The 134,316-nt window shown below is 39.6% G+C and overlaps 1 protein-coding gene across 1 annotated transcript; it reads right to left on the bottom strand.

Moving 5' to 3' along the window:
- Positions 1-60,334: 60,334 nt before the first annotated feature.
- igdcc3 (immunoglobulin superfamily, DCC subclass, member 3) lies at positions 60,335-129,511 on the bottom strand. The gene is made up of 14 exons (XM_036130777.1): positions 129,117-129,511; positions 121,774-122,079; positions 89,976-90,120; positions 89,764-89,894; positions 87,948-88,085; positions 84,832-84,990; positions 77,690-77,855; positions 66,729-66,976; positions 64,022-64,186; positions 63,446-63,634; positions 62,250-62,354; positions 61,997-62,132; positions 61,659-61,869; positions 60,335-60,710 (listed from the first exon to the last, which is right to left on the bottom strand). Exons 1-14 carry the CDS (start codon positions 129,181-129,183, stop codon positions 60,585-60,587), a joined length of 2,292 nt encoding a protein of 763 aa, XP_035986670.1. The 5' UTR covers positions 129,184-129,511; the 3' UTR covers positions 60,335-60,584.
- Between the last annotated feature and the right edge of the window lie 4,805 nt (positions 129,512-134,316).

The following is a 134,316-nucleotide window of genomic DNA, read 5'->3' as shown; positions in this document are numbered from 1 at the left end:
TGTTCAGGGTATTTCCAACATGTGTGGAGAAGACATTTATTATTTCAAATACGGTTTTCTCTTGTATAAAGTCTACATAAATCCTCCTGGGACATATCTGGCTCTTTAGCTGCCTAATCGCTCCATTATGTCTAGCAGTGAGCTTCTGACTATGGCTGGTGTTTGGTGATAAGCAGATGGTCTGAAATTGGTTTTAGAGGGCATTCTTTTATCTAGAACATCTGACTATTGCTGCCAGCAACCACATTATGACCGCGCTTACAGCAGACGAAAACAACTAAAGGCTAAAAAAATTAAAGCACCGAGCTGAAAGGCTTCCTGAGCAAAGCTGGAGGGAGCTACAAAACCAGCTATTAATTCTGTGTCAAACAGAAACGCGTCTATCGCGATGCCACTTGAGATGTTTTTAGTCATTTTTTTACACACCTTGGCACAATGCGAGTATTTCCCTTTGAGGGATCCTGTAATGTTTCCACCGTGATGTTTTCCCCACAAATCAATCATTAGGTGACATCATCGTGTGAATTAAAAGGAAAAGAAAACCCACAGGAGGCAAGATGACCTGTTTCTGCACCTCAGTATTTTCTGGCTTCTTTTGGTTCCCAGGCGAGCAGAAGGAACAAACGATGACTACACGATACAGTGAATAATTATGCTTTAACTACATGCATACCATCAAGTCTGAATTAGTGCTGGTAGTCCAGAGGCAGCTGAAGCATCACAACAATGCTCAGGGGGGGAGATCACCATCATAATTTATGTAATTGCTATAGTGCAGAAATAGAAAAAGAATTGCTATAAAAACAGCTTATCTTCACAGTGTACTTAGTTCATGTCTAAAACACATGTGAGCTTTCATTAACATGGTCAGGTGAGCATGAAGAACTAATGCACGTGTAATTACTGTGGTCAAAACAGTTGTTTGCCGCTTCAAGCTCATTTACTGAATTCATTAGAGGTATTCAGGACTGGGGGAGGCCGTAATTGGACTGAGAGTCTAAATCTGTTTGTTTTGTCATCACCTCAAGTCAGAAACGAAGACATGTATTTGCAGCTTTGTTTTTTTATAACAGTTTACAATAAAATACTCCATCCTCTTACTGTCAGCCTTCAGAGCATCTTGGGACAACAGCAGTGGGCGCCGATCTTTAAGTTGAAGAGGGCACAGACTCAAAATGTTGGGTTTTCAAAATTTAGATCTTTGTCTTTTGTTCTGCTTCTCTATATGTTTGTACGTGAACACAGCAGCATATAAAGACAAAGACCAAATAAAGAAAGTTATGGAATCACTGTAAGACATAACAGTAGTTTAAATTAATTGAGAATGTTTATTGAAATACTTGAATGCACTTAAATATTTTCTCTTCATGCCTCTTGCATTTCAAAAGGGCAAGATCAGCTGTGATAACCAGTGACTTTTTATCTTTAGGTATAAATTTAAATGATAAATGAGAATCCTCCTGAAAAGGAACTGAAAGTCTCTGCTCTGATTTCTCTGGGTGAATTTAACATGTGGATCAAAAATATTAAGAAAATGACAGAAGGCTCCTGCTTTTGCTCTTAATCATGGCTTTACGGTTATTTATTATCTTAAACATTTTGACCCCGTATTTTTATTACTTGTACTGTTGTTCTGTATGTGACTTTTATGACTGTATATACAGTTGTAACTGACTCTCTTGAAAAATATAATTTATTTTTCAATGAGATTTATTCTGTCCAAATAAAGGTAGAATAACAAATGTACTCATGTAGTGATGGGTCCTGCCAGCTAGCTGTGAACCTTTGCGAAGCCTTTGCCTCCCTAAAGTGTTGTAGTACCTACAAACAAGCCAACTAGGTGTCAGAAGTCCAGAAATAAATTAGAAAATATCATCTGAGGTTAGTCACTGGATTTTTTCCTTTTTTCCTTTTCCGTTGGGGTAAAGTAATAGTGACAGGCTGGTCCAGGAGGCAGCCCAAAGGGAAAAACCTTAATAGGCTCTCTACACATAAAAATGTACCTGTTCCAGAAATCACCATCAGAAAAAGTCATATAAGGCTGAGGACTGGCTGAAATGGATCGGGTTAAGGTTATCTATATTTACACCAGAATGGAAACCCAGGTGGACAGAAATTAGTTGAATGCACTGATTTACACAATAGGGAAGGGGACAGAAGACAAAGTCTCTGCATCTGCCTGAGGAGGAGGCAACTATACATCCAGGACAAGTCTCCAGTCCATTACAGGTACCCACACGTGCAAAGGGAGAACATGCAAACTCCATGCAGAAACTCCCTGGGCCAGGATTTGAACCCAGGACCTTCTTGCTGCAACTACCATCTGTTCCATTGTGCAGCCGTGCTTAAAAGTGAGCAATAAAATGATGAGTTCATGCTTCTTTGCACCGGGTAAAAGATGAGGTGCAGTGTTCTAAACAGGTCGGGATGGTCCCTGTTTGCCTTTTCTGACTCACAGAATGCTTTTCCAGAACTTTAAATGCTGCCAAAATTTTCTTACATATTTAAACATATACATACATATGCCATAGACAGGAAGGAATTAGACTGGAGTGGATGTGGGACTCAGAGACCCTAATGATAGGAGCAGAAGCAGGTCTGCATATTTCCACTGGTAGATTCATTAAAATGGGCCAACAGTAGCCAGCCGTTAGTCTCCTTCTCATCACTGTTGTGTTTGATGGTTAAGGAGACAATTCATGGAGTGCACTTTCTGCACTCTGTTACATAGATCTTCAAAGTTCAGCCTCCTCATCAGAGTCATGCATCAGTCCATGGCTCTGTCAACATTAGCAACACTCATGTTTCTATTCGCAGGTCGAATTCAGAGTTTAAATAGCCTAAATCACTTTGATGCGTTTGATATCCAATTTTTTCTTCTCTAAAAAAACGTCACACTCAACGCTGATGAAGCATCTTTTTCATTTTTATTTGACAGTGAAGCTCGCTTCTTCAGTCGATTAAGAACTTTTATTTTTGACTTTTCTTTCAGTTACAAAATCAGGTTTTTTTTCTTGCCAAATGGATTTGTTTGTCATGGTACACACACTCTGATACATGGTAACAATTTTCTCACTAGACAGCTGCCAAAGACAAAAGGAATCACTTCATAACCAGTGAGGAGAAGAAGAGAAAAATGCCCCATAACACAGATTTGATTTAAATTATGAGTTGGTAAATACTTGGCTATGATGAGACTAAAGAGGGGAAAGAACAGAATTGTTTTTGTCAAAATCAAATGTAATTGTTATCTTGAGTAGATTAGTAAGCAAGCGATTTGTGTATATGTTTTGTTCAATGTATAGTTCATCCTCTATAAAGTGTTTATCTTGTCTTGTTAAATTCAAACCCACTTAAGGGTTACTTATGTTACATTTGGATGTACTTTTTTTTTGGTTAACTTTACTTTTCTCATTCTCAACACCAAAAGGTTTGGTCTCTGTTGTAGCGCGTTTTAGTGTTTACCTCAGACATGACCGGTTACGTCTGGTTGTAATGACTTACTATTAGGCTTCTGCACGTTACTCACAGACAAAAAGTCATAAAATACTAATGGGTATGTTTGTGTTCCAAGTCGCTTCTGTGAAAGAGGTACTAATTTGGAGCACGAGGGAACAAACCTCACTGGAAGTCAGTGAAAAAACAAAAACAAACAAACAGGAGTTTCCTCCACATGCAGTGATTATAATTTCAGGCTGCATTTCAATCCAGTTAGAACAGCTACAATGTTTTCCACAGGTGGTATATACTCATAGACACAACCGAGGAGTAAATAAAACTGTTGACTTTGTTTACCAGTTAACACAAAGAAGGTAATCGATGAATTATGTGACATTTCATACATTTTACAGACAAAGCAGGGTTTAATTCAGCAGGACTGAAACAACACAGTCGTCAGATGAGAGGAAAATGGAAATGCTGCGGCAGACTGTGAAATCGTTTTTTTTGCTGACACACTTACAGCTGTGCTTTTCAACTTAGGAAATATGTTCTCACTGCATAACTGATTTGGCATTGGTGCAAAAGCACCAACTTTGTTTGCCTAACTGATGATCATCTTAATAACTCTGCGGAGAGAGGGGGAAAAGTGAACATCTGCACAATATTATGAGCAAATCATTGTCTATCCAGCACATGTTTAGAGCAGAAAACGTATGTCCACTTACCTGCACACAGACGCAGACCTGAATACTAGCTGAAGGAGAGGATGTGGGATTTTCTGCTGAAATGTTATGAAGAGGAAAAGCTCCTTCATGTTTACTTCACACGTCCAACTCATGAATGTATGAAGACGTGACAAACTGGAAACATGTGAGGATGACACAGAAGACGGATGAAATCTGCATGTCCATTTTCCCGCTTGGAGAGCAGGGAAGAGACCTCTGGAGATTCTCAGTACTAAACAAAAAGAGAGAAAAAAATGGAGAATAATCACAAGAGGGAAAAAAAATGTTCTCCCAGAACATTGAGACATTTGAACTTTAAAACTACTTTTACCCATCAATATAAATTTTAAATTTTAGATTTAAGCTGCTGTTTAGCACACTTTAAAATTTCTCCAACAACCAGAACAAAAAAACTGTTATATTGGAGCTGCAAGGATTGGTAAAATAATATCTAAGGTTAATGTAAAAAGCAAGGCTATTTTTTTAAATGATAGGATATTATTTAGTGAAAGCAAAACTGGTGGAGAAGTAAACGATGAAGTTTGAGTTACCGAGTTGTTTTTTGTTTATTCTGCTGCACAAAAATCAAGCTTCCCTTTCACAAATGACAAATGTTCCCCCTCCTGCTATGGGTCTCTCATAGCAGGAGGGTGTTAACTCCAGTACAGAATCAGAAGAAAATGTTGTTTTTGATTAGGAAAAGGAAACCTGCAGTGTTGGTCATCTTCCTGCTTCACAAACTGTTACAATAACCCATATCCATTACACTTACATCATTCTGTAAAAAAACAACAAAAAAAAAACCAAGAAAAACCCCCCCAGAAAAACACTTGTTTTAACTGTTGAATTATCATAATTGTACAACTAAATGTGCTCCTAAATGTCCTAGACTGGAAACTAATAAATGAGAACCAACTTTATTTTTGCTCTTTGTTGGCGATTAGTTTGTTAAAATACGACCAAGGAGATTGTTTGCATGAACAGTAATATTTATTTTTCCTGGATACGCTTTTAGCATTGCGTAATGAGAAAAACAGTTGTAGGTTGTTAAAACAAAGGAAACGGATAATGTTTTGTGTTTCAACCAAGACCAGTGGAAAAAAAAGTAAAAGACTGTGCCAGGCCTGTCTGTGTAAGAGAAGCTACAGAATGATCCTGCAAAGCTCTTCTGAAATTTGTTGATTCTCTTTGAGCTCTCTTTGGCTTCTTCTTGAGACATCTGAAACAGACCAAAACAAGATTTAAAAGAAATATTTTAGCATTGAATATCCCTTGTCCAGTGTTGGAGACACTGGCAAGCACTGTTTTAGCTGTTGTTTTACAGCCAGAAACATGCTAATCAACTATAAAATAAAAACATTCTGCGAGAATAAGACCTCCCTACTTTGATCAAAACTCTTTAAAAACACGTTTGTATAGCTTTAGCATGTTAAATTCTTGCATCCTCTTGTTCTATTTTACCCACCATGCTCCTTTTTTACCTTTAGTAACACACAGTCATACACGGGGGACCTTGTATGGAAAGATCCCCTTTAACCAAACATCCCCAAGTTCCCCAACTTTTCTTTAAGTCAATGATTATTTACTCCAAAGTATGTTTCCAAACCATTGCAGACAAACGTCAGAGTCAGGAGTCAGGAGTCAGGAATAAAATCTTGCCAAAGACACATTAATAGGATGTTGTGCAACCCTTTTAACAATCTGCTAAAGGGAATTTTAAAATACCTGAACTGACACATGCACATAAAATTTTTATTTTTTGGTGGTCTTTCAAACGTTTTCATATGTTTCAGTGATTATTGGACACCTAACAGGCCATGCAATAATAGATGATTTACAGAAGAACCTCTCACTTTGACAACCATGTCTTATTCCTAAATGTCTGACCTCACAGATTTCCTTCAGATCCCTCTCTTTCCTCCAGCTCAGGATTTATCAGAGCATCTGTGAAAATCTGATGTCTGCTTCTTGGTTATAATTCACTCTTACAACACAAACAAGGACTTTCAGCTTTTGTGTTCCTAAAGGTGTAACCCGAGATATTTAGACCTGGTAATGTTTAACTCTAAGCTTTCATCTCTGAAGGTCGGGACATGTGCTTCTCAGATAAAACCTTTAGGCCACAGAGTTCTCTGTTTGTGATTATACTGTAAAACCCTGGGTTCAATTTGGACAAAATTGTTGGCTGTGACATTGGCACGCTGATGTGTTTGTCAAAACAAAAAAGCCCATATGACTGTTGCGTACATATCACCTATTGTCTCTTCTTTGGATCAGCATCTGTTTGTAATCTAACAAATCTTGGCTACTTGATGGACACGGTAAGGTTGTGTTTTTAAATGTTCTGACAAAGGTTGATCTGAAAAACAGCTTCATCATTCTTTATGTAAAAAGGCTTTAGATTTGTATATACTTTTCTTTGACTAATTTACACATAATTGCTTTATGGATAACATGAAAAAACCCTGAAATGTTAAGACTTTGCTCTCCCAAAAATTCTTTCTGGCTTTGATACATAGCGTGAGGGCCAAAGATATTTACTCATTGTGTATTTATTTCCTTCCTTTAGTCGTTCATTTCTAGCAATCACCATTTCTAGCACGGCCAGCATTGCTGTGAGCTATAAAACTTCATTCTACTGTAATATTTATTCACAGTTTAAACAAACCTATCCTGCTTTTTGACTAATTTATTCTAATCAAGTCAAAAATGTTTAGATGATTTCAGGGTTTAATGTTGACTGATTTGTGTCTTAATGTGCACATTTCTGGACTTGAACTGGAGTTAGAAGTGTAAGACTTGTCTTTATACTGCCTAGCTGGAGAATCTCTTTGGAGTCATTTGTTTTAGAAACCAGGAAATGTTGAGGCTGGGAAAGGCACCAAACCCGAATGTTCCAACAAAGCCACTCAAACAGTGGCGTTTGCATGACTTTTAGAAAGTGTTACAGCAACTAACACCTCTGGTGATATTCACAAATCAAATATTACCAGAGAAAGTGAGTTCTTAATTTTGAAACTTGTCTCTCCTGTACAGAAATAACCACAAGATTAAAAATGTGATTTTATCAGCTGCTTTACAAAACACTAAGAATGAAACCGTGTCAGTTTTCTTATGGCCAAGAAAGATGCTACTGCACTCTAGTGGAGGCCAAGATTTGGTCTTAACAAATCTGAAACCAAAATGAAGAAGAAGTGGAAGAAAGAAAATTTGTAAGTTAAGTGTAACGAGAAATAATTTCGCTGTCCATGTCAATTTGCAGAAAACACAAGGAACCTGTTCCTTCTCTAAAGATGACAATTACGGAAATCAAAAAGTTAAATGTGAGGTGTTGTGTTTACGTCCAGATCATTTTGTTTCCCATGAGCCACAGGTTTTGGGGATTCAAAATATATGGCTGTTAGTTTCTAGAGTTGTTGTACAAATGTGTAATTTCCTCAGTGATTGTAAGTTGTATGTATTTATCTTAGATAAAATTACAATCTACAGTAATGTTGAAAGGTTCCCAGTGACACCATTGATGTTACTTTTGCAGATTAATTTGCAGGTTTTGTGATAATTTATAATTTGCAAAGGGTTTGTTTGCTAAATAGTTCACTTTGTTCAAAAAAACAAACTGATCAGCCAGCTTGATTTCACTATAATAATATATTAAATAGCGGTGAAGCTGTGGGTCCAGTTAAAATCACCATGTCAATGTTATTGGCAGACTAATGGCAATAAAAGCGGGGCAGATGTGCTTCAAGTAATCTATTCTTTTAATTACTATTGCTACAGCACTTCCAAAGAAAGACATCATTACTTGGCATGTAAATGACCACAAAAAAGGCCTCGCATATAAAAAAAGAACCCTAAAGCTTCTATTTTTTTTAATCATAGCATGCTTAAAAGCAATTTTAGTCAACAAATAGGCCCCAACTTTCAAGTGTGATAGAGCATTGCCAAAAGACAAAATGGATAAAATAGATTAAATATCATACGATCTTTACTCAATTTTCAACCTGATCTCAGTTTTAAAAATGTTGAAGGATAAACAAAGCAAAACATTTTTAAGTACCCCAATCACTAATAGGACAGGCATACATCATTTTTACCTAGTTAGAAGTACTGACATTTATGTCAGACAAAACCCCGACAGTTTTTCAAACAGGCACACTACACTTGTTATCCACTAGGTGTCACTACGATGCAGATATATTCTATAAAACATGTCAGGGGACAGCCATGCCATCAGACAAATAAGATCCATCATTCAAGCTGTAATTATTGGTTTCCCAGAAATTTTCAAATGCAGAGTATTTTTTTAAAGGAAAAAGTTGATGTCAGTCCACACACACAACCAGCCGACTCTTCAGTTCCATTCTTAGACCAAATTTCCATTAAAATTGATGGCCTTTAAAGCCTTTAACAATAACCAATTCATCATATATCAGAAATCTGATTACTCCGTATGTTCCTAACAGAGCACTTTACTCTCAGACATCAGGTCTACTGGTGGGTCCAAGAGTCTCTAAAAGTAGAATAGGAGGCAGATCCTTTAAGCCGGGCATACACTGTGAGATATTTTCAGTCATGGTACTCAGATACAGCTCAAACTGTACGACGAAACCGCAGGGTTTAAAAGTTCACAGCTCAACACGCTCTGATGCGATCTGACTGCTCATACTGTATGTTCAAAAAACGCCCGTCGGATTTAGCCCCGTAGAGAGATGACGCTACTCGGACTCGTCTATCTGGAAGCCAAATGTCAACAGTAGAAGAAGAAAAAGGCAGAAGTATCGATGCTCACTGTTAAATATGAGGCTCACTAGAACGAAGTGCGCTGCCTTGGCAATTCTACGAGTTGCTCCTCCGTAGTTTGACCCTATGTCACACATATCGCCGTCATGATTCTCGTCCCTCGTTACTCCCTGTATACTACACGACGCAGGACGCACGATCAAGCTGAAACGAGGCCCGATCCAAAAAATTCTCGCACAACTGAAGAATCGGCACGAAAAGGGCAAAAACACGTACAGTGTACGCCCGGCTTTAGTTATCAGGCTCCTCTCCTGTGGAACAAACTCCCAGTTTTGGTCCGTGAGGCAGTCACCTTGTATACCTTTAAGAGGGTATACAAGGGCTAGGCTTAAAACTTTCAGTTTTGATAAAGCTTATAGTTAGAGTGGCTTAGGTTATCCTGAGCTATCTTTGTAGTTATGCTGCTACAGGCTTAGGCTGCTGGAGAACACAATGACCAATTTCCCTCACTTTGCTATATTCTCCTACTACTCTCCAATTTTGTATTATGTGCTGCTTCAATTTTTTTCAACTTTTAACTTTACGTTATCTCTTTTTTTCTCTTCATATTAGCTATATCTGGACTGGCGTTCTGTTTAGCTGTATTGCTGTCCTGGAGGGGGGGGGGGGGGGGGGGGGGGACTATAGGTTGTGCTATTGGTGCCAGAAACGTCATGTTCTCCTTCTATAGATGATACACATGGCCTTGTCTTTCAGTGTTTAGCCCTGTTTATCTCTTAGACATAGCTATTGGCTGAGCTTTGCTGCAACTAGACTTGAAAACTGACTCAGCTTATCTGCTCAGCAGTGTTTCTTTCCTAGATAGAGCCATTGATTGAGCTGGTAATGCCTTTACCCTTTTACTTTTGCCTCACATAAAACGTACTCCTGGATCAGTGCTTCTGTGTTCTTTTTGTGTCTTTTCAAACCCCTAGTCAGTCATGACAGATGGGTGCTCACACTAAGCCTGGTTCTAATGGATGTTTCTTCTTGTTAACGGAGAGTTTTCCTTTCCACAGTTGCTACATGAATGCTCAGCAACAACTGGAAAACTGGAAAGCCAACAACACAGTCAAAGTGACAGTTCACTGTCGCTACTTGCTTTTCCAAGGGGGAATGAATGCTACAAGTCAATGACTTGATGCACTCTGCTGGGTTTCCATAAATATAAAACTTTTTAACCAACCTGTCTGTGTAAATTGATAGAATTGACTTTGTAAAGTGTCTTGAGATTATGTGTTGTGAATTGGCGCTATATATAAATAACCTGAAATGAATTGAACTTCAAAGTGTAAATACATGTGAACGCTTTTCCATTTGTACATCCACATAAGCACAGACATGATTTTCTGCTCTTCTTTATATGTTCCCCCAGGTGTAAACTTGATGTCAAGGCCTGAGTGATGGATCCAATTAAACAGTTGCTGTAGCATAGAGCCCTTACATGCCATAAGTAATAGTAATGATCAAGACAGTCAACAGTTAATAGGCAATTCTCTTCCCTCGTGGGACACTGAAGGCCTCTTGCTTCTCCCAATCACCCAATAAAGGCTTATGTTGCAGATTTGTTATTCCTAATTGTCTGCTTTGGTTTCATGGTCAACAACACAGAGACAAGAAATGACAACAGCACCAGTGAGTCTACATTCAGCATGTGTCTTGGTGAAGCCATACAATGCGCTCACTTAATTTTAAATGGGAAGTCAGAAAACCTATGAAAAATGTTTGGATTTTATGACACTCTGTATATTATTCACTCCTCTATTTTCATACATACCATCAAATGCTGCATTTACTACTAAACAATGAGCTGAACTCACAGGAAAGCTCAGCAGAGCTAATGAGAACTTGTAGTTTATCATTCTAACCATCTCTTTCACGCTTTTTCTTTAGGTTGTCTCTGACAAATTGCTCCTGTAAAAGTATTGATTTGTCCATCCTTCAGTGCTGACTGTTAAAAACAAAGGTTCCAAGTATGCTACCATCGACTGGAAACAACAGGACATTGCAGCAGGATTCCTGGCAGTCTGTCAGTACTTTTTCTACCAATCTCCACAAACAAGTTTGTCATCTAGGCTCTCAGAAATGCTTTACCCTTTTTAAAACATTTATACATATTATTTTAATGTTTTGGTGGTAGTCCTGTTTGTTTTTCACCTATATTAAAGAGATAAGGTAGATCTAGAAAATAATGTATCTGAATCATTAATTAAACTAATAAACACACAGAGCTTGCTTACCTGCAGATAACATTGTTTGGATTCACTTTAAACATTTACCTCTGATGGTGGTACTTTGCAATAAAAGTGTTAAAATGATAAGGTTAGAGTCTTTACATGTTTTAGCTGGTTTAAGGTGGCAGAGACATACCCCCTACCAGGGCTCTTGGTACAGACAACAACAGATAGAAAATGTAATTTCCTTTTTATGTGATGTGTATGTAAACATTGGATATAAGTCAGATGAAACCGTACAGGCGGATTTAGTCTTTAATATAGTCCTGGCACACACTAAAAAAAGCATTGCTTTGGGACTCTAAAAAGTAACAAATGAAGAACAAGTAATAAAGTGCTCTTCTTCTGTGCAGGTTTTCACTTGTGTGAACTGATAGATGAAATTGCCCAGATGAAGACCAAAGATTTGTCTGGAAAGAAAAAGTCCCCATGGAGGAATATTACAGCAGTTAGAGCTCTTAAATTTAAGTGTAGATTAGCTAGATGCCAAATAATACCAAAGCTTCAGTATGAGATTTATGAAGAAAGTCTTCGTATTTATGTCATGTCTTATATTATCAATAAAAACACAAATAATGTTCAAAGTTTATTTACACTGTTGACAGGCTGACCAACCCCTCACTGCCTGTCTTTCCTAAACTCTTATCCAAGAAGTCCTGCAAACATTTCAGATTTCATCAAAAGCAAACTAAACAAAAAACAAGACAAGCTGTCTGCAGCCCCACCTATGATGAACTGGTGATGTCTCCTGTGCCTCCAGAATAATTACAGCATCTAAGTCTAACATCAAGCCTGATCCTGGTCCATTGGACACTGATTCAGTGTGTCCATAACAGTCACGGGTGGATGGGTCAGAATTGCCTCCAGTTTATTACAGATAAGATAGAAGCGGTTGTTTTTGTCCCAAAAATACAGGGATCGTGATCAGTGCTCAACTAGAGTCAATAGAGTTAAAGACCACAAACATGCATGGATCCTATGGCGTAGTTTTGGACTGGGATCTCCATTTTGACAATGACACAAAGTCTGCTACTAAATCCATTTACTGTCATCTTAAAAGCATTCCCAGAATAAAAGGTTTCCTGTCAAAACAAGACAGAACAACTGGTGCAAGATCTTCGGACACCTGAAGACCTTCCCAGGCCCAAATGTTCCTAGGACCAAGAGTAAACAAAGGTTACTTTTCAGCATTTAGTTTCCATATTCCTCAGGTCCCGAACCAACACCCCAAAAACCTGAGATGTTCAGAAATTGTTGGTTCCCTTTAATCAGAACTGAAACCATTTTATTTACAGAGGCATACGACAAATATCTATTGTATATCATTTCAGGCACATGTTGGCATCATGACAGTGCTTGACAGACATCCTGCTTTTACTTTTGAGTTGGTCAAGGACATTTTGTGTTTTACTGTTAAATTAATATTTCCCCATGATGACAATTGCACATTATAACGTAAAGCTGAGAAGCTCTGAGAGAGACAAAACTGCAGCAAATGCAGGATTATTTAGCCTTCATGTGGCTGCCCAGTGTGAGCTGAATGAGTGATGGGACAGCTAGTGGCGAGTGAAAACACCACTGAGAGAGCAAATGGGAAAGGCCTATCTGTTGGGTGAAAGAGGTGGTTCATCAACACGGCGAAGCCTGATTGGTTGTAGTAACAACTGAGCACTGGTGCGTCTAAGAAGTTCCCATATGTTTACTGGGAGTTCGTTACCAGCTGTGGGTGCCTGTCAGCGAGTGATAATAGATGAGCGGGGATCCGCAGTGCAGGAGCCAATCTGCAGGAGGGGCCAAGCTGTTTGGGGGTTAGATAGATGAGATATGGGCCCCGGAGGTGGGGCAATAGGTGTGAGAAATCAAGCAGGTGGCGCAAAGGATGCTGGTCAGTCAGTCAGAGATTAAAGATTATATGGAACAATGTGGAACAATCAGTATGATAAGATCAAGGTGATCATTTGGGTGTGTTTATCATTCATTATTTTTCTCCTCTCAAATGTTTTAGACATAATTATATTTTTTTCTGATTCACACTTTTTGGATCTCTGTCAGCGTAACATGTGGTGCATTAAAAATATAAATAATATGGAATTATCTGGAACAGAGCTTAAGATCCTGTTTCTGTGAAGTCTACTAGAACCTTAAAGGAATTTAAATCTCTTTTAAAAACTCTTCTTTTTAAACTGGCTTTTAATTCCAGAGAGCACGGCCATTAGGCCAATCAGTGTTTCTTCTTTGCCTTTACTGCTGATTTTATTGTTTACATTGTGAACCCTGTATTGTATTGGCTATTCCCCTTTATTATTATGTTATGTTTATTTGTTATTCACCTGAACAGTACTTTGGTTGGCTGTTGGTTTTTAAGCACTTTGTGAATAAATTGATGAGTGAATGAATGCATGAATGTGCCCCCCTCCCGACACACATACACAAACCCCAACCATTTACACAGAGATCCATTGACCTTAACTAGAATATGAGTTAATATCAAGGAAAGCTGATGTTAATTTAGTCTGTGATTCATGGTGGGGCAGGTGGAAGCATGGCTGCCTTCCAACATGAAGGTCGTGGTGCGCGATTTTCTCCAGATACTCCAGTTAAGGCAGTCGGAGAAATTGGGATTCCAAAATAAGAACAAAAAATCAAAAGCTCAGGATTCCAATATGGTGACGGCCAGGAAAGCTATTGTTTTGTTTGTAGTACGCCGTACAAAAGACGTTTAAAGCTGTACTTTCCACACAGAAACACCTTTTAATTTGTTCAGTTCAGAGTTGCTTCCTGTAACGTTGGTTTAATACGCACTCTTACAACTGTATCTTGTAAAATAAACATGTTTTCGTCACAGCTTACTGTTGAGGATGCGAGGAGCTGCTATATTGGATTTGACAATCGGCCTTAAAAAAAATTCTCCACCTTTCCGAGGGTGAAGTTCGACTTTAGCGTTCGTTCCTGTTGATTCTTCCCAAATGGGACGCAGCATCAGTCTCACCAGCAGAGGACTTTTGGAGAACGTTACATAGAGGTTCTCTTTAAATATGTTATTTGTAACTGTCTTGTTTTAGAAAAGATTTATGTCGTTAAATCTGATATCTTAATTTGAATGTGAACATTTCTATATTTTTTGCAAACATTTTGTTTTAGTTCTTAGATTCAGATTTGATTCTAGATACAAAATTCTACCCTTACAATTTAGTTTTAGAGTTAGTTGGTGAATATAAAACTCTTATCCATTAAAAATATTTGGTGAACATTTTATTGAAAAAAAAAAATCACAATACTAATTTTGCGTTTGTTAAGTCTTAAGAACTCACTGATTCACAGAATCAGTGAATTTTAATTGTTGATGCATGTCCTGTATTTATAGTAATTCATCTTTAGGTTTTTGTTGGTTTTTAAAAATACCACTTATCTTTCTTTGTACCTTTTCTGCAGTTAGTGAAGTCGCATGTCTGCCGCCGTCCCAGCAGTGCGCGGCAGACACAGAGGGGTGACAAAGAGAAGAGGCCATCTGCACTGGGTCACACTGTAGCAGCGACCACACGGGACGTAGCCAGGACTCTCTTCCAGATCATAATAAGTGTTAACGAAAGCAGCTATGGGAACATTTCCCCACTACAGCGGGGCTCTTTCTTCCCATGCATTCCCTTCCTTCCGCTCCGTGGATCTTACTTTCTTCACACCTCTTGAGATACTTCTGGGTACATGAGTTGATAAATCCTTTTTTGTGTTCCCCCGTTTATCCGGGCTTTGTCTGTGTAGTGCTAGCTTAGCTTCATTCAGGAAGAGAGCAGTGTATCTGTGATGAGGGAACATTTGGGGGAAAAAAAAGGCTTTTGTTGCTGATTTGAAAGAGTCTGACAATTGGCGGCACACTGATAGCGCAGCAAACAACAGTCCGTGCACAAACACACAATGTCCTGCCAGATATGCACGCTGTAACACTCACTGCTTACCCACACATACAGGCAAGGAGAGCACAGCTTTGCTCCGAAAACTCCTCCACTAGTGAAACAAAAACTACAATTCACCCTTTTTAATTGGGCATTTCCATAACACTGGGACAGTTGCTGGTACACTTCTCTTTCCTCTGTGTCATTGTGGAAATGTCTTTGCACAGTGAATACAGTGTTCTGTTCTGTGCCTGACACTCTTGACCTGCATTTTTTTTTTTTTTTTTTTTTTTTTTGGACCAGCATCCCTCTGGCCCTTTTTGGAGCTCTGAGAAAGTTCCCACTGTGAAAGGGATCCCTGGTGAACACCTTTCTGTGTTCGCTCCTCCCTTACTGTGTAAGATAACAAACTCATGAGAGACTGGGTCACACTCATTCCATCTATCATTGATCTGTGACAGAGACGGCACTGAGAAGGGGAGGGGAAGGAGGAAACACAGACTGGAGGTAATATCCCGGACCTTGGATTGTTCTGCCACTTGGATACTGGATGTAGTTTAAGTTGCAATTGGCCTCGTCTCCAGCAGGAGAAAAAAAGGAAAAGGTCTCTCTCCTCTTTGCACGCTCGGTTCAAGCACTGACCCAGCTCTGAGCAAAGTAGAACTCTATTATGTTGTAGATTTCTTTTGAAGCTTTTTTTTTTTTTACGCTGTCCTTGTGCAGGTGGATAAGCCGAGAACACGTCGAGTGCACTGCGGCCAATAAGTCTGACAGGAATGCAGCACAGACATCATCCTCAATCAACCAAAACATCTAACTCTCACTCACTGTTAGCCTTGTAACCTCTTTCTCTGCTTTTTTTCTCTTCTTCTCTCGCTTGCTCACATTCACCTTGTCATTACAACCCCCCCCCCCCACCCCTCCCTTTGCTCTCTGAAACAGTTTTCCTTTCTGAATGCAGTCCTGAAGTGAGCGCCAACAATGTGTCGGATAAAATGTCTAACTAGATTGTTCATGTCCTCTGGATTTATAATTTTTTTTACAACAATAAACGTAGGTTTATGGTTTTCAATTTTTCTTACAAATAGAAATTTGAAAGGCAGAGCACAGATGATTATCAAGTCTTGGCAAGTCTTTGGGGATATGTTTCTATGTGGTTTTAACATATATAGAGAGACAGACACTTTTGCCCATTATTCTTTGCAAAATAGCTTGAGCTCAGATGGAAAGTATTTGTCAACATTAATGTTGACAAACAGGTTCTCTATCAGATTTAGGTCTGGACTTTGATGGGCAATTCTATACACAAAAATGCTCTGGTTGAATATTTGGGTTCAATATCCTGCTGGATGGTGGACCTTTATCCTAGTCTTAGGTTTTTACAGCTTCTAACAGGTTTTCTTCCATGATTGCCTTGAACTTCATTCATGTCATCTTTGTTTCAGCCCTGCCAGATTCCCAGTTCCTGTTGAACAAAAGCATCCCTCCAGCACTACAATACCAGCACCTTACCAAGTCAGTTTAGGTCATCGGCCATGTCTTACGTAGTAGGTTTGAAGTCGTTATACACTTTCTATTTTTGGATGAGGGATCGAATAGAAGGGATATTGATTTGTGATTGAAACATTTTCTCAACTGTATTCCAGGTGCATTAGGTCGGTTCCTTGGGAAATCAGCCTGCCTCTGTCACGCTACTGACTTGCCAATGGCGATAGTCACATCAGCTGACCAGAGGAAGGCCAAGCAGACTTCGCCGGTCCAGGGAGTGGCGTCGTGAGGACATGTTGTTCGTGTGACAAGCCAGCAGCTGAATTTAAAAGTATAAACAGGACTCAGAAATCGACAAGAACAGCAAAAGGTAAGATGATTTGAATTTTTTTTTTTCCAGTGTCCTGTCTAGCAATGTGGCATTAAGAATTGATATCTTAATGCCAAATAGAGCTCGACAGATTTTGCTTTCACAAGTGGAGCAAACAGCTTTCGCCATAGTGCTCCGCTTGATTTGTGCATGTAAATAGCTTTATTGTGATTCCTGCAGGGAGAATTTCAAATTATATGGACGCTACAATGGGAAAGTAGGAGAGTAAAGGAAGAACAAGAAGAGAAAAAGAAAGAAAGAGAAAAGGTGAAAGAAAGAAGAGATAAAAGGGAGAGAATGATAAAACGTCCTCTGTCTGCTCATCACCTGGAAAGAGAGATGCAAAAAGAACAGCACAACCAACAGACATAAAGCAACAGATACAATCGAGTAACACCTAGATGCCATTGCTAAATCATATGTATTATTATTTAAACTGACATGTGTAATGTGATACCTGAAAAAAGAAAGTGAAAGAAAATAAATAAATAAATTATAGGCTTTCTGTATATAAGTGAACTTTTGATACCTGGGACCCAGCACCTGTGGGAGTTTGTGAGAGTGCACTAGTTTATTCAATGATTTGAATTTAAAACTTTTGTTTGTCCAACATCATCATTACTACGTATTATTCATATTATTATTATTTTTTCAAGGAATGTTAGAGGGAGACTTCCCACACAGATTTTACATGTAGTGTTACCTGACATCACACCTGTCACACTGTCGGCTACGTTTATGAAAACTCGCAGCTGTGCTGAATAGGGCAGTATCCTCTTATTGTTTATGAATGGCCTGAGGCAGCTCAGAGGTGTCTTGTCTTTGCAGGTTTAAGATGGAAACGTTTTGTGAGCAAGACTTTAAAAAGTGATAAAAATGAAAATAAAAACCACAGTAAAAGAATGCTTTTTCTTACCTGAGAAAAAGCTCATTGTTGGGTTGATGCTCTAGCTGTTGACTCCCTTCTCAAGTCGTTGTGGCATAAAGTATAGTGTTTCTTCTTTTGTTAAGTTTAGATATTTCCTCCTATTAAATTTAAAATTCTAATTGTTTCATAATCCTGGGACAAAAAGAGTTACATTATTTGGTGAGAAGAAAGCCGGCCTTTGTACCTGTTTACCTTCACCGAGTGACGGTAAACCATGTTTCTAGGATACATAATCTTTGCTGTTCTCATGATTTTTCTTTGCACCCAACAAATGGCCAAACATCCAATCAATGCATTTTTATAGTTTAAAACATATTCTGGAAAAGAAAACAAAATCGATTCTTTGATTTTCTCTGATTCAAGTGTTTTAATTTATTTAAAAAAACAACAACAAAGAGGCTGATAGTGAGGTATTTATGTTTTATATACATTCAAAATATTTTGGTTTTCAAAATGATGAATGATAATATTTGGCCTTTGGGGGTTCTGTCAGTGGTATAAAATACCACCACAGAGTTAAAGATAATTGAGAAAACCACTGGAATGGGTGTGTGACCAAAAGATCATAAACCTGGAAGTAGGATGGTTACATCAGCCAAAAAACTCCCATAAAAAATTATTTCAGTTTGTGTTGTTCCCAAAAAACAAACAAATCCGATTTGCTGTAGTATTCTGATGAATATGGATATCTAAAGAGATGCAGAGTGAGTCAAAACCCAAGTGGAAATAAATCATTTTATGATAGCTTTGTCAAACAGGAAATATGTAAGGAAGATAAAACACGTGCAGCGACACGTGTCATTCAGCTACGAAGGCAACATGTAGTGAGAGTGATAATCTGACCAAACAAAGCACATGCATTTAAACTGACCGCCACTGACTACAAATGGGCCATACTGAGACCAATGACTGTTTATTCACTTAAGACAAATTTGTGTGCATATGAATTTCTGTACTGGCAGGGTTCTCTGTTTGGCCGGTGCTCAAACTCTGCTTCACAGGTGGTTCTAGTTTGCTGGGGGGCGTGGCCACATTGTGGCTCGTTTGGAGCGCTGTTCACCGGTGTTTTAAGGAAGGCACAGACAGATGGAAGACGCCAGAGCCTTACCCAGTCGTGGTACGACGTGGCCTCTGACCCGATCCTGCAAACCTGAACTTGTGAGATTTTTTGTATCTTTTGAACCTGACTAATTTTGGATCTCCTGCCTTTCTTGTAGTTTTGTGTTTGGATTACTCACCCGTCTTGACGTCTCGCTCGACGAACCAGCTTCCAAGAATCCCCGAAGCTCAGATGTTGCTCTGGCATTCCCCCTCGTACTCTCTGGATGTTACCCAGCTTGGCTCGAGGTTTCCCTTCCCTGGATTCTGCTGGTTCCCTCTGATCTCTGGTCAAACCGTCTGTCTGTCGTGGCTCGCTCTGGATCCGTCGCTGCCTTGCCATCAGTCCGCCCTCCAGCTGCTAACCACCGACCATCCTCGTGGACACTCGGCCTCAGAGTTTCCCTCACCTTCCCCTCCCCGGTTAGGTTTGTTTAACTAAACGTTCCTCCGGCAATTACGTTCAGACCTCGACGGATCTCCACGCCCGTGCGGTCCCTGTACCTGAACCCTTTAATAAACACCTTTTAAACTACACTCCGTCTTCCGTATTGTGTCTGCATGTGGGCAATAGACTTAGACTTAGACTTTCTTTATTGTCATTTTGTATACACAGAGTGCATACAGAACGAAATTTCGTTTTCACACAGCTCAGAAATATTGCAGTAACTCTACAGGATACCTTGCAGTGAATTACAGTACAGGATAAAGTGCAGTGATCAATCGCAGTCACTTACAGGATAAATTTCAATTTACTTCCGGATAAAGTGCAGCAGTGAACAGTAGGCAGTTGAAATGTAAACAATGTAAACCAAATGTAGACAATATATGCAGTAGGGTGCAGCAGTGATTTAAAAGTAGACAGTTGCATTGTACCCAGTTTTGCAGTACGTTTCCGGTTAAGGTGCAGCATCAATTTTGCAGGATACGATACAATGTGCAAATGTGCAAATCAGCGAATCTAGTGTGGTACACTTTTATACTTCAGCAGTTCAACAGTCTGATGGCAGCAGGGAAAAAGCTTTTGCAGAACCTAGTGGACCTGCAGCGGATGCTGCGGAACCTCTTTCCAGAGGGCAGCAGGGAGAATAGTCTATGGTGGGGGTGTGAGGGGTCCCTGATGATGTTACGGGCTCGAGACACACAGCGCTGCGATGAAGTGTCTTTAATGGAGGGAAGAGGAGCCCCGATGATCCCTTCTGCTGTCCTCACCACTCTCCTCACATTCTTCCAGTCGGAGGCACTGCAGCCTCCACACCACACAGAGAGACAGCTGGTCAGAATACTCTCTATGGTGCTTCTGTAGAAGGTCGTGAGGATGGGCGGGGGCAGGCGGGCTCTCCTCATCCTCCTCAGGAAGTACAGTCGCTTCTGTGCCCTCTTCACCAGTGACGTGGTGTTCAAAGACCAGCTGAGGTTGTCCGTGATGTGCACCCCCAGGAACTTGGTGCTGCTGACCACCTCCACCGCTGAGTTGTTGATGAGCAGTGGAGCATGGTGAGGCCGGTTTTTCCTGAAGTCGATGATGATCTCCTTCGTCTTCTCCACGTTCAGGATCAGGCTGTTGTCTCTGCACCAGCCCACCAGCTGCTCCACCTCCCCTCTGTAGTCCTGGTCGTTGTCGTCTCTGATCAGGCCCACCACCGTTGTGTCGTCTGCAAACTTCACGATGTGATTGGTGGTGAACCCGGGGACGCAGTCGTGTGTCATCAGGGTGAACAGCAGGGGGCTCAGGACGCAGCCCTGAGGGGAGCCCGTGCTGAGGGTGATGACATCAGAGGTGTTCTGTCCGACCCGGACTGACTGAGGTCTGTTGGTGAGGAAGTCTAGCAGCCAGTTTCGTAGGGGTGTGTTGAAGCCCAGATGCTCCAGTTTTCCCACCAGATGTTGTGGGATGATGGTGTTGAACGCTGAACTGAAGTCCAGGAACAGCATCCGCACGTGCGTGTTCTTCTCCTCCAGGTGTGCCAGGCTCAGGTGAAGAGCAGAGGAGATGGCGTCCTCAGTGGAGCGGTTCCGTCGGTAGGCAAACTGGAACGGGTCGAGTGTTGATGGGAGACTGGAGACGATGTGTTCCTTTACCAGCCTTTCAAAGCACTTCATCATGATGGGAGTCAGTGCAACAGGCCGGTAGTCGTTGAAACAGGTGACTTGAGGTTTCTTTGGCACCGGAATGATGGAGGCAGACTTGAAGCATGCTGGCACTGTGGCTTGGTCCAGCGAGGTGTTAAAAATGTCTGTGAGGACACCAGCCAGCTGACCTGCACACTCCTTGAGCACCCGCCCAGGTATGTTGTCGGGGCCTGGGGCCTTCCGCGGGTTGACTCTCCTTAGAGTCTTCCACACGTCGGCGGTGTCAAGGCAGAGGACCTCCTCTTCCTGATGGGGAACAGCTTTCACTGCTGGAGTGCTGTTTAGTCCCTCAAACCTCCCAAAGAAGTTATTTAGTCCATTGAGGAAGTCAGCATCAACTTCACCCACCGGGGGGGAGGGCGTGTTGTATTCAGTGATCGCCCGGATGCCTTTCCACATGCTCCTGGTGTTGCTGGCGTCATGGAAAAGCTCCTGGATTTTCTGACTGTGGTTCCGCTTTGCTAGCCTGATGGCACAGTTCATGTTGGCTCTCGCTGTCCTCAATGCCTCCTTGTCACCAGACTTGAAGGCTGAGTTCCGTGCTTTTAGCGCTTGACGGACCTCCGCAGTAATCCAGGGTCGTTGGTTGGCTCGGGTGATGATGGTCTTGGTGGTGCTGACGTCCTCAATGCATTTGTTGATGTAGGCTGACACAGTCATGGCGTACTCATCAATGTTGATCTTGTCCTCATAAGTTGCAGCAGCTTTGAACATGTTCCAGTCAAAGCACTCAAAACAGTCCTGGAGCGCCTCCATTGCTCCCTCAGTCCACACCCTCACCTGCCTCGCTGTTGGTTTTGCTCTGATCAGCAGGGGCCTGTATGCTGGGAATAGCATCACGGAAAGGTGATCTGAAGAGCCCAGGTGGGGGCGGGGGACTGCTCTGAATGCTCCTTTAATGTTTGTGTAGACTAAGTCTAGAGTGTTCTCTCCCCGAGTTGCAAAATCCACGTGTTGGTAAAAATGAGGGAGAACAGTTTTCATATTTGCCTGGTTAAAATCCCCCTCACCCCCCCCCCCCCAATACATATAAAAACCATGACATGTACATATACCTATTGAAATAAACTGGGACATAAAATAGAATTAAGTAGCTGTATAAAATTGTGCCACAACATAAACCCTCTTACCTTGCTTTGCATAAACTCGCTGTCCACAGTGTTTACTTCCCTTGTCAACCTTACCCTTTAACCGAGAACGGTCTTTTGACTGCCAGCCATGGATGTCAACAGAAGCTTTCCTTTTTATTTAATTGGGTGTCAACTGTAAATGGAGCAGCAGGGAGTCTGTTGACATCGCCTGGTTGCTGTAATTTGCTCTCACCAGAAAAGGATTCACAGTCGGTGATTGAATATATGCATATCAAGACGCATTTGAACAGTTACAGTAATGCTGCTACAATTTTGTTTGACACTGTTTTTATCCTGCAGTTCAAACCACATATACTCATTTTGAGAATAAACATTTCTTGTTTAGTTTATATTTGCCAGAAGCAAGGCAATTGAGAACTATCACTATTTACATATTTTTGCCAGATTTAATGTCTGACCGTGAGGAAAGGAAGGGTTAAGTTTTCTTTTATAGAGTGTATGTTAATATCTCAGTTCCCCTGTAGGTGTTTTTAGTCTTTTGTTTTGGTCCTGTCATTTTCATTTTTTGTCACCTCTGTTATTCAGCTCATTTTGTCCATCAGACCACCTCCCTTCAGAAGAAAACAGCAGAAAGAAATAATTTCATGGAGCTAAATTAGCTCATCGTGTCAAGGGTGCCCGTGTCCACCAGACTTGGTGATTACTAACAGAGCAATGTGACTGCCCTCTGGTTACAGACTGTTATGGAAATTGAGAACATCTTTAATCTATACTTCTGCTTTGATACCTTTTAATTTTTCCAATTGATTTGCAGTGCAGCCCAGTGGATGAGGGTTCTGAACCAGTTGGTCAATTTTTGTCCCTTTCTGGTCAGGGCCAATTGATTTTATGACAAGATTAAATTCCCTGGACCAAACCGATCAATTAATCATAGTTGATTTCCAATTGTCAGGGCCTTGAGAGTGTAAGACCCTTCTTTATTACCTTTGGGACATATAGATCAAGCCTTGAAGAAACCTGGAGGAATAAGGATTTTTTTCCCTTGTACACAGTGAAAGGCATTCAATACGAGAAACTAAGAGTTTTATCAGTTTAATGTATCACGTAATTTGATTTTAGGAAGAAAAAGACTGTAAATCAACTCTGATTGGCAATTTGATTTAGGTCCTGTGTGAGTAAGGGAAAACTTCAGGAGGTGACAATTGAATGATGGCATGTGACAGGTGGTATTAACCTAGCAAACAGTACACTCAACAATGGCCCAGCAAGCTTTTCAAAGCTGTGGGGGATGTTGGTCGCCTGGATAGGGACGTTGGACAGGGAGACTAGCCTCAAGAGTATGGCTGCATAGTGAGAACAAATCTACATAGTCAATATTTCAATTTATAGTTTGTTATGGGCCATTTGAGATTTTTCCTGTTAAACGAAATAAGATTATTAACCGTACCATTGCTATTGCCAGGACTCGGTTAACTGAGAATTTCCACAGGCACGCACAATGAAATTCTTCGCGAGCTCTTAACTAAGACTCTCTTTCACATATTGTACTGTCACACTAAGGATACAAACCTGGCAATATCATAGATTTAGTCAAACCAAACTCAGGAAGTGTCTAAGACTCTACAAGGCCATTTGGAGTTACCAACAGTTTTGTAGATTAAAGTTTATATTCAAGGCTGTTTTGACAACAGTTTTATCAAGCAATTAAACTAGTATATTTATATGTTGAAATTCCTTTTTTTCCCCTTCAAATAAAACAGCCTATTGCAGCTGTATAGCTTGAAAGGTGGCCCTTTTTTACAAACTGTTCCTCACAAATTGTACCTTGTAATTATTTATTCACATCTGTTTGTAAATAAATTAGTAAATTAAATTAAATTTGCTATCTGGTGCTAAAATACAAGACAGTTAAACATAGAAAGCGTATCATCATATTCTCCTTTGTTCTCTCATTTGTGATATTTAGTTTAAATCAGTTGAGCAATCTAGCAATTCATTTTTTTCTTTAATAATGCTATGCCATGAAACTGTGTTTTTTTTTTTTTTTTTTTTTGTTTAAGCCCTTGGTTAATGGCACACCTTGATCCAGGGAATAACACCATAAAACGGAACGGTGGAGATCACATAAAAGTGGGTACATTTACCTGATTGTAAAAACATTTAGGAACCATGGTTTCTAACAAACTATGAAGCGTTATAGACTAATATATCACCCTGTATTATGAATATACTCATACATACTGAAGAGACGATTTCTCGATGTGTCGCCAGCAGCAAGATCTCTATCAGTTAAGTATCTCAATTCTTAATCATGCTAAGAAAAAGAAACTGTGTTTTTATCATTGGCTTGACAGGCCTTATCTCTTCTGAAACTACATGTGGCTCCCCATTTATTGAAATGCAAATTTTCGAGGAGCCCCACATAGGTGGGGGACATCATCATATACTTCATACTGAATAAGAGTGGCTGAACAAAGACTGTACTCAGACTGTACTCAGAATTTAGGAGGCAGAATGGGATTAAAATCTGTGGAAAATACTTCTAATGCATGTGATACATCTGAATTTTAAAGCCTTCTTACTTCATCAAAACCAACTGTGCATTTCGTAATTGCCTTTGACTACGAGAAGTGGAGATACAGAGGAAGAAGGGTCGAACATGTAAGAGAAACAAGAAATTGATGATGTCAGGATCAGACGTGCACTCCTCCTGAGACAGATTAATGTGCTCTTGTGTGACAGTGACTGAGAGTTTTAAATCTATGCGGGAGACAGCCTTCATTTTCTAATTTTCTTCAACTGAGTTGCTTTTTTTTTGGGAGGTTACATTTGTTTTGGGCATTAGTCTCTGGCCATTGAACCTGCTGCTCTTTGTGCTTGGATGCCGAAGCATCTGCATTTGTAGTCGCTGAGCATAAACAATTAAAACTAGTCAGCCTTGAACTCCAACTTCCCTTCCTCCCATCTCCATATCAAAAGTGCTGCCAATGTGATGCATAATGAATTATTCAAGATCTGTCTTTGTGTGCCAGTGTACAGTATGTAAATTGTGGGAGATAGTTGCGATAATTGAATAAAGGTGGAGGACCTTAACTGATCTAAGAGGAGAAGTAACTGCTTTTCTTAACGTAGCTAAACACATTCACATGCTGATTAGTGAAATTCACTCCACTTGCTTTTATAGTTCACCCATCAGTCCTCTCTAACAGTCTACACACATCTGCTGTGTGTTTAATTGCATTTGTGCGCACTGTTTGATTTCATAGTCATCTCGTTGTTTATGTTAACTGACTTTTCCAGGTCCAACAGAGGAAGTGAAAGGACAGAAACACAAAGAGAGGAGAGGTAAAAGTGCCCTTTCAAGGGTTCCTTGACACTATTTCTGACCTTTTCATCAACCAATAGTAAGGAATCCAAGGCATACAGGACAGGGCAATAAAACAGGGAGGACACAGTGGGAAAATCAAGAAGCCATACATATGTTAAGCCCTAAATAGATAACTTTTAGTTTCCTTTCTGTGCTAAAACCCACATTAGTTACCCATTTTGTTCTGTGTTTTTCAAATCCATCTTCTAAAGGCACAGGGATACAGACATCAAGTAAAATTTGCATTAAAAATTATATATTTTTTTGTGAAATGTAAAAAACATCATCCTCTTATATACATGTTATATTTTTTGCTTAAATAAACTCCTGTGACTTTTTACATTCAGGTGTTTATAAGAAAAACAGTTATACACCCGAAAGCATAGAAATAATATCATCTATATGTAATATAACAGCAATATGTAATATAAACAGCAATACTTACATTACAGTAAAAAAACAACAACAACAACCTCACATCCAGGCCGTTGGTTAGATGGGACCTTGTTGTGCTTCCAAGCTTCGCTTCAAACTTTTCCCCAAATGTTTGTTGTCCCTTATGACTGAATACTAAACCACAGGGATGCCGGTTGAACTCAGTGCATTAAAAATTCAAGCTGCAACCCTTTATCCTGGGAATTAGTTGGTAGACCACTAAATTGTGTTCCCAGTTGCAACGTTGAGAAAAGCAAATTTACTGCCCAGAGTAGGTTTGGAAATGTTTTTGTTTTTGAGAAAGGATGAAGCGCAAGACCACAGCTTGAGCTAAATGTTAATAGCCTTTTACTGAGAAATCCAAAATATGAATGTTACGCTGAAGATGTATCAAAACAATAAGTAATTACATTAATAATGTTGCCTTTGATGATACAAAATGTGGACTCACATTAAAACAATATGTATTTAAAGGGCATATATCACAAATCAATATTTTTTAGCTTTTAACTATGTTACGCAATTCCTTTATCAAAATCATGGACAAAGTGGTGCTTTGTGTGATTCATGTATGTCTGAGTAATCCTGGTGAATTTGCTCACTGAGCAGCAGCCCCTACCTGTCCTGGAAAATGAGACAGGTCTATATAGAGAGTGGATCACCCACCCTGTCCAGGAAGTACTTACCTTGACTATGCTGCCTCTGCCTAGTAAATAACACACCCACTTTCTCCAACCAGTGAGTGGTGATCTGAGGCAGAGCGCGATAGTTTTTGTTTTAAGTTGAGACAGAGGCTATTTCAGCACCTAATCTGCAGTGACAGTGACTGCTCCTTTTTTTTTTTTTTTTTTTTTTTTTTTAGCTATTAATAATGTCTAAGTCACGGAAATATCTTTTCAGCTATGAAAAGTCTCTGACTTTGTTTAATCTTCCTACACAAGAGCCTAATTCCTAGAGGTGACTGGATTTTATTTTTGGGAGCATGCTAAAATCCACAAGCTTGTGTTGTGATCGTCACTTCACCGATGACTGCTTGGGGAACCTCGGCCTGTACCAAAGTGGATTGTCCCGGACTCATAAGCAAATCATACCTTGCTAAATTTACTATTTAGCAAGCGGTATCTTGTAAACATATCTTTTTTTTCCTTTTCTTTCTTTTGGTGACAGAGCTCCAGACTGCGAGAAACCAGACAACTACAAAAACACATGGTACAGTACCGGAGAGCCTGCAAATGTGGGCAGAATTCAGCAGTCCACTTGCATCCCAGTAACAAAGGACACACTGTTCATGACAATGATGTCCAGATTTTGGACAGAGAGAACAAATGGTTTGGAAAAAGTTGTGAAAGAAGCCATCTTGGTCAAAAGAGAAAAGCCAACACTGAACAGAGGGGGAGGATTGCGCTTCCAACTCCCCAGTGTTTAAAGCTCGGTCTTGCAACACTTGGAGTAGTGCTCCAACTGCAGTTTGCTCATGTGTGAGCTGCTAAAACACACAAAGACTCCTGGATAGGTGTCGAAACGTTTTCAGAAAGAACTGAGCGAAAGTCCGGTTGCCTCCGATTTAAGCCTGTTTGCTGCCACCTTCATATAACCGGGGTTAAATAGATCCAACCAAAATGTTATAGTGTTGGAAAGCTTGGAGTCATTTGACACAAATAATTAATAGTTAATATATGACAACGTGAGAATTTTTTTTTTTTAACATCTTAAACTCTATATATAACGTATTGAGGAAAGGATTCAGTTTTTTTGCTGCCAGTTGGAGACGAGATTAATTTATAATACAGAGTTAACAATTATCTAGCATTTTAGATTAAACAGACATTAAGATATCAAGTAATTTTATTTTCCTATATTCCACAAAGAACAGCAAATATTGTTTATTGTACAACACTCTCACACAAATTGTCTCCTTGGAAATATCATTGTTTTACTCTATGAATCAACATAATTGGAAATATTCTGAGGGGTGCACTGACATTTTCTTCGGCTGACCAATATTTTAAAAACAATTCAGCGTATTCTCTTCCATTAGTGATAACTAATTCTTCTTCACAAACAACAAGAGAGGAACTGATGACAACACTTCCACCTCCAAGACTTGTAGTTGATTCAATGTTGCTATTTGTGTTGCATTTTTCTGCTTTTTTTAAAAATTTCAGTTAAACAGTGAAGCTTGTATTATCAAATAATTTGTCATGCAGCCTGTGGTACGTTGATACTAATTGGATTTTTGTGTAACATACGATACATTTTTTAAATTACACTACTGTCCTTTGCTTGCCTGACTCTAATTTTCCTTTTAAATTTATCATTTATCTTCGAAGTTGAAAGGCTTTTTCCCCCCTCAAAGATGTGGGACAAGCAGATGTGCAACTCTGCAGATCTTGATTTCTTTCTTTTCAAGGTTGCACCCCCCCCCCCCCAAAAAAAAAAGGTACAAGCAACATTCTTGAACATATCTATGATTTGACTATTTCCTCTTTGAACTCATCCACAGTTTGTAGACAAGGGGACAAAGTAAATGGACGTAAGAGAGTGGTTTGAGATTTCCAGACAATTGGGTGCTGGACACACGTCCAAACTCATCCTCCTCTAAAACCTGTTGGGACACTACAACAGCTACCAGCAGCACAGGGGAGATGAAGCTGGAAGGATGTTAAAGTGTTGACAAAGACACATGGACGTAAAGTAGACAGTGTTTGTTTCTGTAGAAGCCATATTGCTGCTTGGTTTACTGTACACAGCGATGTGCACCAGTAGTTGACTGATTGCCCTGGGAGGGTTTACAGTTGTTGCAATTGGACAATGTTGAGGGAGTGAATGTGTGGGTGTGTGTAGTGTCCTTCTCGTCAGCAAGATTCAGGCCTGTTTGTATCGACAAAGAAAGAAACCACACGGCCATCAGCAATACTCCACTAGATAGTCAATCAGCTTCCACGACCTGCATGCTCCCAACTTGCATTTTTAACATATGCACATACAAACACATTCACATGGACATATGCATCCTGACTGTGTAAATAGATTTTTTTTTCATTGCAGGGCACAAAGTCAACCAGCCAACTCAAGCAGCAATCTATGGGTAAAGTGACAGTTTTTGTCCTTGCATAAATGCACGCTGCATTTCGTAACAACACTGCAAAGATATCGATCAACAGAGAATTCCCTTTTTTAATGATGACTTTTATATCACTTAATAATGCCAGCTTGATAAAACAAAATAAATTATTTAATTCATTTGGATTTCAGCATCCGTCTAGGTTCATTTTAGACATTTAAACATTTCTCGTGATGGGAAAATTTTAAATCTAAAGACATGAAAGAATTTGGTGCTTGGGCTTTTTTTTCTGTTGCCTTATCTACTAATGAGGAGAAGGATGTCACTGAGGTCCAAAATCTGCTTTGTGGAAGTAAAACTATGACATAAAATATAAAGAGACTCAATTACAGCTGCTGTTTTTTTTATAAATGTGTTTTCTGTTTTTTTCCCTTTTGTGATAAAATCTATTATTGTTTACCAGTAACTACTCCTAGTTACTTTGACCGATGGACATTTCAAATTCACATGGCATGATTCTTAGAGGCCATCTTATTGGAAGGCTGCAATGGATAAACTCCCACAGTGCTTCACTCTGTGGGGGTCTAAGATTGATGAAGTCAGATACCTCCATTCAACCATTTCCCAAACCTAAGTTTTGGTAGGAGAACCATTCTTGCTTTTACCTATCGAAGCCTAACAGTAACAGTATGCTGAATTTTGTTTTTGTCCTCTGCACCCATTTTACTCTGACGGGTTTTCAGTTGCTGTTGTTAAAGTCATGCACCAAAGCTTCTTGGATAGTCTTTGAAAATCAAAACACTGGTTAGGGGCTAAGACAAAAAAAAAATTCAACATTTGTGTGAAGACTCTTAACGGGGACCCGGAAATTCAGCCAAAACACAGGGATGGATAAACTAAAAAGGTTTATTGAAACTTCAGTACTGGACCCTCCTTGGAGGCACTGGGCTGCTTTAAAGTTCTCCAAAGAGAAGTCGCTCCAATGTTCTCAGAGAGGGCAGGGAAAAAGGAGAGTACTGGGGCTTTGACCAGATGGGGTAGGGGTGTAGAATGAAGAATCAAACAGGCGCTCCTCTTCAGTCTGTGTAACTTTAAAACATAAATCAATGCTTATTGAATACCTCCTTGAGATCATAATAGTCGGTGGGAATCTTAGACAGGTCAGGGGAAGTCTCTTGACTGGAAGCTGGATTGGAGCTAGGGAGCTAGGGTTGGCTGCTAGGAGACAAGCAGCACGACATTTGGGTGATCAACCCAATATCTCCTCTTTAACCAAATCCATGTGGGGGTTATGCTTTCATAGCCAGATAGCTCCTAAAATGAGGGGAATATCTGGTGAGTCAATAATCCAAAATTATATGGGTTTGTGATGGTTATCTGAAATAATCATTTTGACAGGAATAGTTTATTGAGCAATTTGGTGCAACACATGACCGTCAATGGCCAAAACGTCATGTCTTTGAGAGGCGGGTTGGAGTTGGATGTTGAGAGAAGAAGCCAGTCTCTTATCCATAAATTCTGAATCTGCACCAGAGTCCAGAGAAGCTGAGATCTTCCTGGAAAAACCATCAATCAGAAAAGTTGCTGGCACTCAGCAACATTGAGAGGATTTAAACTTATCTAAACTCAGTAGGAGCCTCTTACCTCTTACTGAGCTTGGCCTTTTAACCAACACTGATGGAGCAGATGTCCTTCTCCTCCACAATAAAAACATAAAAAAACAAGTCCAGAATGGAGCAAGCCTGGATAAAAGTGAGCGAGGAGGCCGGAGTGGCAGGCAAGTGAAAGCGTCACTAGATGGCACCATTGTACTATTGTATTTCTGACTGGTCGCCTGCAGTGCAAACGGCGAGCGATAATGTCGGGCGAGCGACAGCAAGCAAATGTGGCGACATTGTGGCGGCAATAGTGTCCAATGTGAACGCACCATTACAGTTCGGACCGCTTGTGTTGTCTACAAAGTGAGGTGAAGAAACTTAATTTCAGTTCTGCACATAGGTGGAAAAATACGGGAAGTGGGGGATGGGGAATCCTGCATTACTCTAGGCAACACAGTACATTCATATCACACTGGTTTGGTCCATTGTAGCAACAACAAACACCTGGAAACTATCTCAGCAGTGCCAATAAGTAACCGACCCCCAGTAAAGCTAATTGAACCAAAAGACATGTCACTCATTTGATTTACTTTCCTTTATCTATAGGAAGACATATATTTACTTTTGGAGTCAGACTGTGTGTTGTTAAACTCATTACTTTGGTTGAATCTTGATACAGACTCTCGTCTAATGGGACAAAGGGGTACAGAGAGCGCCTGAGCACTGCCGAAGCTGAGAAGAGAGAAAGGAGCGAGCCAAGCAAGTGACAGCAGATAGAGAATGCTTGAGGGTAAAAAACAGAAAAAGCACACAAATGTCAACACAAATTTTGACTAAGGCTCAATTACTTAATCAGATATTTGCTAATTCTGATTCAGATGATAATAATTACCATCTGGTGATGTATGATGTTTTTGGCATCCCACCCAAAAGTTGCACTTGAGAAATCCCTCTTATTCTAGTTTTAGCTGATCTGTTGTATATTTTTATGCAATGTTTGCACATACTGTCTAAATGTATAATCTATCATCTAAATGATAAATGAGACGGAATGACTTTTCATTTTAAGCCATAAATGGGTAACCTGCATTATTTCTTTGTACTGGGTTCTAATTTCTTCTTGTTGTACTCAAGTAGGGGTGATTTTCCTTTTCTTGAAAAGGCATTGCTTTATTAACTTAAAACTATGGCTAAAATAATATTACATTCACAATAATTTCATCAAACAAAACAACAAATTCTCTTTCAGTTTGTATTCAAGAAATCTAGCAAGTCAGAATTGGAATGAGTAAGTTTTGTTTATCTTATAAACATTGCATTATGGTGGCCACTGACCCCTGTCTGAAGCAAAACCTTTTGAAAACAAAAGCTTACTAAATACACTGCTTCAAGCTTTAGAATGGAAATGATATTGACACTGTGCAGTCTGCATGCATCAGAAACGAGATTAATATTTTAGCAGTAGGTTGGGACCACAAATTCAAAATCTAGAATCTTTCTTTTTGTATCTAAAATTGTATCTAAAATGGCGTACCTCAAGGCTCAATTCTGGGTCCACTTTTATTCTCCATTTATATAAATAATTTGTGCGTCAACTTGTCAAATGCTTTTTATCATTTTTATGCTGATGACTTAATAATGTACTGCAACTCTTCATCATTATCACAGGCACTACAGTATTTACAGTCTGCTTTTAATGTAGTTCAAACACAGTTACAAACTTTGAAGTTGGTTTTGAATGTGGATAAGACTAAGGCAATGGTTTTCTCCCACTCTGCTAAACTACCAGAAATCCCTCTATTCCTTACCACTGCAGTAGGTGCACAAATTGAGTTTGTTAGTAATTATAAATATCTTGGTTTTATTCTAGATAATGAACTTTCTTTTAAAAATCATATTGCAAATCTATTACGAACATTGAAAATGAAGATTGGGTTTTATTATCGAAATGGACCGTGTTTCTCACTCAAAGCTAGAAGTAAATTGGTTGCAGCAACATTCCTGCCACTTCTGGATTATGGAGATGTTTTATATATGAATGCTTCAACCAAATGTCTGAAATCTTTGAATACTGTTTATCATTGTGCTTTAAGGTTTATAACTGGGAGTAGACGTTTGACACATCATTGTGATTTGTATGCAAAAGCTGATTGGCCTCCTTTAAGTGTTCGGAGAAACAATCATTTGATGATCCTGATCTATAAATCTCTACTTGGACTAACACCAACTTACTTAAGCTCTCTTTTGCATAGATCTAGTAGTTCACATGCTTTACGCTCAAATGACTTTATCCTTCTACATGTTCCTCGTGTTCGAACTGATAAAGGAAAGAAAGCATTCAGTGTGTTGGCTCCTATAGCGTGGAATCAGCTCCAGTCTGAGCTCAAGATGTCAGAAACTATTTCATTGGACTTATTTCGAGCGGTTCTTAAAGATAGACAACAAGCTTGTATGAAACAGTGTCACTGCTTTTAAATTGTTTTTATTGTTTTATATTTGTGCATATGTATTAATTGGTTTTATTTTTGTAACCAGGTTGTAGTGTTTTTGCAGATTTCTGCCCAGGTCCCCCTTGAAAATGAGATCCAGATCTCAACGGGGTTTACCTGGTTAAATAAAGGAAAAAAAAAAAAAAAAAAAAAAAAAATATTATATATCCCCTGCTTGTTTATGTAAATATTAAGAGCTAGATCTTTATTAGTTTTATTCTAAAACCAAATCCATTATTATTAATATTATTATTATTATTATTATTATTATTATTATTATTATTACTACTACTACTACTACTACTATTATTACTATTATTACTATTATTAATAATAATAAATGTATTGTTATATAAAACATGCAGTGACCACCCCTGACCGTTAGGTGGCAATGCTTCTCCTTCCTGTGCAATAAGAGGAGAGTGGTGTGACTACGTTGTGTGCCCCTGTGTTTGTGCATCACTAGGTGTCTTTGTATTTCGTCATCCTCACATTACGAAGAATGCAGACCAATAGCATTGTGCCCATGGGCTGAGACAACAAAGGCCATTCCCTGTAATGGCTGCAATAACAGGACAAAGGCCAGTGATCTCGAGTGACTATGATCAAGCCCAAAAAAAAAATGTTCATCAGAAAAAGATGCAATTGACCAATTTTGGAAAAAAAGGTTAAATCTGTGTCTAAACCAACACACGTGTTATTGTTGTCTTGATCTGCCAGATTTATATAACTATTCTTTTAATGTCCAACTTTTTTATGCAAAAAAAGGTCCCCCTGGTGAGTACACACGTGTTTTATGGGCACTTATTGATGATGTGATTAGCAGCCCAGCAGGGTCCACCCACTTCGTATTCCTGTTAAGGGTAATAGTTATTGAGTAAGCTGCCAATGGTAAAGAAGGTCATTGACCAGAGGAGCCTGAAGGTGGAGAACCAGGGACTGGGGTACCAGTAGAAGCACCCACCCTGACCTTCACCTTTCCTCCTCACCACCCTACTGATTTCATTAGACAAACCAGCAGCTGGGTTGACCCCCCCCCCCCCCCCCCCCACACACACACACACACCCCTCTTCTGTGATCTCCCTCCCACTCACTCCTCTCCACATGAACCCGAGTCTTCAGCGCATGAGGCTTAAAAATGGGCTTTGCGTTTCGGTATAGGGGAACATCCATTAGGGCGAATATCCTTCATCCTGCGGGTGATGATGCAACATGAGAGCAATCATTCCACATGATCCAATCTCGGTGAACCACAGGATTAAAGTGGGCCCTGGGGCCAGTCCTCATGTTTATGGGTTTCTGTTGTCAATAAAACAAACTCGCCAGCTTTATGTCCTTTTGTTTGTTTGTTGTCCTAAAGCTTCACTCAATGGCACTTTATGCATAACATATTTTCTGTCTGTTCTGTTGGGGTTAAACCTTGACAGGAGAGGATTAAAGAGAGTTATTAGTGCCAATGCTCCAACCTCAGATAGAAAAACCCTGATCAAACAGACTTACAAAAAGAAAATCTAGTGTTGGTACCTGAATAATTCAGCTGTTCCCTAAAATGTATCTAACATGTAGACTGAAATTCCATTATAACAAATCTCATAAATGTAGGAGAGGCTGCAAACAGAATTAAGGATTTATATGTTACATGCTTGTTTTGCAGTATTGTGTAAAGTGGATGAGAAAGTGACTATAAAGTCTCCCGGGACCTCTGAGAGGGAAGGCGGCCAGGTGACTAATGGAGGTTTGGTGTAGAGGTAAAACAGTGACTGCAGATCTTTAGGTGAAGAAAAATATCAGCGCAAGGGGATTCAACAAGCTACTTATTAAGTCAAACACTAACAGACAATATGCTTCTTCAGAAGTGTCAAGAAAAGTGCACATTAAAATCACAGCAGAGAAACAACAAATTCAAGATGATTAGACATGATTAGACAACTCAAATATGAGACAAAAAATAATAAGCTGTGAATTTAACAAACACCAGCGGAACTCTGAGTTTCAAAAATGCAATAGATTTAATGTGTATTATGTATTTCTTATGTCAAGTTGAAAATGTTTAATCTGTGAAAATGAATCTACAATACCCAATGATGATTTATGCATTTGTTGTCCTACAAGTACCAAAAGGCATTCAGCAGAGAGTAGTATAAATATTTACATGGGCTTTTGTTCATATTTTTTGGGGAATTTTAAACCCATTTGGGTTGTTTTATGAACAAATGACTTGAACTCAGTATGTATCACAACAGCAGACTGGAACAGAATTTTATTTGACAAACATCCTTTTTGACAAAGAATAAAAAAAGTAATCAATCCCTCTTCTTTTGGAGCAGCATCTGTTGTCTGCTGTGTGGGCAACATGTGGTCATATGTGCAGTACACTGTCCTTTGTGCAGCGCTGTTATTAGTCACGTTTAAAATGAAACCATAAAAACAGAAGACTCATGGTTAAAATATTTAACCATAAAAGCTTATTTGGTAACCTGGCCTGCCAGATTGATAATGTTCTGCACATTATCAATCTGGTGCTCAATCTGAATACCCTTATAGAGGAAGGACTCTTTAGCCAACGCGGAAGTGTGTCATTGGTCACTATGATAAGGGCTGTCTGAATAGAGCAGTCAGTAAGGAAGGAGGCGGGAAAAGTAGTCTGTATTCTCCCTCCCGCGACTTATTTTGCCTAGGAACACTGCAGCGTCTCTTACAGGTGCAGAGAACCCTTTAGGTATAACACAATGATTTGAGTGACATGACCTATCAGCACAGTAGGCCTGAATTTGACTCGCATCCTCCATGTGTGTTTCCGTCACATAATGACGCGGCGCCTGAGTTTAAGGCTGTCCGAATTCGGCACAGCAGTCCGAAGCTCCTTTGCTTCCCATGATAGAGTTCTTACTGTTGATCCCATTAAAGGTCAAGGAACAGAAGCTAGAATCAAGAATATTTAATTTGTCACCATGGAAAAATTTCTCTTTGGCCATTCCGGTTCAGAGTACACATAATGAAGGCAAAAACTGACAAACAGGCAATGAACAAGGGCTACATTTTATATTTTTTTAGTGTTCAAGAAAGTCACAGAAAACAGATAATGAGGTAGTGGGGTGCTTATTGAACAAAGATGATTTGAGGCTTCATTTACAGCAATGTGATATTTAGATATTCTGAAATGATGGTGTGTAAGTAGGCAGTAACATTAAAGTGATAGTAGCGTATGAAGGGGCTAGTAAAAGTGGGTGTGATTGTAAAGCATTGGACTGTGTTTGTGGGGTCGACAGCAGAGCAGTCCTGAGTGAAAAAGGTGAAGTGGGCCGAGCTGAGGACACAGCCCTGCGGCGTTCCTGTGTTGAGGACCAGTGGGGCAGATGTGTGTTTCCCTATCCTCACCACCTGGGGCCTGTTGGTGAGGAAGTCACTGATCCAGGAGCAGAGATGTGTGGATAATCTCAGATTGTGGAGCTTCAGAGCCAGCTTGTCTGGGAGCACGGTGTTGAAGGCTGAGCTGAAGTCCATGAAGAGCATCCTAACATAAGTGTTGGGATGCTGCAGATGAGTCAGAGCTGAGTAAAGTGCTAATGAAACAGCGTCCTTTTTAGAATGATTCTCCCCGTTGGCGAACTGCAGGCGTCCAGGCCAGCAGGAATGGCGTCCTTAATCTACTTTAGGAAGAGCCTCTCAAAGTACTTCATGATGACAGGGGTCAGAGCAACAGGACGATAATCATTGAGGCAGGTGATGATTAGTTTCTTGGGGACAGGCACGATAACGGATGATTTCAGACAGGCATGCACCGTGGAGAGCTGCAGGGAGAGGTTGAAGATGTCCAGAAAGAGCCCTGCTAGCTGGTCAGCACACGATTTAAGCGTCCGACCTGACACCATGTCTGGACCTGCTGCCTTGTTGGTGTTGACCTTTTTCAGTGAAGACGTCACTTGGTGCAGCTGCAGGACAAGAGGCTGATGGTGCTCCTCTGGCTGGGGAAGATCCACCATCAGCATCTCATCCTGCAGCTGCACCAATTCTTCAATCACTTCTCCATTATCATCATTGTGACTTCCTCCTAATGTGCTATGTGCATTAAAATCTCCACAACATATCATCTTCCCCTTCAATTTTTCTGTCAGTTTCTCTAATAATTCCAAAGATAACCTTTTACGTAGATTATAAACGTTAACTATCTTCACAGCCCCAATTTCACTCCAAGCTTCAATTATTATAATTTCCAAATGTTCTCCTTTTTTCAGAACTCTATATGGCATTTCTTGGTTCACAAATACCACACATACCTCCTCTCTGTCCCTGCGTATACTCTTATATCCATTAATAACAGAATATAATGTTGGTTTCAGCAAAGTCTCCTGAATACATATCAATTCTGGTTTGTTTTTAAGATTTTTATTGCGACAGCTCTTGACCATTTTGTATCAAACCCCTTGTATTCCATTGCAGAATAATCATGCAGCTCTTCACCACTTCCTGGCCTCCTATCTGTCTCTAGTATTTTGTTTACTTGTTCCCATGATAAATCCATCATGTCCAATACTTTTTCAGCTCCTTTGATTATTATTTTAATTTTTCCGTTTTATGTTTGACTTGGTCTGTGCAGTTGATCACGTAGGCTATGAACAGAATAAGCTTTTCAGTTGTTATACCTGTTGATGTCTTAATTTGTCCTCTATTGCTGCTTTCTGTTCTTAGGCTTTAAACCACTTTTCCTGTTTCCACTGCTCAGTTTTGTCCTTGCACTCTTTTCACTGCTTCAGCATAACTTATGGTATTATCCACCTTCACTTTCTGAACTTCAAAAGCCTTTTCCCAACTTCACAACCTCCGTGTGTCGCTGAGTGCTGACCTCCACAGTTACAACATTTCATCTGTTTGTCCCCTTTACACTTTTCAAACCTGTGCTCTCCTCCACACCTTGGGCATCTTTGTTTCCCTTTGCAGACAGAGCTATGCAGCTCTGACATTTATAGTAGCGAAGAGGTGGAGGAACATATGGTCGAACAATTAAATTCATGCAACCGACATTTATTCGTTCTGGCAAAACAAACTCCTGAAACTCTAAGAGCACAAACTGTCAACTCTCTCACCATTAAATGTTCTCAACAATCTTCTGCTTTTCCTCACCTCGCCACCGTAAATGTTTCATGTTGATTTCTCCTGATCCTCCTCAACAGGAATGATATAAATCACTCCACGAGATCCTTTATATTCATCAAGAACTCTTTTCTCAGACAACACTTTCTTGCAGACGCTTTCAATATTTAGTGCCTTTAAAGGGGAAGGCTTTAAAGCTATATTTGGTAATTATGTTTTCAGATAAAGGAGGTTAAAAATTTTGTTTTCTGTGAGAGCTGCTGGCCTGTAAAAAGTCTGACCAATCCTGTCATTCGGACCGAATGGCAGGGATTGGTCAGACTTTTGGTATTGCCCACTCCCCCCTCAGTTCCTCAGATTCCAGGGGTATCACCTTATCTATTGGGGGTCCCACATGCCAATAATCCTGATGCTCTCACATAACTCCAATGTCCGTGCACATTCCTTGTTAGTTTCCATTTACTGGCTGTGCATGTACACTCCTCTAGTGTTTATGTGTCCGGTTAGCTTAGATGTTAGCTGTTCATTGTAGCTCTGCTGCTCTCACTGTATACTTTGAACTTGGCTGAGAGTAGCAAGAAGCAAACCGGAATTAGCGGCTTTCATACATGCAAATTTGTCCCAGTAAATTACCGGATCAGCAATATCAACTACATTAAATAGTTTATACAATGATGTCACCACTCTTTAATAATTTTGCACTAAATAAAAATTACAAAAACTAATTGTCAATTGAGCTGAGCTAATTTAGGCTTTTCTTTATTGTGAGCCTCTGTTTGTTTTTTTGGTGTCATATTAGGAATGGGAGTCCTAAAATCATTCTGTTGCTGCGTTGCACCTGCTCCCCTACAGAGGATTATCAGTAACTATCCTCTTCCAGACACTATTTTGGTTTAGTTGTCTAAGACTACTATATGCTACATTTTGGATCATAGGATGCCAAAGAATTTTATAGCAATTGAAAAGAAGCAACCAAGTATACAGTGGCCACAGTTGGGTATTTTATCAGCTGTTGCTGCTTTTGGATACCAAGAAACAGCCAGCAAGCTTTGTGGCATCTCCACCTTCAAAACCATTTCTATACTCAAACTTTCCATTCAGCTGCCCAGATGACAGCTGGGCAAACACTGACCCTGTGTGTGCCCCTTTCCTACAGCTTTTTAATCTGCCCCCACCCCCACCAGCTTCCTATTAAGGCCCCTTTGCTCCATCAGTCAGGCCCCTTTTTTTATTTCAACAAACCACCTTATTAGCAAAACCATGGCTGCTGATGCCCACCCAGGTCTATGATGTGAGCACTAAGGTCTTTGAAATAATTAAGAGCCCAAGCATACATTGAAGATTGTTCAAAAGAAAGACCAGTCTTAGATTTTTAAAAGTTTAATAGGAATTAAATATCTTAATATGTGTTTTTGGATTTAGAACACTAATATCAACCTTAATTATCAATGAATGTAACACCTTTGTACATGTTGAATAAAAGTCTGCATTCAATCAAAATGGGCATGAAAGCATATTTAATTTCGACATGCGTTATCACACTCAAGATCTCTGCTTTTATTAGCCTTTCAGCGAGTTAACTATCCACCTGGTCTCAACCAAAGCAGGTTTACTATCCTCGTTGACCCTGTGAACTGAATTTTAAGGCCCCTAAAACAACTATTCTCCTGAATCCAAATGATCCACATGAGCTCAGTTCATACAATGGCTACCTATTACACCTCAACCCAGCCAGCTGATAATCATGATCATATTTATCAAAGACCAACTCACCAATTTATTTGATCTGCTAAAATGTGCTGGAGTAAAAATAGTCAGAAAGCACTGACAATATAGTTATCTAAATTGCTCCAATGCAGAATTTGACTTCGGACTCTGGTAATATTAATGCTGACAGAAATCCACCCAGACAGAAAAAAAACAAAACATGACTTATTACAGACAGAATAGTGTAATATGGAATAATATAACAGGAGATCATATTACAATCTCAAGGTAAGCAGAGTTGTAATAAGGGTGAAAATAACACATTTAAAATAAAAATAAAATGTATCTTATAAACTAACAGAATCAAATCACCTTGCAGAGATCTATTTATGACGGTAACAGCATTGTCAAGCACTTCATTACCAATGATGATGGGTCAATGCAGAGATATACAATATATAAATGGTACAAATTATTCTTATTTTTAAAGGGTATTCCATATTGACTTATTCTTTAGCCCTGGGCCCAAGAGTGAACTCTTCCCACTTGACCCCTCTGACTAGATAACACTGGCAGAAATCTGCAATTCCACTTCTATAGTGTCCACTAATAAAACAGCATGTTATTATTTCTTTCAAACAGTATTTAAGTTTTAGACTGCACTTGCAATGTTGTCTTTAGTGATTGTTGTGCTGTCTTTAAACTTTTTACTAAACTCAAAACCAATAAAAAAAAGTAATTATAGATTAGATACATCTACCATTTCTCATCTTCGCATCTTTTTTTTTTCTTTTTTTTACCAACTGTGCTAGATGTAGACTGGGTTGCAACACCATTACCACAAGATGAGAAGATCTGCCTGCATTGCAGATTAGATTGTATGAATAATTTACATGGAACGTTTGCCCTTTTTATGGACACATATGTAAGTGCTTGGCTCTTTAAGATGGTTCTAAACCATTTTACCATCAGTGTACAACTAATAACTAAATTTCAGGGTTCTTTAGTTTCCCCCTTTAGAATTTTGTGTGTTTGCAGTTTTGGGTTAGGGTGACGTCACACCTGCTTTGGCAACCAGTAATTTAAGGTGATCTTCTATGATGAACTCGTAGACTACAATAAGGAAAAATGGCTGTGTGATTCCATATTTCATAACATTCAACTGGCCACAATCAGGAGGAATTTTGCATAATGTACTATCCTTTTAACAAACATTTATTAATTAATCAAACTCCCTAATGTTTAAGAGGTCTCAATGTAGACACATGGTTATGGTATGCAGATAAAAAAATGGAAGTGGGATAAGAAGAATTAGAATGGGGTGAGTAAACCTGGTGCACGTAATTCTACCTAATGTTTTTCCACTGCCCCATTTTATTATAATTATTTATAGTTTTCAGCTTTAGACATACAGTAAATAATATTTTTCAAACGTTGATATTGGCTTCAGTCTGTTGCAAAGGTGGTGTCTGCTGTTATTCTATCTGTTACAAACAAAGTCTTCATTTTTTTCCCCCCATGGCATCATCTGTTGTAAAGATGTAATTATAATATAGCACATCTACCTGAGCTTCATTAAGAATTAATTTAGTGGGAGATAAATAAAGGCTAAATACTTAAACATCAATTTTAAAATTCCATCTGTAGCAGTTTTTTTTTTTAATTAAGCTATTTGATATTACAAAGTTCTATAATAAGAGAGAGAGAAAAAAACTGCATGTTCTGCATGTGCTCCCGTTTTCAGCAAATAATGTTAAAATTATTTTATTTACAGTTTATGCATTGCTAATGAAACATCCCCCAGAGCTTTGGCAGCCTCTGGCTCATCTTGAGTCTGTGGTCATTTATCATCAGTTTTACCGGAAAAATATTTTGCTGCACTGGACCCACCTACATGTCACCTGCCATGCTTCCATCCTCTCCAGTTTATGCTGGGAGGTAGATTTCTGCTGCTGGCATAGCAACTGCTGGAGCCTTTCCTGTCCCGGGTGTGGGCCCACACCCTGGGGTCTAATTAATACAACACACTGTGCTTCCATATGGCTTCCTCGGGCAGAGTGAGGGAAGGGACAGAGGGGCAGAAACATACAATCTAAACTGGAAACAGGCAGAGTTGACTTATTTTTTTTCTAAATCAGTAGACAAACCTGACGTACTCTACTTCCAACAACTTTTCTCTGTTCAGGTCAATGAAACAGGAAGTCATCCTTGGCACAAAGCAAGATTAGATGCTGAAAAATCAATAAGTAAAAATGTTTGAGCCAAATAGCTAGTAAAAGCCATCCTTTTTTCATTTAATTCCCCATAAAAGGACAAGGTCACACATAAAAGTGATGGAACAAAGCTGTGAAAACAAATCACAGTCCTTGAAATGCTTTTTCCTGAGCATGGAGTGGAGGAAGGGGTGAGCTGGTGAAGAGCAACTGACCAGGGCAACAGGCAGAAAGATGTAGGAGAGGTGGAAAAATAAGCACTGAAGAGCAGCGAGTGGGAAGGAGTGAGAGCGAGTAAATGAGTGTTTTATCACCCAGCTGTAGCTGAATACACACATAAATGTTCATGACTGTAGAAGCCAAGGATTTGGAGCTCTTGAAAACCAGACAAAAAGCTGCATTTTTCTCACATCAAAATTCAAAAATCAGTATTGGAAACCATTTAACTACACACACATCTTCAAAAAACAAATGTGGAAAAACTCAGATAACACTCGGTCAACAGGTTTTAAAGTGTAACTCACCCCCATGTAAAGACTCAACCCCACCTCCAGACACATTTTGGAAAATGGCACCAAAGTGGCCGGTTCCAAGAGACACAGATGAGCGGTGGGAGTTTTTAGCCGTGCTCGTTGCTGAGGTGGTCAGGACAAGGGAAAGTGAGCTGTTGAAACATGGGCTTTGTCCTAGGCTTTGAGCAGAAGGATGATTGGACCGGATGATGGATATATATATATATATATATATATATATATATATATATATATATATATATTATATAATTTTCATTAGGTTGAGTTCAGGAACAAGCTCAGCATCCTCCTCTCTTGCCTAAAGCCAAACAGACACCCTGCCCTCCTTACACCCAAAACCTTCCTGTTACACCTCAAATGGTTTTAAATGTTTATCTTTTTACATGCTTTTACATGTTTAACTTCAACCAAAATCTGAAGACGTTGATGCTCCCTTTGCCCCCCCCCCCAAACCCAGTGTCATCTGGACAAAGCGGCCAGCACTGTTATAATCATGTTCTTTGATTTCTCCCGTGCATTTAACACGATTCAGCCTGATTTGCTTTGTCAGAAACCTCAGAAGACTCAGGAGGAAGCCTCAACAATTGCCTGGATCAAAGACTACCGGACAAACATACCACAGGTTGTGAGGCTGAAGAGCCGTATATCAGAGACAGACAAGAAATGTAGTTCAGGGAGTTGGTGTAACACTTGGAGGTATGGTGTGGTAACAATGATGTAATCTTGAATGTGAACAAAACAAAAGAGATGATTTTAGAGTTCAGGAGAAACAGGAAAAGGTCAAATACTATTTCCATCCTGGGAGAAGAAAGGGAGACGTTGGAGGAGTATAAATACTTTGCTGTTCACCTGGACAACGGTCGACCAGAGATACAACCGTAAAGCTGTCTACAGGAAGAAATGGAGCATACTTTACTTCTCGAGCAAGCTTAGGTCTTTAGCAAGATGCTGCATATCTTCTATAAGTCTGTTGTGGAGAGTGTGATCTCCTCTACTATCATCTCCAGGAGCAACAGCATCAGAGCAAATGACTTAATAAATGCTCAGCAAGCTGAACAGAGCTCGTCACCTCTGAAATGCATGGATTTTAAACTTAAACAAAATTATAAAACCAAAAGAAATGGGATTGCTGAAAAATCTAAATTCGGACACATTTTATGAGTGAACAGATCTGATTATTACTTTTTTTTCTTTTATTTATGTTTACTGTATCTACACTTTTCTTTCTGCGATTTTGATGGGAATGGGCCCTTAGTGCCCCTTTTTGACAATACAACATAGAGCTCTATCTAGTGACCAACCTGGACCAAGAGGATGCCTTTTCACCTAACAGGAGGTTTTTCCTGCTCCTGGTCAGTTTACAGGGAGTATAGCATCCACTTCACCCTAGAAGGGTCATGTTCTGTTGGCAATTTGAAAGATGCATCTTAAGGAAACCGTGTTGGCCCAATCTGGACAGCTTCCATCTACCACATACAGGAGATTGCAGAATCAGAATTTGCTTTATTGCCCAATGTTTGTGCACCGAAACAGGGAATTTGACTTCAGTTTTACACACTGTCTGCACACAGAGATTAAATATAAATATATTGGCTTTCCATGAACACCAAGTGACCTCTACAACTAGAATGCAGAGTTTTGACCTGTGGATCCAAATTCAGCAACACCATGTCTGCCCAGAATGGATGTTACTGCTGCTAAACCACAGAGTGAACAATTTCCCAGCTTCATGATTTCCACACAGTGTTCAGGGCCATAACACTGTGAAATTAGCAAGTGCTTCAGGGCTCTTTCGTGTCTATTGGAAATATTTCTGCACAGTCTTCTCAAGTGTTCAATTTGCCACTCTTTCTTTAGAAAGAGTGGTAAATTGTTCACATGTCATAGACGATCACAGGGGAAATTCACTTGATTTTTTTATATTTTTTTATCATATGAACTTCTGAAAGGAATTCCAATAGCCTACTGTGAAAATATCAGCCCAGGATGTATATGCTCAACCTAATTATTCATGTTTTATGATTTAAACCTTACACAGACACGTATGATTTCTCTATCTCTTGGTGGTTTCAGATTTTCACAGTTTAGACCATGCATTGCTACGTCCCGCATTAATCGCTCTTTATTCTGGAAGCTGAAGCTTGAAGCCTCACACCTCCATCTTTTGCTCTTTGTTCCACCCTCATCCTTTCTTTGTCCTGCTCTGCACATCAGTGTGCACACAGGGGATCCAACATCTCTCCCCCTCCCCCTTCTTTACCATTACCCTCTTTTTACTTTCTTGAGGGAGCTCGGGTACCTTGTTATACCTCAACTTGTGAGTACTCTAATCATGTGCATGTGTGTGTGTGTGTCTGTGTGTGTGTGTGTGTGTGTGTGTGTGTTTGAGTGATAGATGAAGAGAAATTAGATGATAAACATCCATTCTGCATGTGAGCTTTGCACTTATCACCAAAATTAAAGGCTACCCAGATTATCTTTAAATATGAATATATGTATTTTAAGGTCAGTAGTCCCGCCTGCATGGTCATCTGCAGCACGATTCCCTCGACACACATTGCAATCACATCAGCCCTCTTTTTCTGAGAAACAGTTACTCCATTAATGCTTTCAGTGCCACGTCTCCCGTGGCCTCAGCATGTTAATGTGCACATTCTCCATCAGTCACCCTTTACCAGAAGACAGTCCATCTTAAACCGGAGCCACAGGCAACAGCGTGGGGTAGGGAGAAGTGGCAGAAATGATACTATCATTTTCAACCACAAAAAAAACCCCTCTGTTGAAACATACCCACAAGAACACTCTCACAGATTCACTTTGAAGAAATGCAGTAAAATATGGACTGTATCACAGAGCACTTTATTCAAATCAGTTATTTTGCTTCTTATTTGCACTGTTCTTTTGTTCTTGTTCAAGGACCTTTCAACACAGTGTTAAGAACAAAGAATCAAAGAATAACAGCCCCAAGGTCATTAGACAGTGCATTAAATACTGTAATGCATTTCACGATTACATAATGCATCATATGCATATAAATATGTATTTACTTGGATTAGATAGTGCAGTTTGTAAAAAACAAAACAACAAAAACATTATTTTTTTGTAAATAAGGTGGGCTGTAAAGATTACGCGCATTATCTTTTGTTAAAGTTCTAATGCATCAGAACTTTAGGGCTGATTCATGTCCAAAACCTGATAAATCTTAGACCATTCTCTATTAAACTTGCCATGATCTGGTTAGAAAAAGACTCAAATACAGAGCAGAACTATAGTCAGGCTGTGTGTTTAATAGGAAAATAAAGAAAGAAGGAAAACTTACAAAACATTTCTTGCTCAAGAAAATCAGCATCAGACACTGCATCAGGACCCAGCATGGTATAGTTGAAAAATCAGAGAGACAAGTAAGAGAGAATGGAGACACCTGAGCAATGGGGAACATTAAGAGAGAGCAACAGACATGCATATTGGTTGGCAAACAGAAGAACAAGCAAAGAGCAAAGAGGTCTAAGAGGTTCTCTCTGGTCTAAGAGAACTAGGGAGCTAAAAACAGTTTAAGCCCTAAAGGAGCATTTTCTGCTTAAAATTATATCTGATTTAAATCAAGTACAGCTCCACAGTTTTAAAGTATAAATTAAATGTATGTTACCTGTGTAGCGGTAAGCCATAAGAGAATATTTTTTGAGTGAAACCTCTATTGCAACTGTGGCTGATTCATTGGTGACTGAACAAAAAAAAAAGAAAATGTTTGGGCCTTAACCAAATTTTGTTTCTAAATAAACAGTACAAAACATCATGAAAACCCTTTTGAAAACCCAGGGAAAGCATCAGATGTTATAGAGCCACATCTTAACTATAAATGCAGAAAATATGAAGTGAATCAGTTGAAGAATATTTGTTCCACAAGCGTTTTAGTGGATAGCGTGCCCGGCGGAGCTGTGATTTTGGCACAATATAGCCAAATGTGCTAAATGTGTTTTCCACCTCATAAAATGGAATCTGGTCAAGTAAAATTGCTGGTTTCCATTGTAGGACTCCTGTGCCTATGAAATAGTTTTTGGTTAACACATTTACACAATGTGTCATCAAAATAATGCGTAAAGCTAAACTATTAGCTCAATTGTGCATGGAGTTAATGTCGCCAGATATGCTATTACAAAAACAACCTTTATGAAACACCTGATACCAGATATGGGCTTTTTGTGGCGGTAGATGCATGTTTTATGCAGTGTTTTTCCTAAATGTTTGCCATGTTTAGAGGACTTTAAATCTCATCAGGTGTATATTAATAGCTGTTATACCCTAAATATTTTAGGGAATTGTTTTGGATACATTAAAACCTCTGCTTGCAAGCCAGTTACAAAAGAAAAGCCGCGTTCCACGTTGTTTAGAGGTGGAATTAAAACAACTGACTCAACTAGGCCCACATGTGGGTTTGTTGGGTTTAAGGTGAGTATTATGAGTGTGATTGGTAAGCACAGATCTGAATGAGCTTGATCGTATTGAGTGTGAATCCAGACTAAAACTCTTTCAAAACACAGAGTAACAATGTTATTATCACAGGCACCGTATGTGATTCACCTGCATGTATTTTTATCCATTTTTAACATCATCCCCTTTTTTCCTTTTGCACTACATAGAAAAATGTAAAAGGTCTTTTCTTAAATTTTTTGAGTTTATCTGTTAATAGAATTTTAAAGTCTTGATGTATAAATATTCAACTGGCCAAATATTTAAGAAAAAAGATCCTAAGTTAATTCAGCAAAGTTGTAGGGGCACTGGTATATCTATCTCCATTGATCACTCTCTATAAATTGCCAGTCTGTCCAGTCAGAATATTATTCTGGATTAAAATATCCTTTCCGAATCTATTCTTCCTCAGAGGTTGAATAAAATTAACTCTGTGGGTTCCATAAAGTGTAGAGAGGTGTAAGCTGCTAAGTGTAATTGTGAATAGCTTTGTGTAATCACAAAGATATCCTTGAAGTCTAAATCATCAGAAACTTTGATAAGCTGTTTGTCACTTTCCCATTCCTTCTGTTTTTTGCATTGTATCCTTTTTAGTATTCCCTTTAACAAGAAGCACCAGACTCTGAGATGTCCCCCACACAGAAAAAGGAAGTTTCCATTAACATAGCAATTTAATTGGATCAGTTTTTTTTAAAGATTACTTTAAAAAAAGTTTAATTTTGGTCAGTGCTCAAGAAAAAATGCTTGCAATTTTCTACAGATAAATGCCTTTCGATTGCAAACCATAAAACCTTTTAAAAACAAGTCTGACACAATTAAATACAACTGAATTTAACGTCCCATTTATGACCTACGTGGATTGAATGTACACAAAGACTGTCACACAAAGACTACCTCACATATCTTGAGATTGGTATTAAAAAAAGTGAAACAGGAGCTGACAGGAGGATTTTTATTATTTGTGTCGTGACAGGAGGGATGTCACCTGGGAAGTGCATTAAGGCAGAGGAAATCTGGAAGCAGTAAAAAAAAAAAAAGAGTGGGAGAGGCAGAAAGAAAACTGCGAACATCAGAGGTAGACGAGCCTGACTGGCTGTGGTCGCTCTGACCTCTGACTCCTCTCTCCCTCGGCTGCTCCCTTTGAGCTGCTAAAAAGCGATTGGGGCGAGGAACCAAAAAGACATTTGCGCCCCACCTTATTGTCCTCTGGGATCTCCTGGGACATTGTGGTCTCGCTCTTAATGCTGTGGGGTCAGAGGGAACCATGGCCCCGCTGAGGGGGTCCAGTTGAGGATAAGGTTTCACAGCTTTGGTCTCAAATGTTATGTGTCTGTTGGTGTCCATATGAGGAAGAGGGCGAAGCTGTTTAAGGGGAACTACTGTAATAATGCTATGACATAGAAGTGACACCATGTGGCTCAACAACAGCAGCTCTGTTTTCCCCTTCTTCTAATAATTTTAGTCATTATTTCACAAGGCTTTGACAAGTTTACAAGTGTCTTCTGATGCCTTTGGTCTCATCTCCATGTTTATCTCTAAATTATTTCTAAGAGTCCTGGTGTTTGTTGTTCTCTCACAAATGATCTAGGCTTGGCTTAGCTTGGTTGATCTTACTATATATACTTGCAGTAGCTTTTTGTTGTCGGATCCTTGTTATTTCTCATGTCAATAACTTTTTTGTTATTGTTACATCCTTAGTATGCTCATTTGAAAACCCTGAATGTCATAATCCTGGGGTGTGAATTTGTCTTTTATGTGAGACCTTTACCTGAATGGAGGATTTCCACAGGAGGGTGTGGCTAGGATCCTGCAGCTCGCCCACCTTACTGCAATCACCCTCATCAGGCTGCTAGGGATACAAGTAGCTGTTGGATGACCATACCTTGCCTGAGGATCAGTCTCTATGATAGAGTCAAGCACCAATGTAGTTTTTCTTCTAGTGTCTTCTTGGCTATCATCCTTCCGTTGGACATTTTAATCTCTGCATATGTGTTTTTGCCTGCTATTTATTTACCTGAGCTCAACTCACTCCTATCATCCTCTGTGTCTCCTAGGCTTAAGCTCATGTTGGCTTCCATTTCAACCTTGGATTCCTCGGATCATTTGCTCTTCATTGGGTCAACTTTGGAAAACTCACACACTCCACGGTTGTCCTCTGGAGCTTCTTAGTCGTAACCTGCTTACCCGCTTCCAATGCTATGTTCAGTCTCCTTCTGAATTTCTCCCTGTTGGTAACATCCATGGCTACAAAGACTTTAGTGGAATCCACAGTCTTGTATCTATGTTTTGTTTTACAACCCACTAACCTGACTCTCCCCAGATGGATCTCGTTCTGCAGAGCTCCACACATACTTCTAGGATCATTCCATTGGAGATGTATTACAGAAGGAGGGGCTTCATCAAAAATCCTTGCATATGATTGGATAAACCACTTGTCTGTCATCTTTACTGACATGCTACTACAACCACTCATATCGAAACCAAAACCATTGTTTCAACTAACAAAAGCCTTCTTTTAAAGATATTCGGTAGATTGGACAACACTGATGAAATAGCATGATCAACGTCACCGAGTGACCAGATTTCTCTAATGAAAACCTGGGATGTCTCTGATTTTGCTAAGCGGGCGGGCGTAGTGTCTCCGTCGGGGCGGTGGTTTGTTTTGCCTGATCTGCAACGCCGACTGGGCGGGGAAGGAGCATTCGACTCAACTTTCCTTCTACGCCAGGCCAGCGGCAGGACCGGATAAATACCTCTTGCTACGTTAAACCTTTTTACTCCATCATGATACACTGAAATTGGGGACATTTTTGGGGACAGCTTTTGCTGGAGACAGGTCATCCAAAATGGGGACTCTGGGATGCCTGGTCACCCTTTGCTTCCTCCCTGTGAGCCGCCATTGTTGTCTGAATCCAAGCAGTTGCTTCTCTGATATGTGACATCTACTAAAAATCCAGTGATCCTGATTGGCTCATCCATTTTATGTGGTATTGAAATCCCTCCCAATGGCAGCGATTCCAGATGGATGTGCTGAGCCTTGTTGAGTTTGGCGGAACCACATCCATATGGTGAGATTCAGGTTAACAACTCACTGCCTGGATTGTAATATCCTTCAGTTTCTTCTCCTCAATCCAAATACAAAAATACTTTGCTCCTCCTAACCACTCCCCTGTCCTCTTCAGATTGGGCTAGTCCTTGGCTTCTGGATCTCCTCAAAGCTTTGCACATTATATGTGTAAATAAACCTTTTACACTGTCTTTGATTATGCATGTGGGTCAGGAAACTAATGCTAAACATAATGACTCCACGGGTCTAGCCTCTGACTGTTGGCACACTTTCAAAAAAAAATATTTTAATGTGTGCTGTGCTGTTTTATTTTGATCATAGACTTAAATAACTAATGATTCATAATCCATGTCTCTGTATCTCTGGTGTAGCTACATGGCCCTTAGATATGCCGTACACATTGGACAAATGTTGTTCTTAAGTCAGACAATGACCATAAAATAGCTATTTGACTAAACTAGCTCATATCTAAAGTCAGAGCAATAGTTAAAGGTGAAATTCGATTGAAATTGAAAAAAAAGTATTAAGGCTGGATTGAATCCATCATGCTGAGTGTGGAAGAAGGTAACTGGATTTCAAAAATCTCCTGGGGTTACAAAGATTCTTCACTATCTGTAGAGGACATGTTCAGCTCATTAGTTGGTTATTGGGATCCTATAAAATGCATTGTTAGTTTTTGTTCCACTGCATTTATAGCTGAAATGATAGAATTCAATCTAAAAATGTATTTATTTGGTCTGAATAATGCTGTGATTTTGCTGCATCCCATATGCTAGTAAAATCATAATTACTCAGAGTAGTGACAGTCAAGAGAAGTCAAAAAGCCCAACAAAAGGCAAACGTCTTTTGTGCGTTACTCAGAAGAGGCAGATAAAGAGGCAGCTGACTTATATTGGACTCTGGGTTTGTCTCAAAGTGCAGTCATGCGTTGGGATTTAGCACGATTGTAAGTCTGGCACCAAACCTCATCGACCAGGACCTCTGGGCCTTGTGCTCGATAGTCTTTGTCTGGACAGGAGGCCATGAGTTAATGTGCCAAACAGGAGAAGAGAAAGGAGAGAGAGCGATAGAGAGACGATAAAAGTGCATTGATCAGCTGCATCTCTGTGGACCGCTAGAAGGAAGCCGGCAAACACACATTTTTCATGTAAATTACTATACTTTCCACAAGGCACACAGATTTGGAGACAATAGACAAACACAGGGTTTATTATTACTAGAGCTAGTTTATTACCACTGATATTATTTTTTTTCCTTCAATCAGTGTTGCACAATGAACCCTAAAACGATACAACCCACAAAAAATGTTTCTTTTTGTACATTTATACATACACACATACAGTACAGTACATACAGTATATGTGGATATGTATAGAGATTTATAGTTTAGAATTGTTTCACCCTGGTTTAGGAGAATGCAGAAACAAAACCTTATGGAAACATACAGCAGAGATCCCTGACAATGCTCTGCGAACGCTAGTTAAAACATGTTTTTGTGTTGACCTGAATCAAACTGTGGGTAAAAAGCAGATGCTGGCAGTGACCTCAGCAGACAGACGTACAACAAGACAGACTGACAAAAAAAATTTATCTGTCAGACAAACAGACATGATTATGCATGATGACGAGCTAAGTTGATTAGAGACAGAAAACAGATGAAACAGCTGGAAATGGACAGTGTATAGTTTCTGTTTTCTGGTTGGCACCATGTTTGAACCCTGTAGGACATAGTGGAAATGAAACTGCATAGATGAAATGAAAGTTTTTACTTTTATCCATCTTTAGTCCCTGTAAAAGCCGAAGCAAAGCAGACAGCTTTGCAGATAACTCTCTCTAAAACAACTGAAAATAGGTTGACACTGAAAGAGGAGTGACCAGTTTCTGTCAAATCTGTCAAATATAAACTGCTGTTTTTAACGTTAAATACTTAATTCATTTATTTCTGTTGTAACTTTGGGCTCAGTATTAAAAATAAGCCACTTCACTACTGGATTATGTTTGCAATCTCTCTTTTTAAAAATGTTTAAACCCTACAGGTTACAAACCTAGAATTGAGTTTGCATCTTTCCGAATATACTAACCTCCTATTTTGTTCGGTTTTGTGCTAATAACACTCCAATAGAACCCTGACAGCAATAGGTCAGAGCAGATCAAATTTTCTTACTCCTACAATTTATTTTGGCAACTTATCCATGTAATTTTCCCCAGTAGGGTTTTTTTTTGATTATCTTGTCTACGCTGTGAAGCAGGAGTGACGCTGCTGTTCAATTATCTATTCATATACATTTAATAGATGTCTCAGTATGCAGTTTTTTTTTTTAACCAGGTGGCAGCTATTGACTGTAACGTTTGATCTTAAATTCAAAAGACAGGTGTTATGTAGTCGGCCTCACTGGCAGAGCAAATTCCACCCAGGAGTTATTTTCCTGTTTCTGAGGCGCATAGGGTAGCTTAAGCTCCTGTTGGCAACAGCGATACAACCCAGACATTCTCCTCAAGCAAAGATGGTGTGTGAGGGAAACAATGAACACAATGTGTTATTTTTATATTAAGGTAATAAGACTGACAGGACCTCACCCGGAGACAATCGTGTGAAGAGGATGCCAGATGGGAACAGGATGAGTAAAAGGTGATCATCAGGCACCGAGGAGGGGCAAGACAGACTTTGTCAACTAAAAAGGTCACTCAGCCTTTTTTCATCAATACACACCATTAAAACAGATTGACTGACAATGTGAGACAGGACCATCAATAGTACCATACTGAGATCACAACATTATTTTTGCCATTATATGGCTGAATATCACAGTGTTACCATCACAAGTCCAATAAGAATTGACTAACACGTTTCAATCGAGCTAAAATAACACATTAGCTTCCTTGTTTTTTTTTTTCTCACTTTTTATTTTTTCATGCAGATCTACTGTAGAGTTTACTTTGCCTACTACTTTTAAATACACTGGATTTAATCTGCCTTCTTGAGAGAAGTATGCAAAAATATAATACTGACCTTAAACACTGAAGAACAGATACAGCAAATTACTGTCTGACAACAAATTACTTAAAATGTCTTGAAACCCAGGAGAAGTTTTAGAAGTGTGTGGTCATTTGGGGGTGGTGGGGGGTGGTGGGGGGGGAGGAAGGGGAGGGGGGGTTCTCCAAAGAACAAACAGGTAAATTCATTGGAAATGTATGCAGTTCACAATCATATCAGTGTGGTCATTTGGCACCAGTTTGATTAATGTCAAGGATCTTTCAAGAAAAGAGCTGATTGCATTGTGTGAGGGCGTTAAGGAAACAAAAAAAGTTTCAGGTTTCATACACATTCGTTGCACTGAGAACAGAACCACATAATTACGTACAAAAACATGTTATCAATCTAGCCGGATGCTTTTCTTCTCTCCGTCTGACTTGATTTGTTTTTTTATTTTTTTGACATGATGAATATTATGAGATAATTACTGAAGGGAAATGAGTCTGCACCGTATATCATCAGTTTGCTTGAAGCGAAACAAACCCTGTGAATGCCTAGGCCGCGTCACCCTTTGTGAGCACCTGAGCGTGATTCATGGCAGAAAATAGGGATTTAATGATAATAGATCAATCTTTCTATCGGTTTCTACGTAAAACAAAAATAAAATAAAAATAAATCTAAACTTTTCACAATTTTCTAAAGCTCAATTGAACTTTTCTCATTCTCATTCTAAACCTGAATATATTTCGTTTAATGTCCCTATAGACATCAGAAAGCTACATTTTATTTCATAAAAAAAAAAAATCTAAATCCTAATTGTGAATGTTACTGTTTCTCACATTATTTTCCCTGGGTTGCTGTATAACCTGATGTTAATGCTTATCCCTCTTAGGTGTGCTACAGAGGCAGAAAGAGTAAATTTTTTCCCTGGTGACTAAAACACTTGTATCCAGTTATTATAGTTCGAATTTGATTCTTATACACTTAGATGACCAACAGAGATGATTGCACCTCACAGAAAATCCGATCTGAACATAATGCAGAATTATGAAGAAAACACGTTTGAGTTATATGAGCAAGGATCAATGAGTTCCTGAGCACACCATGTCTTTGACCAAAATGCAAGGTTTTTGAACAAAGCGAGAGAAAAAAAAGAGGTGATTGTAAAACTATTAGGATAAAGCCCCACTTTTCACTTTTTACCAGACGCTTTTTGGAGGTTGCTAGTTGTTAGCAAGAGTTGTTGGAGCACCTTTGCTGATGGAGTGACAGCGGCAGCCGCTCTGCGATGACAGCTCTGAGCAACTCAGTTCAAATGTGATTCTGCAACATGACAGCCTGACCTATTAAAGTCTAATCGCACAAACAAGATCACTGCTGAAGCACAAGTCCAGTGGATCCGTGGATCCCTAGTGATGCTACTCCCAAAAGAGGTTATCATAAAAACACTGATTCTGGCTGCAAGCAGCCCTGGAAGGAAAATATCACATTGGTGCTTAATAAATATACACAAAGGAGACATCTAACTTTGACATTTGATCGATTATTTCAACAGTTTACTGCTTTTTCCCCTCCTAGCACCTCCAATGTGATATTAACAATTAAGTACAAGAAATATATGCAAGAAGAACATCCGCTGAGAATTAAGTGTACATAATTTAAAAGGCATACAACTAGAGATGATCTAGGATTACTAAGAAGGTAACCACTTATATAGTACAGAAGTGCTGGTTTGCATAAAAAAATTAAAATGACTGCAGAGGGGACTCGTACAAATCAACCATCCACATTTTTGGAATATTGGGTTTTAAACGTGCAACTTTCGCAACACTGTTTCCCATTCTGAATTATGAGAAAAGTTTTTATTCGTATTTTCCTGCTCCTATAAATAATCTGAATGTTGTCCAGTTAAGGTCATAAGTCAGTCTTAGCCAGAGAGGAAATTCAATAAACCAATCGTGTGGAGTTGTGTGAGTTGTAAGCGTCTCCCGCTTTGTTTCTCCTGTTTTCTTGGCACAAGTAAACTACAAGTGAGAGAAAATAGAATAAAAAAAAGTAAAAAAAAAAAGCATGAAACACATTCACATCTAGAACTGGAAATGAAGTATGATGTGTTTACTAAGTAGTGCATGACATAAAGGTCCTGAAAAGGTCTCCCTCCGTTTGTGCGGCTGAGCATTGTTTCTGTGTTCGTCTACGTACTAAAATTCACTGCTTCACTGTTCCAACTATATAGCTTCCTTCATTGCGACCTGAGCGAAAGGCCAATAACAGGGTTGAGGTAGGTAACCAAAATGCATCTGTGATGACAGAGAGCACTGAGCTGCATAGAGAGTCCCTGTGATTGCGCAGCTACCCAACAATCTCTATGTGTGTGTCTCCCTCAGCCAGCTCTCTGTCTGCAGTCATCAGAGTCTGAGAAGTAAAAGGCAGGTGATCCTGAAGAGTCGGGAGAGAGATGGGTGAGCAGCTATGGTGGTTTTGGGAAGATTCACAGCAGACGAGCAAGACATGGATTATTTCGCGTCTACAGGGCACCAGATGTGTAAAAGGCTACTGTTTCTTTAAAATAAAACTGTCAGGTGATATAATGCAGGAGGGGAAAAAAACAAAACAAAAACATCTAGAAGTAATGCAACAACAAATGTTCATAAAACAGTTAGAGATACACTGCTGTCTGTCTGAATTATGAAAAATATAATATTTCTTTCCATTTTTTGGAAATGCATATTTGGTCTTCTTTATAAAGATTAATTCGGCATGTGTGTCGTTGACAGAATAGTTGGCATAAATGTACATTTAGGTTCTGGTTTCGATGAGGGAATCAGCACTGCTCTGTTAATGATTTCTCCCTGCATGCTTCTTTTTTCACATAAACCAGATCAGTGGCGGTGGTGCTTGGTTTTCGTTGACCTATTAATGCCTCCTACATCATTTTCTGTCTTTGAAATAAGCTTAAAAAAAGCTCAGCTACATTACAACCAGTTAAAACATCCTACCCTGCCATGCAACTCTGCATTACCCTGAAACCTTTTCACATTTTGTTACTTTACAACCACAGACTCCTGCACATATGATTGGGATTTTGTATGATGAAACAAAACAACGTAGCACTTAATTTCAAAGTCAAAAGGGAAATGACCTGCAGGTTTTCAGTTTTTTCCTCAACAACAAAATAAAAAACAGTATCATAAAGAACGAGGAGCACACCCAGCAGGTTAGGGATACATTTGAAGGGGATTATAAAACAATAGTTCAAGTTTTGGACATCTCAGAGCTGTTGGAATGAGAAAAGCACAACTGGTGCCTACCAAGACATGGCCGCCTGACAAACTGGACAAGAACGACATCAAACAGACAAGCAGCCAAGAGGCTCAGGGCCACTCTGGAGAAGCTGTAGAGATCTGTAGCTCAGGTGGGACTATTGACAGGTAAACTATTAGTTTTGTACACCAAAATTCTGACCATGGCACGAAATAGCCATTGTAGAAAGGAAGCAATGGGATTTATTGCTTGCATTTTGCCATAATCCAATTATTGGAGCACAGCAAATATGTAAAGGAAGGTACTCTGGTCAGTTTAGACCACGGCTGTACATTGTAGCCTAGCCTATTGGACATCACATTTTACATACCACCCCACTGGTGAAACATGGTGGTGGCAGCATCATGATGTGGGGAAGCTTTTCTTAAGGAGAAACTGCTCAGAGTTGATGGGAAGAAGGTTGAAGCTAAACGCAACTAAAAACCAAAAAAAAGAAGAAAAAAAAGATGTTAATAGCTCCAATAGACTAAAAATTAGGGTCGCATAATTGAACCAGAGCTACCATCAAATGGTCTTAATCCAAGCATATTAATGTTTTAGAATAGCCCAGCTAATTTCCAAATTCAGTTAAGAATTTGTGGCGGGACTTGGAAAACTGAAGTTCAAAGATGGTCTCCATCCAGTCTGACAAAGCTTGCGCTACTTTGCAAAGAGGAATAGGCAAAAATCACAGCCTCTAGATGTACAAAGCTATTAGAAACATACTGGGAATAATTATGCAATAGGGCATTCCTCAAATGACGTCAGATTACTAAATTTAGACACATGCATCTTGTGGTCGTGCAAGCAGAGCGGTGACGCTTGAATAGTTTACTTGAATGAAACAAATAGTGAACAGATCTGTCCTGAATATTGCCTCAACAGACAATAATATGGCAACAACAAAACACCGATGCTACGTTGGTACCTGATAGAGTGACTAGCGACATGATGACCGTGATCATATGAATTGAGTATTATTTTCCATTGATTTTCCAAAAACAATGAAGGATTGCAGAGAAATGTCAGTGTTGTATACGAGCTTGTAACCGAGAGGACTTTACTGTGAAATCTGACCAAAGCCGGTCTGTACTTGACCGTCCAGACCTGAAACCAGTGACTGCAGCATCTGTGCAGGTAGGCATTTGGCTTTTTCTCAGCAGCTTTAAAACATCATACAATCCATGAGACTTTGGGCTTGTTTTCCTCTAAAGTTGCTTGCGGCTGTTATGAGTCGGTGGTTGCGGTTTTTTTGGGATTGTTTTTGAACATGAAGTCACTTTTTTTGGACCTCGCTGCCTACCCCACAACAACTTTTTTACAACCAGTAAAAATCCCCAGCTGAATACATGCATTTGTGATGATTAGAAGCAGCGTGTGGTGGTTTTCTTGCTGGTCTTCTGCTTCTTTTCATGGATCAAGTCGATGTTTCTCTCACAGTGATCATGTTTGTGTGTCTCTTGTGTGTGTGTGTCTGTGTGTGCGCGTGTGTGTGAAGGTGAGACGGCATCTGAATTTCTGATTACAGCGAGATGATTGACTGTTTTTAAGTCTATTTTCTGCATTGAGCTCTATAATAAATGACAACATAGGCCTGTATTGATACATGTATTTTTTCTTAGGATTAGCTGTAATTCTAAATAGATTCAGCGGGCTTCTTCCTTGGTTTTGATCCATTGCAAGAGAGGAGAGGACAGCGTCTCCTACCTTTCTACTAATTTTGAGCCTTCTACATTTCAACCAACGTTCCAGCTGTTCTATGCTGTTCTATCTTCCAAAATGATTGGTAATACGATGTTGCCAGTATAACTTGCACTGTTCCTGTCCGACCAGCCGGGAAACCGGGCTGTCACGGGAAAAACGGGACGTCATTTGAGAAATGCCCCATTGTAACCACGTCAAAAATAGTTAACAGAAAGTATTGAGCCTGTGGAGCTGAATACATATGCACACAGCACTTCATAATTTTTGCAAAGAAAATTTTAAACAGTGTAGCCTATAATTTTTTTTACCACTTCCCAAATATACGTTATTTTGTGTTGTTCTCTCACTTAAAATCCCAATAATATACAATGGTGTAGGAGGTTATGTTTCAAAACGGAGAGGTTAAGGGAGTTTGAAAACTTTTACAAAGCGCTGTGGATAAGCTAGTTCCAGTGCTCTTACATGTTGCTGCCTCTCTTGTATTCACAGAACATATCAACATATTCACCAATTTTACTTGACAGAAAAGAAACAAAATACCCCAAAACCACAGGCAGAGGGATTTAGGATAACAGTTTTGTTGTTGGGGTGTTTTTGCCAAGTTATGCTGATACAAAGAGCAGAATTGATCTTCTCATCTCCGGCCATACCTTACTAAAACGTCAAAGTAGCCAAATAAAGTCTTAACACTAATAATTTTAGAAAAATAACTTCCCTCATCTCTTAGTTAGCACATCCACCTTACCTGCAGGAAATAATTCAATTTATTAAAAAAATAGACAATTAATCACTGCACCATATGCAGCTGGACGATATTCTACGGTTTCCTGTTCAGTTTGGCAATAAATATCAGACCTTATTCATCTTAAATGCTCCATAGGATGAGAACAGCATTGCAGTGTATCTCTAACTTTTCCTTGCACTCAACCTATCACTACTGACAAATGTGGCCTTTAAATTAAAAATAACATGCAGGAAGATAGCTCCCAGCTTAATTCATACATATTTTTCAACACATTGTATATAATGTCATCAGTCTGTCAACTTGCATGAGGTACTGACACTCTACAAACATCATATTCAACCACAGAAGGGGAGGAGCCAGGACTTCACAAAGGGAGAAAAAGAAGGGTTTTCATTATTATGCAATAAAAAAATAAAACAAACTACAACAACGAACAGAGACAACATTAATTCTGTTATCTTGAGGTAGAACAATAATTTCAGCATTTGGAAGTGCTTTATGTTGGATGCTCTTTTGTCCGTTTTTACGTCGCTAAGAAGGAGAGGAGAGACGATAGTTGACTTCTGAGGTAGAGCGGCACCTGACGTTGTAGTTCTGGTTCCTCCAAACTTGCAGACTGATCACGAGCACAGGGGAAGGCAAAGTCCCAACGACTTCCCACAACACATTCATTCCGGCTGAGGTAGGCTTTTGTCAACTTGTGAGGTTCACACAGCCAAGTCTAGAATCTGTATGAAGGCCAAGAACTCATAAAAATGTTGATATTACTGAAACAAAGTCCTGAGACAGAATGTACTGAATCCCTGGAAGAATGTCGAGGTTTTCTGAGTACGGAGGTGGAATCATTGGTGGTTAAGAGCAGGCAGCGAGTGTTTGACATCCACAGAAACACAGAGATAAGACCAACAACTGATAACCACTTCAACGAATGGAGGATACCATCAGAGTGTAGGTATTTCTGTGCATCTCAAAGCCTAGTCTCACAGAAAAATGTGAAGTAGTCACAAAACCTGGAAAAGATATCTGTACAGCAGGACAAAGTGTTTTCTATATTTTGGGTCCTTCAGCTCAACCTTTTTGTATGGCACCATCCACCAGAACATACAACATTCACTCCTTTTGTCACTTTATAAAATATTGTGGCTTTGATTCTGTAGGTTATTATGATTTTTTTTGTTGATTCACACAGAAATCAGCTAAATTTGAACTGTGAACACAAATTGATACATTTTTGTGACTACTTCAAATTTCCCAGGGAGAGTTCATATATATATATATATATATATATATATATATATATATATATATATATATATATATATATATATATATATATATATATATATATATATATATATATATATATATATATATATATATATATATATATATATATATAAAAAACAAAAATAAAGTTATAGCAAAGACATTCAGGGGTCTCTATTCACTGTGCTGCCAAACACCAGAAAATGAACAAAAACACGCCAATAAACCGTCACAGATCCTCAAAAACGTCTTAACTTACTCATAAAAAATGTCTTTGCACAAAAGGAAAGAATACTTTGAAAAGAAACACTTGTCGACCTGAGTGAGAGAAAAGTCTAAGTGGACACTAGAAGTGTCGAATGTGAACGGGCCTTCATACATGATCAGCCTTGGTCCGGCTGAGCCGCTCTGGCAGGAGGATGCTCCTGAAACGGCGTCTCTCTCTCCTCTACAAACTCATCCAAAGGTATGGTAGACAGCTGGGTGTCGTTCAGGATGTAGGAGTTGGACTAGAAACACAAGCAAACAGGAGTGAGTGGTCAGATATCAACATGGCTACAAGTTAATTTCACAAGCACCACAGTGCCCACTATATTCAAACCTTTTCAACTTTTTTTCTTACTGATTTCACTGTTTTAGTTCAACATATTACTTAAAGTTGTTTCGTCACAAAGTGAAAATGTATCTTTTAGTAAAAGCATTTATGTATAAGGGAGGGTAAAGTTTAACCTAAAACTGTAGACAAAAGTTGTTTTTGATGGCAATTGTGTTTTCTTTAACTGATTCATTGTTCTTTTTAACAATTAACAAACATATATTGTCAATGTGGAACTAGATTATTTTTGCAATCAAAGGTTTTTCCAAGTAAAACTCCTAAAATTGTTAGCAAATAAATGAATGGATTACCCTTTTAAATAAGCTTTGCCAAAAGAGATGATAAAATATTCTGAAAAAAAAAATGGGTTAAATGATAAAAATAGTACCAACATTTTCACCTGTATTAATTAGTTATATATGTTGAATTTTATTTTATTTTCAGACTAGTTTTTCCTTAAAGCATTTGTCCTTTCTTGGCTACATATTTATTAATATAGTATTTGGAATATATCATAATTCACAGAAAGGTGTATTTCCATGTTTATTCTTAAATGACAAATGCATAAACATAAACAAAAAAAGTGCCTCAGTGACCACGTGGTAAGAGCCATCATTGCATTTTTCTCAGAAGTAAATGTATTGCAGTTTATTAATAAAACTACAACAAAACCAAATGTAAGGCTTTTTGTGGGAAGGTTTATTTGCATAATGCTAAACTTTAGGGTTGTATATTTTCAGTGGAATGTTATTCTCACAGGTGAAATAAATCTACCCTTAAAGGATGGTAATTTTTGTTCAAACGTTGGCGGAAAGAACCGCTACTGTAGTTCTGAGCCATAGCTCTCATTGTCAGCACTCACCATGCATGCGTCTTGTGCGTTGGGTTGAGTGAAGAGTCTCTGGAGCTCGTTGCTGTCGACCACTTTCTTCCCTGCGGCGCTGCCATTGACCTCCATCTCTCTCCTGGCAGCCCCGTTGAGCCCAGAGGCCCCCTGAGAAGAGGAAGAGGATTCCAGGACTGCGCTGTGCCCTGCCTGGGGGGTGGCCTGAACTGTCTTACACATCATTAGCCTGGAGATTAAACCAACACACACATATAAGGCACACTTTACTCCTGTATGAGCATTAACTCTAGCAAAAACGCTGTGCCAAGGTGATTCCGCTGTTTCCGCGTGTCGGCGGGGATTTTGGTTCTGACCTGCCGCGGTAGCTGAAGACGAGGAAGAGCACACAGAAGACGATGCAAGTCACGCCAATGTGGATGCCGATTATGATGCCGGTAGTGGAGGTTTTACTCTGCTCATCTTTAATGCAGTCACATGAGCCGTCCAGCACTGAGGAGACAGCATGCATTGGTAAGAGAACAGGCAGGTTCACGCGACGATGATTAAGTGACTCTAAATGAAAAGGATAATGTGAAACATGAGGTTTATCAAAAAGAGATATATCACCAGATTTTTCCAGTGCCTCCCGAAGTGAAACGAATCTGGTGGTGGCGTTCCCGTCTCCGTGTTGGTTGTAAGCAAGAAGCTTTATCTCATAAACCATAGACGAATCTGAAGAGAGTAAAACACAGAAAAGGGTCACTTCATCAGATGCTATAAAAATTATTTTTTTTAGTAGAAAAAATATATATAATATAGTATTTTACAATTTTTTTCCCAGAAGCCTTTTTGGCTAGGTGATCATTTTAAACAACTGACAACTTTAGCATAGTGAAAAAAAAAAAAAACTGATCTGAGACTATTTTGCCACAACTGGCAGGCAAAGGCAGTGAGTTTCTTGTGTGGATTGAATGTGCACAAGACAACAAAGTAGTTTGACCAATACCCTTTTTTTTAATTTTCCAGTCATGTATCAATAAACCAAACATGTTATTTTTCTGGTCTTGGGATGGAGGAAAGCTAAACAACAACATTCACATGACATTTGTGTAAAATAGGAAAATTCTTTTCATTTAATTTAGTGGTGCTTACTGCCCTGAAATTTAAACTCAAATCAAGCTCAGGTGAGGTTGTCTGACTTTCTTTTTATACTGCTGTGTTCATTCAGTTTCTTTTTAGAAAATATGCATCAGAAAGTTAAGTTACTATTACACTGAGAGTAGTTATGTCATGAAATATTGATGGGTGACATGAATTGGTAAATGTAATTATTGTTTTTAAAGAGACAACTGATCCAAACAAAAATATGTATCAGGAAATTGGCAGGCACTGGACTAAAATGTGTAGAAAGCAGCCAAAGTCCCAAGAAGAGATTTCAGCATAGTCCACTCAGGAAAGCGGATACATTTTTATGCGGTTAGGCCTTTCATCCACTCCATTTTACATGTCTTAAAACAAATAATTCTGAAAATTCCTGCCAAAGTGGAAATTTCTAAACACTCACTTTTTGACCTGCTCAAACAGACTTTTAGGGTCCGCCGTGTCCCTATCTGTGCACAGCTGACGTCACGTGTGCCAATTTTGCTCACCAATCAAGATGTTCATGTAGCATATTTGGAATTATTTTTTTTGCCTTTGTTGATAAAGTTTTGGAAATGTTCAGAAAACTGCAGCAGGTATTTGCATCATGTTGCATGCCAACAACGCCCGGTCTCCCAGCACTGTGTCATAACTCTCATTTCCTATGAAACCGTAGGTCTCACCGAGCTGAGTGAGGTTGTGCTGGGTGACGTTGCGAGGAAAGGGGAAGGGTCCGATAAACAGCGGCGTGTGCGCTCTCCTGTAGTAGAGTCTGAAGCCTTGATGGTGGCCCATCTTGGAGGAAGATTCCCACGTTACTTGGACAACACTGCTGTTCAACACTTTGGTGAAGAGGGCCGGAGGGGCGGGAACTGAAACCCGAAACAGGATGTCGATCAGAACAACAGCGACAAAGCAGATAACAGCAGTAGGGGAGAAGTGGTTGGAAAGAACTAGAAAGTCTATTCAACAACATACAAAAGAAACAACAACGAAAAACCCTAAGACTCTAATAATGGACTTGTTATTGGATTTTCCTCATAACTAACTTTCATCTTTTTTCTCCACAAGCAAAAGTTGAGCAGATGTTAACAAGAGAGAGTCTGAAGCCAAACTAAACCAGATTAACCAAAGTCATTAACCAGCCTTATGGTATTAAGGAAGCAATCCCAGGATAATTGGCCTGACCCAGTGCTGTCACATGTTGCATTAAGTGATTTTATGAGTAAAGATGAGCTTTCTCTCCAAGTCAAACTCACCCTCGCCGTGAGTGCTCTCTGCAACGCTCTCTGAAGATTTGCTGGCTCCGTGGGATGTGTAGGCCTTGACATAGAAGGTGTAACTGGTGGAGGGCTCCAGGTCGCGGATGACCTGCTGCAGCGTCGCCTTGCTCACCGCCTCCTCATACTCCATTTCCAGCGGATCTGAAAGAGAGAAGATGGCGGAGGAAGAAAAAGATGTTATACTTTAAAAAGATCCGACCCAGGAGCTAAATGGGTAAAGAAATTTAAACGGTGTTAATTAAAATTAGAGAAGATCGAAATTAAGACAGAAATATGATGGAAATAAAATTCAATCTTTTTGTGAAAAAAGAAAAAAAAGAAATTTCTTCCTGTTTTACAAACATTCTTTTGTGAGGTAACAGCAAATCCAGCTTTGCCCTCAGAGTGTGAAGATTCAATGATGGGGTCAATTGGGGGGGGGGGGGGGGGTGAATAAACTGGGAAAATGGAAAGCCGTACAAGTTACAGGATTTTTATTGCTTTTCAGACACACCCAGCCATAACTGCTTTCTACACCCATTCCTCAATCTGCTGGGCCATACTGGTAATTACAGCAGATCCTACTGGTTGGCCCTCCCCGGGGCCCTTAATTATCCATCCCAGAGAAGTACTGAGGTTATCATCAGCTCTACGGCTCTCTCTCTCACACACTTACACACACTGACACACACACTTACACTTGTCCAAAAGCTGCGAACAGACTCACAACCTTCGGTCCTGCCAATGACGCATGTGTTTGGCGATCCAACAAGTGTGCATCATTTAATGCCTGAAATTAAAATGTGTCTCCGCACAAACCTCCATGTTACAACGTTCCTTTGCAATAAAGTGCTCTTATTTTCAACGAGGGGAACAAACTGGATGTTTTTCTAATGTGTTTACGATCACCTTGAGTTAGATTAATGGTTGTTTTTGATGAGCGTTTCCATCTTTATGTACTACATGTTATAGGTCAAACATGTTCATAAATTAAAACACCAACATATTTTTTTTTTGGAAAGCAAAAAGGAGCCTTCAGAGTCTCACCGGTTTTCATTCTGGTTCTTGAAATAATAATTAAAAAAAAGCCTCAGACGCTGACAACCTCTGTGTTCACCATCACAGAGCTAATGTGCGTCTTGGTGCAACAGCACACGTGTTCCTCCCTCCCACGCTTCATGTCAAGCTCTGAGCTGAATTAAAATGCCAGTTTAAAAGAGTAGAGACCAGTGCAAGTCTCACATATAAACGTTCGACAGATGCTACACCCGGCAGTACCCTGGACTCACAGAATGATTTCACAGCATTGGCACTGCACTCCAAGTCTTTGTGTTCTCATTTGATGCAAAAATGAGAACACATAATGCATTCAGACTCACTTTTACATTAAATTCATTTTGTCAAGACGCCCGTGAAGAGAAGATCCCTGCTGATTCTGTCTTGCATGTTTGCGATCCCATCAGATTGCTTTTGTTTTAGCTCAAGGTGCAAATACATTTGCTGTGTTGAAGACATGCAGCTACGTGAACTCATCTGGATTGGATACCAGTGTGTCTTGAATACCTTTAAAACTACTTAAAGCTCTACATTTAAAATCAGATCACACAATAAATCACGACTACGGCTCTCTGAGTAAACAGGACCTGTCACTGTGACAAAACAGAGCCAAGGCAACTGTATGTATTAAATGTAAAAGCAAGGACAAAAAGTCTGGATTTCTCTAGTTTGCATCCTTGGGATTGGGGCTTCTTGGTTTCTATCTCTGAAATGTGTTTTATGAATTTAACAAGAAAGAAGATGGGATTTGGTTAGAAAAAAACGCCCCTTTAAGATTAAAACATTTTAATTAACCTCAGAATCACAAAAAAATTGCATGTTGTGTAGGAAGAAGACTTGAAAACCATTTCCTAAAATAGTAAGAGACTCATAAGTGGCATATAAGCAGAGGTGGGTAGAGTAACCAAAAAATTTACTCAAGTACAAATAACACTACTTTATTTTAACTCAAGTAAAATTAAAAATTTGCCAGCCAAAACATTACTCAAGTACGGATAAAAAAATATTCAGTAAGAAGGCATGACATGCTGATGATGACTTAATATTTCAGACAAAAATATAAGGTTATGTGCAAATTCTGGTATTTTAAAGACAAAGGTAAAAACAAAAGAAACACTTTTCTAAACCGGTTTTATCAACATTAAACTTGAAAGCAGTACTTACAGTAGGTAATGTATTTACAGTACATTAGAACAGCACAAAGTACTTCCAATGACAATATGTACTGCTTACTGAATGTTCATTTGACCTCCAAATGCCTCAATGAGTTTAGCAGGTAGAAAATAAACTAATTAAAATAACAAAGCATGTGTACAAATAAGAAGTCTCGCTTTAACATAAACTCTTGGCTTTTATCTCTCTGGTGCATTTTTTTTTAAAGCAAGCATGTTCTATATTCATGGGGTTACTCACAGTAGGCAAAGTAGCCGGAAATTTAGGTAAGAGTAAGTAAGAGTAGCGATACTTGAGTAATAATATCACTCAAGTAAAAGTAAAAGTAGAGTGCACTAAAGATACTCCTTAAAGTACATTTTGTTCAAAAAGTTACTCAAGTAAATGTAACTGAGTAAACTAGTTACTAGCCACCTCTGCATATGAGATATATGAGATATGACGCCTTTATCCTGGTGCCAGAAAGAGGCCCTACCTGATGTCTTGCGAATGTGGAGCACATATCCGATGATGTCCTGAGTGTTCTGGTTGGGCTCCCTCCAGGACACCTGGATGGTGGTTGGGGAGAGGGCCTCGGCCTGCACGTGGGTGGGCACACCGGGCAGTCCATCAGCCCAGAGCACGGTGAGACGGGCACTGGCCTGAGTGGAGCCGGCACTATTCTCAGCGATGCACTGGTAGATGGCCTCGTCCTCCTGGTTGATGCTGTATATCGTCAGAGTGCTGTGAGAGTGAAGAGGGAGCAGAGAAAGTTGGATGGAGGAGGAGCTGAATCTCTAGAAAACTTGACTGAATTGTAACACCACTCATTGTGTCACTGGGTGACATTAACATTGCACATCAATTGCTTTGAGTGTATGGAACCAGTATTCATGCCCCTTAAACTTTATCTTATTTTTCTCATGTTATAACAACAAACTGATGGACATGCACAACAAAGTGCATAACCAATGTGAAGGGAAAAGATGCATCGTTATTTTATTATTATTTTTTAAATTAACTGAATATTAACTATGTTTAAAAAACTGTGCTATGCATGCATTTGTTTTAGGTGTGTCTTTACCAGTTTTGCACATCCAGACACCAGCACCTTTGCCCATTCTTCTTTGCAAAAAAAGTTCAAGCTTTCGTCAGATTGGATGGAGCTTATCTGTTAACAGCAGTTCTCAAGACTTTCCACTAATTTTCTATTGGATTCAGATCTGGACTTTGATTAGGACATTCTATCAACATGATTGGAGCCCTTAGTGAGATCGTCAAAGCTTTGTGTTTTGCTTTTGACTTAATCTCTAAAAAAAAAAAAAAATGAGGCCTTCAAAGAAAATCAGTTTTTATTCAAATATTAAATTACAAGTGGACTGTATGTACTAATTTGGTGACTTCTTAAAGGCAGTTAGTTGTACTGGTCTTTATTTAGATTTACCAAAGTAAACCAGACCGATCCCAGAAGAATGTCCCAGTTTTCTTTTTAGTTGAAGAAAGTTTTGAATTTTTTTTATATTAATCTATCTTCAATATAATAAAAAAAGCCATATATAATTTTCATTCCACTTTACATTTATGCACTAGTTTGAGTTGATCTATAACCTATAATTCTAAATAAACACAACAAAGTCTGTGGATGGAAAAAGGCAAAATGTAAGTAGTGTATGAATATTTTTGCAGGGCTCTATATATGTTAGTATTTGCAAAACAATTGCCATTGAATGAGAGGAGGTGCAAAAAATAGGATCTCTGTGATTCCACGCTCCAAGTTGCAAACACGCTGTCTCAGTGCCACCCCAGCACAGTTGCTGTGCTTGCTGCCTGATGGCAGTCATGATATATAAATGATGTTGGGGTACATGAGGACACATTTCCAGGTGAGTCAGAATGCAGACCACTGAGGTGTGGACCATTTGAATCTATCATGTTGATGTAATGCCGCCGGTGGCAGAAATGTCATCTAACCTTGTGGAATCACTCAGTGTTGCTGTGCATGCGTTCAAGAGTTATGGCACTTTATGATACTAGGCTGCGCCCTGAACAATTTGGTGGCTCCTTGCTGGGAAAAAAAAAGGAAGCACTGCTGCACTGCGCTGTGTTATGGGCACATATTAGATCAGATTTTGCTCGTAAAATTGTGCAACTGAGGAAAAACATTTGTGAAGGCAGCTGTTCAGCAGCTAAACCAAATCTTGTATCAAGTAGCACTAATAGTATTATAAAGTATGAATAGTTACACACAGTGCCAGTCTGAAATTTACTCCAACTCACCAATTCCACACATATTTAATTAAATGCATCCTTTTTAATGTTTTTGCTTCAACATTTTAATAGGGCGGGCTGAAGATAAAAGAAAGAAGGAAACCAACCACATTTAGGTTTTCCATGTACAATATGGCTAAAAAAGTCTAATTTTAAACCTGAGGGTGTTTGTTATGGAGCTACTTTCTTGGTCAGCACCCTCTCGGTTCATATCCTTTCAGTGATTTTCAAGCATTTTCCAGTAAGCTTGAGCACTGCTGGTTCCTAGGTTGTTCTGAAGGAACCAAACACATTTCCTTCCCTATGAGAGGGCAGTCTGGGTCAGATGATGGACAACGGCACAATCATCATAAATGTATATCAAAACTGGCTTTTGAAAATAACAAATAGGATCTAATATTAGGCTTTTGGAAAAGCTCTGACCTCAGTGAAAATGTATGAATTAAATTTAGAAGTCAGCATTGTGCCAGGCAATTTAAATTAGCTATACAGATTGTGCCACACAAAGACATCAAATATCCATCCAGCTTGCTGTACTGGGATCTTGTTTACGGCTTGTTGGTTCTCTGCAGCTTGATAAGTGGCATTCATCCAAACATTCATGGAGGTTTGTGTAAGTGTTTAAGCTGGAATGGATTATTTTAAATTCAAACTTGTGCACCCGTTGGGGTACGTGGAGCACGTAATTCCGGTTTTTAAAAATAATTTTGGTCATATGTTTTATTAGCAGTCCAGTCTGAGTCACATGGATCAAACTCGTATCATTAAAAGATCATCGTTAATGTTTCATGCAACAGCAAAACACATCACACCATAATTCATTAGATGTAAATATTGAATTTATAGCTCTGATTTATTGTAGTTTCTTCCTATTATTAACTCTGACATGTGGCAGCACAGCTCAGATATTGTGAAACACTAAGTTATTGTGTCCAAAGCTAAATAATTTCTGCGTTTAAACAAATGGACATAATGGATTTGCATCATGTCTTGGGAAAAATGTAGGGGATGCAGCATAAAATACAAATGGGACATTATTTCTGAAAAGCGCACAAAGCCCTGTGCTCTGCTGAGTGAGAGCAAAGAGATTTGTGACACAAATTCCTGCGTGACAGACAGCAGCAGAATGTATGGACTACCCTCACTCGTGCAAACCGCATACGTTGTCTCCTGAAACTCCCCGAGGGTTCAATAAATCTATTTCAGGGTTTCAAAAAAGGTTTCATTTTCCTGCATGAGCAAAACGCTTTCATCTGCCTGCACACATGTGAATTCATGTACCTATACGCGCACACACACACATTCGCACATGTAATGTATATATGCCCCCCCCACACTCTCTATTGCACTGCTGCCACACACTGCTCTTTATCCTTACACTTCCATCTCTGCTTGGTTGCCTTCCCACTCACATGGCAGGTATTCTCTTAAAGAAAACATATATAAGGTAGCTTTGTATGTGATGGTGTGCAGGTATGCACTATATATATATATATATATATATATATATATATATATATATATATATATATATATATATATATATATATATATATATATATGCTTGTATGTCTGCAAGTTTTAAGACAAGAACTCACAAACAGTTCCTCATGTTAAAACATTTTCAGTCGCACGGAGGTGAGGAGCTATGATTTCATATGTTTCTTTTCTCTGTTTCAAGCCGAGGCTATTTCTGCATCAGCTATTGTTTAATGTACGGAAGAGCAAACTCACAATGAATGAGTTGTACAGAAGTCTTATGGAAATCAAGCTGATGCCAAGAACCCTGGTGATATTACAAAGAAATAAGAGGCGTTTTAAAAAAAAAAATAACAAGCTGCATTTTGGTTCTGCTTTAAGTTTAAACAGGAGAAGTGAGCGCCACCTGACTTCAACCTCAGAGTATGTCCCTAATCTGTCACCTGCTGTTTGTAAGAGCCTGTCAAGCAAAATGTCATCTCCCTTTGATGGACGAGATCCATCCCTGGAGTGTTAAAACAAAATTTATCACGACACCATGAACTTCCACCGAGGAACAGCGAGTATTGTTTGGAGAGAGCAGCATGTCAGCCTGCAGGGTTAAACTTCAACGCCTCCTGGATCTGGAAAATGGGGTATGAGAAAAAAAAAAAAAAGTGGCATCTCAGGACTCAACAGTAGAGTACGGTTCAGTTTCTGGGTCAGCAGGTATGATGCAGAATTAAATCCATCTATTTCCTTTTCAAAATGAATTTGCTGGGATCCAGTTATGTGCATCAAGATAGGCCGCATGGAGGAACAGTCATTATTCCACCAAGCCTGCCAGCTGGATTCAATCTGTATGGTTATCAGGTCAAAGGGGTCCAACTAATCTCACCTCTGACCCCAGCGGTGGCTGTACACAGGCCCTCAGCTTGCCAATCAACCATCACATTTGTTACTGCGATGGATGGAGTGTTTGAACGCACGCAGCCTGACCAGATGCCAGAGAAGAAGGGAAAATAAGGAGGCCTCTCGGGAAGCACTACCGGTGCCACCAGGACTTGATGGCCCCCCCTGGGTGCTTGAAGGGAAGCAGGGTGGTGGGGTGGGGATGGGGTGGGGGATTTTCTGCTCGTTTGACAAGGTACAGTAACATTCAAAGGTTTGTGACAAGTCACAGATGTGTGGTCATATCCTGCTGTAGTGGAGCTTATGAAATTCCACACGTGCCGTAAAAGACTCTTTCACAGCTTGTGGGATGAAAGCTTAAGTAAAAACGAACATGTGTAACATACCACAGAAACATATTAGAGTACTTGTTGGTATAAAAGTAAGCTTGATTTGTCTCAAAGATTTGGATCTGGGAATGACATCACACACAATTTGAGTGGGTTCTGGTTGCCAATTAGAAAACCAATGGGGGGGGGGGGCATATTGTTTTTGTTATTGGCACTTCTGTTGTCAGCAGAAGCCATTATCAATGTTTTTGTCTCAATTTCTTGGTTTCAACCCCCTAAAGAACATGTTTACAAATGTACAGAATACAGTTTATACCTGCAACTTTAACTACATTTTGTAGGTGCTGAGGCCAAATCGGATACTAAACTCAGGACTGCCCGGCAGTTCCCAAATCTCCAGGTTGAAATTCAAAGTTCATCGGCTGTCTACTTGTATTTTTTTCAGCAAATTCAGAATATCTGACTTTTGAGTGCAAAAAGAATCAATAAAAATGACCCATATTTATTAATTTTATGCATGAATCCGTTTTGTTCATCTACTTAAATCACATTATCAACAATGGCAAAGAGGTGGAAAGAAATATTTTACCCAAACTTCATCAATTTGCCGAGTTTTGAAATACTAAATTAATTTATTAAATGTATTTTCTTATACATTATGAGGGGGGTGGGGGATTTAATTAGAGTGCAAAAAGAAACCAAAACATAAATAAATAAAAAATCTGCATTATGTAAATTTGAAATAATTTAAGACAGGACACTCCCCAATCATACCCCAACAGAAGAATAGGCTGAAGCCCAAATGCCAATTTATGATCCCCCTAAAGTAAACTATAATCCATGATTGTTTTATTTCTATTTTAAAACTTTCTCTAAACATCTGTCATGTTACTAGTTTGTTGATGTGGACCCAAATGGCGACGGGACGTCAGCAGATGTATGATGGACTTTTGGAGCAAAGGATTCGATGATGGAAGAGTTACAAAACAGGAGGAGAACGCACAGAAACCAGGGAGACAACAGCAGGATAATCCAGGGGAGGATGACCAAGACTGAGAGACTTAAATACTGTGGAGATGTGCTGAGTACCATGATGAGTACAATCAATGGAAAGCAGAGTATCTGGGGGGGAATCTAAGCGATGAACTGAGGGAAGGATGAATGATGGGCTCTGGAGAAAGTGAAAGGAAACACAAGCTCTAACTAACCAAAGTTGAGGACTACAACCAACATAAGACACTAAACCAAAGCACACAGAAAAGGACACAAGAAAGAACTAAGAAACTCAATTACAAGGAATTAAATATTATAGACATACACTAATGTGATCAGAATACAAACACAAGTGAGGGCCAAAATAAAAACAGCTGTCAATCATGACAAAACCTTTAGCCTGTTATACATTTAGATTTCACCGTTACGTTCATTCTGTAATTTAGCTCCCAAAACCGTAACGCATCTGCGCTTTACGTTGGTTCTCATGATTCCCCTGAGACACAGCTCAATGGGGTCAGCTTTGCAATTCAAATGATTATTCCAATCACACAGTTCACATTGATATGCAACATCAGACCCTGGATGTACACAATGTGCGAGGGACAATAGGCAACGTCTGAGTGACAGAGAAGAAAGAACATGGGAGGCGTAAGGCTGGAATTCAGGCTGTTTGCGTGTCGTAAGCTCCCTAAACCAAGCTGCCCCGTCCTGACAAGCTGACACCATCATTTACTCATCAGTTTGAGGTCACTTCACCCGATTGACGGATAAGGCAGTGGGTCAGAGCGGAGGGGTGGCTGACAGTGGGGTTTGGGGGTCTGTTGTTCAGCTGCTTAGTCTCTGTTTACCCTCTGTTGTTTCCGAGCAGCGCCCCATCAAAAGGCGGCGGGGCCGTTCTCGATTCAGAGAGAGTGAGAAGGAGGAAAATATGCGGACAAAGGGAGAACACGAGGAAGAGGTGTGGATAGAGGGGGAAGGGGAGGAGAACTAAGCTGTCTATGGCCTGAAAGGAGGGAAGGGCCCAGGGATATGACTGATTACAGGCGGGTCAGGGATCAAGGCCAATGCCCAGGACACAGCTCCTGTTATTGGGGGGCAGGAAGGCATATTTTGGGGTGAAGAGAAAAAAAAAAACGCAATAAAAAAAAAAACAGGCAAACACTTAAAAGGGGAAAAAAAAACGTCTGAGACCATTTCAATTACAAATTCCCACGTCGGTGCGGAAGCCTGTTCTTTCAGATGTTGGCCATTATTTAAAGAGCTAGCTGCTCACCCGCTCACTTGGAACACGTCACACGTTAATTATTTCCCATCACTGGCAACGGTATCTCTTTACAACAATACCGGCTGGCTTTCATATTGTTGGGCTCTCTGATGAGAGATCACAGCACGTATATATTGGCTGATCATGCATTTGCCGCTTTGGAGACATAAGAATGAGGCAAAGCCTTGAAATCCATAATTAGCAGCAGCTTTAACAGAGGCTTTGAAAACCATGTTTCACAGGAGCCTGGTCAGCCAGGGTTGATAATGAAAGCTCTCACAAAGCAGCATGTCTGTTTGTGTTTGGGAGTGTGCGCCGCTACACATGACAGGATCTTTTCAGGTGTGATGATTCACCATGAGCACTAAGGCGACTTTTCTATACTGTCACTGGATCTTCACCCAGCTACGACCTCTTTGTTTTTTTTGGTGTGTGGATGACGCATGGGAATGAGGAGTAATTTATTAACATGTCGTTGCTTTTTTTTAGTGTTCCACTTAAAGATGACTTTTGTCTGATCTGATCTGATTTAGTTATAAAACTTAGGACCCCAGTTAAAACTCGGCAAACCTTCCAACAATGTTAATTCAAATAAAAATTCACTGGAGGCCCCATGGTTAGGAACAAGCACTGCATTAAATGTTGCCTTTATCCATTGGTATGGGGAAATACGTATTGAACTTAAAGCTCTCCCAGAGAAAGCCTTAACCAGAAGATATATAAAGAAGTAGGACCCAAATTCCACAATACACAATATTTATTACGATAAATGTTTATAAGTCATCTTTCCCCCCGAATCTGAGTCAAGCCTTAAGTGTCTAACGACTGAAACAAACATTTTCTCATCAAATCCACAACATCTGGCACAGCTCTAACTCTGCGACGCTGTAGGTGAATATTTCAAACCTGGCCTGTTTGTCCTTCAGGCCTAAATTACCACATCCACGTTTGGTAATTATCTTCCAGTCTTCATTATTTGTCTGTGGATATCATTTAACATTTTAACGTATAACTCACCATCCAAATAAAAAAAAAGAACTGCTTAAGGCTGCTTTATGTTATTTTGAAAATTTATCAAGTGTAATATTTAGCCTGTTAGAAATAGAAATAAGCTTTTATGCCTTAAGAAAAATAAAAGAAAAAAAATAAATGCTGTTAATGTTGAAGTTCCGAATGAATGTGTTTTTTTTTTTATATATTTATAATGACAAAATTAACACCTGCTGATCACTGTCTTCATATTGTTTAGGCACACACATCCATACAACAATACACAGATCGGTTAAATACGAGACTTAATAATCAAGGCTCTTCACATTATCCTGTGTCACAAAAAAAACTGATAATAAACAAGTAAGGAAGCTTGCAGAAAATGTATTATGCCCTGAAAATGAATTACCATCACTCTTGCATGATTAAAACATACGATAATGGATCTGACCAATCCTATTGAGAATTTCCCTGAACAAATGTGCAAAAATGTGTCAGCTGGTCCGATCCTAATCTCTGAGATAGAATCCCAGTTTCTTTAAAATCTCTTTTGGTAAAATATTAATTGAAAATTAGATTTCAAACAGGTACATCGTCCATGTATACCCATGAAAACCTCACATGTCTGAAAAGGAATGGAAAAGGGCAAGCTCTTACTTAATATTATTTGTTATTTTCTAATCGTCAATAAAATGATCACTTGTCTTATTTAAGTATGGGTTGACTAACTACATCTCTATGAACATGTAAAACGGTTTGTACACACCTTTTTGCATGTTTGAAGGTGAAAGTAGACTTTGGCTGTTCATGCATTGTGTAAAAGACACTGAACATTTTCATCAATGTCAGACATTAAGTCAGACATAACATTTTCTGTTTTACATCAATTATAAAAACAATCTATATTAGCTAAATTCCACAATAATATCAGACTGACTTTTTTAGATGTTCCTTTTTTAAAATGACCTCAAATTCAGTAGTTTGCATACATTTCTCATATATTTGGTTGAACTGCTCACACACACTTGCTCGGCTCTGGCCGCAAATTAAGATTCAGGCTTTGTGATGGCCTCTCCAAAACCTTGACATTGTTGTCTTTTCACTTTCACTTTCACAGCTAATTTGGTGGCAAAAAGTTTAATTATTTAAAAAAAAAAAAAAAAAAATGTCTCAAAATTGTACTCAAGGATGAACCAGACTTGTGGAGGTCTGAAATCCTCTTCCTGCTATATTAGCTGATTTATTTATATTTTCCTATAAAGTCACACAAGGAAGCAGTGATTTTACCTTAAAGTATGCCCTCATGTGTGGCCCTGATTAACTCATATGCTGTAAATTATCAGAAGCTTACAAAGCTATGGCATCATCTGGACATTCCCAATAACTTACAGACATACTGTAGTCTTAGTGCACATAAACTCTGTTTGAACAAAGAAATTTAATTCCAGTTTGTTTCCTTCAGAATATACAGGCAGAACGCAGTTCCTCTCCCAGGATGGAAGAGTGCTTCTTCGAACAGCATTAAACACCTTCACATCTACATTATTGCACCCAACTGTGAAAAGGAATGACATTTTTTTTTCATGGTCTTTCCTCCCACTGTGCAGCTCAGTGACACAGTCTTAAGATGCTCTTGAAACAGCTCTGCGCTCCACATGGCTGATTGCATTCCTTAGCCAACCAGCTGAGTTTATGAGCTCATTAGCTAATGGTGGAACTCGAGCTAAGGTCTGCTTCTGCGCCCAATCACAGAGTGCGGTTTGTGATGCATGGGATTCATATTGCAGCGGGTCATCTGCGGCGGAAGGAAGAGGAAACGAAGTGATGCTCTGACTACTCATTCCATCTTTCTAGTCTCTCTCTCTCTTCACCCATTCATTCTTCCTGCACACTCATCATTTCTCCCCAAAGCCCTCATTCATATCTACCCTTTTTAATTCAACATTTCAGTCAGGCTCCTCGTCTATTTCTTTGCTGTCCTCTTTCTGCCTATAGTGTTCTCCTATTCCATCCGTCTTGCTAATACAGGCTGGTGGAAGCAAGTCGAAGTGGAGAAATGAATGTGAGCAATGGATACAGTATGTCTGCTGCTTTCACTTACTGCAGCGAAGTGCCAGCATTGCTTGATTCATATGCTTCATCCTTCTTTTATGAAAAAATAATAATGTGCTTGGATAGCTGTGTCAAGGGTCAACTGGGAGAATTGAACTTTGGCTGGGATGTAAAATACATAAAGAAAATGTAAATAAAATGGGATTTTGACCCATGTCCATGGAGAATTTCAGTTTCCAATCATCATACACAAGGATTAGAGGAAGGATAGAAACAACGCACACATAAAAACAAAAGTATCAGAACAGGAAGTATTTTTCCACAGAGTGTGATCAGCAAGGATTTGAGCCTGGAGCCTATCATTGCAGTCAAAAGCTGCGATGCATCGTGAACTGCTCACCAGTCCATAACAGGACCAAAACAGAGACAAATGAGACAATTACCCACACAGGCACACTGTACCCTAAGGTCAATTCAGAATTGTAAATCACATTAAAACGCATTGTTTTCAACTAAATGAGGGAAAACCAAAAAATTTTACCTATGGAAAATATTTTACTAAATATTCCAGTGTGCAGAAGATTGGTGTCTGCATATAGACGGTACTGATTTCCTTCTGCAAATATTGTACATTTAATCATCTTTAAGCCTTTTTACATCCCTTCTCGCTAATTGGAAAATGGGAGAGGCTCCAACCCTCCTGCGACCCTGAACGGCGTAAACTGGATTTCGAATGAATTACAGAGCCTTTTTAGTGTTTCTGACCCTGCGGAGTTGGTGCTCTGCAACCGTAGTAGCATCCAGATGGAGCCTTGAATGAATGCACACCGTGATGATTACAAGCACGTCATTTAGGCATAAACCTTGAGACTCATCAAGCTGAAAGCAGCAATGACAATTGGCATCAACATATTCAAAGGCGTTTATAGGAAATACTTCCCTTTTCTACACATTCTTAGGTTTTTATCAGTAAATAACTCAAGTGGAACTACTTTTCGTAGAATGCAACGCTCTCAACTTTATTGTTTATTTTCCGGGAAATACAACAAAGTAAACAGCTAATTATTGTAATTGTGACCACAGAAATTATATGCTCTTCAAATCAATTCCAACAACATTTTGTGTGGGTAGTATTTATAAACCGAGCTCCATGAATGCAAGGAAAGTTTTTCAATGTTCAATATTTACCTGTTGTTGTTCCTGAGTTTAACGTGTCCCCCTGGCTCCAGAACCTGTCCGTTCTTCAGCCAGGTGAGCAGAGGCTCAGGCTCGCCCTGCGCCTGGCAGGTAAAGATGGCCGTGGTGCCGACTGGTCGAGCGATGGACTGTGGGGGCTGAACAAACTCTGCCGGAGCTGAAAGGGGAGGGAAATCGAAAAATCTAATCAGGCAACATCATTCGCTCAGTCGCAGGTACTGGGTGGGATAGGGAACTGCCTGAGATGCAAAATATTAGGATTTTTAACAAGATCAGAGGTGTCAAGATAAATCTGAAAGAGCAAGTAGGAGTAAGAAAAAATAAGGTCCTAGGGTACAGGACTGAGGTGTAAATACTGGTTTAAATCTATAATTCAGGCAAGGGTCAATTACCTTGATTATGAAAGACACGGGATCAATGCTCTAATAGGTAAATAGAAAAGGAGTGTGAGGGAGGGAGGTAAACAGAAGGGTGGAAGAAGGAAAGCAAAACAACCTACTTAACAGCAATCCTAATTTGCTTTAAGTACTTGTTTTAAATTCTTCACATAGCTGTTGTATAGTTGAAACTTCACAGATGCTTTAGTTTAAGTCAGTTTAATGCGTATGTATTTGTATTGTCTCCTCTGCATGCATGCAGTTCCCAATCTGTTATCATTTCAAAGATTTATTAGGCCTAATTATTTATGCGTGCATGAACATTATGCTAATTATGAATTTGTGAATCAACAGCTTAGTCTCATCAGAGACCCAGCAGTTTCTTGTTTTTGTTAGTGTTTAAAAAAGTATGTTTCAACATATTGCACATAATGTTGTCTCCTATGCTCCAGTATTTATGTTTAGCTCATGTTAATATGTAACTAAACCAGTACTAAAGTATAGTTACAATTTTCATATATTAAAGGGTTTGAACTTGTTTTGAAAGCCTGTTAACATAGGTACTGAATCATCCAGTCCCATGGCAGCAACTTAATGCATGTAGACCTGGTGGAGATGAAATGATGAAGCTCAAACCGAACACCATCATTGGGTAAGAAAGAGATCTAAGTGACTTTAAATATGGAGCAGGTGTTGGTGACAGACGGGCTGTTCAAAGAGGTCAGAGAAGAATGGGCTCACTGGTTTGAGGTAAAAAGAAACTTGAATAACCACTGTATGTGGAAGGCCATCTCTAAATGCACCACACAGAGTGCAACTTCGGTCATCTTGAAACAGAAAACTGAGGCTACAACTTACACAGGCTTGCCAAATTTGGATAATATAGCAGTTATTATTATTTTTTTTTATCTGGCCAGTCCAACAATTCTTAGTTTCAGCTGTAATCAGGTAGTAGATGTAGGAGTTCAATAGCATGAAAGCATTGGGGTAGTGTAATGATATGGCGAAAATCTTCCTGGTATGCTTTGGACCCCTCAGAACTAATTGAGCATTGTTTAAAATCCCCCTGAACATTGTTGCTGACCGTGTCCGTCCCTTTTTCTAACAATTACTTCAAGGCAGATAGTGAATCATGTCAAAAGTTAAAATTTTAAATGTCTTTATTGGATATGACAAAAGTCCCACTGGACTCTAAAGGCCTCCATAGTCACCAGATCTTAAATTGTATTGTGTTTATGCACTGACACATTACTAGCAAGGCGTACCTGATAAAATTGCTTTTTTTTAGTATACATTACTTGGCCCATCAATATATTATATAAGAATTTAGGTTTTTTTTTATATGCAACTATTTTCTATTGTTGGTGAACCAGTCAAAACTGATATCTGCCTTTCAGCTAACAACTAGGTGTCCTGGTGATAAACATTAGCTCCTAAAAACCCAACCAGGAGGCAAAAATAAAAACATATCTGGTTTTTTTTAAGTTTATATCCCACTGTTGACAGGATAATGACATAACAATATTAAAGTGCTATTTCATATTTGAGTGGTTTTATACAGACCTATGGACAGTGTTAGCTAACAACATCTCTGAAGGATCTAACATGGTCTTTCGTCTTTGTTATTCTTGCTTTGACAATATGAGTAGCCCGGGGCTGGTGTTAGTCTCACTGGGCTCGGAAAATAATAAAAATGCTCATGACAAGGCGAGGTTACAACATGACATATTTTACAGAAATTACAACGGCCGTAAACCAGGGACAGCAGCGACAGCTAAATTAGTCTGGGAGAGTGGCTCACTCCGAAAAACTATCCGCCCTGGATGAAGCCGGTTATGTCAATACACACACTGTCAGACATTCAAGTAGTCTCTCAAAGTTATTTTATCGACAGCCCAGGGGCTTTGGATTTAACAGGAAGTTCGAGTGCATATGAATAGTTATGCACATCATTATGTGCAGGAAATTGTCTTACAGAGAGCCTGTGTTTTGGATTTTGATGCAAGGCGTAGACTCTGCAGAGATCGGTCCTGGTTTGGGGATATTCGTGACCACAGTGCATCGTGCTTTTACTGTCAGGGATACAATGTACCCCAGTAAAAACAAACAGGGATCAGCAATACTTTCTGCTCTTTAAATAACAAGTGTCACTTAGTGGGTAAAATAGGTGCCCCATTTACAGAGACTGGCAGTTCTCAGTGCTGCTGTTGTGGGGCCATTTGGGCCATTTACGGCATGTCTCCACCCTTTTCTCTCTGACCCCTTTCCTTTCTCCTACATTGGTGAAATAAATAAATGCCACTGTTTTTTTTAAATTAGCCTTGTGATAGCCAACTTGCAGTTTACCTTAAAATAATAATTTCTCTTTTAATATTTTCAATTTGCGTGGTTTTGTTGGCCAAAAGTAATTTAACATGCTTGTTCCTTTTTTTAAACTAACAAAATTCACCAAACATTTAATTGGGCTTATTGATTGCGTGACTTTTAGGGTGCCTTGGTACATGTAACGATATATGTAATAATAATGCAAACAAAGAATAGACTAATGTTCAAACTAGCTGAAGTCTAAATTAGACAACACACAGCCACACAGATGAGATATTATAGATTTTCTTTCTAAAGTAAAATCTCAGATATAAGCAGGTGAACATATTTAACATGTTAGTGAGAACGCAAATGAAATAAATTGTTTTTCCCAAGAATAACAGAGGCAGCCATGTTCAAAGTTATTAATAAATTACATACCACTTTCAATAATCCTTTGTAATAAGGAGCAGTGGCTGGGGGAAAGTAACAAATCAGTACAGGAAGTACCTGTTGGGACTAATTATATGAATGCCTTGGTCTTTTCAGGTTATATATAGCCAAAGTCAAAAGTACAGAATAAGAACAAAACAGTTAAATAAATGTTGTATCTCTATTATTGTTGTTTTCCCAGTATCCGTTTCTTTGTCCAGATCACCTCAAGTTCATGCTAGCTTTTCCTGCCCACTGTTCAGCCTTTGCTCTTTGTTCCCATCCTCTTACACCACCCGTTATCTGATGCTTTTCCTTTCCTCTAATGAAAAAGCAAACGTACCTTTAGGAAGTTAAATAAAAGAGAAGCTGACACCATAAGATGATCCTTTCATTTATCTGTCAGCATCCAAACCATATAGTCTTTTTTTCTCCTCACTTGCAGTTTTTATTTACCTAACTTTTTTTTTTTTAAAGTCGACTAACTCAAAGGCAGAGATCAGCAGGCACACAGGAAGATATTGATTTGGACCTCTAAAGGTGTAGGTCAGACCGTGTGCTGCAGTCATCCATCCTGCTCTTGCTTTTCACAGCTGGCCCTAACAGTTTGACTCTTCGTTCAGTCCATTTTTGTACCGGCAAGGGGCTAAAAGTGAATACAACATAATTTCTGAGAAAGTCTATTTCCTGATATGTGATGGTTTTGTAAGTACCCCTGTCTGCATTCATCGAGAGTTTGACTTTTCGCCTGCTGGACTGGTGTTGTAAACGGATGGCTACTGAAACTCTCCTTTCCACAGATGTGTCAAGTGACTTGTTTCCACAAACCAATGCACCAATTCCTCAAGGACCTGCAGTAAAACATGGTTCTCTCATATCAAACCAGGGCCAAAACACATTTTTTTTTTATCTGAAGTTAACATCACTCCTTTGTTTTTACAAATCAATGAAAAAAAACAAAGAAACTGACAGATAATTAACATCTATGGCTTTCAGATGCCGTTCCCACCTAGGGAAGAGCGCGCCTTAGAGTTGCCAGGCTGATGAAATGAAATATTGATTAGGATCAATACCACGATGGGCTGAAGCAAAGTGTGGTCTATTTGATCAATTTGTGAGCCGGCTGTTTCCTTCTTGGTGACAATCAATGCACAGGGCCACCAAGTCCTGGCTCCATCACATGCTAAAAATGTTAAAAAAAAAAAAAAAAACCCATCAATCTTTTTAAGCTTTCATCAAACACCTTTAAGTCACACTCCTCAGTACTGTGAAGAACAAATCAACGCTGGGATGTCACTAAAACAAAACCTTACAGCACATAAACAGGGCAGCTCCAAAGGGCTGAAGGCTGACTAGAGACCAGGATTACGGATTTCTGAATCTTTGAAGTGTCTTGTATGAAATATTAAAAGATAGCTCAGGTATATCCGCACAGTTCCCTTATAGCGGCATTGTTTACAGCATATGGATATGAAATGGCCTTGCTGAGGGATAAAAAGTGACTGAACAAACAAATGTCTCGTCTACCACAGAATAAAATGTAATACAATGAGGTGGCTGCACCGTGTGTTAAAAAATATGAACAGAGGAAAAGAGAATAAAAATGCTACCAATACAATAATGAGATAGGACACAGTGTAGGATTATATAATAAAAAACTCTAATTTGCAAGTTTAGATAAAAAAAAATGTTTTTATTGTTATCCCTGGTTTAAAATGGCACAAACATTTAGGAAAAACAAATGTAAGTAAACCCTTTAATTTGTATGCGTTCATTTCATGGGGGTAAAAAAATCACAGTTTTCAGCAAATTTTACTCTGTCACATTTATCAGCACCCCCTGATAAATGTGGATCCCATTGAATAAATAAAATTAAACTGAAGCATTTTAATGTATATTTTACATTTATAATTTGATCAGTGTGTCAGAAAGAGAGATTCATTTTGGCTCCTCTCTTATTTAGGGGTCGCTACACCAAGTCATTACAACACAGACTTGGCAGAGTGTTTCTGCTGGATGACCTTCCTGATGCAACCGGGATTCCTCAAAGACTTAAACCCACTAAATCACGCTGGGACTGAAGGTGAGTAATGTGTCTATGAACCTTTAATTGGTAATCCCTAACTCCATGTTTTCATGGGGGATTAATATGACCTGAAAGGGGCCCATTTCTCCCGGCCAAATCCTCAAAATGGGAAAGACAAGAGAACATGTCATTCAAGTAATGCAGACGTGTGTTGAGGGAAATGTGTATAAGACAACAATTCCTCACCTTAACTTTCCCACATACTGTATATGGTCACGGTAAAAACAAAAGAATTAAAAACGTTGATAAAAAGGCTGTGGATGAGCTCTAAAGTTGATCTTTTCGGTGCGCTCCCTGATGAAGTTTGTAAGAGAGATCAAAGCCAAATGTCACCATCAGAGTGTGCCTGCAATAAAAGTTTAATTTATTTGAAGACTTTATGTAAACGTTCATCCTTTTTGGCAAGGATTTTAGAGAAGTAATACAATTATAGAAAATACAATCCCTGATTTTCCAACGGACCACGACAGGCGCCAACTGATGTGATTGGGTGTGGCTGTGTTGATCCGTAATTCAACACAGAAATTATAATGAAGGGACATTTTCTCCCTGTATCTCTTGCACAAAGCCACCAATGTAAAGAGTATTAATTGTAGTCATAATGTGTTTGCATTGAGGAATATTGGTAAGGTATAACAACTTGACACTTGCACCATGATATGCTAAGATATCTACTGGCCTGCTTGCTGAAGTTTATTGAAAATGTCTAGAAAATCCTTTATATAATAAAATACTACATATCATGAGTAATTTGGCTGCATATTTGGCTCATATTTAGAAAAATAGATAGGGATGGAAACCTTACCTGATAAACAATGTGAAGGAAAATAAAATCAGGTTAAAGCTGTGGATACAAAGGTTTACAAAATGGAGGAGGATTTATAGTTTGTCATGACTAGAATATTAACACAAAAATTATTGTTAATGTTTTTCTTGTGGTTAGTTTACTCCACTTCTTTTTTCTGCTCATAGACTCCACATTTCTCTCTATAAACTCCCATGCTGACAAAACCTTTTGAGTCCTCTTTGCAATCACCCGGTGTGACGGCGGATTCTGCACTCAGAGCCTACAAATGAAAAACAGTCTTTGCTCTCACTATCTGGGAAAAAAAAGCCATTTGCCATGAAAGATGTAATCAGACTTACCTCTATAAATGTAATACTCTGCATTTGATAGAATACTCCTGTTTAATGGCTAACACCATTAAAAGCTACTCTTATCTCCATTCGGTGTTTGAGTGATTACACCCAAGCTTTACAGAATAATTTAGAGAAGTGACTTGTTCATGTCATGCTGCAGATGTGATTACCTACTAAGCTCTTGTTAGCTAATGTTAATGGATTGAGGGATGATGCTAAACAATTACCCAGGTAGTCTATCATTTTTGCTTTGCCATTACCAAAGATTTGCATCATGACCTTTTAAGTAATTTACCGTCATCTGCCCAGTATTGTACGGTCGCAATGTTTATGAGGCTTATATGAGGAGCGGGTTGCAGAAACAACATGCGAGGATGGTTTTTCGCATTTCTGATGCAGGTACACAGAAATGCATCCCAGACGGCCCCTCACCTGGAACACCAACACCCAGCAGAAACTGCTGCTGTACTCTGGTAGAAAGAGCATGACGTACTTGAATTTTTTCCTTTGGGGTAAAGTTATGCCAAATCTGTAAGCATGAGAGACTGGAACCACCCACTAGCTCAGAATTTAAATTAAAGAACACCCACATGAAGTGCACTTGTCGCACAGAGTTCACATTTATCATGGTTTAGACACTGTTTCAGCTTAAGGCATAAATGACTCTGTTAACGTTATGGTAATCAAGCCGTCTGGTTCTGAGCTGTATGGTATCATGTGACCTTAGCTACGCCTGGCCACATGTAAAAACATTCATAAGTAAAAGGAAACCCTCCCTTTTATCCACCACTCACCTTGGACCACAAGTCGTCCTTGAGCTGTCCTGCGAACGCGTGTCCCCGGTTTGTTAGCAGCACAAACGTAGACGCCGGAGTGCTGCACGCCAACATCTGAGATCATCAGGTTCCCCGTGCCGAGCACCTGAATTCCCTCCACTCCAATGGGCCGGCCATCTAATCAGAGATGTTAGATAGTGAAGGCAGGTTCACAAAGATGGGAGGGAATTGTGTAGGGCAGGTGTAAGCCGACCATACCTGTGTGTGTGTGTGTGTGTGGGTGCACTGCACGGAGGGTTAGAGAAAGTTTAAAAGCAAGAAAGACCAAACGTAACGCAAGAATGCAACCACAAGCTGACAGAGAGAGTGCTATTTCTGTCCCTCAAGGATGCAGCTTTCACAGTGACTGAGGCGCAGAATTTTAATGTGCCGATGCTGCTGATACAACAGCCGCAAGGAGGAAGGTCACTGAGTTTTACTGTTTAAGCGCAGCGGTTTCCAGTTCTGAACTTATTTTAATGGTTATCTGTGAAACACTGAAGGGCACAGTTCTATTTCAGATTTGTCAGATTATTTTTTTCTTAAAGCATATCGCTTCTCTTTGCGTGCCGTTCCTTAAGCAAAGATTGAGTACGATATTTTCTTATTAGTGCCTTTGTCCAAGGTTGCTGTTGATTACATTTTCTTCTGAAAAGGCTTTGCTTTTTACCTCTGAATACATTTCAGATATGTAACTTTGAGTCCAGAAACTACAGCTGCACACTTGTAATCTTCTATTTCCTCGCACGATTCGTGGCTACCTCCTCTCAAGCTCTCACTGCAATTACATGATAAGCTCAGACTTTCTCCATGCTTCCTATCTGCAGTGTCAGGCCCAACAATGCCTTCAATCTGCCTCTGATATTAGCTATGGGGCCAAGGGGGCATTCTAATCAGAGCTGACTTCCATCTGCAGCCTGTATGCTCCAGATTCAGTGTGTTAAAAGGCCAAGTGGGGAGTCATGCTGGTCGGTGCCATGCTGGACAGATGAACAGCCAGGAGCCCCGGTCAAAGATTCAATGTCATTCTTTATTATCTTTTATCTCAAGGTAAGGTAGATGGAAAAAATTTTTTTTTTTGCTGTTACACGTTTTGTTGGGATTGCTTTTTTGCAGGAGTTCTCAAACTGTATGTTCAAAGGTCAATGTTTTATTTTTAGATAAGACCAAAGGTTTTGAAGACCAAGTGATGAACAATTCCCATTTTTAATTCACTTACAAACAAAACGATTGACTTTATCCCCAAGATCGTTTGCTTATGCCACTGAGCAAATCAAATTTTTGTCAATCGGGCCAAATAAACAATCTTACTTTATTAGATATCTAAGCCTAATCTGGACTTGATTAACTTAATTAATTTCCATGCCTCAAGAAATAAAGTGTCTTTCTTTGTACACAAGAATAAACGACATAAACATATACTGTAAAAAGAAGCTGAACCACCAAAACAGCTGAGGTAAAGCCTTTCAGAGTGTGACCTTCTGTTTTCAGTTGGCTGCCTCGACCTATAGCGCCCAAAGTAATTTATTTATTTACTGGCTTACTTTCAAAATTCCTTTTTTTTTCAGCTTCTGTTTAAATATCATGTTTTTACAAAGTAACCCTATTCTTTAACCCAAAGGGGTAACACATTTTTTGGTTGATGTAAAAAAATAAAATATAAGACTCCAGCAGAAAAAGAAAAGATTCAATTTATTTTTGTAATGCTTATAAAAATCCTCCTATCGGTTATCTCTAATGGTTTTACAAGAAAATAGCTTTAACCAAATTTCATGCGAAAGTTAGGAAAGAACAATTGTGACTTGAGATACTTTTCAGTATTTCGTGATCCACAGTGGTTTTGTAACTGCGTTCTGACAAACTCCATCACCAATTATGCTCATGATGCTTTGTCTTTTGACAACTGACCTTTTGTCCCCTCAGAGTTGCTAAAACTACTTAAAGATGTCCTAAAAGCAATTCACCAACAATTCACTAACGTTGAAGTGCTTCTCCTCTGTGTTGATGCCGTCTGCTTGAACATTTTGGCTCATACCTCTTTGTGTTTCCAATCACAGTTTTCCCTGTTTTTATGTATCGACTTTCGCCCTTTAGTACATATTTTCCGCACTGCCAATTGGGTCGAGCCTGTTGTTCGATTCACTTCTGGACCGTAGTCTGGACTTTGGGAAAGGCTGCTTCATTGATTTCTATCACCCAAGTACATGGAGAACTAATGATCCATTGGACCTTTGTTTCAGGAGAAGCATTTTTGTTTTATTTGCTGCATGCATTCCTTTCCTTTTCCCTTGCTCCCCTCAATCACCTTCCCTCTGCCAGCCACTAATTAATTTAGCGTCAGGAGAGACATAGCACGAGCTAGCAGGCGGCGGCGTGGTTCAATGAATAGCAACAAACTAACTCTAGCATTAAGGAGTGACTGATGTGAAACTATCAGATTCATTATGCAGCTTATCCAGGCCTCCCTGCTGTAATCTAATACACACAAATCCCATCGTGTTAGCATTTAATTCTGGCAGCATTGCGTAAGGCAATACTGTCAATCTGATTACGGCTGACTGCTTGGGAGGGGCAGCAATTTACATCTAGGACAGCAAAATAGACTAGATAATAGGTAACGAAAACAGATAGGCGACCGAAGAATTGGCAGGCAGTCTCTGAGTGATAGTAAAGGTAGGGAAAAAAAAAACATGTAAAGAGGAGAAACTAATTGTATCTGGCTCAGCATCTCACGGCAATTACTCAGAGGCCCTCCTGTGCTCCGAAGAAAGGTTGGACTTCATGAGGAGACGACGCACGTATTTATCAGTGCAGAGTCAAGCATAATGTTTAGCCCTGAGGCTTAATGTTGAGTCTCATTGCCTTGTGTATACACAATAGATTTCCTGTCTGAAATGTATTCTGTGTACACATCTGCATTACACAGGAGTGGGGCAACACGGGATAAACAAACCCACCAGGACGCGGCCCCTCGCGTTTCAATTGAACAAAATATACCTGATTTTAGCAGATAATTCCTCAAAATAAAAAAAAAAAATGCAGAGTCTATCGCTTCTGTGGCCTTTTTTTTTGTATTGATGGGGTATTTTTCTCACCTAATCTGCTCCAAGACACAATGGGCCGAGGGTATCCTGTGGCAACACACTCCAGGATGGCAGTCTGGTGAACAGTGAGGGTGAGATTTTCTGGGCCGACCAGAATCATGGGCTCTTTGTAAACCGACGACTGAGAGCCTGCAAGAAAGAGTACAGCACGGTGTGTTTTACAGTAATTGCTTTTTTTGTGAATTAGCTGAATATAGTCATGTTCAACAAAGTAGAATATGCGCTTCGATGAGGCTCATTTGTCAGATTAAAAGTACCGTTTGAAAATAATAACTTTTGAGTAGTTATTAAACATACATTTCATTAAGCCCCCATTTCTGTAATAAAAAGTTGTTTTTTTTGGCCTGATGTAATATTCTAATTTAAAATGTTGTGTTGTCCTTAGCTGTAAGCAGAAAATATAATTAAAAAGGAAATAAAAGATTGAAAACATCAGTCAGCGTCAAATTAATCTGTAAGATGTGTTTCACTTTGTGAATTCAGTTGCAGTAATAAAACTTTCAATAATATTCGAGCGTATTAAATGGATCCCTACAGTGCCTTGAAAAAGTTTTCACATACCGGGAGTGTTTTCACATTTTCTCAGATTATTACAGTAAAGTTCGTAGTATTTCTTTAGAATTTTATGTGACTGACCGACACAAAGTAATTTGAAGTACAAGGGAAATAATACATGGGTTTCAAACTTTTTACTTGTATAAATCTATTGGGCAGTAGCCATGTTTTACTGCAATTACAGATGCAAGTATTTTGGAGGTACTGTAGGCAGAGACCAGCTGTTCACACTTACAGGCAAGGACTTTTGCATCTTCTATGTTAAATAACTCTTGTCCGAAAGAATGGAGAGCGTCAGTGTACATTAGCTGTTCCTAATGTCCTCCAACAGATTATCAACAGGGTTCAGGTCTGGATTGTGTGAATCGTTTTTTTCTAACACATGAATCTGATTTGATCCAAACTCTTCCACTGTAGTTATTCTGCATGGTTAGGGGTGTTGTCCTATTGGAAGGTGACCGTCTGCCCAGTCTGTTTTTTTTTTTTTTCCAGGATTGCCCAATGCTCAGCTTTATCCATCTACACATGAACCCATGTGGGTTTTCCTGTACCTTTTGATGAACAGCATGATGCTGCCACCACCATGTTGCACGTCAGCCTGAGTAAATGCGCAACAGTTGGAGTTCCCAAGATGTGAGCTGTGGATCTCTGGAGCTCCTCCAGAGTTGCTATGGGCCTCTAAGCGACTTGTTTGATCAATCGTTTCCTTGCCTAGCCTGTCAGCTCATATGGACAGTCATGTCATGGTTGATTTGCAGTTGTGTCAACGTCTTTCTAATACCTGGTGACGGATGGGGCCGTGTTTTTGTGAGAAGTCTACTGTTGGCGATTTCTGAAGGCAGTTGGTTGCCCTAGATTTTATTTATGGTAATTAACACCACAGGTTTTAGATTTTTAGTTTTTAAATTAATGAATAGAATGAATCCCTTTTCTTCCATTTAAGAAATATGCATTCATGTATATTGACCTATTGAATCAAATACAGTCATAATACAGAGATGTTTGTGTTTGCGAGAAAAGGCGGGAAAGTTCAAGTTGTACGACTATATTTGTGAGGTATTATCTCTTAAGATGATGAATACGTTTGGGAAGTCTTGAGATTACTGTGTGTTGAGGCAATTACAAGGACTTTCTTTGACTGTCTGAGCAGACGGTCAGTTGTCGGACAGAATATTTTAATTGCTTGAAGGTTTTTTTTGGTGTAGGGAAGAAAGCATGGAACGTGGGAGATAAGTCTGTAATTAATAACTACCTGAAACCGTTAGAAGAGCCTCTGCACTGTGTTTTACTCCCGCACTGTTGTGTGCCACACAGCAGAACTTTCCACTGTCCTCTTCACGAACTCCTGTGATCTGCAAAACACCTGTCGGTAGCAGCGTGTACCTAAAAAAAGAGGAAAAAAAGTAGAATATCAGATAAGGCAGCAGTGTTTCAAAGAAAGCCTCAGGCCATGCTTGACCCTACCTCTCGTCTGCGGTGTCCACTGGGCGGCTGTCTTTTTCCCAGCTAATGACCGGCTCTGGCAGACCACGGATCTGGCACTGGAATCGAGCCACACCGGACTCTTCAGCATGCACCGACTCTGGTTGCACGTGGAAGTCTGCCATGGCTGTAGAGAGCAAGAGAGGAATGTGAATTTAGGCCATAACGTTATAAAAACGCAAGAAGCCTCTGTCATTACAGAGAAGAACTGGGAGCCCTGCAACAGATGGCACAATCCCCATAGAGTCCTGATCCTAGTAATACAGAATCTCTCTGAGGTTACGTGAAGAAGTGGAAGCAAGCGAGAGCCTCATTCTCTAAGACTTATTATCATGTAAAGGTTTGTTTTACTGAAAGAACTCAACTGGACTTGACACAAACGTAATAAAAATATTTCTAAGAATTAATAAGCTACACTGAACATCCACTAATAGACAAGATTTAAAAAAAAATCTGCTCAAATCTGACATTTCTTTTGTCGATCACAGCCTTTACATTTACTTCTGACTGTGCTGCAGGCAGCGATCTCTACTGAAGGCCCAGATGCAGACATATGGATTTCCTGCCATATTTAGTATGTAGGTCACCCTTTTTTTCCCCCGAAGTTTCTTTCAAATTGCTTGCTAATGAAGAGAAAGATACAGATACAATATGAGGAAACCCGTATCAATATCCCTGCTGAGAACCCCATTCAGCTGCACTTCACATATCTACTCCCTGCAGAACAAAAGCATAATCAGAGTTGGAGCCAGCAGCAAACTCAATTAGAGAGAGGCCCTCTCCTCTCTCGCTGTTCTCCCACCTGCTTCAGCAAGGAGTGGCTTCCTTTAAATGTCAGCCATAATTAAGTTGGACGAAGGACGACTTTTTACTTAGTTACTGTATTACAACAGAAGCGTCCAGCACCCCTATTATTTCATAACCTTTTGCTCCGTAATGTTCCCTGCAATCATTTATTAGCTGCAGGAAGACAGAGTGGAAGGCATGCTTATATAATGTCTGAAATGTTCTCCGCTGCTGTCTGCCTGCCTTTCAAATAACATCTTGTTTACCGTGTCTGAATCCTAATCACTTTTGTGTACCGTAATACATCAGCAGTCGGTGCTTTGACTCTAATAATTGATACGGATATTAACTTAAGCGTCATTTCAGTTTAGATGTTTTTACATAACAACTGGAGTGCCAACATAAAGGTCAGCAGATGAAAGCAGACAAGTCAGTGAGAAATAGTTCACTTAAAGTGGCGACACTTTAGAGAAAAGAGGCACCAGCGCTGCATCGGAGTCTAACACTGTGATTATTTCACATCGCAGCTTTAATGAGAAGAGCTGCATTCTCCAACACGGCTTGACCTTTCATCTCTGGATGGATGTCAGGAGCTCTAATGAAAATTAATTCAATACATCTATATGGCATCAAATTATAAGATAAGTCATCTTGGGGCATTTTAGATCGCAGGGTCGGGACCTTGCTATATTACGGAGGAAAAACACAACAATCCCCTTCTGCGCAGTGCTTGGCAACAGTGAAAACAGCCCTCTCATTTCAAACAAGGAGAAAACTTTAGCGGAACCAGACTGCGGGTGGGTGGCTGTCTGCCTGTAGCTGCTGAGGTGAAGAGGCAGCGGGGAGACAAAAGACGGAGAAACAAATGATAAAACCTGAGGATTTGCAAGCTCTCTGTTCACTGCTGACACCATGCAGTGTGGGATTTAAGCCTAAAAGGAAACCATCTGAAACAATTTTGAGCATCATTTTATTCAAAATTCATTGACACCATGGCCAACCCTGTTCTAACTCCAATTAAATATTGTTATGTATGATCTATAAGAGAATAGGTATAATTGTTGTGAAGTACAAGACATGAGAGAACAGGAGGAGGAAACGCAGCAAATTTTTAGCGAGAGGAAGAAAGTGTCAAGAAGGAGAAATGCTTAGTGGAAGGTATTTCTGAAGTCAAGCATCTCAAACGCTGTGATCAAAAATTTTACTGAATAAAATCTATTTTTAGCTGTGATATTTCCTTCTAAACTCAGGACGAAAAGAGCCGGGCAGCTAAAAGCTCAGTTTGAAGTCATGTGAGACAAATATGTAATTTTTTTTCATAAAAGAAGATCAGACCATCTCTATTTTTAAGCAGCTGTGGATTGGCTTAAAATTTTACTAAGGTTGGAGTGTGAATATCAAAGACTCTGAAGCAATATCTACCGTTGAAAGTTGTATTTGATCAGAGCTTGACTGCTAATAGAGACCATCTGATTTATTTTAGGACCTGTTGCATGTGATCAACTATTTTGTTACTTTTACCATTTAGAACTACAGGCCAAAAATCAATGTTGCAGTATTTACAGGGAACATTTGCTTTAGTTTCTGGTTAACCTACACCAAAACTGTGCCAAAGACAAAGTGTGGAGGAGCAGTTTGTTACATGAACACTTCATATGTGTTTATATAAAAAAAAAGGAGATCCAGATGCAGACATGCAAAGTCTTCCAGCCAAATATACAGCTGTGCTCAAAATAACAGCTGTGCGCTTAATAAAGTGAGCAAGGCTCAGACCTCTTGAAATGGCTTTTATTTCCCTAGAGGCAAATGCATTAGGAACACTGCACATTCAATTCCTAATAAAAAATCTAAATCACCTATTTGGCATTGGACAACCTGACCTCTCCAAGTATTTTGATTTACCAAAAGTGATGCTATATGTGCAATAAATAAATCCAACAGCATAGTATGAGGAACATTCCCATAGCAAGATGCCTAAGCTACCATTTAGTGTTTGGGGGTCGTCTGACAAACTGTCTGTGGCACCAAGACCCAACCAGATAAATCTAGCTTTCATCGATAGACAAAAATGCTGCACGATTTCTCTCTAGGTTAGTCAAGTTGTTCTTCATGTAACTTTTTCAACAGCAGGGCTTTCCAAGGCATTCTTGCCAGCAGATTGGCTTTACATAGACATCTTCTAATTGTTGCAATACTCCCAGGGAGCTGCAGAATTTTTTTTTGTATCACTCCAGAGTAGATTATTGACCGACTGTGCCAGTTTGCCTACTCTTTGGGTCATTCAAAGGGAAGCTTTCCAGTCATTTCCAGCACCTCTTTACATGTTTTCCTTTTCCCTTGAAAAAGAAAACATGTCTGAAACAACCCATCGAAATCGTTGTTTCAGAGAGGACTGTGCTATAACCACCACTTTATGAACAGTATTTGCTCCCTTTGTCGTTTAATAAAGGCCATCTGTTTTGGCTCCTGTTCTTTTCTTAATGAATGACCTCACTGACTGACATTGTATTATTTTGAACACAAGTTACACACAGTCAGCTAAACTGATCTCCGGCCTGTTCAGTCTGTTGGTTTTGTGTTACTTTACCTCCTGGGAAAAATACTTGCTATCTAGAAAGAGACTTGATCAGACTAGCGATGTTGGTCTGGTGTTACATTAAACACATTTGTATCTCTAGAAAACAAAGAGGTGTGGCTGAATGATACTACCTGCGAAGGGCTTAAAGTTGGGTCAGTCACAAACCACAGCGTTTCATACATTGTACAGTAGCGTCCAAATATACTGGGAGACTTAAAGAACAAAAGGACAAAAGGGGACCACAGCCTAAAGGAGCCATCTTGTGCATCTTTGCCAAGTACTCGCTGATTTGGCTCTTGTGTGTGTCCTCTGACACACACCCCTAGCGGGCCCCACCCTTGGTCCTCATGCATAAAACATGGGTTCTTTAAGAGGCCCTCGCCCCCTACAAACCCTCAGAAAATCAGACACAATTGTCAGAATCACAATAGGGAAACATATAGAGATAAATGCATACAGGAAGGGGAACTTGTTAACCGTCTGCACCAGCTGGAAAAAGAAAAAACGGTGTTTCATAATCTGCGGTGTGTTTAAATGTCTTATTGTTAAAGGCTGCAGTCAGTCAAAAAGTGAGGCTCAACTTTAGCCACCATAGATAAACGTATGCTAATGTAATAGGCAGCCATCTCAACCCCCCCCATGATGTAAGACCACTCATCCCAAAGCCCGGCCCCACCGGACCTGTTCAGCCTTTGTTTTTCACTCCTCCTCTGCTCTCTGTTGACAGACACTCACACATGATTAAAGAGTGTCCACTACCAGCATGACGCCGCGGACTGAAATGAAGCAGGTCTAATTACCGCAATAGAGGAGAGAATGGATGGGGTGCATGCTAAAAAGAAGCCCATACACAAGTGCACAGGGAGGAGATCGCTCCTCCAACATATGTTCGACAGTTTGTGACAAAAGAAGAATGATTGAGGGAATAATATGGGGAAGGGTTGCAGACAGGAAGTGTGAAGCGCAGCGTTTTCAACAAGTAGCTGCACTGTAAATCAGGCGTCGTCAAAAGTGAAAGGGACAGTCCTGCTGTGTGTTTCACGTGAAACAAAAGGGATTCAGAGTCAAGCAGAAATCAGCATGGAAAAAAAATCCGCCTGAAAAACATTTCACTTGCTCACGCTAAAATATTTGCAAGGAGGAACAAAGGCCTACTATATGCATGCGGATGTGTCCATATGGGCCAGTGATATGAAGGTATCGTTGAAGAATATCACCTTTCTAATGCGACACCCCTGGTCATGTTTACCTGACCCTAAAGCTGAGGGATTTAAAGGCGCTCTCATGTCAGCAAGCCCAGTCTATTTAATTAAGAAATTTAGATTAAATGGTGATTGCTTCAATTACACCTCTGTGAATTGGTTTGTTGTTCTGCCTAACAACCGATGGTAATGATGTTAATTTACTCACACATACACAGACAGACACATACCTAACATAGGCCTGCAGACCAAAAACCTGCACCATTATCAGCAACGCTGCATGCTTCCGTTTTTTAGGACAGTTCTTGACCCACATGCAGAAGAAAACTCACCAGAGAATGTAGTCGATAGATGTAGGATGTAAAAATTGTACAACGGGGGTGGTTTCTGCGTTTTCTGGTTCAACAGTGTCTTGAGGACGAGAGGAGCTGATAGATGGAGAGGTGGACCAGAACAGGAATTAGTTATATAACCCAGGAGGTGAATAAAATGCCTTATGGTTTCAGAGATCAGAGAGTTCAGAGATGAAGATCCTGGTGGATGGCAGAAGGAGACGTCTCAGCAAGGGTCATGTTCAGAAAGCAATTTAATGAAGGCAAAGCAGAAGGAGTTTTGAGATCCTGACGGAGATCGAACGGAGTATTAAAGATCGGGCTGGCAGGTGATAGCCAGAGGCGCTGTGGATGACCGGGAATGGATTTTCCGGGAGAGCTCTGTCATATAGCGGCTTGCTGGTGAAATCCAGGATTGGAAGTAAAAGCTCTCAGAGTTTAGTCAAGAAGAACACTTTGGCTTGACTCTACCAAGAAGGCTGATCATCAGGCGACGTCTGGTCATCCAATAGTTCCTTAAACCCCAGGTGAGGTGATTGCTGACAGGTGTGCAGTCAGCCACTGGCAGCCACGCGCTCCAGCAGAGACCTTCTGTTCAGGAAAGATTTCACACAAACTCAAACACACACACCAGGATCATGACAGCTACAGTAAACAAATCAGCCGAGCAGATTAGCTGTTTTCGTGTATTTTACAGCTCTGGTGATGTTTTTCTTCATCGTGGTGGGCACGAGTCGTTGTTACGACAGATATAATGATGCTATCATAGAGACAAACCCACTGCAGCAGCAGTCAAACCTGTAGCTAGTTATGCTATAATATCACTGCACTCCCTTCCCTTTGCCTGCAGACGCCTCCAGCGTACATCTGTACTGCTCCCGATCACTCTCCTCACCCCACTCCCACAAATCCTCTCAAGCCTGTGACATCATTAAGCACATGTTGTTCAGGCAGTGGCGGTGACTGCAGCACCCACCCTGGCTCCACCTTGGTAAATGAGTAAAACAGACATGGGAGCCATAAATAATGGAGAAGATGTACCGCGCAATTCCAGCTTGGAGAGCTCACACTTCAGCAACCTTTAAGCAGGCATCCCTGAAATAGCAATCCCTGCACTGGGACCACGGAGAAAGCATTTTTATGCAGAAATTATCTTTCTATTGGCTGACTGCCCAATTGGGCCCCCTCTTCTTCCCCTGTCCTGTGCACAGTGCAGTGCTTCAGCACCGCCATCATCCATCAGCTGGTCTGTGGTGGGAGATGCTTATCACCGAAAGAACGATGGGCTTCACACACACTGACACACACTCATCCCCCCCCCCCCCCTTTAATGCACGGTCACCATGACACCTTCCTGCGTCGTAGCCTGTGTGAGCAACAGCATCAATTTACCAGAACATCTGCCATGGGAACCCAAGTGGCAGATGTTCAGATGAAAACGAGGCTTAAGAAGCAAACCAACTGATCATTTATGGTAAGTGCACCCAAGCCAATGTACCTGTAATAAAATTTATAAGGCATGACCTGACAGTTATTTCTAGCAGTCAAGCTTTATGTTTTACTCTCAGTGTTGCTTTATGGAGAGGAAAACCTCCATTTGGCTTTGGAAAAAAAAAAAAAAAAAAAACACAGGACCGCCCTTGATTAAAGCAAATCCTGAAAAAGCAGATTGCAACCCAGACAGAATCTGAACTGTCATTTTATTCATAAGTAAAGGAACTATAAATAATAACCTTAAAAATTGACAAAATGATTTCCTATATTTAAACTTTAAGTATCATAATCATCCAAAATGTAAAGATATGCTGCGAGTAGCCGGAGACACAATTCATAGCTCGCAATTTCATCACCTGTACAACAATTTATAAGCCTGAGGCTCTCAACCCATGTTCAAAATTGACAAAGCCATTTGGATAAAAGGTGAAACGTGTTCTAGAAAAAAAGAAGTCAAGTTGCCTTCGATTTCAGCACCACATTTATCACTCGTAGACAACAAAAGGCACAAAAACTGCATTGAGTTCTTTCATGATGAATCTTTCAAAGTTCTGCTGTTGTTCTCCATTTTGAAGGCTAGTTGGACAAACCAGTGAAAATTGTCGCCCTCTTAGTCAATCTCTCTGGTCAAACTAATTCCAAAATAGTATGAGTTGCATGTTGGTAAGCTACCATTGGCTTGAGCACACAGTCACAAATAAGTTTGTCTGTACTCAGAATATCACAATGCAATCTAATACCAAGACAAAATGTTTTTTTGTTTCTAAAAAAATATGTGTGCATTAAATACAATTTAATGCACACAGTTAAATGGCATTGATGCTGCCAACTCTGTCCACTTCAGTGATCAGACTTGTTTCTCTTAAATAAGCCTTTAACCTGCTAGTTTGCTGTTCCTCCAGCTGAACCCGAATTTCCCCTCTCAAGCAACATAATGTGGTTGACAATAATTTAATTGGCTTTTCTGTTTGTGTTGCAAGTGTCTGCATCAGACATTTTGGCAGTGTCACTCTCTGCTGGCTGTTGTGTTGATCAATAGCATGGAGCTGGTGTGCGCTAAGTTAAACATATTAAGATTGATGACTGCTATTAGGAGTTTCTGCAGAAAATAGGTGTGACGGCAAAGGGATAATAGATATGGCTCACAAAAATACTTCATACCTGTTAAATTGAGTTGCTTTTTACCTTGCCACACAAATTGCTGTTTTCAAACATAAGGAAATAAAACATATTTCTGAAACACAACCTCATATATACTGCAAATACATTGTAACAAAAGGTATAAAATTCACAGTGTGATAAAGTGCAAATATCTTTTTTTTATTTTATTTCAGTGCTCAATCCGTGGAATGTAAATAGCTAAATTAATATTAAAACAAGCTATCTTTGCTGCTGTGTCAGCCACTTCAAGCATTCAGGATGCTGAGGTGAGCAAATCTTCATCAGTGCAGACAGTTTAGAGCAGAAATAAGTAATAATGACACTTAGTTTTTGAAATCGGAACAACACACAAAACAGATAGTTTTGGCAAAACCGGGATCTCTTATATGATTGGCTCAGGAACCAGGAAGTAAACACGGGCTACACACGGCACCGTCGTTCCACACTGTAGGTTTGAAATGAAAAAAAAAAAAAAAAACTTGACATTGTTGATGGAGAGGACTGATTGCTTACAGGGAGCAACATTTTTGCTTTGACATATTGCAGTCACAAAAATTTCATTGGAGGGACAGGTTATGCTTATGCTGCTAAGCTTTTTTTAACACAACTTGCACTTCACTTTTACTAACTCTTCTTTCATGCATTTTGTCTCAATTGTGTAATTATGTTCCTTGACCTTTTAAATGTTTGCTTGTTATTTATTTAGTTGCTTTTACTATCTTCTATGTTCTATGTTTGTTTCTACTGCAGCTCATTGAAAAGAAACTTGACATTGTTGATTATGTAACAGCATAATGACAATGCATTTCCCTGATCTGTATCTCTATTCCTTTTTTTATTAATCACATCTAAGGTAAATGTGAAATTCCCCACAGTTCACAATTGAATGCAGTTCACTGAATTGAATTAGACATGCAAAGTTTATTCAAATCCTGCGTTATTAAAAAAAAATAAAAAATTCTGTTGCCTGTTTAATCAATTAAGCTTAATATTTTAGACCTAAATGACAACTGGTACCTTATGCCCTGTGCAGCATTTATGAATCAGACATGATGCAATTAAACAAACATAGGACAATGTCAGTCTTTAGTGCTCTCGGGAGCACTAAAGGTGGAACCAACACATGCATTTCAAATGTCATGCATAGATATAACAGAAAACACTGTGACCATAAATCCTTTGGTGTCTAAGTAAAATATAGGCTTTTAAACACAGTATTCATTACTTTCATAACAAACATTACAAGACTGGCTGCCAAATGCTGAACAAACACTTAATTAGTGTAATTATGCAGTGTAAACACAGAGATAGCTCTTGGTGGTGCATTATCAATTTGCAGGATGCTGAGGTAGGCAGATATAATGACGTACTGCACAATAACAGCATGATGGAGAGGCACATTTCTCAATGTCTGCTTTGTTTTCTTTTTCCATGGGCCCTCCTCACCCAGCCCATCGACCTCAGAGACAAAGCCAGGGCCTCCTCAGCTACCCTCGCCCTGCCGGCCACACCCCTCGCTCCAGCACCGCCATCAGCCTCTTCCGCGGCAAATCACCACCCTTCGGTTCCTCTGGCCCCTGCTCCGCCCATTACAGCCCCCCACCTTAATGCTCCCACCGTTCACAGTGGACCTAAATCTAACACTTAGCGTCCTCCACTCACTTCAGCATGCAGAGCCTAATTAAAGGGAGAGCCATTAAAACTCAACAGATGCTGAAAATTAAGGGATTATTCAAATGATTCCCAGTCACGGCTTTGTGAGATTAGGGACACGCACAGGAGAAAGAAGAGCATATAGCAGCAGGGGCGATAAGGGTGGGAGGAGAATATAAGAGAAATAAGAGCTAAAATAACAGACAAAGCTGTGACAAAATGAAAAAGGGATTTGGAATTATCTATAAGTGTTTGTCTTCTGCGTCTGCCAACTCTTTTGATGCGGTTTCTTTTTCTGAAATAAAACATGTTTAATAAGTATTTGAATATGCAAAGAAACGCAAGCAATTATCAAAGGATTTGATATGTGAGAACAACAGAAATAGCTGTTTCTTTGTATTGTTTCAGAACACACTGGGTGTAAAACTCATTAAAATCCTCCAACTTTCCCTCATTACAGTCAGAGATGGCTTCAGTGGGCTCATAAATCTCTGTGTGATCCCGGTTCTGCCGAGCACATGATCTTGTTTTCTTTCAACCGCAGCTGTCTCTCTTTTCAACGTGAAATTTGCATGGTGTCTGTCATTAACGGATGTGAGTTGTGCATGCTCAGAATGTGAGAAGCACTGGCATTTTGCCCTTCCCCATTCTTGCCCCCACACAGATAAACTTAGATGTGCTATTTGGTTTCCAATGGATGTTGCATGAACAACAGTCCTTCAACAATATATTTTGTTAATTTGGGAACCATGCATAATCCTTCCATTTTGTGAAGTCAAAAAGTAGCACATAAACCCTGGGTCATAGTATAGTGAGAAATTTGAAGATTTAAAAAAATCAAGGCTACATTGCAAACGATTGAAGAACATCACAATGAACTTTTTTGGTGATGTAGATCCATTGTAGCATTCGTGTTTTACATATGAAATGTCAGCAAGAAAATGTCCAGTACGATGAGCCAAAATATGTGTCAGTTTATTGTGCAATTCAAATGGACTCCATCAGATATAAAAAAGGACAATTTTGGAACAAATATTCCATGGAGCTGATGGGATACTAATGAGAGCAGCTGTCTTCATAGTCTTGCCAAGTTTCCCTCTAAGCTGGTAGACACTGAAAGTCAATGTGCTTGCTTATGCACAACTCACATCGAGCAGCAAACGACATCAAGTGTTGATGGTTCCAAATGTTTTTGATGCTAATGTTCCAAAATCTCAAGGAAATTTATGGTCTGTCAGAATCATTGCAATCTGCATTTCTCACTCTATTTACTTACAAAACCAGAGTATTGGTAAGATTTCACATTCCACAATGTCATCTGAATTGATATTAATGACCGCTTGTGTTTTTTTTAAAGCGTGTCTGAGTTTTAACGACATCCTCGTGTTAGGGCAGTGACGATGTTACTATGCTCCGTTAAAGTTTTGCTCCACTCTTCACAACACAGAGGCGTTTGTAATTGGATAAAACTGAGGACCTGAACATGATGCCTTTGGTTTTCACCGCCTATAGAGCTGGGGTAAACTTATAGCTGAAACAAGATATTTACACACACTGTATAAAAAGAAAACATATCCTTTTTTTTTTTAATCATCGTCTGTTTTAGGTCAGTTTGATACAAAAATAAAATCTTCCTTTTTGCTAAATACCTAAATAATGAAAGACAATATTTTTGGCTCAGTTATTTCTGCCAAAAAATAAGAAACGACAAAAAGAGGGGATTTGGGGAAAGTGACACTTCAGTGGGTGAGAGTATTCTCCCATTACTGGAGCTTCAAATCCTCTACTTGAAAGAATTTGATCTCCTCTTAACTCGGTCCCTTCCTTAATTTGTTCCTCTTCCAAATTACCATCTTAACAAGGACATTGCATGTGGGATAGCTCCAGAGGGATAAAGTCCTGTGAAGTCCCTTGAAGGTTTTCCACTGACCTCAGCCTTATCGTTTTCTTAAAGGCCCAGTTTCTGCTATTTCAGATTTCCACAAACCATACACACAGCTCACATTATGTCTGTCTGTTTAATAAAAAGGGAGTGTTTTAAGGCTAACGTTTGCCTTTCCCTATTCCCTGTAGTTTACAAACACAACAAACTGCAATACATTTTGTATTTATGTGCCTTCCTTGCAGAACCAGCATGAATCTTTTTAGACATTTAAGCCAGTCTTTCATCTGTTGAATCGGACAATGCGGGTCAGTCATTCCTCCACACGTGGATCGGAAAGCCTTTTCTGCCCATGGACTTGTTGCTATTTTACAAATGTTCCTTCCTTTTCCACCCCCTGATTGGTACTGACCGCTGCAGACTGGGAACACTCCAGAAAGGCAATAGTTTTGTTCTGACTCCCTTGTTTTACCATCAAATTTTGGTCCTCTCCAAACTCGCACAAATCCTTAAACTTGCCTCTTTTTTCCTGCTGCAAACACATCAACTTTGACAACAAGCTGTTGACTTGACCTACTAACAGGTGCCATGATAAAGAGATAACCAGTGGGATTCACTTCCTCTCTCATACTGGTATGCCTGATTACTGTATGCTAACACCGGAGGGGCAGTAACATTTGAAAATCACACAGTTAAACTAAATTAAGCAATCCAAGTATAATCCAAGCGTTTTCAAGGGTTCCCAGTCTCCTTATGAACACATCAGTTTAACCGACTTCTCATCATTTCTGACACTGGAGCTGAGGCTCGAGCTGTCAGGTAGTTAAAAACACAGCCCATATTTGTCATTTAGGATTTGTCGAGAATCCACCAATGCTTTTCAGGCACAGATTATAAAAGGGGAACCGAAAACCGAATGCATGTAGAGCAGAAGCTATTCTTAGTGAGTCAGGTTTGGGCTCTCTAAAGCCCCTGATTTCCCACCATTCTTTCTTTAACTTCCCTGACAGCGGAGAGTAAATGTTTTAAGTTAATGAAATTCATTTCTCTTGAGCATTTCAGGGAGCAGCACGCTATTGTTAAGTGTGCTCAAATTCACAAGCCGTGAAGGAATAAATTCACATTCCTTTCCTCATAAATGCATTCAAGCTCAAACCGAACAATGCTTATGATGATGGCGTCCTTTTTGTGTCAGTTCTCGAAATGTGCTCTGAAAACTATTATTCTCCAGGCACTTATTGCCAAAAGTAATGTACCTTAAAAAGCTGTAGACACTTTTTTCTTCCCTCACCTTATTGTTGCAGGAAAGATGGTTTCTCAATGCCAATTTTCTATTTGCCCGGAGGCCACATATCTAATTATTATCACCAATACGTTTGCACGCAATGGCCTCCTTTAGAATTCAAATGAGATCCCTCTTCCATCATGTACCCCGGTGTGAGAGCGCATGTCCACAAGAATTATTTGACTGCAGTATCACCGCATTGTGCGAAAACATACACCGCTTAATGCTTGCCGTTGGTTTGTGTTGAGGATTCGGAGACATTTAGGCTAAATCACGTTTATATTCAAATGGAAATGCCATTAAATTCCCTCTTTAGACAGTCTACGCCCCCTGTTTTGTGAAGGCAGAAATGAGTTAGGCCCTGCAGACAGACGTGGCGCTGAATAACAACCCTGGATGGACATTTGACATCACAGTTCTCCACCGCCAGACACTCGTTACTTCCCCTTAATTAGTTGTCCTCTAATCCATGAGAGTACAACTTTATGAAGAGAGGGACAGATGGTTGCCAAGAAGCCTTTTATTTTATTTCCATCTCTGTTCCTTGATCAGAGATCACTAGTGGAAAGAATACGAGTTCAGAGGAAGTAACGTACCCTGATTTGTGAGGGCGTATTTTTTTTTCCTGAGACCATAACATGCAGAGTTATCTTTCCACTTGACAATGACTTTGAGGGGGGATGGTTTGATCCCAGGGGTAGATGGATGACCCTGCATCTGGCACTCCCACGGGAAATCTAAAAAGAAGCAGGGCGGGACCGGCCCATGCGCTCCGCTGCGTCTCACAGCACCCTTTAAAACAGGGCTCCCCCAAAACAACTGTAGCAACTGTGTAAATCTCACGCCTTCATCGGCCCCGACCAACAGGCCCAACAACGGAAGCCCAAAGAAGAGGGCCGGTCCGCTGGGCCAAAGAGGTGCGGTTCCAGCCTAACATTTATCTGTAGTGCTGCCCGCGCTGATTTACAAATCCTGACATCACAGCGTCCAAGAGCGTAGCCCTGTCAACAACTGGCGCAAACAAATCTGTCAACAGAGATGAAGCGGGGATCAAAAATCCAGAGCCGTCTGTTTATCACAAATCTACATCCTTTGGGGTTGCTGATGTGAGCAGTATTTTTTGCAGTGAACATCAGATGCAGGATTTTTTTTTTTTTTATCTAGTTAGAACCCACATTTATTTGATCTTAAATACAAAACTAACAATATGTGTAATTTAAGTCTTTTAAAAGCACACAAATCTGAAAGCTTTTGTTTTCCAAGCTCTAAATGAAACTGTTGAACAATGAGTCTAAGAAGATCATTTTATTTTGAGTACCAGAAGAATAGTAAGGGATGCAGCTGGCTACATAAACATAAATGTATTAATATCCCTATATTTAAAGTAATATCTTAATTTCACCAACACATTTCTTCTGTCTGGGATTAACATTAACGCTTTGAGGTGGCCCAGTCAGATTCTCAACTTGAACTTGATAGTCTTTGCAGGTAAATAAAAATTATAGTGATGGAAATAGGCCTACCAACTCCAGAGACTTAGGGGGGGGGGCCTCTATAAACTTGGCGTTAGGTGTGAGGGAACGCGTCCAGGGTTGTATATTTTATCATTGCCCTGTGATGGTCTAGTGACCTGCAGGGTGACTTCACTTCTCGCCCACTGACTACAGGAGATTGGCGTCATCTCCTCTCAACCCTGCAAGGCTGAAGTGGATGTGGAAAAGTGATGTATTTGAGTGTTTTTTTTTATCTCAATATATCCTTTTGAGAAAGATATTCAGATTTCTCTTTCAGTCTCGAACATACATATTGTGCAAGGACCCCAAGGTTGTTTAACTTTGCGTTGTAGCCATGGACTCGTTACTAAATCAGAAGTTAAGAGGCTGAAGAATAGAAACGGTCTTTGTGAGAGACAAAATATATTTGCAGGGGTTCTCAAACTTCATGTTCAAATGTCCATGTCTCATTTTAATGATAATGTTAGAGGTCTGGAAAAACAATGATAAGCAAATACCGTCTATTTAATTTGCTTGCAACCTACAAAATAAATGGCATTTTATGCCTGCAGCTGTTTTCTTTCCCACCCCAGGCTGTTCTTATTTTATCAAGTGGTGTGTAATAGTTTGAGTTCTGTTCAAGCCATCAAATAATAATCATTTTCAGCACGCTTTCTTTTTTTTAACACCCAGCAATATTTTGTCCTTCCTGGATTCACTCTGTTTCAGAAAGCTGCTGCAACATTCTAATAGCACTTCACCTGGAGCATGTGTTGCTTTATCATTTCTGTCTTAAAATGTATCTCACTCAGCCAATATGGCTACAAAATGTCCTTGGTTCAACACAAACCTCACTCTGCCGTGTTTTGATATGACATGTTGATAACTGGGCTTATTTTTTTTTTATTATTTGGAGTTTCAACAAATTGTGAGCAAAAAAAACAACCTTACTGTCCTGTGTCATAAACTAACTATTCCTTCCTTTGAATGTTCAAATTATTAATGATCAGTGTTTCAGCAGCGCTCAGGTCTTTCCTAGAAGGCAGAGTCGAAAACATCTGGTTTGATTCTGGAAGTTAAAATGAGAAATTTTGTAAATATTGTAATTTGGGAACTTTCCAATGAGTTGTGCAGATTTCTGAGAATTAACCGGACATTTGAGATGATTAGGAAAAACTATTATATTCAAATGTAAACATTTTGTTCTGTAATGCAGCTCCAACTTAAATGAATGGCTTCAATTGGTAACAAGTAATTGAATTAAGTTGGTCCAACTTAATTCATTTAGTGTATAAGTTGTCAAGTCAAATCATCGTAAATAAATTAAGTTGAGTAAATTTAATTCAATTACTTGTTACCAATTCAAGGAATTCATTTGAGCCGGGGCTGCATCCTTTTTTTAGAGTGATAGGGACACAATGCAACAAATGCTATAAAAATATATTTAATGAGCAGAACTTCATCCTGTTTTAATTACTTTATTGAATGGTCTATTCTTTAATTAACCCATAAAAGACAAAATGCTAACTAGAATACTCCTCATCTTCAGGCTCCCAACATTAAAACATTTTCAGCAAAAAGAGTCCCCTTTCCATCTAAAAAAGTCCCGATCAACATGTAAATCAAAATCTTTAACTCATTTTTAACCCTATCTGAGCATGCCATAAAAAGGTGTGATCTCTGGATCGGCACGATGTTCAGTCCAGATCAAAGTCTGTGCTTCTAGAGTCGCTGATTCTACCCCCCTTTTCTGTGATGGATTATCAATTTACAAAAATCTCTGTTACGCTTTTGATCAATGCAATAGCATATGATTATAAATGACAAAAATACCACGGAAATATGGCAGAGGAGAATGACAGCAGTGACTGAGCAATACAGTGTGCAGAGGTTATCCATTAAGGACCTCTGAGTTGAACATTTGTGTGCACAGGCCACGGAAAGAGACTGGTTCAGTCACGTCTGAGACATTATCCTTGTTACTTGGACAGCGGACCTGTGACACACACTCACTTTTACAGAAACTCTTATTCACACATGATAGCCTATGTATAGAAAGGGTGAACGGTCCCGCTTGCACTTAGTGACATGCACAGAAATTTGTGCCTTTCTCTCTGGTACCCATACACACACACACACACACACACACACACACACACACACACATACACGTTGAGTACCTCACAGCCGTCCCTGCGCCATCATCCCAGCCGACAGCAGTAATGAGTTTCTTCTGTGCGTAAGCCAACTGACACCCACTCACGGGAATTTTTCAGGCTGAACTGTGGCCATTAATCACAATCTCGACCAACATGGTGCCATCACGTGTGTGGCAAACAGAGATGTGTTTGAGGGGTAATAGGAAGGAGGAGGGGGGGGGCACAATCGCATGACACAGCGAAGGAGGAGCCGCTGATTGTGTGGAAGACAGGAGAGACTACAAAGGTAAAGGAGGATTTTGTTTGGGATTTAATAAGCATCAGCTCAATTATTTGGCGAAATACATTTATAAACAAATTGTGGCCATTATAACTAATAGGGTAAAAGTCTTATCAGGCACAAATGAACTGAAAACAAAACATGAAAAACGTGCAGAGAGGATTGAAATAAAATGAATGGAGGGAACAGGGAATGCAGTGAAATACACAAAACAATTTCAGGGGAGCTGCAGTCTGCAACATGCAGCGTTTTAACATAATAACCATGAGAACAGCTGCCCTTAATGTATGGCAAATTGCCACCAGCTCATTTTGTGATGTGAGGATATTGTCACCAGCACATCCTCTTATCGCAGCAGCTAGAAATTCCCAGTTTCCCCTCCATTTCTTACGTTTTTGTTATCTTTTCTTCCCCCCCTCCTTCTTTGGCTCCACTGAGATTGCCAGGCGACTGCGGTCGCCGGGGATCACCCAACCCCCAGCCTGCCTCCAAACCCGGTAATCCTGGCGAATTCATTGTAATACGCAATCAGTAGCCTCCCTATCTTTTTTTTTTTTTGTCCACGCACACGTATGACTCTCCAGCCACTCCCACTGCACGCAGCTGAGGTCTCACCGAATCACCGGGAAAAATATGCCCACAACTGAGGCCAATAGACAGGAGGGAGAGGAGAGGGAAGAGCAGGCCCTGTCATTACCACTCAGTGTTACCAGACATCGGGTGAGAAATGATAGCCCTTTGTCTTTCCTACTACCTATATCGTGTCCAAACAAAGACTCAACTGATATGTTTACGAACATATTTGTTCCAGCAGATAATGAAATTCATTTTTCAGGGTCTGAGTAAACAAAGAAAAGCCCAGGATTTGCATAAACTCAGACATTTCTGCCTGTTGTAGCGACAAATCCAAGGCTAAAACCCGAGAATAGAAAAAAGAAAGGCAATATTAGTCTTAGTGGCATTTCCTATATAGTCTATAGTCCATTATCAGTAAAAATATGTTAAAATAATAATAAAAAATATATTTTTTTTCTTGGCTTAGTTTTTTTGGAGTGGTAGCTTTATTAATTCTGAAAATGTTATATTCCAGAATAAATTAAGGTCAAAATTGTTTGAAATATCAATTTAAATGGAATGCATTTTGTGCCACTGACATAGTACATTAAAGAAATGTGTTTTCCTTCAAAAGTCCCTTTTATTCAGAATTCATAGATGTTTGTATAAAAAACACAATTTGAAAATAAAGTTTTAAAATAGTTTACATCATTCTGAAGTTTTGTTACAGACAAATGTTGACACGACAATAATAACAATTTGAATTTTGCACAATTTCGTTCCATGAGGTTAACAGGGAGTATTCTACAAAGGTGGAGATACCTTGGAAGCAATGAAAATTAAATAACATTGTTATTTTAAATGTTGAAATAAAGGTGATCAATGAAGGGAGAAAACATGTTTCACAAGTCATTTTTATTCACTGATATTTGCACTGCCAAGCAAAGTACAGACCTTTTAGAAAGCCACTTTTTCTCTATTTTATATGTATATTATGTGAAGATCCAACAGACAGCATTGCATAGCTGTGAAGGGGAAGAAAATTATTCATGGTTTTCAATATTTGCTTCCAAGCTGAAATCAAAAGGTGTGGTGCCCATTTGCATTCAGACCCCTTTAACCTGATATACCCCCACCCCCCAAAAAAAATTTAAATTAAAAAATCCAGTGCAACCAGCTGCTTCAGCTATTACACAATTAATAAATAGAGTTCACCTACATATAGATTAAGCTTAGTGTGAATACAAGTTTTCTGTTAATGGACTCGTAGAGGTTTCATAGATAACAAAATCTAATAAGAATGAGGAGGAGACTAGGATAAAGCTAAAGTAGATTAAAGCAGGGTCAGTTTATCAACAACTTTAACAGGCAATATTGACCATAGAAGTGGGCAGGAGGCCAGTGGTAACTCTGGAGGAGCCGTAGAGTTCCACAGCTCAGCTGGAGGGATATGTTGACACTAAAACAGTCGATTGTGTAATCCACAAACCTGGGCTTTAGGAAGAGTGGAAAGAAGAAAGCCATTGTTAAAGGAACTCAATGAAACATCCAGTTTGCCACGAGCCATGAAGGGGATCCAACAAAGATGTGAATGAATGTGCTCTGGTCAGATTGTACCAAATCTGCACTTTCTGGCCTACACACGAAACGCTGCACACCACCCGGAACATGCATCCCACACTGTGAAACATGGTGGTGGCAGCAACATGCAGTGCGAATGTTTTCCTTCAGCAGGGACAGAGAAAGTCAAACAAAATCACAAATTGAGAGTGCACTGGCAAATACATTTTTTTTCTTTGATTTCGTGTTTTTTGTGTTAAAAACATGTGAAAACAGCCACTCACAATGGTATGGTTATGTATCTGTAATGTGGTATGATAAAGGTTGCATGGGATGTAAAGTGATGCCCACTGATATGGAAACACAACCTGTGGCTCCGGCTCCCTAGTCTTCAGGTTAATCAAATCTGTTCCCCCCCGCAGTGGATGGGAGGGGTGCTACCACAGGCTGTCAAACATGAGCACATATTACTGGCTTGTCCAACCCAGCATCCGCCAGCTAACCCTCTAAAGCTGTCTTCCCCCTCACAAATAATGTCCGTGCTGGAAAATGGACGAGCTATTATGCCACAAGCGTCATGTTTCATCTTTTCACGCCACGGCAATGAAGCGGCCCACCTTACGACTCGCTAACGCGTGACATAAAACCACTTCTGTAAAGGAAAAATAGCAGGGACCGATTCATAAAAATGATTAAGGACGCCAGCTGGAAAGGTGATACAAATTTCCCGACCTGCAAAGGAGAAAAATAAACGTCTCATCCTTTGACGCTCACTGAAATTGAGCTATTTGACGCATGTCTGTAGATGGAGCCTGAGATGGCTCCTCGGTTGTGGATGGAATTAAACGTTTTAGTTTTATTTAGGATTTGACGGGGATATGAAGATGTCGGTCACGTGTTCACGTGCAGACTGAGCACACAATGTACAGCTGCTTTTTGTACCTGCAGTCGGTCAGCCTACGCCCCTGAGCACATGTCCCTGTCATGGATTTCATGTGATCCTAAGTGTTGATGATGCACACACGGGCACGGAGATGAATTACAACTCCGGGGTCTGGAGAGCAACATTCTGGCATTTTCTCACGGCAGAGGCAGACTCCTTGGAGCTAAGAGAGTACATGCACTCTTTGCATCCCTCTTCTTGTCGAACGGTGACCCTGAAAGCAAAGCTGTCGGGGTGAGGAGGTCATGACGCAGCATTGAAATGGAATGCTCCGCCGTGGCTCAAGGTCCATGCTCAAGTGCTGGAGAGACCTAGAAATCACTTGAGACGGCAACATATGCTCCCTTGTTATCTTACATCCTATCTTTCTGTGCAGTTTATTTCATTCCTGATCGTTGCTGATGTAGTTTATAGCTCTGTTTGCTATTTTCAAATTGGTCTGTACTGGCTGTGTTCTCAGAAAACCATGTAATTTAGATATTATTGCTGAGTGTTGAGATAAACCAAATTCTTCCTCTCCTTTCTGATTCTGTCTCACAATATCCCATCACTCTTTTTGAGCGTTACCATCACAGTCGCTAAAGAATTTAATGTGAAAGCTCATCTAACAGGCCAAATATATTGCTGGCATGAAGACTCTACATGCAAGGCACTGCAATGCTGCATACACTGATTTGATGTAGCGCTGCTTTTGATTAACCTGTTTGACATGCGCTTGTGTGAAACAGAGCTGCCTACACCTTTTCGCCATTATTCCACATGTTAACATTTTGCAAAATAACATTTACACCAAGTTACAGTGAAAAGATTTTACATTATGATTCAATAAGGTTCAAACTGACCTATTTTGCCCAAACAACATTCCCAATGGTTTCTCATGTGATTTTGGTAAAGCATACTCTTTCTCTAGCATATACATTTTAAAACAGGAAATACAACAAAGTAGATTGAAATTCAGGCCTCTTGGGCTCCATATTTTTTTTTCTCCTTCCTGCCTTTGAGTAGCAGAGTTACAGAGAGCATACAGGTTGTCAGGGAGAAACTGGCCATCCCCAATATCTTTCATCCTGTGCCATGCAGCAGTAGCCTCCTCTAATTGGTTCCTGTGGAATTTATTTTATCCCCAGTGACCGGCTCCACACATGCAGCAGCCTGACAGGCTTTTGACCCCAAACACTTCAGGGTTTTTGTGACAACTATAGAGGAAAAAATAAAGTGTATAGACTTTGGATTTCAGGGGGTTTATGTTCCTGAGGTCACTAACCATTTACACATAGGGAAACAAAATTATTATCTACCACAAACACTTTGATAAAAATGCTAAAAACAAAAAGTGCTAATGAAAACTGTAGAGTTTTAGATGTTGTTGCTTGTGCAAAGATGGTAAGTTTTATGTTGCGGGACTAAAGAGATGACGTGTGCAGTCACTAATCCCTGTCATCGTGGGTCACGGCGCTGCTTTCCTGCAGAACATAATCACTCTAATTGTGGAAAAGAAGAAGAATTATTGCCTTACATTTCTGGCACTCATAAAGCGTGACTGGAAAGGTAAAATAGCTTGGCTTTGTGGAGGAACAGCTAATCCTCAAGCAAGTGCGCGCACCTTCAGAGTTACAGCGTGCTTATGTCGCTCTCGTAGCTTTCAATGCATACCGGTGTTGCTTGTTTAAAGAGATGTAGGGACTGGAGCTGTGATGCAGCAGCGGGTTTGGGCCACTTTGTTTCACAGCCAAAGCCAAGGTCACTGCCACTGCCCTGGGGCCCACAGACAGGGGGAGTGGGTCTCCACTGGGGATAGAGGAGGAGGTGCAGCTTTGGAGGAGGGGTAGCATAATGTTAGATGTAAAAGAAGCGGGCTATTCTGCACTAGTGCACACAAAAAGGTCAAAGTTTCCCAGATCAACCCACCCTTCCAGCGCACGGGGGGTGGTGGTGGTGGTGATGATGGTGGGACCTCTGACCTATGCATTTCAAGTCATTGGTGAAACAGGGGTGGGGGAGTGGGCCTTGGGCATGTGGGAGCCGGGGTGCAACACACCCACCCAGAGTCAGCAGTGACAAAAGGGGCCTCAGCCGCTGCTAGCTGAGTCAGCCAGGACAACAAACCCTGAGGCTACTGCCACAAAGCGGAACAACCACAGGCGGAACATGCAGCCCCTGCCTGTTCCCAGCCACTTCACCACCCGAAGCTGCACAATGAGAACCGCTCAGAGGCGAGAGGTACCCCCAAAACACACAAACACGCATGCAGCTGAGTGGGGGAGAGATGGCAGGGGACCAAAGCTGCTGCCTGCCCATCACTGCATGGCTTTTTGTCTCGGTCTCTTCTGCTCATTGGCAGAAAGATTTCCTGATCCCCGTTTCGACAATGTGGAAAACCGTACCGGGAGAACCTGCAGTGTGCGTGTTTGGGTGCATGTGATTGTGTTAGGGGAAAACATCCACCAATGGCTTCACCTCTCTGCCCTTAGTTCACGTTTTCACACATGCAAAACGAACTTTACATCAACAAGAGGACAGGAAGAGGGAGTTTTGGGGCTTTTATTGGTGGATGCCGCAAACCCTGTAAAGTGTTTTAACTGCACAGTCTGGCCATAAAGGCTCTGTTAAGTGTAGTGAAGCGCGGTGATGGGGCAGAAGTAAGAGCCAGCCCAGTCAAGACTGCAGTCACAGGAACACCAACATACACTGCGAGGACAAAAGACCACAACTAATGCTTGTTTTTCTTTGTAGAAACGCCTACTAATGAAACTGATTTTGGTTTGTTTTACTTCAGCCAAAACTTCATATTAGCAGAGCCTGTTGGTTCAAACCTGACTATGCAATATTAATGATGGCAGGGCAAAGTGAAATACCACATTCAGACTCTAGTCTGCCTCAGCTAACCTTTGGTCCGGACTCTGCTCCGTCTCCTTTCACCTCTCACCTCTATTACTCTGGAATTCCTCCCTTAAGCCCTAAAAGGAGGAAGAAGGAATTTTTGGCCCCCTATTCATTTGTTTGTTTGAGGATTGCTAGGGTGGTCTGGAGACCAACAGAGACCTTAACAACAGATTCCACACAAGCAGCGGAAGGAGTCAGACAAGAGCAAAAAAACTGAATGCCAAATTAGCAGAGGGCCGGCATTGTTTTTTTTAAACAGCTCAAGATATGGTTTGGTCTAGTTTGCCTTGCTATGATACAACAAGTCAATGCAACAAAAAACAAGACATTTGCTTAAAAAATATCTATCTATCTATCTGGCTGTATATATATATATATATATATATATATATATATATATATATATATATATATATAGATAGATAGATAGATAGATAGATAGATAGATAGATAGATAGATAGATAGATAGATAGATAGATAGATAGATAGATAGATAGATAGAATTTGTCATTTGCAGTCCAGGTAATACACATATTACATGAAAAACACTCAGCAATTAACACATGCCTCGATAAATAAGTGCATTGATGTCTTTTTTTTTTTTTTTTTTTTTTAGTTAAATGTTTAGATCACCCATCTGTTTCCATCTGCCTCCTCGACAGCTTTATTCACCACTTGATACTATTTACATGAGGAGATATTTTTAGCGCTTAAGGGTACCCATTCGGCTCCACACTGCAGGTCAACCATCACGTTGTTACGCAGGTAACAGAGTATTAAAATACTTTTCTTCTCTGCGTTGATGAAGTTTTGTTAGCGTGCTTTATGGAAATGAGCAACCAGTGTGATTATTTTTGTTGCACTTTCTGATAAATCTTAGGAAATAAACTGAGTGGAATTCATGCAAATCACTGAAACAGGCTAGTGCACTTTTTTTGGTTTCCCTGCAGGATTATCATTTCTTTAATGAGACATAATTAGTGATGAATGTTTATCATTAATATTTGATTAGCAATTAGCTAAACAAAGTGACTTACATTGTAAATTGCTTAGAAAATCTCTCTGAATTCCTGTTTTGAATTGGCTCCTTCTCTACTCTGCGACATGAAGACACACGGCAGTCTAAGACAATAAGACTGCAGTCTGGGATCCCCCGGTGATTTTCCACCGCTCCAAGGTCAATGATGTGTCATCCTCGAGAATAATTGAGATTCACAGGGCTCCTTTCCCACAGGAGCGTTAGACAACTTTGAGCATTCGTCAATGAAAATATCAAGAACTGTCATGAAGGGTTTTCAGAGCGGCAGTTTACTCCACTTCCTGGCAATGAAAAAACCCTCAGAGGACCAAATTCATCTTTTCAGGAAGTGGAAGGCTCCAAGTTGTTCTAAACTTTTCAGCACAGGCCAAAGATGAGCTCTTATTATCAGGGATGCAATTAAATAACTAAATCACTCTTTGGTGTGTAACTAAGATTATGGGACATGGTTCAGCATTGGTACGGTATAGCAGCAAAAACGTGGAACTCTAAGGTAGCTAGCTGTACACAACAATGCTGGATTTGCCCATCTTTACCTCGATCCATCCACTTGTTCACACGTCCACCTATCCATGCATCCATTGCCGCTGACTTTCTCCTCCAAAGGTAACCGTATAAAGTTTATTATGGAGTAGTCAGACACATTCATAGACCAAAGGAATTAGGTAGTATATTCAGTGGGTTCTAGGTCTGCCCTTGTATGCTATTTTGTAAGTGGATAAGCCTGAAAAGCCTCAGAAGAAAGGCACCCACAGGTACTATCCTGATCACATGCCAAAACCACCTTAGCTGACTTCTTTTGACGAGGAGCAGCAGCGGCTTTACTCTCAGCTCCACTTTGGCGAACAAACTCCTTGCCTTATTTCTAAGTCTGAGTCCATTTCAACAGCTGGAATCTGGGGCCGTGTTCTTTTAGTCAAGATCGATCTCACTGCCATAGGTGAGGATTGGAACATGCATACATTATGTTGAGAGCTTTGTCATCCGGCTCAGCTATTCCTTCGTTAAAACAGACCGTAGCGTAGTCTGCACTACTACAAAGGGCTAATCTGTTCTGTCCTGGCCACACTCCATCGCACTATCACTTGAGAACAAGACAACAAAGTAGAAACTCCCTCTTATGAAGGAGACTTGCATGCAGAACAAAGAGCAGTACAGAACGGAAAAGTCTCTTTTAAGGACGAGATATAGAAATTAAATCCAACAATTCATCAATCATACATAGATGTGTATAGTGCAAGCTTTGTCATTCTGCTCAGCCATTTCCTCACTGGGACATGGGGAGGAAAGCAGATTCATATTTCTAATCCCCGTTCATTTTTCACCCTAAATAATCTTATAGGTCCCTGCAGTCAAGCAGTTTCACATAAGTTCAACTAGCAACCAAAAAAAAAAAAAACACATCAGTATTAGAAATAAGTGGAAAATTTTGGCCCCATGCTCCTTCATCTTTGAGCTGATTTGGTTCGACTCACTGCATAAAAGTCACTTTGTCTTTCATTTCAATGTGATCTCTTCAATTAAACAGCTTACAGTGATGAATTGATGCAGCATTTATTTCTTGTTAAAAATTCCCTCCCATTTAACAACATAGTCAGGCACTCATGAATCCAAGCAACCAGTTTCTTTTCCTGCTCGGTCCTCGCATGGTTGCGGGTGGTTTGGGTCTGGTGCTTATCTCCAGTGTACAGTGGGCGAGAGTCATGGAGACCTCCTGATAAGTTGGCCAGTCGCTCACCTGGTTTGAAACTGAATAAACACTTGGTGGTAGAAACTAGTGGTGTTATATAGTGTCTGGTTCTTCATAGATGCATTTTCAATTTAAACAAGTTGCAAAGTAGCAGAAGTAGAACTGATGCCGGCTATCAAGGATGAAAAATAGATATAAAAAACATACTACAAGTGAACATATGACCATACCACTGCCATATTTTCACCAAGTCTCCCTTTACCTACGATTGCATTCCTGTGATCCATTATATAATAAAGTAATGCTTCAAAAAACAATCGGCTTGATCAAGACTCTGCGTGTCATAGTTAACAGACATTCATGCATTAGCTTGGTGTGGACTGATGTGAATAGCACCTTCATCTATTACTTTTCTACCATGGATCTTCAGAAAAATGTACAAAATATAAAATTGTGCAGACTGGCAATCAGTTGTGACAACATCACTGTGACTTCTTTCCAGCATGGTACAAATAAATGTATCCTTACTCCTCTAACTATCAAACTATCTAGGTCAAAGCTGCCATTCTCAGCTTGCCTCCTCGGTACAGAACAACAACAAAAAAGGTTTAAAAAGAAAGACCCTTTGTTCTTGAATCCATCTGAGTCATGGGCAGACAGATGGAGCGCTGTCAACATCATGGCGGACCATTGTGAGTCAACATCAGCTTGCGTACCTGCTCCATGATGGGGTGCTCCATGGGATGTTTACATGACAGGAATACCAATGAGAGGAAGGAGAGAGGAAAATGGAGTGATGACTGTGTTTTTATCTCTATAGCAAAAATAGGAAGACTCCTGCCCAGATAAATGATAATAAAGAATGGTATGGCTGCATTCAATTCAATTCAAAAATACTTTATTAATCCCAAAGGGAAATTAAATTAAATATGCACAATCACAGTCATAAAAGAATAAAGAGGAAAAGCAAATCTTGTTCAAGCAAATATCCATTGTCAAATGTCAGTACTATATTTGGCTAATCAATATAACAAGGGAGACAATTTTCTTCTTTGTGAGCAAAGGGGGTGGAAAAGGAGGGATGTGGGGGGGGGGATATTGGATTCAGGGTGGACTTTGGCAGGCGGGGAGACGAAGATAGCTACAAGAAGATGGCAGGGATGTTGCTGCAGTGATCTTTGGGGCTGCGAAAGCGGTCAGAGTGAGATATAGAGCTCACCACAAAACAAGCCCTGTCATGTAATCTGACATCAATGCCACACAAATCACTTTCACTGCCTGCACATGATAAACCATCCACAGAGCTCTAAGAAGTCAGATGTGACATCTTTGATTCCTATCAGGCCTGAAAACACCATCATTTAGAGATAAAATCTTAAGGGCACTTAACCAACATATACCAACCAACTCATTTGTCACTTATTTCATTAATAGTGTTCTCTAAAATCTCCAAAATAAATAAAACATCTGGCTACGTAATGCTTTTTTTTTATTTATTTTTTTTTACTTTTTCTTACCGGTAGTGCATTGCCTAGTGACATAGTTTTTGCTGTGGGGGGAGGGGGGTTGGGGGTTTGGCAGCGGGAGGGTCTACTGTAGTGGACTGATCAGTCATATGAACGATAAAGAGCTTCCTGAACCTAAGCTAATGAGGAAGTCCTAGAGGAAGTGAGGGGGAGACACGGCGCGAAGAAACCACCATTAAAGAGATAACCTTTAGGCGGGGGAAAAAAGGTTTTCTGAGACCGACTGCTGATTTATATGGGCAGCAGGGAGTCTGTCCAACACCAGCCACCAACAGCGAATCTCCACAAACGGTTGTCAAGCAAATGAAAAGTGAAATTTTAGGAGGGTGATGGTGTGAAGGGTCGGGTGGAGGCTTTATCCACTGGGTGGGCTATAAAAAGGCTTTAGTAAATAGCGGCAAGCACCACATCACAGAGATACAAGTCAAAGCTTTGTTCTGGGAGAATATAAAGCACAGTAAATAGCCCTCAAAACACAAGACCACCAGCATTAAAGAACACTTGTCTTGGAGCAAAAAAACACTTGTCAAAAATTTCCGTTTTTTGCAATTTAAAAAAATAATAATAACAAAGAACAATGTATAGTTCATGTTCAACATGAAGTTTATAGAATACTCTATAATAAGGACCTGCAAACATCCCAATAAATCTGAGCACCATCAACTCGACACACAGAAAAACAGAACAGGCACATGTTTAAATAACAGTGAGAGATGGGCAGGTGAGAACCGAGTGATGAGAAAATATAGAATTTATTTAAGCAAAGAGTCGACGGAAAAAGGTCATTTGGAAAAACTCAGAAACAAAGATTTTATCTCTGTTTATCAGTAAAGGTCTTTGTAATTCTTATCCAGAGAGAATCCAGAGCCAGCTATGACAACTAAAAGGGGCTTCTAGGGCATCATAAATCTGATACACAGAGTAAATTATTGGGCAATGATGGATATAAAATCAGAGGTTAAGTAAAAGAAAAGTCTAATTGATGGATTCTTGGTTGAACTCTTCATCGATACATAACAGAGCAATTTAGTCATTCTATGCATGGCCTAAAGAGAGCGTTTTACAGTCTGAAATATCAGAGGTCAGGGGTCAGAATGTGACTTCCACAAATCCTCCACTTATCCTAATCAACACGAGTCGAAGACAAAAAAAAAATTCTTCTGCGTAGAAACGGCAAACTGTAACAGAGGAAATCAACCATGAATGTAATAAACCTGAGATGTTAATTTTTTTTCATTGAGAAAGAATTGCTCTATAGAGCTCTTAATTAACAGCTCTGAACCATTTAATTATGAAAACTTTTTCTTTTCTTTAATATTACCTTTAAAGATTAAACCAGAGCAGCAAATTGACATTAAATTACAAGACCTTAAAAATCAAGTCTGATTATTACAGCATTTAGAGCCCCTGAAATAAAATTCAATCACTAGCAGAGCACATTAATGTCACACTGCGTGACTGCATTGGAAAACCTGCACTTTATCATCTCTTTTTTTGTTTTATTCTTATATTTTTACCATGTAAAGCACTTTGAATAGTTTTTTACTGAAATATACCATACAAATAACCTGGTATTGCCTATTTAGCCTATGTTTATTTTAAAGAAAAGAACATACACATATAGTCTTAATCAACATGTACACTGAGAGCACCTGAAAGCCACTTTGATGTTTGTAGCCTTGAAAAGGCTACAAACTACCAAATACAATGGACAACACAGTTGGGTACCCCAGGTAAAAGTAAGCAAAATTCTTTATTAACCTTGTTTTATCTCACACTGAAGAAACATTTGAAAATTCCAATCATTAATTTGACTACATTTAATCAACATCTCAAAATGGTAGTTTTTAACAAAATTACTAGTGCTGCTACTATCGGCTAGACTACTGTAAATATACCTATAAAACAGCTCTTGGTTGTCTCCTAAAACATTTCATTAGATTGGAGCATCCAGAGAGAGTGATCTTTCCGGTTTGTGCAATCTTTCTAGTCTTCCATCTCTTCGCATCTGTTTACCTTACAGGTTTTGTAAAGCATTTCGGTTCCGAAATGTGATAGCCAAGAAGAAGGTGAATTTTGCATCTCACATGTCTCTGCTGATACGGCAAAAGGTTTTTGGAGTAGTGTCCTCCTGAAGGACCCAAAAGTGACCCTTTTCACATTACTGGCAGACCAAGGTTTAAAAGAAAGGAACAAAGCCAACATTACAGATCTTCCATTAAACTTCATACTGGGAATGAGGTGCTATTCCATGTATTCATTATTTGTTTATCATAAAACCAATCTGGACTATCTGTTGCAGAGACGATTAATCTCATGCCCTGAAAGCATGAAAACAAGCCATTGAAAACCAGATTGATGTTCAATTTCTGTTAACCTATCTGTGGTCCTCCATAATCTATATGACAACAATCTAAGTACAATCCCCATGCATGCAAAACTAGATGTTAAAATGGTGTAACTTCCCTGCCACGCCACTAAAAGGCAGTATGTGCTTTGAAACTCCACAACATGTACATGCTTACAAACACTTCCTGCCCATACAGGCAAATTCCATTTTTCCAAGAGACCAAGATGTTTTCAAAACGTAACTTTCCATTTTCAAACTGTGCCATTTTCAGAGAAAAGGTGCACCAAACAGACAGAAGAATCAACTAAACTTTAGTAAAACAATATAAAAATCACATGTGCACAGGGCCTGAGACACAGCCAACCAAAGCACATGGTTTTAGTTAAGTGTCCCAGTAGTTGTGATGGAAGGAAAGAAAAGGTTTCTCTTCTGCCATTTTACCCACAAGAAATCAGCTGGCATATCCCAATTTTTGAGAATAGTTGTTGACCCAAGTGTGCCACTTTTAGCTGAAGTTCAATATATCGTTGGAGATTTTATTACCCCCCACTAAAACTATAAACTATAAGTTTATAGTTATCATTCCTGCCTGTGGTCATCAATCTCTACAACACCTCCCTCAGTGATTCAGACACCCCACCTCTGTAAGTGACATTTATTCATTTGTTGCACTGTTTTTGCACATCGTCATTATCACTTTATTTTAGATCTATGTATTTATTTATGTTCTTTGTGTTGAATGTTGTGTTGAACGTTGTGTATATATATGTATATATATATATATATATATATATATATATATATATATATATATATATATATATATATATATATATATATATATATATATATATATATATATATATATATAAATGTTGTTTACCTGTATACCTGGAGCGTGTAACAAAAATAATTTCCCCCTGGGATTATTAAAGTATTTCTGATTCTGATTTAACAGATCTATAAACAAAAACAAAAGAAATTGCACATTTACATTTATTTAAAGGAATTTCTGTTGCACCAACAATTGGGCTAAATAGTTATTTTTAGAGATGAGAGGTGATATTTGACCACCACTAAATCAATACACTCAAATTAAAGCTTAGATTTTTCTAAATATTTAGGTTTGAGAACATGCTGTTGCAATATATGATAAATTAATTTGAGATTTTCTTGTGTGCAACTTAAGAAGGGCTATCTAGTGTGGCTAACACTCTAAAGGGGACCTATTATGCAAAGTTCACTTTTTGCATGTTTTTGCACTCCACTGCTTCTAGAAACAGTCCAAGCACTAATAAAAAACCATCCAGTATTATTTGTCAATAAGTAAATGTTTTGTTTGCATCTGGAAAATGTGCCGTATCAAAAACCTCCCGATTATTAAGTCACAATAAGTGGGCAACACCCCTTGCCTAGCAACCCAGGTGGAGCTTCGCCCACTTCATCATTAGAAGATTGTTAGAAGAGGAGCAAGACTGATCAGCTGGTTTTACTGCTGTATGCGCTGTAGAATGGCTGCGGGAAACAACACGTGCGGGTGTAAACATTGAGTTGGGGGCCGTGGCCAGCTACAGTTTATTTAAATAAAAGCGATAGAGCCCTAAAACAGTTCATTCTGAAAGGAGCTCAGTAACTGCTGAGCTTAGGAGGTGAAATATCATCATCAAAGTCTGATTTTGTGCAAAAAAACAATGAACATGTTTGCAGTGCCCATATACCTATCCTGGCTTGTTTAAATTAAAGCATCATAGGTTCTCTTTAAATAAACAAAATCATTATCTGTAAATTACTGACACACAAAGCATACTGAATATTTTCTCTACAAACGTTTTGACTGATTTATGTTGCCTTATTTCTATGTATGTATTTTTCTGTTTTGAAAAGATGTCAGGATTCATGCCTTGTAAGTGACATGTTGCTTGATAGAAACAACCATTGTGCTAAAGTGACTTTTCCCTTTCTGTCAGTGGCATCCATGCTAACCTCCACACCCCACAGAGCTGAAAAGCTATATTGGCCACAGTGGCACAGCAGTATTCTGTCTACACATAAGCTAGAAATCAACAGGCTTCTTTGAGCCTTTATCCATCTGTGTTTTGGAGAATGCAGCATTAACTCGGCACAGTATGGAAGAGTGCATTATCGCTTTAAGCTGCTGTGGATTGTGCTTCTCTGAAGCCTTTGATTTCAAGCGGGATGAGAACTTCATGCTGTGGCACGGTAGACAAACTAGGCAGACAGAGCGTCAGATTGGCTTTCAATGATCTGATAGAAATGAAGTAAAAGATGAACCATGGCAACAAAAGCTTGGAACTTAATCAGAGTCTTGATTATTTTCTAATAAAGAGTTTGGTTGTCAGGTTGGATAAAATGCATCTCTGTGCCTGTACCAGTGAACGGGTTGCTAAGTTGCCCAAAGCTTATTGCACTATTACAATGTAGCCAGGAGAGGCTCAGCACGAGTTCTTGTCAATGCCGCAGTCAGAGACTTAAATTTCTGAGAGGCATTGAAGACGACCATCAGAAAGTTCATTAAACCTAACGACGTATTTCAAAACATTTAAATGGTTACACAGCTTGACATATTAAACACATTTACATGCACAGCAGTATTAATAACTTGGACTCTAGCCAATTGGTGTTCTAAAAAGGGACAGTACTTCAGGCAATGTTTTAATTGCAATCTTCAAATTTGCAGATCACAACTGAATACATTTTGAGAAATCAGCTTTGATCTCAATTTGTAATCACGATACTGGCCCACACACATGATACAGAAAAATGATGCAAATTTAATAAAAGGTCTGCATCAGAATAAACAGAAAATTACAACAGGCACTCAGCTTGTTGCCACAAAAACCTCAACACGAAGCAAATAAGCCAACGTAAAACACACAAATATCCTAATATATTAATTAAGGAACTTACTGGCTGCCTGAATGCGGGCTTTACGGCTCACCACACGGCCAAAAGAGTTCTGAGCCATGCACTCGTAGTCGCCTTCATCCGATGAGCCGTCGGACTTGGTCTTTTGGAAGTGGGCGATCATAAGCGATCCATTGATGAAGGTGGTGTGATGTCGGTCCTGAGTTAAGAGCAGGCCGTTGTGCCTCCACTGAGTGCTGATGGGTGGGATGCCATCCACCTGGCAGTGGAGCATGAGCGGCTGCTCCTGAACAGCAATGATGTCTCTGGGCTCCAGCTTGAAGGAGAGCTCAGCTCCACACACCACACCTGAAGACACAGGTACACACAAACCCAGATGTTAGGAATTTACATAAAAAGCCTTGCTAACTCGGTCACTAAAATTGTACACAAGATGTAGGTTATAGGGGAAATTAAGAATCCATCCTTCTGCACAAATACATTATTGATATGCAAAGCCTGAATGTGTGACCCTTTATTTGGTATATCTACAAAATATTGTGTTCAAGCACTCCTTTTCAATTACAATACTACCCACTAGCTTTAATATTTAATAAAAAGGCCTAGCTGACACAGAGTTTAACTACATTTCAAAAGAAAGAGTCATATTCAATAATTCCCACAGACAATGCACAGTTATTTTAACTTATTGTATAGCATGACTAAACATGAACATTAAAGCAAAGTAACGTCAACAGGAGCTTGTTGATGAGCAAAATGTGAAACGTGTGAAATGTGAAATATTATGAATGGTGGCTTTCCAAAACCAAAAGCCAAAATAGAATTTCAGGAGGTTTATTTAAAGAGACCGCAGCAAAATGAGTTGTTCTCAGATGCACCTCAGAACAGGGGTGAAAGAGGGGCTATGGGGCAACAATAACAGGGAATTGAGACCAAAGCATTGCACTTCCACTTAATATAGACCACAACTGAATGATATCAATGTGAAAAGGAAGGTGTTAAAAAGCAAATGTTCCCTTTAAATATTTCCTGACTACCCATTATACCTGAGGTCAAACGCTACTGCAGCTCCGATGTGACAGATTATAATTGTCATTTCGACCACTGAGACAAACTAGAATACTCTTTATGTTCTGGTAGCTGCTCACTGGTCCTTGAACCTGAAGAATAAAAAGCCTTGACTCTGTTACCTTCAGGCTACATTCACCAGGGAATTCATGGTCTTTAGGATGAGTGCATCTAGAGCAAGTGTTTTCCTGTACTGTAACATATCTCCGAACTCTTTCTTTGAACTGTACTAAAGGCAGAAATTCCAAGAAAAAGTAAAAAACAAAGCAACTGGACTTGTTATCCGTGGTAGAAGACGTTTCGTTTCCTCTCCAGGAAGCTTTCTCAATTCAACTCAATTCTACTACGGATAACAAGTCCAGTTGCTTTGTTTTTTTACTTTTTCTTGGAATGACCATGACCTGGATGACTGAGAATCTTCACCAGCACCTAAAGGCAGAAACTTTATCACTGGTCACTGCTAACACACAATCTTACTCTCGCTCAAACGTACCAGTGGGTTACATTGAATTCTAATGAGGTTTCAAGTCCGTCATAATGTGAAGAGATCGTGTTGTGTGTTTTTGGGGATGTAAACAGCATGGCATGACTTAGTTCTGTAAAAGAGCAGCGCAGCACGCTCTTGGCATCATGTTTCAGCTGCTGATGGACTAAGCACCACCAGTCTCTGCCCCAGGCCCTGGAATCTGGTGGGACGGGCTACGGGAGGGCAGAGGAGAAGGGGGGGGGTACAAAGCACAGGGGTCAAAACAGAAAACTTCCAGCCAGATCTACTGGCATTCCAAAAAAAAAAAAAAAAAACTTCTTCCCCTCAGGAACAGGCAACCTTTTCACTGACACGCCCCTCCATGAAGAGCTCATGTAAGAAAGATTGCATTAAAGAAAAAATCTTCCACCGTGATTGCTCTGTGTCCTTTCCATACGTGCTCCCCTCCCTCCCGCCCTCCCTTTTCCCCTCAGAGAGCACGGTAAGTAAGATGGCCATGAGACCACAGAGACATCAGTGAACAACAAGGGGGTGGTGTTGGAGAAGTATTTAACCCTTAGCTGGCCTGATTCTGGCCTCAGAGGTCCAGAAAGCACAGAAAGCTGACAGATTACAACCGACCAAGCATGCACACATGAGACTGAATATTTTATCCAAGCAAAGGCAGTTCTTAATGTAAAAGGCTTTTGGAGAAATAAAAATATTTAACTATCGATGTTTCTTTGATTTAAAAAAATGTAACACTGCCAGCAGACAATGTTACTGCAACAAAGAGGGAAATAATGTTACAGTGTGAGCATGCCATTCATTAGAAGCACGTTAAATGGCTTTAATCATTTTGTTTTCAACTCAAATCCGAGTATCCTCCATTAACAGGGGAAAATGTGACAGCGCTGTCTTTCCTGATGAATAAAGCATGTTGCCCGAGTGACCGGCTAATGCAAATATGAGCTCTGGGTGGCTTGAAGGTCACAAACAGCACTGGGAGAAATGTCAGAGAAAATACAACTGAGCACAACAGCTAATTATGATGCAGATTCAACGAGATAAGAAAACAATAAAAGGTTACGGTCATCTGTGAATGATGCGCATCCAGGGATGGTTTGGGGGGGGGGGGGGGGGTAGCAGATGGAGATTTAGTGCTCAGCTGTAGAGAATAACGGCCCAAGGCACATGTTCACAGGTTTTAAAGCTATATAAGTGTGGATTTCTATGGCAAGACAAGGACAAACAAATCAGCGCACGTATTATAATGCTGTTTAAAAAAAATACTTGAATGCCAGATTGCCAGAAAAGCACAAAAGAAGGGTCTGCTCAGTTTGGCTAACGGGGTTGTTTACCAACTACTACTGAGAAACAAGTTTTGAGATCTGAAATATATATTTATAGCTACGAAGCAGAAGAGAAGAGGACAGACTTTTACAAGCATGTGAGGTTAGCAGCCAGGGAGCTAAACTGAGAGCTCAAGATAATCCACAGGTTTCTAGCAGGATGCAGGGTGAGGATATTCTACCGCCTGACGGTGGATGTAATAATAAAGCTTGAGCTATTGATACTAAGTTTAGAGTTTAGAGGTAAAATATACAGGATTGTGTAACCTCAAAACCGAGGTTTCATGTCAGAATCCTTCTAAAATTTGAAGGTTTTCGAAAAAGATGAAAAGTCTCCATGTATTTGTCAGCGGTCGATGTGACATGCAAGGATCTTTCTTTAGACTTCATGCTAAATATCTAGCTTTGTCTTTTGCGTTACTAAGTAAAGAACAGTACATTTTTTATTAAATGGCACCAAAACTACAGAGCTGTCTAAATGTAGACAGGTTTCAACCAGTTTTCTGGTTGATGTACTTCTTGAGACTCTCTTTCTAGCTCTTTGGTTGGTTCAGCTTTATGAGAACAAATCCCATAAAGGGATTACAGTTTGTATGATTAGTGCACATCATCTGCAACATCTCATTCTTTGTAGAACGTCAAACAAGTTTCTTTACTTTGTGACTTTTGATCTATTAATTGCAAACAGAGTAAAGGTGAGAAGCAATGTTATTACTACTACTCAAATAGCAGAAATATCACCTCTTCAACTTACAATTGATGTGTATTAAACAATATGGACAGAAAATCTGCATTTCTTTCAGCTAGTTCAGCAAGGGTGCTGTTTTAGTTCCAATTCATGAATCAAACTACACAAAACCCTCAGGTTTAAACAACCTAATAGAATGAGCCACATAACAACTCAACTTCTTTTGTACGAAGTCGATCATTTCTGGCTACAGGGCTGTGTTTATCCTGTTTCCGCAGGGGAACCATGCATGTTATATTGATACTTACATTCACACAATTGGCCCCTTCTGGATAAATAATTGATCAATACTCGTGTTCTTCACATCCTAATGAACATGCTTTTTTTTAAAAAAGCACCCTATTATATATACTCTGGGTTTATTGTTACAGTAGATTTTCAGAGATGATTGCTCGGAAGGTAGTTTTGTATTGTAACGCAACATAGGGATGAGGAAGAACAAAGTTAATGAGTTGAAGAGAAAGTAGGCCACGCCGCTTCACCGTTTATTTCCTAACCATTTAGATTGTGCGCGGAATCAGTTCTACAACAGAAATAATGAATCCTAACAGCGATAAATTAAACAGAACACAGACAACTCCAGTTTCCATGAAATTCACCTGTCTGGAGGTTGCTTTAGATTTGGATTTGAATATAAAGTAACAGATAAAGGTGTCCAAAACATATTTTCTCCAAAATACCAAAGGTAATCCATCCATCCATCTATTTTCCAACATGCTTATCTCTATTGTGGTTGCGAGTGGTGCTGGTGCCTATCTCCAGCTGTCAATGGGCGAGACCAAAAGTTTTTTTTGTTTTGTTTTTTTTTTTATCATAGATGCAAAAAATTTATTGCTTTTGCCTACAGTCAGTTTGTAATCATTTTAATGCCCTACTTATAGGTCTTCAAATAAACTATTGAAATATTTCAGCTTATTTAGATAATTAGTTCTGCTTCTAGACGGTTTACCTGAACTAGGAAGAAATGATAAAAACATTAGGTTTTAGCTGCGTTGGTTTCCTGTAAGATTTAGGATAGATTAAAGGAAACTTGTTTTAACATTTTAAGCTTTTAATGGTCAAGGACAAAGCAACATCTCAAACATTCATCATAGTTTCTCTGCCCCCTCGCCCCCTGTTATGTCCAGCTTCATGGCAGACAGAATGGGGCTCTGGCTTCCATGGTTATGCCAAACATAACTGCTTTACCGAGGAAGGCTTTATACCTATAAATCCTCCCTTCATGCTCAATAAGTGATGATTTATTCTACTGCTGTTAAGGTATGATATACAAACTACCCAAAGTCTGGGACTGTGATACCAATTGATATTGATTTTGAGTAGGAAATCTGCTTAATGAAACAGTTTTTTAAAGCTTAAAACATATTGAGCAGTCTATTTTAGGGGGTGGGGGTGCATTAAGTGCTTCATGCAATTCCACGCAACTATTTACCATATATTGTGGAATTTCTGTAAAAGCGTTGGGTGTTTAACAAATCGCTTGGTTTGACTAATTGACATTCTTTTTCGTGCATCTGCTTTTTTGTGCGTCACTTTGAGTTGCATTCATTTGTATAAAATGTCCCATTTTACTAAAAAGACTCACTTATTTCCTAGTTATGTGCTGGCATGCTGAATTTGCATTCACACCACTTGAAATGTAATATCCTACCAAATATTGCTTTCAAGCAGTCCTTAGACTGCGATATTGCACACATGGATGTTGGGATGACAAATGTGATTGGATCAGTTTTGCAGCTTTCATTACAGGCGAGATTAGTTACTCTGCTTTTCCTTTTTTTTTTTATACAACTCTAAAAATCAAAGTGAGCCATTTCACAGGAAAATCAATGCACATTGGTTGATTACTGTTCTCACCGACTAATTTAAAAGTGTGTTCCTAAAATATAATTTTGATTAGAGCGGCACAATATATTGAATCAATACCATCAAATCTACTTTCCGTCAGCGTCCGCAGTATTAGAATCACAAAAAAAACCTGCTCTGAAGCAGGACTGGTAGACAAATTTCTGGTGTAAGGCCTTCAGGACTCGCATGCAGATAACAGATCTGGTCATTTAGATGGGCTCTCAGCCTCCCCGCCTAATAACTTGGACTCTAGTCAAGTAAAAGTCAAGAAGAGAAAGACTTTAGACATGGTGTGAATACTAATTATGAGGTTATGAAGACTAAGACTTGGAAAACATTTTTTATGAACACCTTTAGATGAGAGTAGCTAAACCTGATGGAGAGCGATGAGAGCATTGGGAAACAATTGGCTGTACAAACAGATCATGTGCATACTGTTCCCTTTATCTTTTACTTTCTTTCCTCCGAAGTTTATATATTTATCCTTAATGTCTGTACGCTGTGAGCACGCTGTGAACAAAATCAGATTCCTTGTTTATGCACAAAATCTTGGACAATAAAGTTGATGCTGATGTAAGAAAAGGATGAAGAGTGGGGAAAACAGGTGTCAATCACTCCAGATATCATTATTGTTTTACTAAACAATACTATCACAGCTAAATCCTCCAAGTACATTTAGGAAAACAAGATGGAAGGATCTACAACAAGCATGAAGTTCAGAGAGAATCATGAGGATTTATTACGGCTGTATTTCCTCAAACCCTTCGTTCAGTGAGCAGTTACTGACTGAAACGTCTCATCATGACATCATTATAGTAATTTCCTTCATTTTTGTTCTAACTTTTTATCCCTAGCAGATGGAAGGCAGATATAAACGACAGTGCTTCTGTCTCCCTTATCAACACTGCTTAAAATGCCATAAAACCTCCTTTATCTCAGCCTAATCTACTCTCTGAGGCAGACGAGCTCTTGAAAGAGCTTCATTTCTTCAATGCGCTGAGCAGATTGGAGCTGCATCCATCACCGGGCTGAGTGTGTGTTTCTGACAGTTTTTGTTCCCAGTCCTCCGAGCGAGCGAACATGTTATGAACCAGTAGCCTCTATGATTCCAGCGGGGCCCTTTGTGGGTCCCTGTGTGGTATACTTTGCAAATACTCAATACACTCTCCAGCCTTTTGAATTAGGGGCCCCCACATAGCGAGAGAAAGTGACTGTCATAGCGAACAAAGGGATGGAGGAGAAAATTTGAAAGGGAGTAGAGAGGCAGCCTTGACATTTAATCTGTACAAATATTCTCCCCAGCAGGCAATAACCACAGTCTTTTAATCTATTCTCTGAGCAATAACCACTGTCATTTCACCCAGCCGTGGGGCGGTGTGCTCCAATGACTGACCGGTCAATAAATCCATCTACTTTTAAAGTTCCCTGATTTCAAGCAAATACTCAGGAATCACAACTTTGAATTTAAGGAGAGACACGTTGCCCCATTGCCTTGATTCTGTAGAATCTGTAGCTCAGGCATAAAATGTGACAATCCAAAAGCACATGTCTGAAACTCCTGCAAACACCCGGTTTGTTATTCCCCTCAAGACAAGGCGCTGGGTGCGTTAAAGAAAGTCCCCTCTGAATTTGTGTTTGCTCATATGGATTGCTCATAACAAGTTTTGCAAAATGCATTAATCAGCTACAGGACACGATAACCAAGACCTCAAATCTGAGCTTTGCGTGGAAATGTGCAGACTGTGTGCAAACCGGACAGCAGCCAAGTTCAGGGCTACGATGTGTGCGGAGCACGTTCATTACAGTTTCCAGCGTGCATTACGCTTCGCGCAGGCTGGCAGCAATCAAACCAAAAAACATCAAACCAAAAAACACTCCCACTTTTAAGGTTTGTGCGGCTTACCGATTAAAGCGTTTAGAAGGATTCCCAAAAAGCACGAAACAAGACATCGGCGCCGTGTGGATGCCATTTAAACACAGAAAACACTCCAGCACTTGTAAAAATAAAAAAAATAAAATAAAAAAAATACTAAATAATAATAATAATAGTAAAAAATGCAGCGTTTAACCGGGAGAGGAAGCAGCGGGGTTTTAAAAAAACAAAAACTGAAATGAAATGCAATTCAAACATCCAGCCTCAGCTACGGCATGTTCCGACCAACCAATCTGCGGTTCAGTGGTTCATTGGGGTCCAAGACGCTCTCGCCATTTTAAGCATCTATGAAGAGTCTGTCAGCATCCCACAGCCTCTGCTTCCTCCTCACACACTCTGCTGTATCCTAAACGCTGATCTCTCTCTCTCTCTCTCTCTCTCTCTCTCTCTCTCTCTCTCTCTCTCTCTCTCTCTCTCTCTCTCTCTCTCTCTCTCTCTCTCTCTCTCTCTCTCTCTCTCTCTCTCTCTCTGACACACACACACACACAAACACACACTGAATCTGGATCCGCTCTCTCTCTCTGAACAAAAGAGCCGACTGCTGAATGTTTCGCCCTCAACGCTTGAAAAATCTGCAGAAACAGCGTGATTTCTTCATCTCCGAGAGCCCACAGCGAATAAAGCGGCTGCAGCTATTACTGCTGATCTAGAGGCATAATAGTGAACGTAACGGAGCTGAATAGGAATCTTAAAAAAAAAAATACACACAAAAAAAACACGTTCATTAAATCATTAAAGCGACAATGGCCATGGCTGAGCTACATTCACCAGCTTGCTTCCAACACCAATAAAGACAACACGCGCTTTAAATAACAAAAAGCAGTCGTTAGAATAAGCAAATGACATTTATTTGTAACGTCTGTTCATTTACCGCCTCTTGTTTCTTAAGTGTGCAGACATTACATGAAATAGTAAAATGTGTCAGTCGCTTGCATGTTTTATTTGAAGTCGATGGTGTAGCTGCGCATGTGAACCTGACATGATAAATAAACTGGGGGGGGGGGGGGGGGGGGGGGGACCTCTGGCACTTTGCTGGAACAAAGCAGAGGTCGTTCAGCTGCACTCTACCGCCCCCGCTGGACGGTTCGCGCATCTCAGGTCTTGAAATGGGAAGGACAATGGCTTTATATTATGTAATACATTAATGCATTAAGCACCCACACACTAAGGAGGCTAACCTACAATGTTCAACTCATAGCGTCACTCATGGAGGCTGTTTTTTACTCTCCTTTATTTAGAGATGCATGGCCATTTCTGCTTTACATCAGATACATTTCCATTTCTGACTCATACAGGGACACGGTTTGTGAAAATCATGGCAGCATGTTTGGGTATAACTGTGAGTAAGTTTGAAGTCTTGGAGGAAAACTCAAACCCACATATTTAATCCCTTTGCCTTGAAGTTCTTAATAACCTGGGAAATTCTTCCTCTTGATTAAATATTACTAGCAGTGGCTTTCTTAGATGTTGTGACATTTAGATCCAAAATGATGATGGCTGCAAACTGTTCTTTGCATGTAACCAATGTTTGAACGTGTCAGCTCATTTTTTTTATTACAGTGACTGTGTTTATTGGATTTCTTTCTAGTTATTTGCATGCTGAAACGTTTAATGTAATCTGCCTGGCAGAGGCATTGAATCACACATGGAAACACCCCAAGCCAATCTTTATGTCTTGATGTTAATGGCATGGTCACCACCTTGACCTATAAAAACATGACATGCTTTATGTTTTCTCCCCACCTTATTGACCTATTAATATTTATTTGGTGAACCACCAGAGGACCTCTACTAGAATGAACCATCTAAGCCTATATGAAGTAATTAAGAAGAGCCCCACCTCAATTACAGGACGGTGTTGCTTACACACAGATAATTAGTTTCACCGGTGATGCCTCAGGGTATCTATCGTTTCACTTTACAGGGGGTCTTCTATGCATTATGAGTCGTTTTACATGTGCTGTTCATTAATAATTTAAGAATAATTTAATAAGATTGAAAATGAAGCACCTTTCATTTCTGTATTACATTCTTTGGACCTTTGTTTGAAATAATGTTACTTAACTGCAGGGTACCTACAGAGTAACAGAAGGATGTTATATGCTTTTTGCAAAAATATTCATATTTGGGTGTGTTGGGATTATTGGCTTCTATTAGGTCAGATTGTTTTGTTGTCTGCTATAAACAGCAGCTAGGATTTAGCTCTTAACACCAATTATGGGCATCACTGGTGTTTGTTAAAGCTGGTGACCCATGCAGCCCATTAAACATTGTGTACTCATCAATATGGACACAGTGGTTCATAAATTGTGGAAAGCAATCTCTAAGATCTTCTGAATTGTTGGTGATGCCGTGGGATGTTTAAAATGTGGTAATAACACAATTAATGTTTCGTTGGTAGAATGATTCATAACGGAAGCAGCAATATAAAACACAGAACATAGGAAAATATAAATTTCTCTATTAAGACACTTATGCTGTTCATTTATCTGTTGACACATATCATAAGAAACTAGCAAGTGACAAAAGTAACAATAGGTAACAGCTATCACCAAGACCTGCATGTGTCTGTTTATTTTATGGCAATAGATCAACAGTTTTCAGAGATTAATCATACAGTGTAATTCAGTGACAATGTGTTTAATTTTCTGATGACTCTTATTAAACACAACACACATATACAATTGAAACCAGATAGTTACATCATAAAAATCAATCAATCATTTTTCTCACTGTCTGAGATTAAGTCAAACTAAACTGTTCCTCTTTAAGATCAGTTGAAATGACCAAAGAGTATACTATTTGCTTAATACCAGAATAAAGAGACAATTTTTTTTGTTTTCCTCAAAACACCTTATACAACAGATACTGCAATTTAGCACCATTTCTCCTGACAAAATTGGTGTAACAGGTTTGTTGGTCACCTTGCTCATACACACCTGTTCTATCTGGCCATACATTTTCTATGGGACGGAGATCAGGGCTTTATGATAGCCACTATAAAACATTGACCTTTTCATCCTTTAGCAATGTTGTAAGTAATTAGGAGGTATGATAATTGTTATTGTCCTGTAGGAAGATGTTCATTTAGAGGACGTCGTAATATCCTGTTTCATTATGCTCTGTCCTCATGATGCATCTATGTTGTGAAGTGCTCCAGGCCCTCCTACTTCCACACAACGGGTGTTGCCACCTCTAGACTTGCTTTTTCCTTCTCCTCCAAATATACAGCAACAAAGTTGCAATATTGCCAGACATAAAGCAATATTACGGCACTACAGGCACTAAAACACAAACCCTTGCTCTCAGTCCCGTTTGAAATTTTTGGGCTGAGCTGAAAAGGTGTACGCAAGCAGAGTGGACCATAAGCCTGTTTCAGTTACACAAGGATACCAAAGATTTTGAGGCAAGTCTTACAGTTGGAAAGGATAACATCAAATACTAAGAAAATGTATGTCAACTTGTGAAGTTGAAGGAAGCAACGGAAATGTATACAACAAAGTCTCCCCCCCTCTTTATTATTGCAATCAGGATTTAGAAATAATTTCGATAATACTAACTGAATAAAAACAAGAAAGCAATCTGATTTATGCGTCTTTTATACAGTAAAAATCTAAATGACCAAGCTCTTGTGCTATGAGAACTCAAAGTTCGATACAAGGAAATGTCACTTTCTGGCTGCAGGTTTTTGCTGGTTCATTTAGTATCTCTAAAAGTGAGATAAATATCAACTTTTAATTTAATCTTCTCTTTGTTTTGTTTTTTTCTCTTCATAATAGCTACATCTGTCCTGGTGTTCCATTTAGCTGTGACACCATCCTGGGAGGCAGATCATTTATTACTCTCTCTAACATGGAAAGTATTTCTGCATCAGTGTTTATGTGTTCTTTTTGTGTCTCTGCTCTGTCTTCTCAAACTCCCAGTCGGTTGCGGCAGATGGCCGTTTACACAGAGCCTGGTTCTGGTTCTGCTGAAGGTTTTTTTTCCTGTTAGTGGGGAGTTTTTGCTCTCCACTGTCACTTCATGCATGCTCGGTATGCGGGATTGCTGCAAAAGCAATGACAATGCAAATGACTGTCCACTGTGACTCTACGCTCTGTCAGACTCGAGGTAATCTGCTGGGTTTCCTTAGATAGAAAGCTTTTTTTCACAAATCTGTCTGAATGATTTATTGAACAGACTTTATAAAATGCCTTGAGATGACATGTGTTGTGAATAGGCCCTATAGAAACAAAATGAAAATGAATTGAATTATCAGAATCTTCTTCTGTCCAACCAGCTCAATTTTTGTCCAATGAGCACACAGTGTCTACCTTTAACACTTTCCTTTTTTAAAGGTTATAGATAGGAGGGCCTAGGTTACCTATTTAGTTTTGCAGCTATACGTTCAGGCTCCTAGAGGACACTGTGACCATGTTTTCTTGCTCTGCTGGCTTTATTTTCATATAACAACCTACGTATGTGTCCGTAGTTGTTTTTATCAATCCAACGTGTTCTTCGCTTTGTTTTCTTTGGTGTAAACATGCATGGTCCAGTATTTTAGTGTTTCTCCATGTGTCTTTCCTGTCCTTCTTAACCTCAAGTGCTCAAGGCAGATGGATGATCATCCAGTTTTTAGTCTAGGTTTCCTCGTTTTTACAGAATGCTGTGCCCCTCCACCTGCACTTGGGCTAAAGAAGAGAGAGCATACAGGGTAATATTTATTGTGATCTGCTGGTTACCTGCAGACATCTGTTTGTCCTGAACTGCTATCTATTTGCTGCTGTGTAACAGGGTGCAATGGGAGATGTTTTGATTAGATTTAAATCTGAATTTGATTGATTGATCAGAACTGTTTTGGAATTACATCAAATCACATTTATTCCCAGTTTGTTTGCTTATGTGTTCATATCAGAAAGAACATATGATGTTCTTTCTGCAGACTGTGTTTAATTTTATCATGTATTACTGCATGACCGCGGCATTGTATATTGTGTAAGTAAGCACATCAGGAGCATTAATCCATAGTTTAGTCTTTAAAGTTAACATTAGATAATTACTTGTATGGTTTCCTCGGTTGAACGCTGGAGATAGGCACCTGCAACCCCGCGACCCCATGAGGGATTAAGCGGTTTGGAAAATGGAAGGATGGATGGGTTTCCTCGGTTTCTAAGGCCTCCGCTTGACGCGT

Source organism: Fundulus heteroclitus, unplaced genomic scaffold (genome assembly GCF_011125445.2).
Source record: "Fundulus heteroclitus isolate FHET01 unplaced genomic scaffold, MU-UCD_Fhet_4.1 scaffold_38, whole genome shotgun sequence".
NCBI classification, from domain to species: Eukaryota; Metazoa; Chordata; class Actinopteri; order Cyprinodontiformes; family Fundulidae; genus Fundulus; species Fundulus heteroclitus.
Note: the sequence above shows the minus strand (reverse complement) of the source record. Positions and strands in the feature narration are given on the sequence as shown.

Bases quoted from the DNA above. Each gene is read 5' to 3' on its own strand.
- igdcc3 (XM_036130777.1), bottom strand. From the start codon at position 129,183: ATGGCATCCACACGGCGCCGATGTCTTGTTTCGTGCTTTTTGGGAATC. The intron at 122,080-129,116 runs GTAAGCCGCACA...CTGTGTCTTCAG, and splicing joins CCTTCTAAACGCTTTAATCG to GTGTGGTGTGTGGAGCTGAG. The intron at 62,355-63,445 runs GTGAGACCTACG...TACTCTCTTCAG, and splicing joins GCACAACCTCACTCAGCTCG to ATTCGTCTATGGTTTATGAG.